Genomic DNA, 144,179 nt, shown 5'->3' on the forward strand with positions numbered 1-144,179 from the left:
TGTGGTTGTCGGTGTGAGACTATGAAATATTAAAATCTATGAGAAAGACATTATCAGCATGTGCTAATTTGAGAGTAAGTTGGAGATGTCTTAGAGATATACTTTTAATTGCACAAATCAAATGTACACTCAATTATCAAAAACACTGTAAAAGACCACTGGCTAAAGGGAAGGCAGGGATACCAGAAAGCAAGAATTCATCATTCTTGCTAATTAGCAGAGAGGAAAAACAGGCAAGAAATGCAACAAGAAATTCAAAAGGGATATGGTTTTAGTGGGAAAAGGTGCAAAAGGGACTTAACCTGTCTCTAGGGTGCGAACATGTGGACTGGGGAACAGGGTCAGTTCAAGACACCTCTTTCAATAAATCAATATTGCTTTATTTTCAATACAATGTCATCAAAGCATACATATTCAAATAGAACACATTCAAACACAGTAAAAAATACAAACAACAGTTTAGATGACAATAAAAACACCTATCTATAAAAATATAAATACATTAAAATGTTAGCCTATTTTCAGCTCTGTATCTTCATACAATCATTTCAAACATCTGGACTGCCATTAGGGTTATTCTGGCTTCTTAATCTGAAATTCCAGCTCCTAGCAATATATCGTGCTGTGTTGAAAACCACATGAGGACAAACAGATTCTTTACAAATGGCTAATGCTTCACTTGTCCAGTGGGTCCTCTCAGCAAAATTAATAGGAGATAAGTGCGACAAAACGTAGCACATTTTGGACAAATTAAGGGAAAATGGCTAACAGACTCTTAAATTGCCCACACAACAAACATTGTTGTTCATCTTTGCCATGGCCCAAGCGTTCAGTAAAAGATCCCAGTGGTAGAATCCCCATTCTAAACCGGAGATACAATGCCCTCTGAAATGGTGAGGTGATCTCATCCAAGTAGGCTTCAAAACCCGATACTGGCTTAGGAAGCAGATATTCCATACCTACATGAAGCCTACAGGCTGCTTCTACTGAAGTGCTCCTTGATGTTTCGCGCATCATTTGTTTTATTTGGGTGCTTGAATGATCTTTAGCCATTGAGAGGGACTCCCACAGGTTAGCTTCCCCCAAAATAGAGAAAATATCCCTCACATGGGTGACACTTTTAAGTCTATTCCCCCCAACCAATACTATCAATTTCCTCAGTCCTTCCCTATGGAGTTTCAAACCCTTCGTAGACCACAACCTGAGCTAATACAACATTGGCTTCAGTGAGATAAAATCCCTCACTTGTAAGACATCCAGTTCCAGAAAGAGACAGGTGGAAGGCACGCTCTGCAGGAGCATTATACATTGTTTTAGAAGCTTTGCCTCAGTTATATCCAAGGACTTCAAGTTTGCATACCCCCAAACTTCCACTCCATATGTTGTCGTGGGAACAGCCTGTTTATCATGAAGAACTAGAACTGGAGAAACTGCTCCACCACCATATTTATAAAAATATGATTTCACCGTGCCACTGTATTTGCCCAGTGATAGATTGAATTTTTCAATTTGTGAAGCCCACTCTCCATTTTCTTGGAAGAGGATACCCAAGAAATCAAAGTTCCTCACTTGCTCAATTTTGGCCCCCTCTATTTCTAACAATAATTTACAGGGCCTCGAATAGTTGGGTCTCAGAACCATTGCCTTGGATTTTTCCAGAGCCAGACCTAGTTCTTTACACTTGGCCGTGAACACTTTTAAAGTGGTTCTCGGACCTTGAGGTGAGGTGGCAAGGATTACGGCATCGTCCACATAAAAGAGGGTGGTGTACCTTTACTGGCCTAGTTTGGGTGGATCTAGACATCCCTCGAATATTGTGTCCATCGTTTCCTGAATATAAAAACAGAATAGAAGTTGGGCAACCACACAGCCTACGTACCTTTTTCCAAGTTTAGGCGGTTCAACGGTTTCGAGCCAGTCTTCCAGCTGTTGTGCCAGTGGGTCAAACAGGATTTAGAGGTGGCGAGTCATGTTGATCCCCATTGGTGAGTCAAAGAAAGTATAGGGGACAAGAAGGAAGAAGAGGTACAGAGAGAAACAATAGGTTGGAATCCTATGCAACACCCCCAGTGTGAGGCTTGTCCTTTTATTTGGGGGGTGCCCTTTGATTCCTGTTTCCCGGGACAGCCCTAGCTGAACGGCTGTCTTGCTCGAGAGAGGTGTTATCTGACCTCACAAAGAATCAAAAGAGAGGATGCCTACACTAGCTATGGTCCTGCTGGGTGAAGCAGAGACACCCAGTCTAAGGGGAATACACACAGCCTGCCCATGACTGGCCTGGATAACAGGGTTGACATACATATTATTCAGATCAGATGTGGCTTTAATGATTATATGGCATACCATTCACCAAACCCCAAACTCAGGAATGGTTTATGTTAAAATTGTAAACTACTCCTTAACTCCCTCCCCCTGGATGGTCATTCATTATTATCATGTAGTATTGGAAGAGAGGTGCAGACTTTAAATGCAGCCTTTGGGCTGAAGTGCCTTTGTTGTCACTCCAGCTGTCAAGAGGGCACATGTGACCTCTTACCCCACTCTGTGCCACTGTAGAGCAGACAATGCAAATCAGGATACTGATGCAGGAGTGCTGAGGTGTACCCTATGCTGTTGGAATGGTGTTTGAGGAAAGGGGGTCTGGTTATTAGACCACCCATTCTCAGCTATAACTACCTGCATCATTTTATTAATATAAAATGAAAACACAGGACTTTTCTCACACTTGCCGGATGTCATTTCTTTACAAAGACAACAAGCTTTACTGTGATAATTATGAATATTACAATGTCACTTTTCTGTACTAACTAGGAACCGTGGAATCTGGAACAGCTGTTGTAACGTGGCATACATATTTCTAGCCTTACTGAGCTAAGTGGACAAAATTTTAACATGACATTGGTGTCTTGTTAATATGGCATTGCTGATTCTGGTGCTTCTTAGTTAACTCAGCATAAATTCATCTGGCACTGCTTTGTTAGCTGAGCATCTTGGAACTTGCCACTGCTTTGCTGACTAGACATATTCTTGACAATGGTTTCAGTACGTGGGGATTGGATGGCAAAGATGCAACTTCTTGGTTCCTGATGGCAATACTTGGTGTGAGTCCGTTGAAATTTTACAGTGAACGCGTTCACCAGTGTGAATGCCTGACCTTTGGTGGCATTGTAAGTTATGCCATAGCAATAAAAGTCATATTAGAACTATAGCATATTATGGGCCACATTAGGGGTTGGGAAGAGCAGTAGAAATGTGGCAGTAACTCTATCACTGCTGCATTACCACTCTGCCCAATCCAGAGTTTGGGCGAAAGTGGGAGGTTTACGCCCAGCTTTTTGCCAGAGGTTAAAACCTCCCCTTTTGCCCATTTTGACGCTATTACCACTAGTGCTTTTACCGCTGACAGGAATAGCGCTGAAAAGCCCCAAAGCGTCCTATGAATTCAGAATAAATGGGGATTAACAACAACACTGCAACTCGGGATCCGGCGCAAATTGCATCGTGCCCAGTTTCGGTAATGCTAATAGGGGTGAGTGGTATCCCGGCGAATTCTCCCCAACTTGTGATGAGGCCCTATGTCTGTTCCTGACACATAATGGTTCTTCCTGGACACATGATACCAGTAGCTAGTGAATGGTGTGAGACATGATGCCTGTGTTTATATATTTGTCAAAACTATTGGGTTCGTCAATGCTTGTTTTCTTTTGTGTTAATATCAAAGGGCTGCCAGGAAATTCTGTGTACGAAAAAGTAATATGTAATCCCTGTAGTGATATTAAATTATGATACTGATTAAAATCAATCAATGTACAAAAAAAGAGCATTTAATGCTTTTCTCAAGTCAAGACCCACAACATTATGTATTTGATATTCGACATATGTTTAAAACTCGGGGAACGCCTTTGTTGGCTTTAGAATACAGTGGGCCTCATTACGAGTTTGGAGGTAGCCATGCCGCTTTTAGCCCTAATCTGGAATTAACCACGAGCAATCTTTCTTCATTTAATATTCCTGGGTGTTTTTCTATCTTCTGTCTATCTAGCTCTCTATCTATCTATCTCTATATGTATGTTACTCAAATAAGCAGTAGAGATAACCACATTAATTTACAAGCAAACATTCTATACCACTACAATATCAACTTTGATGTATATGTACAGGAGTCATATAGGAGATGTAAATTGTGTACATGTACAAAATGTTCAATTATTGCGCACCTCCTATAACTTCATCATATAAAGTAAGTGCTTTGGTCAAATGTGCGATTGAAGCCCCATAAAAAATAATATAATAAATAATATCCAATATAACATAAATTGCCCTACAAAGCAATCTCCTGTGGTGCAATGCAAATCAACAATACAATGCACCAATTTATGTTTACCAGGAGTCAACAAGTTGTATATGTTTTATCTCTGCTTGCTCCAGAGTTTATGGTTTCCCCACACAGTGTCTCATGGCTTTAGATTATGCAGAAAACAGAACTACAGGTGCATACAGGCTCACATTATACCATGTGCTCACAGGCTATTCACTCTTACGCCATACACTTGCAACACACCCTTTTGCCACACATTCCTATGCTACATTTTTTTACAACACAAACTCTTACACCACAGGCTCATATGCCATTCTCTCATATGGCAAATGCTCTTACAACACACACCATTCCACAATGCCACACTCTGTTATGCCAAACAAACTTAAACCACATGCTCTTATGCCACAGAATCTTATGCCACATAATTCAAACACTTTTGTGCCACATGCTTTTGCACTGCACACTCTCATGCCATACACTTCTACAAAACATGCTTTTATGCCGCATGCACTTATGCCATTCAATCAATGCCATGTGCTCTTATGCCACACACACCTATGACATGTACACGTATGACATGCATACTTATGCCACATGGTAGTTTGCCACATGTACTTATACTAAGCATTCTTAAGGCATGCACTCCTATGCCACACGCTCTTACACCACATGATCTTACATCAAACATTCTTATGAAACATACTCTCACACCAAACACTTATGCCACACAGTGCTAAACCACAAACACTTGCACTACACACTCTCACACCACATGCTCTTACAGCAAAGGCTATTATGCCATGCACTCTTCTGCCACATGCTTTTACACCAAATGCTTTTATGCCACATATTAATATGCCACACACACAACATACAATGACCCGACAAACACTAATACACCATATGTCCCATATGACATACACCTGACACTCATACACCACACACTCTTAGGCCACAGACACATACTCCATGCACACATATGCCACACACTCATATGCCATACACTGACATGCCATACACCCCCACATGTCATGCACCTGACACTCATATACCAGCCATTCATATGTCACTCATTCACATACCAACCACTCATGCATATGCTCATGGACATAAATACATATGTCATATAAACATACACAGTGCACCATACACTCCTACACCATACACTCATTGCCCTAAACACATGGCATACAATCACATGCCACATACTCATAGGTCATACACATATACACCATGTGTGCATTCATTGTACACCAGACACTAATATGCCACACCCACCTTTGCCAAATGCTCACATGCCAAATACTCATATGCTACTCATATATCATAGACTCATATGCCATACACCATACACTCATATTCCATAGACTCATAATCCATACACCCATATGCCATACAGGATAAACATGTATGACATATGTTATTATACTAGACATTCACATGACATATTGCAGTCACTCATACGCCCTGTGAAATTCATTCATTATCCATGCACTCATATGCCATACACTCCCATGGGATACACCCATGCATGATACAAACATACCACATACATACGGCATATGCTTATATGATTATATATTTGCATGCCATACACCTATATGACATACACTTGTACAATTTACACTTATATGACACACACTCATACACTGTATGCCATACTCCGCTAAAGAAATTACTGAAATAAAAGAGAAAACAAGTTTTAATAAAGAGTTTTGGTTACTCTAACAAAATATACAGTCTATAAACAATGCTAATACATTGGTACAAACAATCCCTATACCACTATAAATTCAACCATGAAACTCAAAGTATAAACACTTATCCCATGCCACTACAAATCCAACCTAAAGACTCATTCAAATATTAGGCAGATTTTGTCAATGTCATAGTTGAAATGTGCAATAAAGTTCAATTTGTAAGAGAATGAAGTGAGTTTGAGTTTCATTGTTAAATGTGCAGTGGTAGAGAGTGAGTGTTCAGTGTTAATACCTTAACATAGTTATTTCTACTGTTTGCGGGCTTTAACTTTGTTAGAGCAAACTTAACTAATTATTTTTAAAGTATACATTACATGGTCTGCGGTAGCGGCCATGTAGTTATGGTTAAGTTGCTAATCTCATAGGAAGAGCACTTTTTGGGCAGCTTATAACTTTGCTCCTCCTGGATGAATCCTCAATAAAACTTTGCAAAAGAGGTATATGACCCACTCTGAATTTATTTGCAATGTTTGGTGAGGTTTGGTCTGGGGGGCAAAGTTAAAGGGGGATCCCAAAATGTCTTTTTTTCCCATAGACATAATGAGAAAAAACTTTGCTCACGCCTACAGCCCAAACCGTTGGACGGATTTCCACCAATTTTGTGGTAGGAGTGGCGGCTTGGTCCCGAAAGCGTGATTTTGTTAATTTGGTGTTAATCCGTCCAGTGTTTTTTTTTTAAATGACCAAAACATAAGACAAAAAAATTAGTGATATCTATGTCTGCTCAGCGGACACATTTCCCTGATCACTCCGCGGACAGGACACCGATTGGTTGATTGGCTTGCATCATGTCCGCAGACACGCAACATGTTCGCTGATTGGCTGAAGTGAGGCGTGAGGTGCATCACATTGTTTTGATGTGCCCGCCATCTTGGATCCATGAACATCCGCGGACATCTGCAGACATCCGCAGACATCCGAGGACAGCGCGGTGGTGAACAGAGTCAAAACGCAATTTTGGGGAGTGTTTTGGTGTGTAGGAGTGCTTGGAGAGGTTTGGGGAGTAAGAAATGGGTCAAATACTTTATTTGTTTAGGTGGTGGGTGCCCTTGATGTGTTTGCCATGTCCGCAGACATCATGGTTGTCCGCTGACATAATAAATTCACTGCTAGCTATTTTACTTTAGTATGATGTTGGTTTTGGGTTGTTAGTAGACCATTGCTTGTAATTAATATCCCCTATAAGCAGCCCACATACGACAGTCAAAATGTTTCATAGCACAGGTGTGTTATGCTGCAGTGGTTGTGGCCAGGGCCTAGAGTCTTGGGTGCATGGCTGAAGGCCGTGCACCCAAGACTCTGGCCCTGACCACAACCACTGCAGCATAACACACCGAAGAATCAAACACCCATCAAATATCCACAACCCAAAAGTTTGTGTACTGTTTCATTTATAGATTTTGTAAGTGAAGTTTTGGCTAGGCTTTGCAGTAAAGATTGTAGAGTTTGTAACAAGGACTGTGGCATAAGATACCCATGGAAGTAAACATTTTGGATTGTGGTGTATGGTTAGATGTTTGCTTGAATGGGTCTGTTATGCAGCGGTGTTTGTGAGTCCATTTATTGTATACTTACTGTTTTTTTGTGGTTGTATGCAGTTTTTTCATGACATTGCATTGCATGATAGACATTTCTGTATTTTTTGACTCTCATATTTAGTACTTTACAAATACTATAGTTCAAACCAGCGTATTGTGCAATTTGCTCAGTTTCTGTGTTTGTTTTCTAAATCATTGGGTCTGTGGGAAAAAAAATCCATGCTGGATTTAAAAAAAAAAACCTTCTATGTTGTGGTACAATATATTTCTTTCATTGTTTTACTGTTTATTTCTTGTTTCTTGCTAATCTTCTATCTGTTGGCTTATTGCAGATTTTTGGGGCAGTTAGATTCCTGTTGGCGTATTCTAATTGTTTATTTCTACTTTTATGCTATTCATCTATCTGTTGGGTTGTTGCAGATTTTTGGGGGCAGTTAGATATCTATTGGCGTATTCTAACTGTATATTTCTTGTTTGATTTTAGTGGTATTTATTTATCTGTTTGCTTGTTGCAGAATCACGGGGCATTAAGATACCTGTTGGCGTATTGCAACTGTGCATACTTTTGAAGTTGAAGTTTTGCCTTTGCTTATACACAGATTACGTATTAAATTTTGGTTTTAAGAATATTAGGTACGCATTTACAAGATATGCTGGAAATCTCTGCTTTAGAGTAATGCTACTATCATTACATTCGAACCATCAACAATTCTTTTTTATATATACAGTATAGTGACCTGCATTGGTTGTGGCTCCTGCATTGTTGATTTTAGCTATTGTTGTGAAGGTTTTCTTACCAAGTGATACTTGACCATGTGTGAATCCATTCAGTTTACAGTTGTTTTTGGTACTATCTGCATTGTAACGTAAAAGCATTACTATTACATATTTACCATGTGTCTGTATTTGTAAGGTGGAGTGATTATCTGAATTGCAGGTAGTACATAATCTGCCATGGTTTGCATTTTGTACAAGTTGCTGAAATGGAATGGATTCACAGTTAGGTATGGATACATACACGAAGCATTAATTAGGGACTTGTTCCTGTGCCACATGGCTGCAGAGAGTGCATGTATGTTTCCACATGTATGAAATCTTGAAGATTTCATTTATAGGTATGTTTTTCTTTTCCAGTACCTGTAGTAAGTACATCAGACATTCTTGTGGATCTTCTTGTGAGTTTATAGTGAATTTGACCATTCCAGCACAGTAGGACAATTCGTGTCTTATTCCATGAACACTGTAAGTGTTGTCAGGACTGTTGGTTGCATTTCTATGAAGGACTAACATTTGCAAACACAATTGGTCTGTACTGTGTAAGTAAATGTTGTCAATAATTGGTGGCAATTGGAATAGAATAGTTACTGCTACATTTGCGTAGCAATTTACACCTGTTGTATTTGAAAATTTGATTGGACCTGACAGTTCTGTGTTAAAGTCATTTGTTCGGAGTGTGTTTTGCTTCTTTGAAGAAGTAGTTGAGTTACTTTGACCAGTAGATTCTTCTTTGGTTGTGATACTTGATGAGGTATTAGCTTCTTTTACTTTCTTTGGAGGAATTGCAGTGAGATCCTATATCGTTTCAGTTTGAAGTAGTTTTCTTTTACAATTTTTTGCATTTTGCGGAACAGGATAGGTTTTTAGATGGGGGTGTAGAGTGAACGCAGTCTATTGTATTCTAGAATGCAATGAATATCAGCATTTACTTTACTTGCAACAAAATTGATTAGAAATAGCACGTCAAGTGTACGTAAGCATGATAGTGCTACATAGCTAATGCCTTCTTTAAAGACTATGCTACCAATATCTATCAATGCTTTATCTAGGATAAGACCTTGTGATTTGTGAATGGTAACTGTGTATACTAGAGTTAGTGGGAATTGTTCTCTGCGTACTTACATTTCTTTGAAAAGAAGGAAGCGGGCTGTTGAGCGTCCTATCCTTTTTACTTCTGATAGTTTGTCAAAGAGAATATTGACATACTGAATGTTGTTGTCACATGGGTATGTTTGAAAGCTAACAACTGTACCAAGTGCCCCATTAACTAATCCTTGCTCCACGTTAAGGTTATGTGTAAGCATTACTCTACAGTTTAAAGATAATTTTAATATTTTCTCCAAACCAGCTTTGTTGGAGATAGAGTTTTCTAAGATATTTAGTCTTGTTGTGGCTTGTTCACACATGGGTAGTGTCATACCATGTACGTCCAGTTTATCTGAGAAGCAAATTTCAATTATTTGTTGCATTTCTTTTTTCAACATTGTTTCATTGAATTTTGAACAGCTTGCAAGAGTTGGCATCAAGGACATACAATTGACATTTGTGTGTGCTAATTGTTTCATGGCATCAGTAGCACATGGGTTATGGCCATAGAGTGCATAGATGTGGCTGGATTTTAATATTGATTGTGCTTCTTGAGATAGTACACCAACTCTAATACTTTTTAAAATGTTGGCCTGTGAGGCCTGCAGACTGGCGCATGTTTTCTGTTAATTTTATATATTAGAAAAGGTTGCCAAAGGTTGACATTTTCTATGCTGCCAAGTGTTTTACGTCACAGTTTGTGCCCTAAGGTTTTAAAAATCGGTTCACCTTTCACTGGTGTCAATTGAAGAAGATCTCCGAAAACAATAATGTGTTTTCCTCCAAAGAGTTCTTCCTAGTCTGTTTTGAGTACCTCTTGTAATCTGAGGTGAATCAAAGCCAACATTGGGTTGGAGACCATGTTCACCTCATCTATTAGCAGCATTTTCATTTGTTTGAAAACTCTGCTTAGTTGCATTGCAGCTTCTGTGGAAAGTTTGAACAGTCTAATTTGTTTTGGTGTTCTGCTGGAAGGAGTAGTAATCAGTGTAAAGTGACACAGCCTATGTTGTAGGCAGATAAACCTGTGGGGGCAGTTACAACAGCTGACAGTTTGTTGTTTGTCAATTATTGGAGGAACTTGCTGATGATTTTGATTAAGAATGTTTTAACTGAACCAGTTTGACTACTCATGTATAGCGGTATAGGTTTGTGGTCTTGGCAGGTACAGTTTTTATTTTCATGTTGCACACCATGTTCAATTTGTTTTGTTATTTCTTGGAAAATGGTACGCTGCTCACTGTTCAGTTGTGATTTTAGTGCAGCAAAGTCATCTGTAGGTTGTTCATACTGACACATGGTGTTTTCTACTTCTGTCATGGCTAATTCTGCCTATTTGCTATTAGTGGCTGTTCAAGTGGTTCTTGGCTTCCTGTTATAGAAGGTCGACTACTGTCGGGAGTGTCCACTTCTAGTTGGGCCTGGAGGTCTTCTTCGTGTTGCTGTTCATTGTGCAACATTGTTTGGTACTGTGTAAAGTTTACATCTGTTATAGTGCTTTCATTTGCTTTGAAAGCATCTTCATAGGAGTCACATGCATCCAGTAACTCTTCTTCTTTTCTCCATGGTTTAAAAAGTTGTAGCAGGGAAATGTAACATAGTTCTTTATGTTGAGAATAGTTTAATGACAATTTGATATGATTAATTAAGCTGAGTTTGGTAAGTTTCACTAAACTGCCGTCACATTTTACTACTCTGTATCTACCTTTCTTTTCATCTGGTTTAATAATATTTTTGTATGTGAAGTTTCGGGCTATGGACTTAGCCATATTATACTGTCAGATTTTCCATACAAGGCAGAACAGGTTAAATGGTCTGCAGCTTCATAGCATCCACATTCTTTATGAGAGAGCATTTTTATGCCTAAGCTGTACAATTTCTGTGATAGTGTTTTGTCAGATGATATGTCATCCCATAGGTCCTGAAGCTCTGCTTTCTCTTCTTTGGTTAAGTGGGCTGTGACATATTGTGCAACTGCGGTGGAATTGTCTGCAATGTACTGTACATCTATGTTTGCATTCCATAGGAGGGAAATGATTGCTTTTTTAATCATTGATGTATTTTGATTCTTCTGTTCTTTTTATGTAATATGTGTTCTTAGGTGATTTACCTTTGACACTATGTCTGACTGAAGACATGAAGTTGTTTACTTGATCTGCTGCTGAAACTGGTCTAGGGAAACCAAAGAAGCATTTGGTGTAGTATTTCCCTTTTTTTTTAAATATTTGCCATGACAATATTTCCCACATTTGTGTCTTTCAAATTGCAAAAATGTGTGCATGAAGGTTACTATGCCTTATTACGAGTCCGGCGGTAACCAAGGTGGTAAAACCGCCTGGTTACCGCCAGACTCGTATTACCATTCCGCCTCCGTGATTCCCGGAATTACCGGGGCATTACAACCCCGGTTTTCCGGGAATCACGGAGGCAGAATGGTGTTAATCCCCATTCCCATTGAGTCCTATGGGACTCAATGGGAATGGGGATCATGGAAACACCGGCAGCATCTCGTAATGCTGCCGGTGTTTCCTCGTCCGCCTGCAGGCGGGCGGTGTTAAACCCACCAGGTCAAACCTGGCGGGAACATCACCTCCCGCCTGCAGGAGTCGGGATCAGGCGGTCCGGAAACAACAGTGGCGGCGGCTTTACCGCCACTGTTATTTCCGGACCGCCTGATTTGTAATGAGGCCCTATGTGTTGTTTATGAAGGGATTTCACAAGTGACACATTTTTGGATGAACTGCAAAACAGTGGCATCACTGTCCTGACCAAATTTAGGAGCACCTTTAATCCATGATAGCATGTAGATGTGTGGTGCTCTTCTGGCTTGGTATTCTTTTCTCCAAAAGAAGTGTTGAACTTCTCTGAGGGGAGGAACAGTCTTATTACAAATAAAGTGTAGCATAGCAATGAAGCGATGATGGAAATATCTTGATACATTTACAGGATCTAGAGAGCAGAGTTCTCTCTGTGTTTTTATATCTATGTTTGTTTTGTTTTTGTTTGCTATGTGTAGGAAATCATGTAGATCTTCCCATGCATGTTCTGCACAACTTAATGTAACAAACCAAGTGGGTGGGCCAAGGTTTCTTATCATACAGCGTACATCTCTGTGACATCAGAACCAGTATTCCTTTGTACCATGCATGTTTACTAAAAGATGTGTAATACATGTAAAACCTCATCTTTTTCTTGCACTTTTTGTAATAATTCCATAGCTGACATATTTTGAAAATGGATACCTGATTTTAATGTGTGTGCAACTCCGTAGCATAGAGTTGCTAGTTCACTTTCAAACAGAAGGTGGAATATATATTCCACATTTTGTCCGAATCTGGGGTTGTCAGAATACATTCGTAAAGAGCAATATTCTGATGCTGTTATCTGTGTGGGTCTATCATTGTACCTTCCTCCTTTTCCAGTAGAAAAGAGTAGAGGAAAGGCCCGTGCTTCTATACTTTTTTCCCATATGCTGATTGGAGATGGCTTGTCGCATTTGGTACGTTTCCAGTGCATCATCTATAGTGTCTTTAGAGTGTAAAGGATGAATTGTATAATGGTCTAAAATATTAGATTATGTAGCAGGATTTAGAAGTTGAAATTGATCAGTTTCTGGTGAGTCTTGAATTATTTCAATGGTTTCTCCCAGCTTTTCTTCAATATTTATTTCTTTGTAGTATTCATTGTTGATTTTTAGATATTGCAGTGCTTGTCTAACTTTATGTGAGTCCATGAGTTGTTGTCAATTTATTTTGTCTTTTGTAGTTACGCCATTTACTAAGACAATTAAAGATTCGTCCATTGGCCGTTGCACTCCTAGAGTGTGTACATTTTCTTTGAGATCTAATGGTAAATAAACTACTTTGCCACAAATGCCTTTCACTAATTAAGAGGGAGTCATTTTGCTGTATTATTGCTTGAAATGGGTGCACTGTTTGAATTATGATGCGCTCATATACATTTAGTTGTTGCAGGGGTTTTGGTAGTGGGAATAGTTCCAAGTTGTTTGTGATAGCACGTGAAGGTGTTTGGTTGTTGTCAAGTTTTGCAGTGCAGTAATTGCAAAGTATTAAGGGGTCAATAATTTCGTATTTGTTTTCTGCTATAAGGTAGAGAGCTAATTGGAACCATTTGGAATCTTCATTGGCTTCTATTTTGTACATCTATTTAGTACACAATGCAGCAACACACACACACATGCTTTGGTACTTCAGCGGTGGTTGCTATGTGTGCAGTAGTTGCTAGTTTGTTGTAAAGCTATTGCATTTTGTAAGTGGCTTTCACTTCCAAAATATTTTCTCTGGATATGCTCTATTTCTTCGAGTAGTATTTTTTTGCTGTACCATGTAGAAGATTGTTATTTAAATTGGCTAGTGCTAAAGCAGGATTTTTAATATAGTAGAGTTTATGGACCAGATTTCTTATAGTTGAATGATGTGTTGATATCATTTTGATATGATGGAAGGTGCTTTTGCAAATAGGTCCTGAAATGCAGGCTAATGAATGTCCTTGTAGTCCTGTGTATTTGCGCACTGGACAGGCATCCATATTTTGTAGTAGTTTCATTTTGAATTTGTCTTTGCTTTTTGCATACTGATTGAGGAACTGGCGTAAAGATTTGAAAGCTTTTTTGGCAATGTTACACATTGATGTGCGCTGCCATTTGTAGACTGGACGTTTTGGTTCAGTAGAATGGAGAGTTGATACTGAGTTTTCTGGGGATATTTTTGTGAGCAGAGTTTCTTGTTCCATAATGGTGTTATTAAGTTGTTCATACCCTCGTCCTCTGCTAGGTATGGCAATTAGGTTTGTTTGCTTTTGCTTATATGCTTCTTCATTAAAATATGGTTCTGTGCTCGTTGTGTGACTCCATTCACCTCCACAGATGTTTAAGAAGCTTTTTTTTGTTACTATTCCGTTTATTGAGAAGTCTTTTTTGTAGTTTAGTAGTTAGATTTGTTAGTGGTTTCATTCTGTTTAAAACTAAAATAAATAACTTCCTTTTGAGAAGGATTGCACTGTCTATGAGAGCTTCTACGATTAATTTTCTATGATAGGTTTTAAGGGTTGTGCATGATTTCTCTCCTATTTTTATAAGGTTCTGAAGGACTCTGTGCAGAACATTTTTTGTAAAATATATTTTTTGGTATGGTTACTTGCCACTACATCAAGATTTGTGCTTCCTCCCGGTTTGCTCCTTCCAACTCCTTGCTCCTCTGCACTGGAACTCTCTCCCCCTCTCAATCCGCTCTTCCACGGCCCTCCCCTCATTTCGCACTTCCCCTAAATCCCTCCTCCTCCATTCTCCATCTTGAAAGCCCCCTGCCCTCTCTACTCCCCCCTTCTTTCCCTCATCTAATTCCTCTCTCCCCTCTCCTATTTCACTCTCTCTCTCCCTTCCATTTACACTCGTTCTATCCTTCTCCTGCTTCCCCTCACCAATCCTATTCCCACTCCACTCCCCCCTCAGTTAATTGCTCTTTGCACTGTTTTGTTGTTGAATGATTAAAGATGTAATTTTTGCTCCCAATGACATTTGTTGTTGTTACTTTGTATTAAGTTGTTCCATTGTACAGCGCCTTGGTGTAAGGCGCTCTATAAATCAATCAATCAATCAATCAATCAATCAATCAATCGGTGCAGCGTTAACAGTAGCGGTAGCTGAAGTCTTGTTAATCACTTTCTGTTTCGCTTAATGACTGTATTAGCTCTTTTGTTTGAACTTTTGTACAAAGTCTGCTAGAGATGGATGCTTATTTTGGACACTTTTATTTTGATTTACTCTACTTCTGCGTTGCTTTCTACAGAGTTGCTTTTTGGTAAGCATTCTTTGGGGTCTGTTGGGGAAAAAAAGAAAGTGTGGGTTGGGCTGTTGTGCAGTGTATTTGTGCTTTGTGCATGAGTGTCTGAGTATGATGGTAAGGATGTTTGTGGAGGTGTGTGATTATGCAATGGGCAGCTACATCAAGTTGGGAAGGCTATTCCTGTATTTGTGTGTTACTAAACTGGGCTTCAGATGACAATATAAAGTATGCAGCTGGTAAGGGGAAGCACTAATACTACTGCTAATGGTAGAGGGTTAATACACTTGTTTGTTCTACAATACTAAAATGTTAGTGTGTTTGAGTAACAGTTAGAATATTATTTTAGTATTGTACTTACTTTTTGTATGGAAAGAGAAGGTTTCTTCTAAGTTCTTGTTCGTACTTCAGATGCTGCTGCTTTTCAGGAGAGTGGCCTTTACTGCAATTGTAAAAGAAAGAAGTTTGTGAATATGTGTGTTTATAGCACTTTTGTTAATGTAGACATTGATTTTTATTTTGTAGTAGTAGTAGTGTTTTCATATAACTGAGCATAGTATGTACATGCACTTTCCTTTGCCTATGTGAATCCTATATATTTTACTTAGAATCTGTTAGTTGAATATGTTTTACAAATGAGTATAATAGTAAACTTATAGAGCACACTTGTTTTTTTAAGACTATGTTATTGGATGTTAAGAGATAGAAGAAATAATCATATGCATTTTTTGCTATTTCTACAGGGTAAATCGCAAAGATTGTACAGAAAAGCATGCAATGTATGCATTTGTGCAGGTGTGGGAAATAAAGCAGAAGGCAGTGGTATTGTTTCAGCTGGGAGCCTTTCTAATGATATTGTCTGTGTGTGTGCATGAATGAAGATGCATGTAACTCATCCTGGCTGCGTGTAATTTTATGACACACTGGACAGCCCTTTTCATAATAATACAGTTATTTCTCCGATCTTTTAATATGAAATAACATTTATTTAGATAGCTGTGTGTTTAAAGAAAAATCTGGAGAGCAGAGAGTTGTGCAAGTGACAATTCATCATAGCAGATCAGAGAAATTACAGTAGGTTCATTTTACAGTTATACAGGGTAAGTGGTAGTTACACTGTGTATTCCTAGAAGAGCTGTACATTTACTGTGTAGAAAATATTTGTACCTGTAGACTGTGTTCATGCATGTGGATGTGCATGAATCTGAACGTAGAAATCTTCGGGAGTTTTATAGTAGTTGTTGCTGTAGGTCCTTTGCCCGCACAGCCCAATTGTACTGAGAGTGATCAATAGTACATCTAAAGTGCTGATCTGTGATGATGGAGTTATATGTAAAGTTCTTGGATGTGATTCATGGATGATTGTGTGACTGCTTAACAGTAGCCAATAAGGAAATGGTGCAGAGAGTGAAGTGGGAAGGGTAGAAGGGCTGCCCCAGTGTTACGTGCTCCGCAGACACCGCGGCTGTCCGTGGACAGGGTGTGACTCATCTGGGGTTTCTCAGCGAATCCAGCATGGAAAGGGGACTGTAGGGATCAGCCAATCAGATGTTGAGGTTGTGGTTTGCGTTGAATGAGGCTGTGTGTAGTGAAGATGTCAGAGGTGGAGAAAGTCAGGATGTTGGTGGTTGGAGATATGTGTGTGCATGGTTTGGAGCAGTATGCTAAATGCAGGAATGTGGCAAACAATTCTGATGTTAAAGTAGTGGAGGTGGTGTGGAGCACTGTGCCTGGTTTAAATGTGCAGGGAATTGTACAAGTTTGTGGAAATATGGGCAGGGTGAACAGTCCACATGTAGTTGTTTTTCACTGTGGTGATTTGCATTTTGGGCTATGTCAGTGCCCCTACTTTGTTGGCAGATTTGGAACATGTGGTTCAGGCAGTAATGAAAATACTTCCAAATGCCAAGGTTATTTTTTCTGGTTTAGTGCCTGGGGCAATATGGGTCACTAGTTCTGTTGTTTGTCCTCAGCAAAATATTGCTGGGTGTGCAATCAACTGAGACATGTTTGCTTTCATGCTTAGAGCTGGTATGTTCTTTTGTAATCATGAGAACATTGATTCTGGTAATGTGGTTTATTTTAAAGAAGATGGCATGTCTTTATGTTTTATAGGAAATGCCATTCTGTTTTGGAACATAAGGGTTGCTTTGGAGAAACTAATGTGAAGATTTCTGGAGGAAAATAAGAAATAAAACAAAAGACATACAAAATAAAAGGTCTTTCTGAAGCATCTTAAAAAAGCCAACCTCAAAGGGGAAATGGGGCACACTATTTAAATTTTTATTCCCCACTCTCTGATTTTTCGATCTGTCTGAGGACACTGCGGTTGTCCGCGGACAGCGCATATTATATACAGGGATTTTGGGGTTGAGAGGCATGCAAATGAGACTGAGCAGAGCAAGGGATTGGTCAATAAGGTTTACTGGGTGTGTTGTGTAAGGAGAGAGTTTGTCAGAAAGTATTTTTCCTGAGAGAAGAGCAGACAGCTATGGCTGTGTGTTTTAGAAAGCAGATTGTTTGGATTTTGGGAGATTTGTGGATACATTGGTTGGAGGTGCATGCAGATTGCTGTGGAGTGGCTGCACATCTTGGATTCTCTCATGTGGAAGTGCACTGGCATGGACTGCGTGGAAACAAGTGGCTGGATTTGGTACCTCTCTGTGCTACCTTGGTGACACAGCATCATCCAGACATTATTATTATTCATTATGGAGGGAACAGTTTAGGACATGTGTCTGGAATCTCTTAGCAATTTGCAATGAAAGAAGGACTTGGGAAAGTCATGGACATGTATCCAAACTCCAGAGTAATTTTTTCCCGTATTGTACAGAGACAAATGTGGCATCGTTCTTTTTCATTTGGTCCACAAATGGAGAAAGCAAGGTGCAATGTTAACAAGGCTGTTTGTGCCTGTTTGAGAGATGTTGGTATGTCTTCTTTTCAGAATGAAAATATTATGTTTTGTAGTACACACATTCTTCGTAGAGATGGAGTAATCTTACTTATGCCGGCAATCAGATTTTTCTGCGAAATATACAAAATGCATTGCAACCTTTTCTGGAATTACAGCAATCCATTTTGCAATAGGTGTTGACCATTTGAAGCTTTTGAAACAGATAAAAACCCACAAAAAGGCTCTTTTCAGAGCCACCACTTCCTCCCATAGAAAAGTGCAATGGTTCTGATAGTGCAGCACCCCCAAAAAATAAATGTCAGCGGACTGTCCGCAGACTTCTACAAAATACACAGGGCCCTGCACTATTTATTTGTTACTTCTATTTTTAAACTTTGAAAGGCAGCTATGAAAAGAGGCTTTTTCTGGGAGGGGGTTGTTGTTTTATATTTTTTGGGGTTTTCCAGACATAACACATAAGGAAAGGAGGGGAAAAGAGAGTAAGGAAGGGACACCAACCACAGGGATAAGAAAGGGCAGGTGAAGAGAGGAAGATGTAGGGTGGGCCTTATTGAGGTAGGTTGCAGACCTTCTCATGTTCCTTGCAGTCTCGAAAGCACTCTGAAGGTTCTCCCCCTGCAGAGTAAAGCGTCGCAGTACATGCACAATATTATGACCTTCGAAAGGTACGGGTCAACAGCATCATGGATGGTCTGCGAGGCAGCTGGAGGGATGCACTGTCCAACAGAAGTGTCTTTTGTGGTGACAGGAACGGAGCCAGAGGATGCTGCAGAGGACATGAACCTACTACGTTTATCGCAAGGTACAACCTTACGAATAGCCCCATCGTGGAACGACTTTAGGTGTCACTTCATTGATGTAGTACCATAGCTATATGAACCAGGCTTGCCACGACTCAGCACCATGTGGCACTGAGTGCAGATCACCTTGTTCGCACAAGCTTTGGCTTTCCATCAAGAGTGGTAAATAACCGGCACACCCAAGAGTCACTATGAGTGCCAGTAGTAGGGACTTCCTCATTCTCTTCATCCTCTTCATCCATCTCCTCTGCATCGTCACACCTGTTCACCTCTGCAGGCCCTTGGGGACGTGGTGGTGGTGGACGGGGTGGGGGTGCTGATGCAAGGCAGTAGCAGCAGAAGCTATTTGGGATGCCATCTGGAAGGGTAATAACAAACAACCAGGAACCAAGAACAGAAACCTGCACAATTGTCCTGTTGTAAATCTTGGAAATCCAAAAGCAGAATGAGGGTAAGCTCTGGGGTGTGATCTTCCATAGGGGTGCAGGTGCACTCTCCGCGGACACCCGCGCTGTCCGCGGACAGATCGAACACCAAGAAAGGGCTCAAAAAGTTCCAAAAGGTATATATATCGGCATGGACATTTTCTAGGACATTTGCAATGGTGAACTTTTACTCTAAAATATCTTGGATTGCTCAAAAAAGCACTTTAAAAAAATTAGGGGGCCCGGATGGTGTCTGCAAATAAGGACACATGCTCAGCGTGGGTGCGGTCACATGATGACATCGCAGACACGTTCGCGAATGGGACGGCTGTCCGCAGGACACCAAATGTGTGGGGACAGATGTGCGCATGCGTTCGGGTGTTCTACGGACAGTGTTCGGGTCCCCGAACTAATTAAAAGTGCGACACCCATGCGGCAGACGGTTACAGACAGGCGTGATGTTCATAGGACCCAAGGGTGTGGGGCACATGCACGCTGGTGTTCTACGGACAGTGGTGAAGTCTCCGAAGAAAATAAATGTGTGTCACAACTTTGCAGACAGGCGGACGGGCTATGTGTTCTACGGACATATTCATTCTGGTTGCGGACAATGCGAACAAGGCGGGTGTTCTTAGGACACCCTAATTTGAATAGTTACGGACATGCGGACGGATTTGGTGTCCTGCGGAGACCCTCATTTAACTACGGACAGTGCAAACAGATATAGTGTTCTTAGGACACCTTAATTTTGGTTAATTGAGGACAGGTGGGCATCTTGTGGGTTCCAAGGACACCTCCATTTTGATTACGAACAGTACAAATGGTTATAGTGTCCTTAGGACACCTCCATTTTGGTTAAATGCAGACAGGCGGACATCTTGTGTGTTCTAATGACACCTCCATTTTACTTACGAACAGGTATAGTGTCCTTAGGACACCCCCATTTTAGATAATTACTGACATAACGGACACCTACGCTGTCCGCGGACAACCTAACTGCCTTTAAAAAAAAAATAAGACACAGGCATATACTAAGAATACACTTAAAATTGTATTATTGTTTAACAGTATAAAAATTACGAAAGAGAGGGGGAAGCAGAAACTGAAACAAATACAGGAGAATTAGGTGTTTGGACATGATGTATGGGAGGGGAGGAAGGGATGGAAGTCTTATTGTAACGTTTTTCTTGCTGGGGAGGGGTTGGGGATAGTTGGCTGGGACGTGAGAGGGGGAACAGGTACATGTGGGACAGTGATATTTAGTGTTTTCTTTAATGTGGTCCTTAACAAACTGTTTTTATAAGAATGACATTTTTCATTAACATATCCATTTTTAGTTCCATTCGTTTCAGAAGATCTTCTAATGTTACTCATGGTATATTATACCTATTGTCTGTATGTAAGATGTTATGCACACATAAAGTAATAGTTATTAATTGGCTTATATAGAGAAATGTTGTGTCTACCATTAGTATCACTGTCTTCACTCATTTCGTCTTGTGGGAAATTTTCTTCCAGCCATTTCAAAGTACTGCACATTTCTGTGTAAAAAAAATAAATATTAGTTTTAGTGTACCTAATACAGACCATTTAGAAATATATCAAATAAATGTAGTGTACTTACTAGTTTCTTAGAAACTTTTGATGTTACTGCTGTGTAGGTATGCTCTTGTTTTTTGCTGTGCAGTTTCTGTGAGGCAATTCTGTTGGAGGCATATATCATTTTTTGGGTTTATTCCATTATGTTGCAAATGCTATTTCAGTGGATGGTTGGCGACTTACATATACAGTTTCCACTTCTTATTTATTATTAAATGTAATTTATTTATGTGGTGCATTTTGAACATGTTTGGTGTTTTTGTTGTATGAAACAATAATGTAATATACCACCTGAGTTTTTGTAGTCTTGATGGTGACCGTGTCCGTCCGTGGACATACGCACGGTCCGCGGACATCAAAATCACTAGCGGTAGCAGGGGTTTCAGTATTTTCTATATTATATGTATGTAGCTAAGGGAATCCTAGTAACATTTATCAAATTTATATTATCTATATCTATATTCAGTGAGAAAACATTTTGTTAAAGGGGTATTATGGTTAGGTTGAGCTACCAAAAACCTATAAAATTCCATGAAAAAAACTTTGTTAAAGGGACATTATGGTTAAGCTGCGCTACTAAAAACCTTTGAAATTCAGTTAAAAAAACGTTGCTAAAGGGATGTTATGATTCCAAGTAAAACTGAAAAACCCTTGAAAACGCCAGTCACAGTAAGCTAAGCAACCATAACTCGCGCCACCACCGTGCACTGCTAAGACTAACACCCAGGACATCAAAGATGATGTCACAAATACCATTGATGACATCACTTTTGACATCACATGTGCATTTCCTTTTCATGAAAAGTCTGTACAAGGGATTCTTATAGTAATGTTGATAAAAAAAAGTGTGAAGAATTATTTGAATAAATATCATGAGGTACGTAGTGTATTAAGTAATGCATTGATACAAATACCATTCTATTATCAGGTTCTTTCCAGTATACTAAGGTACTCATGTAGAAACATAGGCATTGTGTGCAACATACATGATGGATGTGCAATATTATTAATCTTACCATGTTGAATAGTAAAATGATAAATGCTTTCTTATTACAGTTTTGCCTGCTGTGCATCATTTAATAACTAGCTAATAAAACCCACTTACTACATAATTGCATTATTTGAAACAAAACACAAATAGACAACAACACATACAAATATGAGCATATACAGGGAAAATGAAGTAAACAACACTATTACCAGCCAATCTTCATACCCTAACTGATTAACTTTATACACAGAAATGATTGCTCTGCTTCAAAGCTACTACTTTGCTATGTATAACTATCATATAATGTGACTGGACCCTAAGGAAAGTAGTGTGCATACAACATATACAAATATGAGCATATCCAGGAAAGTAAAGTAATTAAAAAAAAGCAGAACTATAAATAAGTGTTGATAATCTTACTGATTATCTTTATACATAGAAAGCATTGCTGTTTTCAAATCTGTGTTTTCCCCTATGTATGTTTCATATGCTGCGAGTGAACCCCAAGTGAATTACTGTAAAAACATATTTGAAGTATAAGTCTACAGTACTTTTGTATTTGTAATACCTGACTGTTACTTGCCTAGATATGTCAGTAAAGGAAAAAAGAGGGAGCCTGGCATGTGATGTCATCAGTGATGCCATTAATGACATTTGTGATGTCATTTTTGATGTCCTGGGTGTTACTCTTAGCAGTACACGGTGGTGGCGCGACTTGTGGTTGCTTAGCTTACCATAACTGGTGAATTTCAAGGGTTTTTCGGTTTTACTTGGAACCATAACATCCCTTGAACAAAGTTTTTTTCACTGAATATATATATTCATATGTCTACATGTTTACTTACTATGGGGTGGCAAGTCGCCCTATATTTATGGTAACACCTGTTTGCATTGACATTTCTGAAAAATCTTTGGTAAGAATGTTTTAAACGCTGGACGTGGTTAGATAAAATTGTCCAAAAAAGATCCACGGTCTTCGTTTCGCAAACTGGACATTTTGGGATAATTCGTTTTTAGACTACTCCTATTAATTTTTGCATAGAGAAAAAAAGTATGTCTGTAGAGCATGTGAAGCGCAAAAACCCCTGGATGGATTTTCACCAAATGAGTTTTTGAAATATTCAATGGAAAAGAGGGTGCCCCATCCTCCCAAAAACATCTCCTATGGTGCACCGCATGAGGCAATATTTTCAGAAATGAAAAGCCACAATTCTTTTTCTTTTTTCTTGGTGGGAGTTATTCCCATGGTAATGCAGAGGGAAGCCACATTTATTTTAAAAAGCATGCAAAGGAACATTTTGTGGATGAAAATGTGTGTTTTTTGTAAGGGCGGGTGTAGAGGGGAGGGGTAGAGAGGAGCAAATGTGAGATAGTAGAGTTAGGCTGAGAAACCCCTCTGGGCCAAAACATTTTCGCCATGCCTGGGGAATCCCATGGGAATCTTTTTTTCATATATTTACATCTTTATTAGTTTTACTATGGTACAATAATACATCAAAATGTACATAAACACTGGCAGGGACGGCCATGCACAAGTCCATAGTTTATACCATCTCCAAGAACCTCCACATATACCTTTATACAGATTCAGTTTCTTCTGTTTCCCCAAAATTATCCTCTCCATCAGAACCATTTTACATAAATCATCAATCCAGGCAGACCTGCAAGGTATTGGTGAAATTTTTCCAGTCTCTCCAAATGATCTTTTTAGCAGAAAGAGCTGCCCTAAAAAAACAGCTCTGTGGGTAGCTCAAATCCTCTAAGAGGGTATCATCACCTAAAATTACAGTCTGAAATTCAAAATCAATATCTGTCATTAAAACTATTTTCATAGTTCTAGTCATATCCAGCCAAAATGAACCCACTTTGTGACCACAACCACAACACACATCTGTTTCACTCAAACCTCTTGCAAACATCTTGACTGGAGTCCACAATACATTGTTCAGTATTTGGAACTAATGGACTCTCTCCCCATGACTCGGTGAGGTCAGAGCAACATTTCCACATATTTTTTCCGATTTCCCACCCGTAACACTCATACCCAGGCACTCAGAACAAGCCCTGAGAAGTTCTTCATTCAGCGCATTAAACTACACCAGAACTTGTACATAACAGAAACACAATGGGCCTCATTAGGATTGTGGCGGCCACGGAATGAAAGGTGCCGGTAAGGGACCGGGCCGTTCATTCTGAGCCGCCAAATTACAAGGTCTGCAGCGGGTCCTGCTCTGGACGCCTGGCAAGACCAGACTTGCAGAGCGAGACCCACTAGCAGTCCATGATGCCATTAACGGGCACGAGGTTAGCATCCGCCCCATTCCCATTGAGCCTTATCGGTGCTCAAATGGGAATGGGGATGTACCGGGTCCGGGTCCCGAGAATGGGAATTACCGGGCCCACTAAAGTCGGCATGGCCCGGCAATTCCCTATTTTTGGGACCCAGGCCCGTTACCCGGTTTGGGGGTAGCCATGTCGCTAAAAACGGCATGGCTACCTCCAAACTGCTAATGAGGCCCAATGACTTTTTTGATTTTTGGGACTTTAGTTGTCTTCTAAGAACATCATCCTCTGATACAATCCGCTCACTTAATGCAGCATTAATTTGCGGTATTCACCATAAGTGCATCCTCTGAAATATTTTGATGCAGCCAAGGTGTGAAAGGGAATCCATTTGTTGTCCTTGATCAGGTCCCCGATCCAATGTACCCCACCTAAGAACCAATCTGGCCATTGAGTCAAATATTTGTATTCGTCCAACCAATGACCTTGCCAGAAATGAGTCCTCCTCCCCAGTCAATTTCTTCAACCTCTGCCATGTCTTCCTCAGAAAATCCATTGCTTCTGATGCTATATGATCTTTAATGATTATGGATGACAAGGGTGCCATAGAAGACAATGGCGTGTGCAGACCAGACTTCACCCTTGCCCATTTGTCTGGGGATTCCTCCAGGAACGGTAATTGTGGATGGCAGAAAACGATAGATTGTATATTGTAAAATCGTGAATCCCCAGACCACCTTTTATCGCATTGCAGGGTTGGAATTTCCACAGTTTAAGTTGTGGTTGTTTGTTTTCCCAAAGGAAATTTTGCAGCAAGCTATCAATTTCTTTAATGTTTGTCTTCTTGATATGTAGTGGCAGCATGTTAAACACATAATTAATGCATGGCACAGATTTAATTTTGATGGCATTAACCTTCCCCCAAAACGATAGCTTCAATTCCGTCCGTCATGCCAGTTCCAACTTCCATTTTGATATTACGCTCTTCATGTTAGTGTCCACCATTCATCGAGCACCAACAAAATCCGAGCTTTGTAAGACACACGCTGGAGCAGGCAGTAGAAGCCAGCATCACCTCAGACTTTGCCCAATTGATTTTTTACCCTGAGAAAGGAAAGAAAGTTCTCAATTTGCAGCATTAAAGCCACCAGTGAGGAATCCATGGTCTGTAGTAGTAACAGCATGTTGTTGGCATATAACCACACCTTCTGCAACACATCTCCATGCTGAACTCCCTCGATCTCGTCATCACACCTGATCCTCACTGCCAATGCCTCCATCACCATCAAGACCAGCAGAAGCAATAGCAGGCAACCCTGCCATGTTCCACAGCCCAGTTTGAACATTTTGGATAACCATCCATGCATATTTACAACAGCCACTGGTTATGAATAAAGCGACAGAATCCATTCTATGATATCTGCACCAAATATATAGCTTCTCAGTTGAGCAAACAGGAAACTCCACTCGATTCGGTCATATGCCTTCTGGGAATCCAACAAAAACACAGCCACGCCTGTGTCCAACTTATCCCACTCCTGCAGCGTCAATATTAATTTTTGCATGTTGGAATAAGTGTTCCTTACCTTCACAAAACTGGACTGGTTAGGGTCACTCAGGTACTCTAAGGTGTTCTCAATCCGCAAGGAAATAATTTTGTCCAGAACTGTATTATCGGTATTGATCAGACTAGTACGCCTGTAACTCCCTACTGCAGTCAGTAGTTTCCCACTCTTTAATAAATCAGAATTGAGGCATCTCTTGCTGTCGTTGGTAGTACATCTTTCTGGCTTGAATCAATTAACACCTCCAAAAGGAGCTCAAAGACCACCCTAAACATTAATCAGTAAAACTTGCAGGGAGCCTGTCCTGACCGGGATATTTCCCACTGCTTAAGTGGGATGCCACACCCATCAATTCATCCACTGACAGATCCAAGTCTAGTGAAGATGTCTATGTGTTTTCGACAGTTTGATCAAGCCACAACCATCCAGATAATTCATCAGGCTTTCTTCAGCTGAGGGGCCTTCAGAGGTATATAACGCACGGTAGAAGTCTTTAAATTCTTTGTTGATCTGCGCAGGGTCAAACGTCAGTCCTTCTGAGGCTTGTGTAATGGCACTAATGGTTTGATCTGCCTCCTGCACCCTCAAACGAAGTGCCAACAGTCTGTCACATCTTTTGCCCCCTTCATTGTAATTACGCTTTATCCTAAAAAGAAGTTTTGCTGCCCTTTCGGTTAATAACTTGTTCAAGTGATATTTTATATGGATTAGCACCTCCCTGGTGTCTAATCTTGGATTAGACATATACCTTCTCTCTAACTCCAGGACTTCAGCCTGTTGTCAATTCAACTCACACATCAACACTTCATTTCTCTTGCTGGATAGGCCTACCAGCATGCCACGCATATAACATTTAAAGTCTTTCCAGGTCAAAATCACAAACACATCTGATGACCGATTCACTGATATAAAGAATTCAGCCTCCTTCATAATCCTATCAATCAGTTCATTGTCATTCAACAGAGTAGTATTCCTCTTCCAGTAGTTTGATTTGGGTATTATGAAAGACAATGACAGCTCAATCCAGACTCGAGCATGATCAGGTATTAGTAAAGTACCCAAATCTGCCTGCATGACATTTTGCGTGCATTGGCCAGCAATCAATGACATAAACATTCTTGAAAAATAATTGTGGCATCCTTAATGATATGAGTAACCTTTAACAGTAGGATTAACTAACCTGCACACATCCACAAAACGGAACTTGTCAATTAATGTATGTAAAGATAGATTATTACCATCCATACAACTTGCAGTTCCGCCACTCCGGTCCTAAACGGGTCCATTGTTTCATTAAAGTCTCTGCCCAGAATCAAATCATTCTGCCTAACTCCTTGATGAAACTGGGCGAGAGACCTGAAGAAAGAGCAAGCACCCCCATTTGGTGCATAAATATTACAGAGCCCAATGACAGAATCCTGTATCTTAATTGTAGCATAGATGATTCAGACCTCATCATCCTTTTTGATCAAAAGGACAGTCAAGGTCAGGACTTTTATTTTTTCATTTTTTAATGTGATCTGGTTTACATAAAACCTTACACATATTAAAACACAAATAAATGAAATTCGTTACATATACATATGTGATTTTTTTAAGACATAAACTTAATTTACTTTAAAAGATGAACAAGTGCAATAGTCAAACATACATTCTCACCACACATGTGGCGCGACTGAAATAGTTCCTTGTAGTGTTCTGTAGGTAAACTGTCCAATTCATTATGGAAACAAATCATTCTGACTGAACTCAAAGTGTGCCATTATAAAATCCAATGTGTCAGAGTTTCCATATTGGATGTTCCCTTGCAGAAATGACATGCCAATGGAAAAAAAAACTTCAGTGGGTACCGTAGACCACTTCTTGGTTCTTTCCTTCGTTTTGAATTGATTCAGCCTAAATCGAGCCTTGACGCATGGGAAACATTTAAGATAAACAGACGAATGTCCCATTCCATGGGGAAATTTAGTGTACTCCCGGTACAGTGAATAATTCCACAAAGATTCAAGGGTCATCCTCCAATCGTCCCTAAACAATTTAGATGTAACTGCATCCGGATTCGGTAGAGCCAATTCTCTCCTACAGATTAAGCATTTTTGCCCTTGACAAGTTGACTAAGGTCACAGTGCAATTATTCATAATCTGATGCAGGTATGTATATAAAGCGTTGGTGGGGGATTAAGAAACTTGAAGTAGGTCAATAGTTGTCTCCAGTATAACGTAGCCTGTAAAGAGATCATATTCAGCTCATGTTGAATAATCACATTTGGGACTGAGGAAGCTAGCCCCAACACCTTTTTCCAAAGAGAACACTGCATGGTATCCAGACACGGACCCACATTGGCATGTCTAGTCCATACAGTAACACAGGCTCAATCTTCCCCAAGTAGTAGTTCAAGGCAGGAAGAACAGAAAATCTTCCTAAGAATGCGCTTCATCTGGGATAGAAAGGGAGTAATATTATCCTTCAGTGTTGCTTTCCACATCTCAATTGACACTGTGTGCAATAGGTTGTAACCCAAATATCAAATTGTTATTTCTCCTGAACATTTCTGTCCCCAATGACCATCGCAAAAACTTGAACATTTTCTCTTTAGAAAATATAACCACCTTCGATTTGGCCCGATTCGACAATAATTTATTCGATAAGGTATAGGAATAGAAAATGTTAATTTTTCATTGGAGGGCTTGTGGAGTCCCATCAAAAATGATGATATTGTCCGTGAAGGCCAACCAATTGATTCTTAGGTGACCCAATTTGACAGGTATCAATTGTTGCAGCCCCACAGGTCCTCAATATTGCTAAAATACATATTAAATAGTGTTGGAGCCAGTGTACACCCCTCTCTAAGCCCCAGATTAACCTGAATGGGCTTAGAAACAGTTCCTTCCTTATTCAGATGGATTCTAAGTGTTGAGTTGTGATGCAGCACAGCAATACCCTGAACAAGCTTGCGAGGGACACCCAGCCTCAGAAGCTTGTCCCACAGTCGCTGTCGCACAACCCATACAAATGCCAATGACAAATTCAGGGAGGCCCTATAGATATTCCCCGTGGTAGGCCTTAACACTGAGCAGCAGATGTTTAACTAAAGTCACATTCAGAGGCATGTCCGTCTGTTGGCAAAACCCCACCTGGAAACATGCTAGGATGTTTGCTTTATTTAGGAAGATATTGAGATCTTTGAGCAGCAGAATGGAAAAGACCTTGCAAGAGGAATCAATTAGGGCAATCGGCCTGTAATTGGCCAGATCCATGGGGTCACACTTCTTAAAAATCGGGATAATAGTGGATTGTGATCAAGAGGTCGGCCCTATATGTGTGGCATATATCGCGTCAAAATGAGGTTCGAGAAAGTAAGCCCAGGCAGTCGGGTCTTTTTTCAACAAAATGGAAGCAATCCGTCAGGACCCAGTGCCCTAGGGGGTTTACATTTGTTGATAGCCCGAATATGTCCTTAATAGCACAGGGGCAAGGACCATCATACACGCGATTATTCAACAAATCTGTGTGATGATTCAGTGCAGATGGGATGCTAAACTTTCCCCAGAAAAAGGACACCCATGCATTCTCTTGGATGACATCACCCACAGGTCTGGGAGTTGCATCAGCTTTCATATTGATGCAAGACCTGAACTGCCTAGTATCAGCATTCAAGAGAGTCCTGAATGTATTGGTTATCCTTTAAAAAGAGATCAAACCTCAATGATTTGCCAAAATTCCTGTGCTTTTGGCACTCACGCTTTTTAAGTTTGACAAACTCCTCCATCAAAGAGGCCTCCCCCCTAATAATTTTAATAGCATGACGTTTTTCCCTTTTGTATTCCCTAAATTTGGAATCAAACGAATGGGGGTAGGAACCTTTGGTTCGTGGATCTGTTTCAAATGATACCCTCTTAATGGATTCAGTGATGCATACATCCAAGGGTGTATTGTCCTAGTCAAAGAGTGGGCTTGCCCGATCTAAAGTCTTCTCCACACCCGATATTTTCATGGAAAAGACATGTTGTACATTTGTTGTGCATTCTTCCATCCCAATGGCAGGTTAACCCATTCCTGTCCGGTTTTATGGGTATTATCATGGGACAGGCTTCATGCCTGACTAATTTCGTTGCTTTGTAAAATATATCATGCAGTGATCACTAACCCCATGATCATGTAGAAACAAGGTGCAACATCTTGATTTTAGAGGCGTGGAGACAAAGAAGTAGTCGATCTATGATGTTAAAGTACCCCTCTGCCATGTAAAAAAGGTTAATCCCTGGTGTGCTTAACTTCTAATTGTTGCATGTGCCAAATAGATATGAAGCTATCCCACGCCCAGCCCCTCATAATTTTTTTTTTGTGGTTGGTTGCGAGATACAACAGAGGATATTGAGTTCCTGACACTCAGCACAATGGGCATCAAAGTCCCACCCCACACAATCATAGCATGCTGTTAGCCTGCCGTCGGGCAGGACTCAAATGTCTGAGTTAAAAGGGAGTGAAAAACAGAATTAGATTATTTGGCTGGATTCCAATACATGTTAACTAGCAAAACATCCCTGATTCCCTTTGGAAAACAGACATGCACTGGCAGAATACCCTCACCAGTAAACCACAACGAAGATGTGATGTGCAACCCAGTGTCTAGGGTGATAGCCATGCCTCCACTGGGTCTCCCCTTTGCCCCACACGTTGACGGACATGAAAAAGTGCAATACCCCTCCAAAACAAATGATACCATATACATTGTTTCTTGTATGAACACGATTTTAAAATTACGTAACTCAAGGGAGAGCTGCCACGTGTACCAGAAATTATTAATCCCACATGTGCTCCACGATAGAATATTGATTTCCCCATTGCTAGGGTTGATTAATTCCAGCTGTTAGGGATACAAAGGTTTTAATGGCTGACTGGAACCAGGACCAATTCTGTGCCTCTTTCGACTTTGTAATAAGTGGCAACTCTTCTTGTATGGAGGGTAATACATGTGAGGTCATATCATCCGAAATAGCTGCCACTTTCGGTGCAGTAACAGGTGGTGATAAAACAGCTTAGCTGCCTCAGTGGACTTAAATTCGAATAAGTCATAACCCAATGATTGAAGGCCCTCTGTGTCCAGACCAGATTGGAAACACTCTCCGAGAACAAATGTGAGGCAATACAATTATTGGTGGTCATAGAAAGGAAAATAAATGCAATATCCCCACAATGTAAAGACCTCAGCAGGTGAATTTGAGTGAATAGGCCAAATGCCCTTGTCCTATTCAGCCGCATGCGGCCATGTCCCTTTTTATTCACCTACCAGCCAATGATCTTAGAGGTATGATATGATATAATATATGATAGTTTATTTATATAGTGCCTATATACATTGTGTTTCAAAGCGCTTCACGACAAGGGAGGGAACAAGGGAAAATTCAAAACATTCTTACAGGCCATGAACAACAGAAATGTGAAATTAACTATCGCACTCGGCCTAGCGGCATTTCAGATAGTGCAAGTGCTGAGACACAGGAAATGGGAACCGGCAGGTGACCACCGTACGAGGCATGACAGCATTTCCGGTAGAGCCAGAGAATTACACAAGGTGAGGGAAAGGGGAGGAGAGAGGGGAGAGAGGAACAAAACAAGTGAATATCGTACTAGGCCTGATGACATTTCAGATAGTGCTGCAAGGGGGGGATAACAACTAAAGGGGAGACAAACATGTGTTACTATCATACTAGGTCCAGGGACAGTGCTGATAGAGTAGGTGCACAGAAAAAAGTAGGGGAGGTGGAGGAGAGAGAGAGAAGGGGACCACAACCTTTTCCTGGCGACATTATGTATGGCGACCATATGCATACGGACAATATTACCTGATACCGAATTCCCAGAGTTCCATGCAATTTGGGGATTCTTCCGTGCAGACAGCAATGCCCACAGGCATTGAAGGTAGAACTTCGCTTCTATTGGGGTTCAAGAGAGCAGTTTGGTGCCTGTATTGTAACATGGTCTGCTAATGTAAAGGGACTAGAATAATGTGTTACGATGATGAAGTTTATACTCATGCAACTATTCCAAAGTAGAAGCCCTGGGAAAATGGGCAAGGTTGTGTAACGCCCTCAAGCACTGGTATATATTCATTGAAATAAATAATTCTACTCCAAACAGGTCTGTCCTGCTTTGAATGAGATGGGACCAGCACTTTGAAAAGTCCTTACTCTTCACAGTACAGTGCGGGCACTTCCCTGCAGAGCTGTTGCACTTTAAAAGGACACTTTGGGTCTGATTCACAGAACTCTTCCAATGGGATTGCACCATTATAAAAGGCTTCTGTGAATCAGGCCCTAATAGAACTTTCTAACATGACTTTTAAAAAGGAGAGTAGCCCTCATTAAATGTATACGCACTTAGAAGCAGGGCTGCAATACCTTTAAAAAGAAAGTGTGCCCTTCGGCAGTGCAACTAACTCTGTGCTCCTCTGATACATATTAGTTGGAGTGCCAGCACTCACCAAGAGGGTGACTTTGGAACAGTACTCGCACTTCTCAGCAGAGATTAGTTACCGGATCGAAGAGGCACTTAAAAGCAGGGCTGCTATACTTTTATTTGAGAGTACTGCACCCCCACTCACATTGTAGTCATCACGTATTTATTAGGTGAGTGATTGTGTACTTCTGGTAAAAGTGAACATTTGAACACCTGCAGATGAGACTTTTTGATTGACATATCAGTTCTCAGCAAGGGTGCTGTACTTGCATTGTTACGGCACTAGCATGTCTGAGAAGGCCCGTGGATACTTATAATGGGACAGTACTGATAATCTTCACTAGAGCTGCTGTACTTTTGACAGGACAATTCTAGCTTTTCTCGGCAGGGCAGGGCTGTTGTACCTTTTGGGGGAAATAGTGGTAGTTCCCAGCAGGACTGCTGTACATATAATAGAACATTACTCACACTCCTCAGTGCATAGCTCTCAACTCACACGCTTTTGGCGGGTGTCACCTGCCTTGTAAAGGGCAGACTCACCCGCCAAGCCTCCTGCACGCCCATTCTTTCCAATGGGCGTCTCACCCGCCAAAAACAAATGGTTGAGAGCTATGCCAGTGGGGCTGCTATACTTTTAATAGAAATGTGTTAGCACTCTTCAACATGCACACATGCTACACATGGATCCATCCAAGGCAACTGAACGCTCAAGGGATCCGACAGGCTCGTGTACGAGGGGCATGTTACGGCAGAGTTTTAACCTATGCCTCCCCCCGCCACACAAGGACCCTGTAGAGTATCACCATTGAAACCCACTGCTCTAGTTGCTGGAATAGTAGATTGGTCATGATTGATCGCAATACATATAAAATATAATATCATAATTTTCAAAATGTTTGAATTCTTTTGACCATGAAGGAAAACATGAGAATTACGTTCCTTTACAACATGTAAAAGTAGAAATGTTATAGATGTGATTCTTTTCCCAAATCAGAAAATGAATGTAGGGAAAACTACACGTGTTGTCTATCTTTATATCAATGAACACCACTTAAAGTTATGTTTTTGCACATTAAATGCGCCACTGGAATTTGGCCATATAGTGAAGGGTATTACATGTTTATGTATTGAGAAAGTCAAATTAGTACCCAGTGAAACACTTGTTGAAAATCCTTAATACAAAGACCAGTTGTGGATCTTTTAATTCGAAACTATAGAGTGTACCTTGAATTATTTGGAAGAGTGGCAATCGTTTATTTAAGCCTATATAGTGTTGTGTATATGGCTCTTTTAGTCCCTATATAGCAAGATGTCTGCCCCTGCTTACCATGAGCTGTGTAGTCCATTTTCCATTGCCATGATCATTGATATGCGACGTCTCTGCGCTATAATTCTTTCCAATCCACACAGATTGTGCTGTGTTTCACAACTGGAGTCCATCAGCGGCTACTGATTGAATCACCAGCATGTGAGTTTGAGTATTCTTTTTTTCCAAACTTTATTTATACATTTAGAACTTTACAGAAGCAATAGAACATAATACAATACCTCAAATGCACAAGGTTTGAGTATTCTTACATGTGCATTTTTTATTGATTAGCTGACTGGCAGTGAATATCTTCATTTTGACGTATATTCTGCATGGTCCCCCTAGAGATCACCTTCTATATGCAACTTGTCTGCACTATGGGTTCACAAGTTTGCATAGTATACTGCACTGTGGATTAAGACTTGTGGATTTCAGCAGTTGTTGATTTAATCATCGGTACATGAGAATGATTATTTTTACATTTTCTGCACTGTGTTTTTACATTTTCTGCAGCTGGGCGACTACAGGATGCAGTGGACCGCATGCAGTTGATTTGAACTAAGCATTTTATCTATAATCGGTTTTCTACCATGGGGTGAGTGCTGAATCTGTATCTGTATTAATGAACAGGTATCTGAAAATGCAGAATTGGTAAAGCAAGTTATCTGAATTAGGAAAACAAGTGCAACCACAGGTGGCACACATAGGCACACTGTGAGCGAGGCTGGGTACAAGAAGGAATTGCTCTTTCGGGACTGATGTGAACCAGGCTATGGAAGTTGGAAGGCCATGGGGCACATCCTTTTGGGAAGCCGTAAGTGTTCTGCAACCAAAAACGAGTGAGCGGAAAAGAGAAGCCTTGTAAGTGCTTCCAGGACGCACGCTACCCTCCTGGGTGAACAACAAAGTTGGAGAGGAGCAGAGGAGGTGTTGGTAACAGCCTTGACTGCTACGAGAAAAACATTGAAGATAGAAGCCCAATTATTATGAGCAGTGAGTTATCAAGGTGAACAAAAGCTTGGTGTATGTTAAGAGCAAAAGAGAAAGATGTAACAAGAATTGAAGGTTGCCCTTGTGTCGATAACATGTGTATTGAAGAGAAGAATTATTGAATGCTGAGAAAAGTATACAAAGTGACAGAGTGGTCTTGCAAAGCAGAGTCGCACATTCAAAAGTCTCTGTGAAATGTTCTGAGTAATAGAAAGCGGGAAACGAAGGCAGGAAAGTAACCGCAATCCTGAGCGAGAGTTGATTGCGTGAAAAGCAAAGCAATCTATATGAACTTTAAAAATTGCCAAGAGGGCAAAAATAATAAGAGCACATTAACTTTGAAAGTAAAACTACAAGTGCCAAGAGGCATTGGTGTTGTGTGTGAACTTTGAAAGACGACAAGAGGCCAAAAGTAAAACTACAAGTAGCAAGGAGCATTGGTGTTGTGGAGATTGCTGATTGTAAAATTGTTTAAAAGGAGGTTGAAGTGGTCATGCAGATATCTATGTCAAATCCTTGCAGTTTCAAAAGTCTTCGACAGTAAAAAGTTAAGTGTGAAGGACAGAACATGGGGAAGGGAACTCCAACAAAGAGAAGGACAGGTTTGAGCCCGGCCGAGGGAAGGCTGTGCTGAAATGTGATGAAATGAAGAGTTGAATGTAAAAAGAGAGGCAGGCTCCAGCCTGGCGGAGGGAAGCCTGTGGTGAAAAGTGGCAAAGTGAAAGCCAAAAACAGAACTGTATATTTGTGGTAAGGCGGATGGCGCCTAAAGAATTGATTAGACTGTCAAAAGCTTGGAGCCCAAACCCGAACTGTTGAATTGTACCAGCAAGTCAGAGTGTGCAAAACTGACAGAATTGTGCCATCCAACTCTCCTTTGTTAGGAAACTCTCAAGAAACTGTGCTTCTGAACGTGGGGAAGAGAGTTGTTACCTAAGCCATTGTGCAATTTCTTTTAAGACACTATTTTTACTTTTTGTATTCCCTTTAGCCATTTGTCATTTGAGAAGGAGGGCAAGCTTAGGTTTGCTGAGTATAGGCCTTTTTATTTTGACTAGACTGACTTGGACTTGTTTATAGTTTTTTTATGGTCGAGACTACTCCCATTTTAGAGAAAGGGCCAGTTAGGAGTTTCACCAACCCCAGTAAACTGCAAAATAAAGGTTTCTGAAATGTGCATCTATTGTGTCTGTGTCTACTATTGATACCATGCCTTCCTTACAGTAGTAAGTTAATATTAATGTTAATGTTAAAGTTATTTATACCGCGCACCGTCACCAACAGAATTGGTCTCCTGGCGCTCTAATGTTAGTACTCAGTGAGGTCTCTAAATAATTGTACTGTTCATGTCAAAAGACAGTCCATTTTCTACTGCCATTGACATGATCACACATCACATTATTGTGGCAAAAGTAAACCCAAATAATACACATTCAAAATCACAGTTGTCAATAAAAAGTGACATCCAAATCAAGTAGTATAATAGGGTAGTAAGAGAAAGAAAATAACAAACAGAGTACAGGAAAAAACAGATATTAAAAAGTGATCAATTGGTCAATGAACATACAATGAAAAGTTTGCGATTTCCCTAGAATATATAATTCACCTCAATGGTAGAATTTGTGGCTCACCCTGTGTGCCCCTCACAGCCGTGTGGTGCCCGAGCCACCATGAAAAAGTGCTGACCTGAATGAAAAACTCTGACGTGAATAACACCCTTCTGTGAACACTGGTGAAGTTGTTGTCACCTTTAAAGTGAGGAGGCAAATCCAGAACATACATTGATGTTGTTCCTGCTCCCTGCATCAGTGCGCTCAGACCCAAACAGTGGATAACTTAAGATAACATTTACTAGCCAGCAGTGTAAAGTCGCTGAATATGAGCATCAATGTGAATGGTTATCTTCTAATGTGACAGTAACTATTAATCATCAATGAGCTGAAAATAACATAGATAATAATGCGCTTCTATCATCATCAACCATAGCATGTATTTCTTCCTGGGCAGGAAACTAAAATGATTCATCTTATTACTTACGTCCCATAATGATCAATGGAAGGTGCATAATTACAAGAGCAAGCAGATATCTTCCATCTGTGCCAGGTAGCGTGTTGGATAATTTATACAGAACCTAGCCTTTGTTGCCAGGCTAACTGAAGCTCATATGCCTGATAACGTTGAGCTGAAAGACACAGAAAAAAGAAAAAAATGTGAAGTAATGATGGCGGCCTGTGAAAAGTTATTTTTTACTGTGTTGGTGATGATCCTAAATTCAATGTAAATGATTTTTAATAAAAGCACTATATGTGTTGCGGTATTGGAGTAGTATCTTCTTTGAAATACCTGTGCTGAAAGGGGCTGAAAAACAGCCTCTGCCATTGAAAAATATGTGGCTAAAAGAAGCCTAAACAGTGATAATGTACTGGAAGAAAACATCAAATCTTTGACCTCGCTCTGCAATGTTTTCATGAATTGACTTAATGATTCAATAACATCTGATCTACAATCGAATCTGCTGGTGGGAATCCTCTAATCTTAATCGTCAGATAGGAGGGCAAAGTATGTGATAAAAATGGGCTTACCCAATTTATCATGCTGCTGGTTTTCAAGCAAAACTGTAATGTGTATTTGTGTACAAACGTGCTGGAAAAGAACAACCATTATTGCATTGGTTGGTTGTCAAGGTAAGGTCTGCCCTGAACAGCGACGACGGGCTTGCCTGAGTATGCAGAAGAAACTCATCAATGCCGCAGACAGCATCCTAGTAGCCCTGTGTGTAAAGGCATAATAGGCTTAAACCAATGGCCTCTGTCTGATATTGTTCATATATGTAGGGCCAAAGATATATTGTGGCTGATAATGAAAATTGTTGATAAAAACCTATTTGATGATGCACATCGCAACTTATTGCGATAATAAATACATCTCATGTTTAATTCCGGCCGACCACATGATGAATGTACAGAAAAAAATAGAAAATGCCTCATGTCGAATGGAAAGTTAAATACGGCAATGTTAAGTGTGCATTTTGCCCAGATCCGTTAGATCACATCTAATCTTAAAGAATGCACCGATAATACTATTATGCACAATTATTGTGCAGCCTATGATAAGGCATCCCTTTAACACATTCTATGATATGAGTTTAACCTTCAACTCAAAGGTTCTCAGATTATTGATTAAAGTGATAATCAATATTTTTATTTTACTTATTTTTATTTATTTTTTTCTATTGCGCCGGTAACTCGCAAGTTTCGGGGCGCAGAAACAAGTACACAGAATAAAACATATAGAAGACGGTACATGACAAACAGTATGAAAGCTGAAGGATCCTTTGGAAAGGGGATTAGTTGAAGATGTGGGTCTTCACCAGTTTGCGGAAACACAGATAATTGATCTCCTTTCTTATGTTGGCTGGTAGTTTGTTCCACAACCCAGCCGCAATGGTGGGGAACGACTTCCCCATGCCCAATTTACACTTGTGAGCAGCTACAGAGATCATACCTTGGTCAGATGATCTCAGCCTGCAATTAGGTATGTATGGGTGTATTCTAGTTTTTAAGTACTCAGGTGCTTTTCTGTAGATGCATCTATGCGCCAGGGTCACTGCCTTAAACTGAATTCTATTTTCAATTTTAAGCCAGTGAAGATCTTTCCTTGAGTCATTCATGTGTTCAAATTTGGTTTTGTTCCTAATGATCCTTACAGCGTTGTTTTGTATGATCTGATATGCTAGAAGGCATTTTTTATTGGAAACAAACATCAAAGTATTACCATAGTCTAGGCATGAAAGTATGCTTGCTCTGGCCACCGTAGCACAGTTGCCCTCCGAGAGGTAGGGCCTAATGGCTTTAAGAAGTCTGAGATAGTATGCGCAGGTTTTATTTTTTTATGTTTTGGCCTGTGCCTCAGCACCCAGGGAAGCCTCAAGCATCATGCCTAAGGTTTTGACTTTTTCCAGTACCAGAATGTGGGTGTTTTCTATCTGGAAAGCTCAGTATTCAGGGGGAAGGATGGCTTTGGCTTGGTAGGAACCGGATACCATTAACTCGGTCTTCTTGCCATTTAAGCACATCCAATTTGTATCTACCCACTGTTCTATGATGGAATAGACCTTAAGCAGATGCTCATTGTCTTTTTTATGGTCTCCACTGAGTTCTATTACCAGCTTAGTATCACCCGCATAGTTGGTAAAAAAAGATATTTAGGTGGTCTAGTACGTGACAGAGAAATCTCAGATACAGGTTGAACAGTAATGGAGAATTGCTGGCCCCTTGTGGGACACCACAGAGGATTTCCTTTTCTATGGAAAATGTGTCTCCCCAGAGAACCCTGTTTTTTAGGAAAGACGTTGCTTCTGTAGAGCAGTTGGCTGTTTTTTCCAGCGCTGTTTTGAGCAGATTGTGATCCAGCAGATCGAATGCAGCACTGAGATCAAGTAAAATAAGAAGTCCTGTTTTCCCTTGACCCCTGATACTTACCATTTTAGTTTGGAGATCTATGATAGTGGTCTCGTGCTGTGTGCTGGTCTTAATCCAGACTGTTGGGGGTGGAGAGATCCAGATGCCTCTACGTGCTCTTGAAGTTGTACTGTGGCCAACTTGTCCATGATTTTCGGGATAAAGTTGCAGTTTGTGATTGGTCTGAGATTGCTAGGGTCTCTTGGATCCAGGGTAGTTTTTTTTTTTACCAAGCGGGTAATTGTGACCCTTTTTATGTCCTGAGGGACTGTCTCATCCCCAAATGACGTATTCATGATTTTTGTTAGTATTGAGGCAAAGATGTTAGAATGCTCCAATATCATTTTTGGGGGTATGATATTTTCGGCGCCGGTAGTTGGTTTCATGGTGACAAGGGTTTTTATCATGACCTCAGGGGTAATGTCTGAAAACATGAAAACCTCGATGTTTTCGATGGCCTCTTCTGTAACAGGGGTTGTAACTCTTGGTTTTTTGTTTGAGATTTCAAGATAGGTCTCTGGCTTTGGCGATTTTCGTTAAAAACGCGTTTTGGTTATTGTCACACTCCTGTTGAGTGGGAACAAAGGGAGGGGAAATTGCCATAGGTTTTTCGATAGATTTCAAAATATTGAAGAGTTTACTGGTAGCATTATCTGCAGAGGTAATTTGGTTATTGTAGTAATTCTTTTTTGCCTCAATTATTGCCGGCTTATAGCTTTTCTCACTAGCCTTCCAATTCTCCCTGTTCTCTGTGTTTGCTATTTTTTCCATTCATTTTCTAGTTTTCTCTTAGCCTTTTTCTGTTGCGACAGCTCGCTAGTGAACCTTAGAGATTGTTTGATGCTAGTTCTAAGGGTTTTAAACTGCAGGGGGGCATTCAGGTCTACCAATTCTTTGAGATGATCTAGTAAGTTGGTCACTAGTGTGTCACATGTGTCTTCTTCTTTGATGTTTTCATTAATGTATTTTAAGCAGGATTCAAGCAATCCTCTGTTTATATTTTTGAATTTCTGTAGTGTGACTTTAATTGGAGGGTTGGGAATTTTATCTCTTGGTATGGGTGGGGTGATTGAGAAGGTTACGCTATAATGGTCAGACCATATGCAGAGATCTGCCTGTAATCGTGTGATTTGAGGTTATTAGTCACGACCCAGTCTAGTTGATGCCCATTTTCCATTGTGGGTTCATGATTTGTGACATATACAAATATTTTAGACTAATTACATAATGATGCTAACTAAATCAGCAAAAGGTGGCTGAACCCTCCTCATTCACCCATGCAAATCGAAAAAGCAGGGTCTAAACTAGGAGGCCAGTTCATTATCAAATGACATGTTAAGAAATGTAATATTCAACACTAGTCAAAATGGGTTATAGTCTGATCGTTATGTATTAGCTAGATGCGGGAAACCGCAATAGCATCTATCCCAAAAATATGCTTAATTCTGCATGTTTGTTCCGACCATTATCAATTGCTTTGTGTTCATATATATATATATATCTTATATATATCTTGCATCATTTCTTCTCCGTGATGTGTTCTCTATGATTACACCTTAATGTTCTTTCAAATCTCCTGATTCCAGCAAACTGTATCTTCTCAAAGTCTTCTCTTTTATGTTCTGTGGTCCAAAGTTGTGGCAAAGGATAATAACAATGTGGTGTGTGATTATGTGAACATCATTAGACAATTGTTTGTCTATTGACATGAACATTATTTAGAGACTGACCCAACTACTAACATCGCTTAATATAAATATTGTTTTCATTGCTCAGATAGAGCAATATTTCTGTGCAAATTAAGAGCCGTGATGAAGAGAAAGATTTTCTGAAAACACTTGTCAGCTGAGTGCTTGTTTAATTAATGTATACAAGATTTACATGGTATAATTTCTGAACATTAAATATCAATACTCTAGCACTCAGAAGAAAGCCTTAGTGGTTGTCTAATGAATGTACACCAGAATCTTATAATACATTACTTAAACTTTCATCAAACATCATATCAGTTCATGCAAAATTAGATTTTCTGTGCACATCACCACATATTCAGGGATTGAGTGCATTGCGAACTTGAGCAATAGTTTTTCATGTTTGACGTGTTGCTTTGTAAACAGTTCATCCATTTCAGGTCATAGTTAGACTAGAAACCAAATCATTTAAGCTACCAAAAAATTGTATTCTGAGGCAAAAACAGTTAAGTGGTGTTTTTATTGCTTGATTTGATGGAAAACGTTCAGAGTCTGGGGTAAAATGTCAACCTGAAGATTCTGTGTTTTCGACAATTGAGTTGCCACAAAAGACGAGAAAATCTGGCAAGAGCTTTTTTATGTTACGAAAGTCAAAAGAGTTATAGAATATTTGCTGTAAGAGAAAGAAATGTGTAGTGAAATGAAAATGTTCCCAGTGTTGACTTAATTATTCATTAGCCTTTATTAGAAAGTAGGAGGGTGCAATATTTCAGCAAATTATGGCTGCTAAATCACCTAGTTTGTACAGGCATTCTACTATTAATCCCTCACATTCACATGAATGGGTGATACTCTTGTATTATATCAGATAAAACAAGCCAAAGGTGCACCATTGAGTGTATAGGGAAAGAGTCTAGAGGTTTGATGTTTCCCAATGCGTTTTCCCTATACAAAAGGTGGAAGACTGGATGACCATGAAATTGTAATTTCTTCATCAGAATATCGCTGTTCATGTATGTATTCTGAGGACCCCAGGTTCCAGACAAATATTTAATATATTTTTGACTTATTGTATGAAAGTGAATTTTCAACTTTGTGCTATTCAGTAGACCACACTTTTAGAACAGGAACATGCTTCCAAAATGTTACTGTCAGTGAGATGGTGCAAAAGGTAAAATACAAGGATGAGGTTTCAATAGCAAAGTTAACCAACATCCTGGCCAGCATGCGTGGAACTAAGGAATACTGGTACAGGTGACATTCAGAGGTCCAATACATGTGAAACACGGGTCCTCCTACTTGGTTTGTGACTTTGCATATTGATGAATATGGCTAGGATGGTCTTGCAGATTTTATCCATGAAAGTCATCAAAACAAAGAGGGAATACTGCAGATGATACAAGTAGCACTGTGTGCTTCTGTCCTTATCTCATGTTCCGTTCAACATCGATTCTTAGCTATTCAGCATTGTATAGGCAGTAATGAAAATGCTCCTTATGGTTCAGGTGATCATTGGTTACAGGAGAAAAGAATAGTAATCTCATGGAGAACCCTGCATTCGTAGGCTTTTGTGAGTTTAAATTGATCCACATGCTTTAAAAGAAAGTGACAGTTCTTTTATGGAATTCTTAGCAAAACATATTACATGTGCTATTCAACCAAAGCTGGTAATGCAGATTTAAGAGACAAAATACTAAGATTCCAGATGCTCTAGTGGAGAAAGTACTGCTGACGTAAATATAAAAGTAAGGGAACATATTACATAAAGTGCAGATTTGGATTTCCAAGGATCATATGTTTAGATTGTTAGCGAAACAGCGTTTTGTCATCTGTCCATCATAATGTCATTGGCAAATTTTCCAACAACAGATATCAAAAGAGATAAACAATCTAATTTCATAAATGACTATATTCCTGTCATTGCTCAGTTTTGGAATGCATATACAGAAGTTCAGTATGTATTTGATAATAGATAAAGCGGGTGCTCAATATGTTATAGGATATTTGACCAGAGAAGAATATTGCAGATGCGATGTGGGCTGATTTATTAACAGACAAAACTCTGAGGCAAAGGCTTCTAAACCTTTGCAATAATATGTTCTCTAACAGAGAGTGTGGTGTGTGAACAGAGCCGCAGGTCGATTTACCAGTGTGCCTCTGTATGGGTGAAGCATCAACAGCATTTGGCTGAGCCTTCATCTGGACATTAGTAGGAATAAAGTGCTAAAGCCTAATAATGTGATTGAAGAGTTAGAAGAAAGAATGCCTTCCAGCGTAGACATTCCCAAACAAATCTGATGGGCACCTGTTATCCAAATAGGTCTAGTCTCTTAGAGTACCTTTCTTTGTATGAGGAGCAGAGGGCTACACATACCACAATGCGGAAGGTGACATGAAAAATGGGTGCTTCAAAATACATGGAAGTCCTAGTTACCTGTTGAGACATGAAAAGCCATGTCTCAACAGACACTTGATATTGTCTTGCCAAACTGCACATAAAAAGGAATCGTTTTTGCCTTTTGCAGTTGTTCTTACCTTGGCCTAATGAAGAAGACCTGCTTGCAAGTTGTGAAACAGTTGAAGCAGCTTTTCAGGAAAAGAAAGGAAATATTGCTTAACAGAAATGTGATAGATACTTACAGATGTTAGAAGAATAACTTTATAAAGAATCCCTGGTAGCAGCAGAACTTGCAAAGGATACTCCTGAGTTGTCCTCATATGTGGGTCCATAGAATTGCAGAGTTTCTTGCATAACCTCTAACCCTATTCTATATGACCTTAGAAAATGTCGAGCCCCAAGTGCAGGTCTTCACAACAGTGAATATAATAATATAAAATTGGTGATTTCAGAGTGCTTCATCCGAATTCAACCCATTTCTAAATACAATAATAATTGATGTCTACGTTATTACCTCTTTGTGGTACTCAATTTTTCGACCTTGGGAAGATGAAGGCCTGATTATGTCCCAACTAGGTTATTGAACAAATACCATGCAACATTCTCCTTATCAAACTAGCACATTAGAGGCTAATGTTCTTAAACGTGGCAATTTCATGGAGGCGGCTGCCAATGTCTGCACTTGCATCCATTTGGGTCCCTAACACGCAGTTTTTCACATTGGCGAGACATGGTGCAAAAAAGTGTTAAAAAATGCTAAATTGCTTTAGCATTATTTTGGCACTTCATTTTGAAAAAAAAACATAATTGCTGCCTATCGTTTACACATGGCAGTCAGCATTTACAATAGATTTCTGTATTTTTAGCAATTGTCAAAAACCTGTGTATTCTATGGGAACACTATTGGTTTTACGCCAGTATTAAAATGTCATGCTGGTGTACAATAATGCTGTTTTTATAGGTGGAGTATGGGGCACAGTCAGAAATGGAAATTCTTTTCAGTGCTCCAGTTCCTCCCGCAAAAAACAGACAAAACCACTAGGGTTGAACTTTTCACTCAGGATTTTCTGACACCAATTTATGCACTTTGGGGACTTGGAAAATGTGGGTAAATATTTTTCAGATTTTAGCATAGCTCAAAACATTTACAATTTTTGTTTGTATCAATGTGCACATACCATGTGTTTGTGTCTGTTACTTTACTTAATTTTCAAATGTTCAATGTTATTAATTTTTATGCTGTGATTAAAGACTCTTGAATTCGACAGTGTAAATAAAAATGTTTGATATCATTCGGTATTATATGAACTGTAATCAAAGACATATTGGTAGGAGCCTTGACACCAAAGAATCTATCTTGGGTACTGTTATATTTGTGAATCTCTGAGCTCAGGAAGTCATTTGCTTCCGTTCTATGCTGCATATCTTTGGAGCTTAAATCTTCCTGTGCAACTTTCAGGGACCTTTTGTGAGCGAGTGCAGACCTTATCCAGGCGTCTGTGTACCTTTAAGGAGGCTCGGCCCCCCTGTGTCACTTGTGCCTGGAGGAAGAGAAAAGACACATACGGCCGCCCCTGTAGCGTGAATCTCTGAGCTGAGGAAATCATTTGCTTCCGTTCCGTGCTGCTTATCTTTGGAGCTTAAATCTTCCTGTGCAACTTTCAGGGACCTTTTGTGAGCGAGTGCAGACCTTATCCAGGCGTCCGTGTGCCATTAAGGAGGCTCGACCCCCTGTGTCACATGTGCCTGGAGGAAGAGAAAAGACACGTACGACTGCCCTTGCAGCGTTAAGCCCTGGAGCGTAAAGGGCTGGAAATGCTGTTTTGCTGTTTGGCGGAAGGTGGACTGTGATTGCAACAGATATTAGTGTGAGTTATCTACACTAACAACTAGTAAGTAACTTGTCTGCTTTGGCCCCCTATGTATCTTGTGCCCTAGAAAAGGTCTAGCCTATGTATATAAGTCTGCAACGTGCTTAGAAGATTAGCTGTGGAACATGCTCTTTGTTGATCTAGTGCTGCTTGGCAGATTTGAAGACTTGAAAACTATTTCCGCCGTGGCGATTTAGAATTTATAAACTCCAGTTTATATAAACTGGAATTTCAAGTCCTAAATGAGCTCAAATTTATATTCCTACCTTACTGTGGAACTTGGGTTACACAGTGAGGGGGGAGAGTCAGACTCTGGCAGCTCCTTAAGCTGTCAGGTGTGCCTCGCCCTGTTCCATTTAAACTTGACGGTAGGAAACGGTTTCTTCTAGTCCTGGAAAGTCGGGCTGCATTTTGATGTCTTTGGGGGAGCTGCGAGATTCTCTCTCCTTCTAGGATTCTTTGCCAAATCATTTACATTGTTTATATGGACTTTGGGGGCTGTGACTCTATTCTCCCCATTCTATGATTACAAGTTATTTAACAATGCTATCCGGGATTATATGAACTGTGGTTTGTGTGTAAAGAATTGATTCAGTACAAGAATGTGAATGTTTTAAAACATATTTAACATAACCAATATTTGGAACTATTTGTATCTATTCATTGAAGTTGGAATTCTATAGGCAAATATATTCAGTGTGTAATTGGCTTTTAGGTGATTATTTATTCGCTGTTTTTGTGCTTTTAGGATTTGATATCCCTTCAGGTACTTTGTTTTATTCCTAAATTTTAGAATCTGTGGACCTATTTACATGACCCGCAAAGGGCTGCAGAGTCAGTCAGTTATGGAGGCTTCTATTGAGCACCAGAGGTCCCTAGGGGAGTCTATCTTTATGGATTCCCGAGTGGTGACTGAGGACAAGGCCCTTAATAATGCCTTAGTAAGTGGAGAAAGGACTGGGCCCAAAGATGGGATAAATGAGTCCATCCCATACTCGGGGGAGACGATTAAAGACCCGTCCACCACGCAGGCGCAAGTATACTCCCAAGTTAAGATTGTAAAAAATCAGGGAGTACCCTCTCTGGGTCAATTGCTAATAATTGCACATATAAGGGAAAATAAGTTAATTCCATTGCCGCCCAAGAAGATCGACTAGCGGCTACTCTATCCAGGAATTTGTGGGAAGTGTCTGATGAATTCAGGGCTGTTACTCCTAGTAGTAAAGAACATAAGGAAGAGGGGGCACCAAACTTTTACGGGCCTAAACATCCTTCAATCAGAACTACTTTGCCTATCTCCGCGATGGGAGGCTACAAAATCAATAGTTCAGAACCCTTGGATGGAAGTAAGGCTACTTTACAAGTTCCTGACGCTGAGCATGCAGTAACTTTAGACTCTAAAGACACCATGGTACCGGCCTCAATTAAGGTTTCAGTATCAGACTCAATCCATAAGACTATACCCAAATCATGACCAATCAAGTACAGGGGAATCTTTCATTTAGTAAAGAGGCCATTCCAGAGGTACGGCCCCAGGTAGATAGCTTATTTAAGACACCAATGATGAAACCTCCTTTGACTATCCCTAAATATAAACTCTACAAAAATAAAACGGAGAACCAGTACCTGGTAAAAAATTATCTAATTACTTTGGTAAAATAACTACAACCAGTACTGATATAAGATCAGTCCCCTCTTCGCTATCAGTTGCTAGTTTAGATTATACACACCTAACTGAAGTGGTAAAAACATCTAGAGGTTGAGGAGGGCTCGCACAATGACATTGATGATATTAGTATAATCGAATGTGCTGATAAAGCTTTGGCCGAGAATTATTTAGAACCTAGATTATCTGAAACAAATAGTGTCACTCAGCAGACCTGTGATGCTTCCTATATGGGATCCCCCTCTGACCTCACTAACTTCATAGACAAATATACGGCAAACAAAATTGGTTAAAGGAAAGGGGCTTTCTACCAGAACCTGCAAAAGATAATTTAAGTGACCCAATGCTACATCATACTCTGAGGGAAGCTGACGAAAGGATCAGACTTACACAACCAACAGTATCTGCGCTAAATATGGTGCTTTGTTTCTTCGTCAGCCTATATGATAACATATGGGCAGAAGTAAGATCCCATTCCCAATTGCTTACTGAAATATACTCTAGGCTACACGGCCTAGATAGATGTGAAGAACTGATGAGGCTAATGAGAGAGGATAATTCATTAACTAAACCACAAATCCCCATGCCTTTGCTCCCAGTGAGGCCCATGGGCGGCCATGTTAATCAACCGGGACATATGGGCGAAGAAAATGTAACTATAGATTCAAAATGTGACCTTTTGGAGAAGCAGCAGTGCACTTTTACGCTTTGGCTCCTTTAGATGCAGTCAAATCTGCAATAACTACAGACCTTCAGTCAGGTGAGGAAGTTGAACCAGATAATGTTCCCAGGGAAAGTGAGAGCCCTGATATAACTAAGAATGTTGAGGTTGTTGATTTAACTAAAGAAGACCCCCCGATTAGAAGAACGTTTTTGACAGGGAAAAATCTTTTGAAACAAATAAAAAAAACAAAAAAACAAAACAATATTATGAAAATGAACTCAATAACTAATAATTTCTTTAAGAATCTGGTACTTCCGGAGGAATTTTCTCTAAATGAAAAGATGCCAACTGTAAACAACTTAGAGGGTCTGAAGAATTTGAAGGAAATTACTGCTATAGATCAAGGCATCCCTATTGCTGATATAGAGACTGTGAAGGAAAAGGGTGAATTGTGGGCTATACAGCAAGGGACTATTAAGGAAGGGGAAATTCAAACTCCTCTGAACATTGTTATAGGTAGGCATAAGGAGCTACCCCCAAGAAAATTGGAGGAGAGCCGCATGGTCGGTCAGATGAATGAGGTGCCTCCAGGTGAACAGCTGGGGCTCCCCATAGGGAAGGAACCTACCGGAAAACTAGAACAGACTGATTCTGGCGAGGGAACGCTATGTCCTGAACAGGCTCGTAAGGAGGTCCCTATAATTAATCCAATTGCTATAGAAAAGTTGCACCCATTACCTAGCAATAAACTGGTATTAGTTAATATTGCCTCAGCAAAACAACTTCTCCAGGAAATATATATAATGTAAACCACTTCTGATGAAAATACCTCAAATAACTCAGGCCTTAATTTAGAAAATAAGGATGATACTCATTCTGCATCGTCAAATGGACAGGTTAGATATGTATCTAGGGTGCATTTGAGGGTTCCCCCATTTGACCAAAAAGATCAGCAAATGGGCCCCAAGTGTCATGAATACTGGGTGCTTAACTGGGCAAGGTGGGTAAGAGCTTGGCAGGTTTGGCTTATATTACACAGAAATATTCCTTAGCTTTAACATTTTCCCTTAGCTAGCTTCTGTTAATGCTACTTCCTGCTTATTTCCTAGTCACTTCCTGCTCAATTCCTAGTCACGTCCTGCTCACTTCCTGGACACTGACTGCTGCCAGTAAGGAACTGTGTTGAACTACTTGAGTGTTCTAGTGCTTGGGCGTGGCTGGCTATATAAGCCACGCCCCAAGGCTATCCAGCGCTTCGTGTTGCCTCCTGTATGCTGTGTAAGCAACACGCTCACCACGCTCGTGTTCCTGGAATCCTGTCCACATGCGCGCGGGCTCCTGTTTTGTTCAGGCCAGCTTCAGATCCTTTGTTTCGGTTCTTCTTTGGAACGCCAGCAGCTCCAGTCTTCAGATCTTCGTTCAGGATCATCGCTCGAATGCCCAGCAGCTCCGGTTCCATTCCGGTTCATCGCGCGAATTTCCAGCAGCTCCTGCAAAGAAAAAAAGACACGTTAGACAGCGCTTGCATAACACAGCAACACCGCACATACTCACTGAAAGGTACCCTCTACTCGCACACACTTCTCTTATCTCCTGCACCTTGGGAAGCATCCGTGAAATAGAAAAGAACAACAGTTAAAAGCTCTCCCCGCAAATTCCAACTTCTAACGATGTGCAATAAGTGAATGACAATTACCTGGATAACAGAACACCCTAAAGACTTTGCTGCCTGGCACTGAAGACTGTTGCATAAACCTGCGGACTAATATTCCCAGTGAAGTAACTGGTACTCCATACATCAGCATATGCTGTGAAGCCGGAAACAGCGTTGCATACTGAACTTTGGCATCCACAAACATTTGCCACAATAATCCCGAGAGGGGAGTTGGGTTATCTACCCCTGAAGAATAGCGCCCCTGGTGAGAGCAGGATGGAGAGTTCATCCAACTAATTCAAAAAATGAGCTGGGAAAGTAGAAAGCAATCCAAACCTCTTCACAAGGGATAAGAGGGAGGGGGGCTGCTCAAAGGTTCAGTTATCCCATATCTTAGTGAATTTATCCTTTCTATTGACAGGCACACCTTCCAAATCAGGTTGGGGAGAGAGCACATGGGCAAAGAGGTCTAGGCTCCATCATTCCCGCAGAGACACAGGTGAGTGTGACACCAAGGCTATGGGAGATCTTTATGTCCCAAAAACTTTGACCCCCCACCCTGCGGAACCATACAAATTCGGGATTCTCCAGTTGCCAAGATAAAAAACCTTTAGGCCCAAATAACATACAGAAGGGGACGATACTGAGAGGTGCTAGGGGGCGGGAATTCCAAGAAGTAGAAAATAACCAATCCGATAGAGATATCGAGGAAAATCCTCTACAAACTCTGGGATCTAAAACATTGGACATTGTACAGCTAACTAGTCACTGGGGGGCCGATATGCCAATTTGCCTGAACCGAGGGAATATCCTGAAAATGTTTGGTCAGCTAGCATCATTGGCCTTGGTGTCTACCTATGATTTAGAAAGGATAGTCTTCCCCATTAAGGGAAGTATCGATCAGAGGAATATAGTCCTTAAATCCAGATTGGTCCTTGAATTGGTAATGGGACAAACTGATGGGTTGAGAGAACTGGGTTTCAATATTGAGGTAGCGCATTATGAACCAACCCCCTCTAAAGTCGATAGAAATAGGGACTATCGGGGAAACCTGACAATGGTCTACCACCCGGAAAGATTTCCCCAATTCCAACGGAGGCATCTCCCTAGAGGAAATAATGGAGACACACAGGATTGGGTCCAAGTCACCGCTGCACTGTGGAATTGAATACCTCTGGGGAAGAGCTCCCTCTGTGAAGGAGACGCCCCATATTAATTCCCTGAGATGCCTTTCTTGTAACTCTAGGGGGAATCTTCATTTATTTACAAATATGGACACACGCGCTATGTTAAAAACTAATGACTGTTTTTTCACCTAGAAACCTGGTTGCTCTCAAATGCCTCGGTAGATGGCTATGAAATCTGTTCTAAAAATGCTAAACCTAGTCAGGGGGGGAGACCATCAGGAGGTCTACATATTGGTACTTTTAGCTACAATTATTCCTGACATGCCTTTAGGTACCCTGGCAATTAAAGTCTCCTTAAAAGAGGAGCAGTTCCATGCCCTTCTGATTAATATCTACTGGCACCTGGTATGAGCCCCATTAGAGGACTTCCTAGAAAAGATTATGGAAATGATCCTTGATGGAGAAATACTTATATGTCTGGGACAGATATTCTTGCGGGGGATCTAAATTCTGATTGTTCTACTAATTCTGAGGCTGATGATGGGGACTTGGGGGAGGATCTGGGGATCCATTAAATAGGGGCCAGAAATACTCCTGGGGTAGACTACGGAATCTCTCTCTGGAATCTGTTGGACTGACATGTCTAAATGGCTTCTTTGATCAGTCCCACCCACCCTGTTCAACGTGGCGAAGGCGAGACTCTTGGTCAACTTTAGACTGCTTTTTTGTAGATGAATCTCTGGCGCTATTAGCCTCGGGAGTAAATGTGACTTTCAATAACTGGAGTGACCATGGTACTCTGGGGGTTTATCTCCCCTTCCCTGGTAGAGAGGTTTTCATAGGGGGAACTACCAACCTAAGAACGATAGGACATGGTACAGGGGTGTTTTGGCCCCCTCTAAATTTTAAACTCTTTAATGGAAAATGTATAGAGTTTTTGAATAATACCTCTTATCTATGGAAACAAGCTGCTTTTACCGGACCAGGCTATGATGATTTTGTGAAAGAGCTCCATGGCAGAGCCTATGACTCCCTAAAAAAGGGTGCAATCAAAAGAAAGCATATCCTTACTTATAATGAAGAAGTTGCCAAGGAAAAGACCATTGTCCGTAAGTTGCTCAGAGATCTGTAATCTAAATGCTGACCAATTATATAAAAATGCAAAGAGTAGGGCCATTAGACAGAAATATAAGAATGTCTGCATCTCCCAAAAAAAATAGTATGTTACAAGAAGATGCAGAGATGATGCTCAGAGTTTTGGTAAAAAGAGACCTCAGGGCTTTCTGGGGCTTAATCAATGTGCAAAATCCTGTCTCTGCTACTAATCAATTGAATGGAGTATCAGAGGCTCAATGGGTTAACTTCTTTTCTGATCTCTATAAATATGAGAAGGGATGTTATGCCATTGATAAAGGAGGAGGGGCTAATAAGATGACTTGGGATCCTCATATTGAATTCAAAGAGGTAATTAAATTGATACGGGAAGCTAAAAACTCTAGGGTGCCTGGGTTCAACGGACTAACAAACAACACCCTCAAAGCGCTACCAGAAATGTGGGCCCATATACTCACCACACTATTTAGAAATGTGGTGGATAGTGGTATAATTCCCCCTAACTGGCAGACTGCTCATATAGTTCCCATATTTAAGAGAGAGGATAGAGATATGGCTAAAAACTACAGACCAAACGCCTTGATCGATGCTGATTGTAAGCTTTTTGCCTTCCTGTTGTTAACTCATGTCAATGATTGGATGACAAAGAATCAAATTCTTTACAAATGCCAAACTGGGTTTAGGGTGGTACACTCCACAAATTTAAATGGTCTGATTTTGACTCCTCTTCAGAATTCAACATGGAGTAAATATGGTGGAACTCTCTATGTCGCCTCTATTGACATGTCAACTGCATTTGACTCTGTCATTAGAGGTCGACTCTGGGCCAAATTGAAAAAGTGGGGCATTCCTGAAGGCCTATTGAAATTAATTATGGCTATGTATGAGAACTTGGGGATCCATGTCCGGCTCAATATGGGGGGGAACTTATCCAGAAGAATTTGAACTTGGATAGGGGTCTGACAGGGTTGCTCTTTGGCACCCTGTCTTTTTAAACTCTATTTGGCAGACGTGGGTGAATTTCTTACTGAGACACGGCTTATGAGTGCGAAACTGGGGGCATCTAAATTCACGTGGTTGGCTTATGCCGACGATTTCCTCCTGTTTGGTGACACCAGAGTCGGGTTACAACAGTTGATTAATAAATTCCAACAATACGCGGAACTCAACGGGTTAAAGATTCACCCTAGTAAAACTCGTATTCTGGTGATCTCAAAGGGTAAAAAGAGTAAACGATTAGATTGGAAAATCGAGGGGGAATCCATTATAAGAGCACAAAAAAACTGTATTTGGGCTTTCCAATTTTAGCCTAGCCCTCGGTCTCCGACTTAAATTGTTTATTAAACACCAGGCGATTCCACTTACTACACAGATCATTAAGCTGGATAGAAAATATGGAAGATTCTCTTTAAACCCAGCTGTGGATTTTTATGAAGAGAAGGTTGGGCCAAAGCTTCTATATGGTATGGAGCTCCACTACATGGACATCCACCCATTCTGGGACACCATAGAAGGAATAATTTGGAGAAAGGTTTGAAATTATCCAACAGTATCCCTGTGGTAGCTATTATGTTTGAATTGGGATTGGTGTCACTTAGAGCTAAATCCCTGTGTCGGTACATGGTCCTATTTCGTTCCCTTCTCTACACCATAAGTGATTCCCTATATGTGGACTTAGGGAGAGTCCTTTTTTCTCAGTGTGGTAGTGCAGGAAATGACTATCTCAACAAGTTAAAAGTTTTATGTGATAAAACTTTTAAATACCTCTCGACAGACAGGGAAACACTCAAGACCAATCCAGATAAAGTTAAGAAACTTCTCTACGTATTAGATTGGACTAATACGATTGAACGACTAGATGCTTATTCATCCCTCCGTAATATCAAATATGAACACAGAAAAAGAGGAACATTATCATTTATTATGTTACAATTCCCTAATCGTTACTACCGCACCCTCCTCTTTAAACTTAGGTGGAATATTCTACCAACTAAAGAAGTTTTGAAGAGAAGGACTCTGATCGATGAAACTAATATCCAGTGTAGATTCTGTAACAAGATAGAGGTTTTAGAAACAGCACGTCATCTTCTTCTAGACTGCCTCGAATTAACAAAAAGCAGGAATCTATACTTGAGGAAATGTAATACTTTGGAGCTTCGGGCAGATGATGATTATGTATGGTCAAGACGTGTATCAGTTTCCAATCTATCGGAAGGTCTAGCGGTGGCTAGTTTTATCAAATCGTTGGACCTTGGTACTTTCTTGGCTTGAGAGAAGTTTGGCTGTTCTATATGACTATTCTGTTGTGATTCCCTCTCCTTTAGATGGTTCTTATCTGGGCTTGTGTCATGTTCATCTTTTATATAAATGTTTTATCCTATGCCTCCCTTTTTATATGAATCCTATATTTGAAAATGTATAATGAACTTTGTGATATTATTTTTAATGGAATTTGTACTGAATCTTTACTATAATCAATGTGTATTGTGCTGGAAATCCTTTTTACTTGACTTGTGCTATTTCTTCTCTTTTCTTTTCTTCCGTTGCCTTTTTTAATCCATTAAATGTGGATGTTAAAGTTTCATATGTAAACCATATACAATAGAAAAAAAAACATCAGTGTAGAATTAAAGGGGTGGAATCTAGAATGTGGAATCTGGAATGCTTGTCGGATTGTGGGAGATATTGGAGGTTCTAGAGAAGAGCAGTTGGCCAGGGAAGGTGAAGGTGCTCAATGTGCTGGGTGCTGTGAGAAGCTGTCTTGATTCTAATAAAGCAGATCAACATATTACCTGTGTTGTGTCTGTGTGATTTCATTTCATGTACTTTTTTTATGAGGCATTCTGGGACATCACTCTAAATTAAAGATAAACATTTCTAAAAAGGAAAATATTGGGGCGATAGTGGTTAATGTATGCATGGCTACGTTTTGAATTTTCATGTACGGGGAATGTTATGAGTTTATGTGCTGGAGGGGGATGATCCTGGAGACATAGAAGCACTGGTGTTGCTGAATAGTGGAAAGAGGGTGTTTGGTCAGATGTTTTTGATGGGTGGGAACGCCCCCAGCTTCCGGTATTAATCCTGCCCTTTTGATATGGGTTTGATATAAACTTAATATAAAATGGGTATCAAAGATGATATGTATATTATATCAGATTTATATAAACTTAAAATGAAGTGAAGGCTATAAAGTGAATATAAACTTTTAAAAAAATGATTTTAATATAAAGTGTAAATAAAAAGTAAATAAAAAGTGGCTGGGAGAGCGTGTGTGCTGTTGTCTGGTTGAGGTGAAGTGGAAGTGAGTTTTGAAGAGCCAGACAATTAATGTAAGGTTGAAGTGACGCGTTGATGACACAGGCATGGGTTTGGCCTTTATGGTCTGACACTATGATTTTATATAGATTTCATAGAGATGAAATATAAAGCTTGGTGTGTCCTTTCAAGGCTTGATAGTATAGCAGCATTAATAGAGATGTAATATAAAGCTGGGTTCAGCCTTTTAAGGCTTGATGGCATGATATTATAACAGCTTTTAAATAGATTTAATATAATTCTAGGCACAGTAGCTGATGTCATAACTGTATAACAGATTTTATATATAGTTGGAGTACATTTGATAAGAACTTTAATATTTTTATATAAACTGTATATATGTTTTATATTATGTTCGTATAAAGTGGGTGTATATTTGATAAGTGTGTTAATAATTATTATATAAACAGTATATATATTTTATATTTTCATATAAAGGTAGGGTACATTTGTTAGGACTTTGAAGAATGTTTATATAAACTTTATATCATTTTTATATAAAGTGGGGGGGGGTGTATTTGATACAGCCTTTAATACATTTTATATGAAATGGATATAGTTTAAGAATTTCTAGAATGTTTCATCTAAATTCGATTAAAAGGGTCGGTTTAAGGCTGTGATGGCACCGGGGTGGGGTTTACAACGAGATAAATAGCTTGTTGTGGTGTGCTGAAAAACACAGCGCTTTTTTTGAGCTATTCAGGGGCTATTCAGAAAACGAGGATTATGAACAGCTACAGTTACGACAATGGCAAAACGCCTCCAGGAAGTCCCTGGGGTTTCGATGATAGTTATAGCCCTTATTGTCTTATGGAGAATGGCGATCTGGAGATTGTTCAGGACTAGTTGATGAATCGTGAGACCAGTGAGCTCTGAGAGAACAGGGTTACACTTTCTGTTGACAGAAAGTTGTCTCTTACTGTTACGCCTTTGTGGGAGTCTGTCAGAGATTGCATTCAAAACATCAGGGAGCATGTGCCCATAACAGGTGGTAATCTGGGAATGGCAACCTAGAATGGTGATGACGTGATTCTCGAGCAACCAGCCGCAGCCGATGCGGGGTCTGAAGACAGTGGATATGAATATATGGTTTTGTAAGCAGACACAGCAATGACACCAGAGATGGATTGCCCTATTGCCCCATCAGAAAAAACAGAGGGCCAAGCTTCCTGGTTATCAGACGGCCTGATATCCAGTAAGTATGTTTTAAAGAGAGCATGTGTATTTTGTAGGGCATAAGAAGTAGCTATATAGTCAAAATTATGTGTATTTATTTTGTTTCCAGACTTTAACTGATAAAGTAGACGGCTGTGAGAAGAACCAGGCTGTAACAGAAACTATTAATATTAATTGATTTTGATGTTCAAGCCAAATTGAAACCCAGGGGATTCTCAAAATATTTTGTGTAAAACCTGCGTTTCACTAATGGAAATCGATAGCGTTAAAAATGATACGGTTACACCGGCTGCGACCTGGATCGATATTCTGGCCATCAAAGTTTTCACGGGTATTGTTATGAAAACATGTCTGAAACAACACTTTCACAGATAGTGCAGAGCACACAAAATGTATGACCCCCAACCGTATGTTCAAAAATGTTTGGAAAAAGCTTACAAGCATAATTTGCTAAGTAAAATATGTCACATGCTGAGCTCTAAACGCCTTGTAGAAATTATGTGCTTGAGGCAGTCACTAACACAGCTAAGGACTGGCGTAGGTATTGAACGATGCATATCTAAAACATTGTGGGCTATACAAACAGTAATTAACCCCCTTTTGAAAATGAAGCAATTTAGAAAGAGGTTTCCGATGTGTGCATTAGCATTTTTGAGAAAACAGTTCTCAAGTGGGGGCATAAAGTATATCAAAGACAGTATGGTCACTCCCCCCAGTCACGAGCAGCAGCAACATCGTTATGCCTACACGAAGCAGCAGAAGAGAAGAATCCTCATCTCCATGCACAAGGTAAGCCCTGATGGGCATCAGGCTTACTTGGGCAAATTCGGACTGAGTGTGGCGGCAAGCACTAAAATTGTACTACCTCCCCAGATGGGCCTTGCCTTATGCATAGCTGCGCCCCTCACCTCCTTCTAAGTTCAAAATCCTGCTTTCTTCCTTTTTTGCCCAGTTGGGCTATTGTGCTGCCTTGGCCTTGACCCACCTTCATCATGGCTGCCTCCTCCTCTGGGCATCGGAGTGCTCGTATGCCAGCCTGCCTACACCCTAATTGGCCACTCGCTCCTACATCTGGGCCAATCACAAGCCAGCACGTGAGGCCTGCCTACCACACGAAGGCCCACACAAATGTGCTGTCTGTGTCTGTCTCTGCCTTGCTGGACGAGTTGCCCCCCCTGTTTTTCGACCCCTACCTCTGCACATCCTGTTGAATTCACCTGGACCTGGGACCTGAGAATAACTCAAAGTACACATGCAGTCTAATTTGTGAGTAGGCAGCGCCCCTAACTCTGTTACCCCGTGACTGTACATCTACTTCCACTATGGGTTTATTTGTGTTCAGTGTGCCTTGCTTACAAGAATCGAATGTAAGCATTTTTTAACATCTGCAACCACTTTGGGGTCATGTGTGTTTAGTGTGCCTTGCTTAAGGAAATCGAATGTATGTATTTTTTAACATCTGCACCCACTTTGGGGTCATGTGTGTTTAGTGTGCCTTGCTTAAGGAAATCGAATGTATGTATTTTTTAACATCTGTACTCACTTTGGGTTCATATGCGTTTAGTGTGCTATGCTTACAATTTAGGCGTTTCTTAACATCTGCACCCACTTTGGGTTAATGTGTGTTTAGTGTAGCTTGCTTAAAAATCGAATTTATGCATTTTTTTACATCTGCAGCCACTTCGATTGGTTGTGCGTAGTGTGCCTCCACCTTTCCCCTTTCCCCCACTACCTCTCCTTCTATGTGTCCCTTGCATTTATTTGCTCTGTTTGTCTTACCCTACACCACCCTCGCTCCTCTCTCCTCTTTTCATGTATAGCTCTTGCCTTATTGTAACGATTGTCAGACATGTGCAATATTTTTGTCATATGTTGTAACAGTTTGTTTTCCTCCCGTCCTATGTTGTACCACCAAACACATAGCACTTGCCCATTCTGAATATAAGAATGTTAATCTTTGTTCTCACCCTCCCTGCATTGCAGTGCTTTGAAACTTTTTGTTAAATGTATAAGTGCTATATAAATGACCAATAAATAAATAGAGCAATCTGCCTGTAACCCCGTAAACTGGCCTATGAGGATTGAGACTGTAGATGTTTTCATACGTATTTACACTTATTTGCAGGAAATAAAAAAGGAACATCTGCTGAAAAGTGATCAATTTAATGTGAAGCCCGCCATTGGATGTGTACAGCGATTATTGCCACAGCTACTTAAAGAGCACCTTGGAACTATATGTCCAAGGCTAATGTGTTATCTGGAAGGACCATACAGAAGGAAAGGTAACAATCTTTTATGCATTGCAAACATATGTGTCAACACCAGTCACCCACTAATGGACAACTACTGGCAAAAGCATCACAAATGAGGTCACAGTGATTTAAGATTGCTGATGAGGCCCTCTTTGCGAGTAAACGTAGCAATCCGCAACAGAGTTTTTGATGCGTTAAAGGACAATGGTTGTTTGACAGGGAACTTTATGAATTTTTGTCAACCGTTTCTCTATTATGTATGTTTGCTTATTGATGCAGTGAAAGGCAGTCAGTTTCTGAGGTAATTGATGATATATCGAAATTTGTATCTGAACAGATTGCTGTGCAACTTCTGATAACTCAAGTTATTTAATGTGAATACAATCTGAATAAAAATACATGTTTTAAATATGAATACAAATCTGGTGTTTCATAAAACCTGGTTGGTTCTTTATGTTGAACGGATTCTAGGGGCAAACACGTCCTGTATAAAACTGACAGAGATATGATGACATAAAGCTGTCAAGAGTTTGTAGCAACACCTGGAAAAATAAATAAGTCAACATTTAAAAACAACATAATTCTATAGCGTGTTCCTCTAAAAGTTGATGTCCCCAAACAAAACCTAGCATTATGCGTATGAATGAAATAAACGTTTAAAATGAACAAGGGATCTGTGTTATTAATTATACATAGTAAACAGTAAATAGAACCATGTAATAAAGAACCAGACCAATATATGAATTGTAGAAATATTGTATTTATAAAAAGATATACTTATTACAGAAAGGACAACATATAAGTGTAAAAACAATGTAATGCAATAGAAAAAATAAACATGTAGATTCAAATACCCAAAACCTCAAGCACTCAGATAGAAGGGACATGTCACAATTACAATTACAGGGGGGGCTGTGAAAAAGCGAGGGGCTGGTAGAGGTTATTATCAAAATATTTAATAGCCATAGGGGTGCGTCAATTCATCTGCTGCCAGGGTTCTTTTATCAAACACAACACAGAGCTTCGTAGAGTGACTGTGCTAATTTCCCACACTATACCCGGATGTGTAATGACGAGGGAAAGTGGAGTGTTACATGCACCTCCCTGTACAAAGGATTGCACCAGATCTTTCATACTGTCAAAATGTATTTCGCTCATGCTGTTAACATTTAACGTTATACCTTTTACTTTCATGTTGATGGTTCCTAGAGATGTGCAATAGGTATATGTTTTGGGTCCCATGGATATAAACTCCACAATGTATTCTTCAGGAGCCAGCTCAGAAGTTAGAACCCCTAGATAATTGCTGGTGGACAGGTTGACATTTTCAGGGCGGCTGTCAAAAATAATGCTATCGGTATCATGATACAGAACCCGTTCTTGTAATTGCTTCATCACAGCAAACAGTTGTAAGCATGTGTGAGTGGTTGTGAAGGCCACTATGAATATCTTTGTGTTGTCTGAAGTTGTTGGATATTCCAGGGCGTGGCGCCAGCCCAGACATGCCGTTTCATCATCTGTGAACACGCATCTGCGTGTCACAGATGATGAAAAGGCACGTCTGTGCTGGCGCCACCTCGAGAGAATTATCAAATACATAGTTGTGGAGAACATCAGGGTCTGTGATGATGGTTGTATAGGGCAAATGAACCCTTTGCACAAACGTACCCCACAATGAATTAAGGCATAGTTTTGCCAACAGCCTCCAAGCATGGTTGTCCTCAATGTGTTCCATATGCAAGCGTATGCCCTGATGTTTATAATAATCATCAATGTAGGCCTGTTTAGCGGCATCGTCCACACATGCAACAGGAATGCCTGATGCTTCCTGTTTCTGTTGTAGGAACATGCAAACATATTCACAGAAGAGCTCAGGGGTGACTGTTTTAAAATGGCAAATTTTGTGTATGCGCCCGAGGTGATATCCCTGTTTTAGAGATGCTTGTATCTGGATTGTACACCAAGTCCCAGTTAGGCCGCGCATCTCACCTGTGTGGGTACAATGGGACTGTTTTGTCTCAAAGCATGTGCGGCAAAGCTGAAACATTAGTTTACTGTCACATCTATAGGGTATATAAAACGTTGGGTGGATAGAGCTCACATCTGATTAGACAGAAATATTGGTCTATAGTGGCAACATTGTTACAGATGATCTTGGGATGTCCCACAGGGTAGGGTTTGTCATTATTTACAGAAGGATATAAACTGGTAAAATCTCAGTAGTGTATTTGCTCACCCTCTGAGATGCTGTGGTGTAACTTTAAAGCATTTGTGTTTCCACCGTATAGTGCATCTTGGGGGTTTAGGACTTCTGGCAGATTCACCGCTTTAAGAAAATGGCACACATCAGCATTGTTTTGCACCATCATGTGCATTTGTGTTCCCAGAAAGTGATGACGTGAACACCCAGACTGGCTAGAAAAATTTGTTTCAACAGAGTGTGTCTATACAACTGTTCATAAGCAGTGCCCGTTAAAGTGTTGAATCCCTGGCGAAGTAACAATCAGTGTCAAATGGGAAATTATATCGTACCTCCTATTGCAACGAATATATGTATTTTGGCCTACGCCAAGCTGCTTATAAGCCACTTGCAAAGGAATCCGTGTTGCAAGGTCCTGACCTTAGAATCAATGTAAGCCGCCATTTTAGGTCAATCCGCCATTTTAGGTTCTCTCTGTAAAGTCACCCTGTGAGTTAAAATGGTGGACGATGTCATTCCGAAATACAACATGGCCGTCTTGACCTCTGTGCGTAATTAATATGTAACTTGCCTGCAGGCCACTTGTTGGGGTCGTGAACTGAGACCTTGTCCTTCGCTGACCTGTGTGTAATGGATTACTCGTGCAATGAAACTAATCCACGAGCATATGTTAAGAACAATGTATCCAAATACTGAACTAAGAACACTTGTTTAACTACATTGTATTAAAGTTTGAGAAGACCTTTATGAGAAATCCTAAAATACACTGTTACCATGTAGACTTGTCGGCGAATGTATGAAAGGCAATCCCTATGCATATAGTGGTATGAACTCGGCATGAACCCTAGATCAGTAATGTATTAGAGGAATATTAACCCGAAGTAGGGTTGGACATCATGTTCGCGAATGGTATAAAAGAGCAACGAATTCTAATATACAGCGTCTCTCACTAAGCACATTGAACCACGCTGGAGTTCGTTGTGTTGTACTGAGTGCCGATAGCTATCTGTTACCTTTTTTCTCTGTAACTGTTCAGTATAAATTAAAGATCTTTATATGTTCCTTTGTAACCCGTGTTCGGTGCATTTCCTTTTGGGTTACTCAACATCGATGTTTTGATTTTGTTTTCACATCAGGACAGCCATGATAAAAGCAGCCGTTGAATTCATAGGGTGTTGTCACCCCTTGAACCTATGCAGTCGTCTAACTAGTATTGTCTGTAATGTTTTTCACCACCGCCAGATAGGGCATGTTTGATAGTGATGTTCTCTGTTTTTGAGATATATAAGAGCCAATGAATAGCCGGCGTGGAATAACGTTTTTGTCCGCCGCGGCTGAATCATGGGACATCAGCGTGATTGTTTTAGGTTTTAGATATAGTTGTCTGTAGATCTGCAAACAACAACTAGCCAGTGTGAAATTTTGAAAAGGATCAATGTATGACACGTGTATTCCACCCTTTGTAGGTGTTTCATGACGAGTCATTTGAATGATTCCGTCCATGAACAAATTACAAGCTAGTCTTGAAATGTTGACATTTTCTTGACAGTAGGCCCTTAACTCTTGGCAAAAGTCAAACACAATGGGCCTCATTACGAGTATGGAAGTAGCCATGCCGCTTTTAGCGGCATGGCTACCCCTATACTGGGTACCGGGTACCGGGTACCGGGTCCGGGTTTCTGGAATGGGGAATTACTGGGCCATTCTGACATTGGAGGGCCCGATAATTCCCTTTCCCGGGACCCGGATCCGGTACCATGGCTACCTTCTACCTCGTAATGAGGCCCAAAGTATGAATTATATCCTTTGGTGTTCTGAGCTAAAAAGGTGTAGCCCATGAATTTGCTTGTCATAAAAGTGTTTATATAGGTAGCCACACATGCGTCCTCTGTAAATTCCCAACAGTTAGCCCCTGTTGGAGGTCTGGCATAGACATAGGGCCTCATTACGAGGTATTATTTTATTTTAAGTGGCCTTTATTTTTCGTGTTTATTTGAATACCTTTTACCCGCGTTCATGTAACTGCATCTGAGACGTTAATGATCCCAACACTGCCCCCACCTCCTCACCATAATCACCTTCATGATGAGTGTCTCTATCACTATCCGGAATTAGAATGGCCTCATTGAGAGATATTTCAACAGTTGTGTTGGTGTTAGTGTACGATGTTGATGGAGGCTCAGGGCGAGCATAGACCTGTGGTTGAACAGTGTTCACCTGATTATCTGAAATGTTATAGATTCCATTATTGTATACCTCTCCATCATTGTGCACGCTCACCTCTTGATTGTCAACAGAAATATCAGAATCATCCCCACCATTATTCACACACCCCTCTTGAACACCGACAGAAGTGCCATCCCCATTCCTGTGCACACTCCCCTCATGAGCACCAACAAAAGTTTCAGATCCAGCATTGTATCCATCCCTTACTGAACAGTACCAGAAGTAACATTGGAAAGATCAACATTATGCCGCCCCCCTTCCTGAACATCAGCAGAAACAGTATTGGAAACATGAACATTGTGCGCTACCCCATCATTATGCACACTCCCGCTTGAGCTTCAGCAGAAATATTATCAGTGCCAACATTGTATTCAGTTCCATTCCAGTATACAAAGCCATCTTGAGTATCATGTGGAGCTGTATTAATAACCCCAAAATGTTGACTCTTAGCCATATTGCTAAGTATACCTGTTTCATCGGTTGTACTAACAATGTAAGCATCTTTTAAAATCACCTCCAAAGATATGTGATCAGTGTCTGAAAACTCTGGATCCCTCTGCATAGCGAATATTAGCACTTCCAACTCATTTTCCGGGTCATTATGAATAACGACTGTAGCGTCCTCCTGTATATGTTCCATATTTCTATCATTCCCCTCCACCCCAGTGTCTTCCTGCAAAGACCTTATAAGCTTGTCCAGCTGCACAGTTAAAAGATGCATAAATAATTTCTCACTGGGTTTTACCAATGCACTGGATAGGTTATCTACATTTTGAACACTTCCTAAGGTGACAATGTGATTTCTGTCTTTAAAACTAGCATCAGATACATTCCCCAAAGCATATTTTGATACATTTGTTTTGTTGTTAGCCATCACAATCATATCGTTCATGTCAGACCCCAGCTGTGCAGCCCTATTTGTACTGTCCGCCCCCTGACAACAATTTCTTTCTTTAGTCGCCATTTAGTCCCAGGCCCCATGGTTCTCCTATATAATTCTCAGATCATTCTCAACATCATACATTGCATTTTGCAGATTAAAACATTCAGAATTTACACCACCAGCCCCACAACCATGCTTCACTCCATTGCTGTCCTGCAATTTTACACTTCCAAAGGAGGATAGCAGCCCAGAGCCAGTTAAAGATAGGTTTAAAGATCGTGATGATGTGGGAACTCTCACCCTTGCACTGGCATGAGATGTTTGGACATTTAAATGGCCTGTGATATCCGTCAGAGCCCTTGAGCGCCCTATTGCTGAGGGAATAACTCCATAATTAGCATTTAAACACTGAGCATTCCCTATTTCGCTCGAGGGGTGGCAATGTGTTAAACGCTGTCTTGAGCAGGTAGAACCTAGAGGGATAGCTCGCATGACTGGACCCCCTGTTAGAGAATCATCTGTCAGCCCATTTTCAAGTTGCTCATTCATACGGTTCAATGCTGAATCATAACCATAGTCATAAGAACCCTTGTGGGTTTTAGAGACTGTATCACTCAATAGCCCACCAGACACTCCAGGGGGCATTGCAAAAGCTCCACAGCCAACCGGACCCATTGATGAATTCACAAAAGAACTCTGCAGAATGTTCCCCCCAGATCGATTGGGCTTTGCTTCATTATCAACAACATTGGACTCCATCCTTGGGTTGTTAAAACATTCCTAATTTGTTGATCCAAGCGAAACTGCCTGCACCATTGCAATGCCCTCAAAATATCCAGGATTTGTTGATCCAGAAGAAAAAGACTGCACAATCCCAGTGCCATTGTGACATCCAAGATTTGATGAATCAACTATAGAAATATTCATAAATGCATATAGCGCCTCTTGCTGCACTCTACAATCCACGTTCAGAGACCCTGTCGGTGGTGCCATCATCCAATTGTTGGCAGACATTTCTGCTAAATAAAAACATAAACATATACAATCAGTACATTATAACATTCAGCATATTCCAATATTAATATTTACACCATATCTCCACTATAACACCTTGATTCTTGTCCTTAAAACATTTCAAACACCAGTTTGATCTGTGACACATTGGCAGAATTGGCATTCTATAAAATGCACTTAAAGTTGCAAATATATATTTTAAATTTGTGATCCACAATTAAGAAACTCCCCCTGCATATGCGTCCCAAGAGTCGGTGGTCAAAATTAATATAATGCAATTCAAACAAAACATTGGACAACAGGGCCAATAAAGCAGCTAAGTTCCCATTTATAAAAGGTGCTCTCCAACCAGGCCCAAAGTCTAAATTACTATAATGTATTTCAAACAAAACATGAGACAGTAGGGCTAATAAATCAGCTAAGGCTCCATTTGTAAATGGTGCTCTCCATCCAGGCCCAAGTCCAAATTAATATAATGTAATTAATACAGCAATCTAGAAATTTGACTGTGAGCAGAGTGCTCCTCAAAATTTGTAGAGCTTGCATAAAATATATTTTATGCATGCCCTGTATTCAAAATCTATATATTTGGTGCAAACTCTACTTCAAAGCACACTCACTATAAAATTAAACAAAACCCTAGGTCTAAGGTTCTCCATTTCTGCTTCACTATGTCTATATTAATAACACGGCTTTTAGCTTTGTCAATGGGCCTCATTCCGAGGTTGGTGCTAGTCATGGCGCTTTTAGAGCCATGACTAGCACCATTACCGGTACCGTGTCCGCCCTGGTTCAATGGGGATTTACCGGTCTAGTCCGACCTTTGCGGGACCGGTAAATCCCCATTGAAAATACCATTCCCCATTCCCGTTTGAGCCCCCATAGGAGAATTCCGCCTCCAGAATTACCGGGTCACCGGGGGTGATTCCGGCAATCATGGAGGCGGAATGGTATTACGGGTCCGGTGCCAACCTGCTGATTTTTCTGGCACGGCTACCGCCGGACTCGTAATGAGGCCCATTGTCTCAGTTTGCACACTCTAAATAAAAATACAAGTTGCCTTTAGCACAATCTAGAACAAACTTTAAATAAATGGTTTTCAAACCATATTTAAAATTTACAATTTCATCCCCTTGTGTAATAACAGCTGATACAGCATTTCAACAAAAGAGTGCTGTTTAGCAAAAAAACTCAGTTTCAGCCTGACCAAACTAGGCCTCTGGAAACACCTATATTTTGTTTATACTGCATGGGATATAAACAATTACACTGTGCAAGCAAAAGTTGGATGAACTCATCCAACTAAGTCTGGCGCTCTCTGTGGCGCTCTCATGGAGCAAATTCGATGGCGTAATGCAAGTTAGTGCAGTCTTGATCAAGATTCTTTTCAAACTTTCTTTATATCTATATGTGTATTTAGTATTATCTTTTGGTGCTGACATTCAGATATACACTGGATTTACAAATTGCTAGGTATTCAGACAAGAAGCAGACTCATTTGGTTTCTTGCGCAGTTATTTTAATGCCAATGCATTTCGGAGCGAATCTCCTTCTTCAGGGCGTTAACCACACTAATATATTCAAAAACTAATACATCAGTTGAAAAAAATCAAAGAATACATCAATCACATGTTTGGAAAATCGCAAATCAAATGTAGTGCATATAGGTTTGAATTGTTTCACAAGTACATACACATTAATTCCATAATAAGCCGTTATGGTGATAATAATCAAATATATAGGAAGATAATTAAATATGTGCGTACATACCCATTAATAGTAAGTTCCAAAAGTACATTTTTGAAGAGATGATTTTGGGGAAAAAACAACAACATGGCATCCTCGTTAGACGGGTGTTGCTTAAAAACTACATGATAATGAGCATTATGTTCTCAGTACTCTGCATGTCAAACGTTAAGCTAAATTACCTTAGCAATTTCTTGTGGTGTCTAACACCATTGCAGGGCAGGAAACCCTGTGTGTTCAACGGTTCAACTGTAAATAATAAGAACAAAGATAACGTGCCCTCAGTAAAGTGCTACAAATTTCTTTAAGCTGGTGTAAGTTGCCGTGTACCTTAAAGAAAGGATTCAAGGCTTACCCGTGTGAATTTGCTCTTGTATCGTTTCTTTATCTATGGCCGCTCTGTAGGAAAATAATCATTGAGCCTGATTTTAGTACAGTTGTAAACTGCCCTTCAATATCTTACATTGTGTAAGCGGGCAGGTAGAGCTTACCCTTGTGTTCTGCTATTCTTTAACGTGGAGACAGACTGATCGAGAGCGTGTGTCGCGTAGGAAACACTGGTTACAGTCATCTTCATGTTTCCATGGCAAACCTGTTTGGCGTACGCAATCGCGTACGACGTTCCCAGCGTTGCGACGCTTCGCATCCCGTGTCCCCATGGAAACGGGGAGACGGGACGGTTGGGGTATCCATGTGGACATAAGGTTATATGTGTTAAAGAAACATCTATTCTACATGCGTTTTGCATGCATCTTTGTCTAAGTTAGCATGACGCTTTAAGGTAGGTTTATTTTAAAATATAATCTGACGTGTCTGCATTAATGTCCTCATTGGCTTAACGCTTTTAGGTAAATACATTTCAACATAACATCTGTACGTGAAGACATTTATATGAAAAGATATTTATGAGAAAAGATGTTCAGGAGAAAAATGCTCATTGCCTAATCCACACTTGTAGATGGTCACAAAAAGTTAAAAATGTCATAAACTATGAAAATGTGCAATTAGACAATCTGTGCATAGTAATTCAGTAGTTCACTACATAAGTCGTACAAAGTACCAAGTACCCTCCTCAATATGGTTCGATTTCACAGTTATGTAGATAAGGTTCTATATAACATAAGCAGAAGCTCATTCTCTGTTGTATTTCTAAAGTTTATTAGTTTCAAAAACTGATGTATCAAATCTGGTTTCCATAGGTTTAGATAAACATATTAGAATCGTATTTCTTATTCAGTTGTTTATACAGTATAATCTATTGTGAAATAATGTAATGCCTGAATCATGAAGTGCTTACACATGTGATATAGCCCTCATTGCCATGTAATCTCGAGCATGCTCATAGAAAGCATGCCCAGTTGATTTCTTCATTCAATCCTCGTGGAGTTAAGCACCCCAACTTTTCAATCCAATAACATCCCCTTCTGTCGAGTCTGATTTCAATATTCTCATGTGGCTCGTTCCTTTGAACTACCTCTAATATCAAAAATCGAAATTGTGTCAAATTATGTCTTTCTTTAAGCCAATGTCTTGCAACTGCTGAATTCAAGTTTTTGTTACGTATACACGAAAAATGTTCGTTCCAGCGAAGTTTCGCTTTTCTTTGAGACTGTTCTACATAGAATTGTCCGCAGGCACACTTAATTCCACAGATGATGTTTGTTGTGTCACAGGTGGCAAATGATTTTAACATGATCTTTCTTCCAGTGTGAGGGTGGTTTATAGTCGATCCCTCATGTCGAGACCTGCCTGCAGGCGGACATGGAAACACCGGCTCTGTCATGGACGGAACCAGTGTTTCCATGGTCCCCATCCCCATGGAGTCCTATATGGCAATAGGGATTAACAAAATTCCGCCTCCAGAATTACCGGGTCACCGGGGTTGTAATGCCCCGGTGATTCCAGCAATCACAGAGGCGGAATGGTATTACGGGTCCGGCGGCAACCTGCTGATTTTTCTGGCACGGCTACCGCCGGACTCATAATGAGGCCCATTGTCTCAGTTTGCACACTCTAAATAAAAATACAAGTTGCCTTTTGCACAATCTAGAACAAACTTTAAATAAATGGTTCTCAAACCATATTTAAAATTTACAATTTCATCCCCTTGTATAATAACAGCTGATACAGCATTTCAACAAAGGAGTGCTGTTTAGCAAAAAAAACTCAGTTTCAGCCTGACCAAACTAGGCCTCTGGAAACACCTATATTTTGTTTATGCTGCATGGGATATAAACAATTACACTGTGCAAGCAAAAGTTGGATGAACTCATCCAACTAAGTCTGGCGCTCTCTGTGGCGCTCTCATGGAGCATATTTGATGGCTTAATGCAAGTTAGTGCAGTCTTGCTCAAGATTCTTTTCAAACTTTCTTTATATTTATATGTGTATTTAGTATTATCCTTTGGTGCTGACATTCAGATATACACTAGATTTACAAATTGCTAGGTATTCAGACAAGAAGCAGACTCATTTGGTTTCTTGCGCAGTTATTTTAATGCCAATGCATTTCGGAGCGAATCTCCTTCTTCAGGGCGTTAACCACACTAATATATTCAAAAACTAATACATCGGTTGAAAAAAATCAAAGAATACATCAATCACATGTTTGGGAAATCGCAAATCAAATGTAGTGCATATAGGTTTGAATTGTTTCACAAGTACATACACATTAATTCCATAATAAGCCGTTATGGTGATAATAATCAAATATATTGGAAGATAATTAAATATGTGCGTACATACCCATTAATAGTAAGTTCCAAAAGTAAATTTTTCAAGAGATGATTTTGGGGAAAAAACAACAACATGGCATCCTCGTTAGACGGGTGTTACTTCAAAACTACATGATAATGAGCATTATGTTCTCAGTACTCTGCATGTCAAACGTTAAGCTAAATTACCTTAGCAATTTCTTGTGGTGTCTAACACCATTTCAGGGCAGGAAACCCTGTGTGTTCAACGGTTCAACTGTAAATAATAAGAACAAAGATAACGTGCCCTCAGTAAAGTGCTACGAATTTATTTAAGCTGGTGTAAGTTGCCGTGTACCTTAAAGAAAGGATTCAAGGCTTACCCGTGTGAATTCGCTCTTGTATCGTTTCTTTATCTATGGCCGCTCTGTAGGAAAATAATCACTGAGCCTGATTTTAGTACAGTTGTAAACTGCCCTTCAATATCTTACGTTGTGTAAGCGGGCAGGTAGAGCTTACCCTTGTGTTCTGCTATTCTTTAATGTGGAGACAGACTGATCGAGAGCGTGTGTCGCGTAGGAAACACTGGTTAAAGTCGTGTTCAGGTTTCCATGGCAACCCTGTTTGGCGTACGCAATCGCGTACGACGTTCCCAGCGTTGCAACGCCTCGCATCCCATGTCCCCATGGAAACGGGGAGACGGGACGGTTGGGTTATCCATGTGGACATAAGGTTATATGTGTTAAAGAAACATCTATTCTACATGCGTTTTGCATGCATCTTTGTCTAAGTTAGCATGACGCTTTAAGGTAGGTTTATTTTAAAATATAATCTGACGTGTCTGCATTAATGTCCTCATTGGCTTAACGCTTTTAGGTAAATACATTTCAACATAACATCTGTACGTGAAGACATTTATATGAAAAGATATTTATGAGAAAAGATGTTTATGAGAAAAATGCTCATTGCCTAATCCACACTTGTAGATGGTCACGAAAAGTTAAAAATGCCATAAATGATGAAAATGTGCAATTAGACAATCTGTGCATAGTAATTCAGTAGTTCCCTACATAAGTCGTACAAAGTACCAAGAACCCTCCACAATATGGTTCGATTTCACAGTTATGTAGATAAGGTTCTATATAACATAAGCAGAAGCTCATTCTCTGTTGTATTTCTAAACGTTATTAGTTTCAAAAACTGATGTATGAAATCTGGTTTCCATAGGTTTAGATATACATATTAGAATCATATTTCTTATTCAGTTGTTTATACAGTATAATCTATTGTGAAATAATGTAATGCCTGAATCATGAAGTGTCTACACGTGATATAGCCCTCATTGCCATGTAATCTCGAGCATGCTCATAGAAAGCAAGCCCAGTTGATTTCTTCATTCAATCCTTGTGGAGTTAAGCACCCCAACTTTTCAATCCAATAACATCCCCTTCTGTCGAGTCTGATTTCAATATTCTCATGTGGCTCATTCCTTTGAACTACCTCTAATATCAAAAATCGAATTTGTGTCAAATTATGTCTTTCTTTAAGCCAATGTCTTGCAACTGCTGAATTCAAGTTTTTGTTACGTATGCACAAACAATGTTCGTTCCAGCGAAGTATCGCTTTTCTTTGAGACTGTTCTACATAGAATTGACACTTAATTCCACAGATGATGTTTGTTGTGTCACAGGTGGCAAATGATTTTAACATGATCTTTCTTCCAGTGTGAGGGTGGTTTATAGTCGATCCCTCATGTCGATACCTGCCTGCAGGCGGACATGGAAACACCGGCTCTGTCAGGGACAGAACCAGTGTTTCCATGGTCCCCATCCCCATGGAGTCCTATATGGCAATAGGGATTAACAGAATTCCGCCTCCAGAATTACCGGGTCACCGGGGTTGTAATGCCCCAGTGATTCCAGCAATCACGGAGGCGGAATGGTATTACGGGTCTGGCGGCAACCTGCTGATTTTTCTGGCACGGCTACCGCCGGACTCGTAATGAGGCCCATTGTCTCAGTTTGCACACTCTAAATAAAAATACAAGTTGCCTTTTGCACATTCTAGAACAAACTTTAAATAAATGGTTTTCAAACCATATTTAATATTTACAATTTCATCCCCTTGTATAATAACAGCTGATACAGCATTTCAACAAAGGAGTGCTGTTTAGCAAAAAAACTCAGTTTTAGTCTGACCAAACTATGACTCCACACTCTCCTTCTCTCCTCACATTTCCGTCATCTCTAAGAAGTCAATCTACCAAATGCACCTCCTCAGAGGTATTCTTCCTTTTCTCTCCTTCCCCCAGAAGCTCAATGTTTCTAGAGCTCTTGTTCTCTATAGGCTTGACTACTGTAACAGCCTCTTTTAAAGTCTGCCCACCTCTACTCTCCGTCCTCTCCAACTTATCCAGAACAGGACTGAGGGACTTGCCCTTGGCCTCAAGCCCAGGGATCGTATCTCTACAGCACTGACATCTCTCCATTGGCTCTCAGTGGCTGCAAGGATTAAGTTCAATACCCTTTGCATTGTCTACAAGGCCTTCTGGGACCTGGGACCAAAATATCTCCAGCTTTCTCTTCGGAAGTATCTTCCTACTGGAGCTCTTCGCTCCTCCGCCTACAACTCGTTGAGGGTCAGTTGCTTTTCCAAGCAACAAGTTGGGGGCAGATCTTTCCCTTCGGCTGGTGCTTTCCTGTGGAACAGCCTCCCTGCCTCTCTGAAACTTGGGCAGAACCATCTCTGGTTCCGGAAGCATCTCAAGACTTTCCTCTTTGCTTCTGCCTTCTCTGCGCTCTCAGTTGCACCCCTGCACTGCCTTCTGGCAACCCTGCACTTGGGGCTGTAACTTATATTTTTTGCTGAGTATATGTTATGTTGCAGTGTGTTATTTTATTGGGTTTTATAACATGCCCATATGACATTGTCTGGCCTCTTCGTGCTTGTCACATCTGAAAGAAAGTAGGGCTTGGTTTGGTTAGTTGTGAAAGAGGGAAAATGTAAGATAGATGTGTGGTTATGTTGATGTTTACTGTTTTCAAGTACCCATGGTACTGTGTGTGAGTCTGTTTTTAGATGGTTCATGTGAAGATCACTTGAGGCATTGTTGTTCGGAGTGAAGCCTTGTATGCCCACATTGTCAGGATGCATTGTCCAGGACTATCACATGTATGTTGCTTTTAGAGGCATAGCAACTCTAATATTTGATGTCTTTCTGGGGGGGCATTTTATTTCTTGTATGGGTGGCTTAGTTGTTATACATAATATTATTTTAAGTGTAGAATTTGAGAGTCTTAGTGTCGTCAGTAATCAGTGACTTTGATGAGTGCTAATTATTCATTTGTGTGGCCTCGCTGATGCGCTGTTAGTGGTGCACCTGGTGTGAGGATGTTGAAGTCCTGAAGCACATTGAAATGGGTTCCTTTTCCTAACTATGGATAGACTGCAATATCTGGTTGTTATTTACATTGGAGAAACACGGGAAAAGACATATCAGAGCAGGCAGCAGTGGATACTGATGCAACAATGGAGCAATATCACTCCAGGGGAGATCCTCATAGGGATAAATAGGAGTAGAATTGTAATTGAGATCTTGGGAGAAAGGTTACAGCAGGTCAAAATTACAGTGGGACATCTAGAAGGGAAATCGCAATGAGATAATAAATACAGTTGGGCACAAGAAGCAAAATTACAAAAGGACGCATGGCATCAAATCCCAGCTCTTGGAATCACAGTGGATCACCTAGGAGCAGAACATCAGTGTGACAGCTCGGAGAAGTATGGCGTAAGGGAAAGGTAGAATGGCAACAAGTTAGCAAAATGCAAGGTGAGTTGGCTAGAAAGGGGATGCATGCAGAACACACAATGAGGAAACTAATTCAGGATTAAAAACCTGCCTTCCCTAATGGCTACTTCAGAGGCTGCAGAGGAAGCAATGAAGCTTTAAAGTCAATGCAAGTTCACCATGTTATTGTCAGGTTTGAGGAATTTACTCCTGGATTCCATATCTGCAATGGGAGCCTCCATTGGTGCATGATGTCTGTTTTCCATTAGAGGTACTATCTGGCAAAGAAGGCCTTTTTCCAGATCACATGGACACAGAGACTTTTTTATGGGAGGGCAAAATTGGCACTTGCCCCGGGCCCCTACCTTGGAGGGGCCCCACAAGGCTGCCTGATCTAAATAAGTAAGATTCCTTTGTTCACCAGACTTAAATAGCACACATCAGGGTATTTTATGGGGTGGTGCTGGGGCTGTAAACCTATTGCCTGTCTCTTTTGCAAGTACATTCTGCTTCGATCAATTCATCATGTAATGCTTTCTACGTTCAATGTGGTATACATAGTTGGTGTGTTCGTTCCTTGCGGCACACCTCCTGTAGCATTCTTTCTTTCCTGTGGGAATTATGTTGATCATGTGCAATAGCCACATTTGAAATGCATATTGATAAATTCAGAGACACAATGGTTCAGAAGTCTGCTCACTGTGTTAAACACTCATTGCATAGATATGTGTTCCTATGCAAGATTAGAAGAGCACATTCCTGTAAGGCTGGCTGAGCCTTCCCTATGTCTGAAGTTTATAAACCTGCCTGCATACGTACTTGGTCTTGCAGCACAACAGGGGCTATTATCAGCAATGTACCTGCACCAGATAGGGGTTGCTATAAAAAAAAAAATTGTCATCCTTATAGTGAAGGTCTAGAAATTGTTTTTTTCAGATGGGGTGTTGTAAAACCTAGGCAATTACCTCCAACGATGAGCATAAACTGTTTGTCCGACAGATGAATAAGTATCCAAATTTGGAACCAAAGCATTCCTGCTTGTAACCTGGCTTTGCCAGCAGTTAATACAGTGATCTTTGTCAAATCACCTAATATCTCGTACATTACTGTACTATCTTCTCTGAAGTTTGCCTCCTCGCATGCTGGTGGCATCGTTTAGCCCATTACTTGATCTTTCTTCATATATAGGCCATTTGAGTGGAAGAGGTGGTAGGCAGAAGGGAGCGGAGCAGATGGTGCAGGACCCAGGCAAGCATATTTTAAAATCTGCTTGTTTGATGCAAAAGAACGCTTTGCATTATTGTAAAAGTCAAAGGTTTTTCTGCACATTTATAAATGACAATTTCACAAACCTGTGTTTTGGAACTATGTAAAACCAACCCAGATTAAATCACACTGATGGGTATGCTGGTGCTTATATACTTATCTTGAGGATGGAGAGAATGAAGCTAGAATCATTCTGTGTTACACCCTTCTATAATATTTTGTTTTTAAAAATTGTCATGTTTGGTAATGTGACTGGTGTACTTTCCAAGTCAGTTTTTATAAAATTAGATTATTTTAGTTCATGGTAAGAACTGGTAATGAAAGTGTTCAAATGCAGAAATTGCAGAGTTGACACAAATCCCAGATTCACCCCTTAACCAGTGTGTGTTATGCTGTGCATCTAATTTAATCTTGTATTGCATAGCCTCTTGAAATTGCCAGTCCCTGAACCTTTCAAAATTGTCATCCATTCAGACAGATTTCCTTCTCACGGTATGATCTTCAAAACAGCCTCACTCATGATTTCACTGGCTATAGTGTTGTTTCCACTATAGTAGTGAGAATTGATATTTTGCACACCACAGGCACTTTATTCTTTTTTTTTTAAACATCTTTATTTATTATTTTCAACAAGTGGAAACAAGTGGAACATGGAAGATAATAATACAAGATAAGCACATACAACAATACCTATACATCTTACCATATACATATGTTAAACAGTAATTTCTCCCACCCCACCCCCAAAAAAACATCCATTAACTAAATTCCATAAAGAAACTCATTGGAGTAAGAAACATATTATAAAAACAATTTATCCTCCTCAAGATTTATCCACATTCCTTAACATACAAACAAGGAAAGGACAGAACAACACTTACACAAACATGGAAGACTACAAAAAACTAAGGGCCTCATTACACGGAAGGCGGTAATGGTTAACGGCCACCGTTAATGGTAACGTTGACCGTTAACCATTACCGCCTTACTACGAGGTCCCTTAGCGGGTTGGTGCTTTAACGCCTGCTTTTTGCAGGCGTTAAAAACCAACCCGCTAAGGGACCTCGGAGCTAATTACGGCACCGCAAAATTGCGGTGCCGTAATTAGCGCCTTCCCCATTCCCATAGAGCCCTATGGGGCAGAAATGGGAATGGGGAAGGGCAATGGCGGAAGGGGGATTTACCGCCCCACCAACCTTGGAATGGGGCGGTAAATCCCCTTTCCGCCAAGGCGGTGCCGGTATTTTACCGGCATGAGCCATGGCGCTAATAGCGCCATGGCTCACCGCCTTCCGTGTAATTAGGCCCTAAGACTACTATTGACCATATTAAGCACTTTATTCTTTTAATCTCTAATGGCAACACGATTTGAAAACCATTTCCCACTTATAATCTCAGTCTGTCTGGATACAGACACCTTCCTTGTAGCTTCTAATCTGCATCCACTATCCATGGTATGCTATGTGTAGTTTTCTCCTTTCTACCAATTGGCCTCCTCTATCCATGCTTGAGCATGTTTGCGTTCTGGGAGGCAGCAAATGTGAGTTCTCTGTCTATTCTGGGTTACATGTACCGTTTACATACAGTCTTGCATTAATACTACAGGTTGCATACCTTCCTGGGTTATATTGATAAAAAATCTCCTGAATCTATGCTAGAACAGAAGTAACTTTTTCGTAGACTGATAATGTTGGCCTTCAAATGGTACTTCTCATTCTGATTAGAGCAAGAATGAAGAGGGTATGGGGACTTAAAGGGAGTAAACAACCTTATTTTTAATGTTGTGAGGCAGCATATTGAACCTATGGCTTGTGATTGTGGCGGGTGGGCGGGGCAGATATTCTTGATCACTTAATTCCTTTGGTTTGGTGGAGGGCGGCCCCAAAGATGTCAATGCCCCGGGCCCCAAAAGTGCTTAAGATGGCCCTGCGTGGAAAGGAAAAACAAACCGGATAGAAAGTATAACTTCCACAATAGGTGGGTCAGTCACTGCAGAAGAGGTGGAGAAGGCATATAACATTCCAGTATATGCCTGTGCCATGAATTCATGAATTCACCACTTCGAGAGAACACACAACACACAATACACTGGGGACCTTCCTTTGGTGCAGTGCAGAACTGATTGTTTGACATTTCATAAAGCCTTGAAGACATGGGGCCTCATTACACGGATGGCGGAGAACCATGGCGCTATTAGCTATTAGCGCCATGGTTCGTGCCGGTAAAATACCGGCACCGCCTTGGCGGAAAGGGGAATTACCGCCCCATTCCAAGGTTGGCGGGGCGATAATTCCCCCTTCCACCATTGCCCTTCCCCATTCCCATTTTTGCCCTATAGGGCTCAATGGGAATGGGGAAGGCGGTAATTACGGTACTGCAAATTGCGGTACCGTAATTAGCTCCCTGGGTCCCTTTGCGGGTTGGTTTTTAACGCCTGCAAAAAGCAGGCGTTAAATCCCCCAACCCGCAAAGGGACCTCGTAGTAAGGCAGTAAGGATTTACCGGTACCGGTATTTTACCGGTACCAGTAAATCCTTACCGCCATCCGTGTAATGAGGCCCATGGTTTTGGAGCTCAGCCTTTTAGGTTTTTTAGTTCTGTAGCATTCTGATGTGCTCTGTAGTGTATTGCTGTACTATGCTTGTTTTATTTGAAGTTGTTAATGTTGTTCAATGTTTTGGATAATCTATTTGTTTTTCTGTACAGTCCTCTAATGCATGTGTGTCTTGTTTACACTTTAAACAAATCTGTAAATAAATACATAATTTTAAATTGTCACCTTTCAATCTGAGACAATTTTTCCAAATTAGCTGTTCAAATAATCATGCCGAACCTTTTAAATCAATCAATCAATCCACTGCCAATTATATTTAGGATGACCTAAGCATTCGTAAGCATAGGTTACATACTTGTCACATCTGCATCATCCTGACGTGGGCTGTACCTACCTTGCCTGATGTGCAGACTAGAAGCAAGCTCATTCTAGCACTGAACATTAAGAATCCCAGTTTCACTATTTTAAATTGGTCTGGTCAAAGATGTTTTGAAATGAACGTGGAGCCTCTGTTTTGCATAAATAAACATTATAAAGCAAGTGACTTTCAGGGGATAATGCACAGTATGCTTTTTCAATAAATGAGACATTGCGCGGCCCCTCGTTAATATTCAATATGTGCATTTGAAAAGTAATTCTCATTCTTTGTTCCTGTCTACAAAGAGCAATTTCGTGCATTACCTGGCGTAGCCATTTGCTTTTGCTTTGACAGTGTATGCGTAATGCAGGTCTCTGGCAGCACTTAGAGCAGAGTCGCATGGCAGAATAATACTCTATCACCCAGCAGCTCTTGCTTTATTTGTAAATTGATCCTCTCGCCACAGTAGGGCATCAGGCCTAACAATTAAACCATTTTTTCCCCCAGCATTATAATAGCAAAAGCAATTCAGGTCAAAGCATGCATGACCGTAACATTATTTAATGCATGAACATCCTCTGTTTGCTAAGCTGCTAAGCATATCTATGATTAATGCATCCCTGTTAGAGGGCAGCTACAATTGATTTCTTCATCGCTAATGGTGTCCACATTACTTCTGCTTAAACTATTAGGTGATTAAGTAAAGGAATGTTAAAAATTAGAATCTTGAACTTCCTCTGTTTTGTACCTACTGGTGATATTTTAAAATTAGAACCTATGAAACTTGATTCACAATGACAGTGGCCATTCACAACGTATGCACTATTCTTTATAGGGTTGGTTTGAGAAAGTTTGCACATTGCAGTATATATGTGTCCATTAGAAAATGGCACGTACCTTGACAAAACCATTGACAAAGCCAATCGTGTGTCCTTTGTATAGGCGTTGAGTGAGCATGTGCCACACGTTCATTGTTTGCCAGCTATTGGCATCATATGCCAAGACATTTTATTTATTTTCCAGTGCCATATAGTAGTTCCCACAAAACGGCACAACACGAGAAGGGCAGTTCAACATGTATAATTTGGGGAATGTATCGGCTTGGGCCAAATCAGGAAAACAAAAGTAGAAACATAAATCAGAAAGGCTCCCATCTTCCCCCTCGGGAGATTTCTTGGGTCTTTGTTCCATCACTCACAACCTTTATGCAAAGTGGGTCTTACTTGATCTGCCTGATTTATTGGTGCTGTTTTTAGCCTGGCTTTTTTTGGTGGAGAAGCTCTCCTCCTGAACTCTTCACTCTGAAGTGGGCCTTGCTGGCTAGGTCTGAGTCAGATGCTGGGAGACAGCAGATTTCTCCTTAACACCCAGTGTTATTCAGCTTCCACAGGCATAAGCCTAGGCCTTTCACCGCCTTCCTTTCCCAGGGCCCTGGTTCTTTGGCCCACCAGCCCAATCTCTCTCTGTTTTTCGGTGCCATCAGCCATGCTTGTGCCTAAAACAAATTCCTTCTGACGCCTTTTCCTCCTCCTTTTTCACTGGCTTCACCTTACAGCCTGGAAGCTCGTTCCCGCACCCACTCCAGAATCCCTGTTTACAATCTCAGGGATCACTTCTCCCATCTACCCCATTGTAGTGTAACATGCCCCCCTGCCTTATTGTTATCTCTTTCCCTGGCTGGCTACTCCGCTCGAATTTCACTCCCGCTCGCCTCTATTTCCATGTTCCAAGTAGGTGATAATACAGTATCTAATTCGGAAGAATTTTCAGATGTGGGCTAGCTATCTGTATTGGGGTTCGCTGATTGGCTGCTTCATGTTGGAACTTCAGTTGCTTCATTGACAATCTCGAGGGGAGCAGAGCAACCTCACTTCTGCTCACAAAGTGTTTCTGAGCGGGTTAGGAAATGGATGCTACTCAATTGCTAGGATTTGATTGTGATTCTAAACAAGTGCTTTGAATTATTATTATTTGGGGGGCTTTGCGAAATATCAGGACTTGAAGATGATGGCAATATGGCACACAACATCCTTTAAAGAGACAATAACCTGACACAACCTTATGTTGGTGTCCCCTGCCTTCCGCCTGTGTCACGGTGGCGGTACCCAGGAGAACCTCCCCATGCAGCACCCAGTTCCAGCATCATGTGATTTGTGAAAGCCCTTGCCCCCTTTGCCACCCCCACCATCCACCTTTACCCTGAAGCAGGTGACTTTTACTCTCCAGGTCTTGCCATACATTTCTCTGGTACTCACACAATGTGTAAGGTGTAATACACTGCCATAAAACAAGATATTCACAACTTTGACAGATTTTGCTACTAAAAGCTCAGTGCTCACACCACAATCATGTTTTGCCATCAAACTACCAGGTAATCGCACAATTCACAAGTATTGCATTCAAAAGGTGATGTGCTCACAACAACTTTATTGTCATCAAATGTCCAGTAAAATGCGCTTGCACTATTGACAGGCATGTCCCTCACATTCCTCGGAACTCACACTATTGCCAAGGATTGCCATCACATTCCCAGTAACTCACACCATTGTCAGGGAATGCATCCCATACTCAGGTACCCTCATCATTTCTCATCAGTATCATCAGGTGTCAAGGTATTTGCATCATTCGATAACTAAAGTGATCACTTTCTGAGTTAATAACACCATTTCCTTCTATTGCCATTAGATCTACAGGTACACACCCCATTGTCAGCGGTTGACATTCAATGTCCAGATTTGCCTGGTACAGGCTTATCCACAGAACCAGTGCATGGGAAGACAGTGCAATATTACTGCCCAAATGATCAGTGCCACGATTTCAGAGACAGCCGGATGAGTAGAATGCAACATGCCTGTGCTTGCTCATCTCGCACATTACCCTGATCTGGCTACCTTCTAACTGTTGTGAGACTGGGAAAATGCATGGGCCAAGGGCAGGGGTATGCAACCTGTGGCTCTCCAATGTGTTTGACTATGATTCCCATGAGTCTTCACCGTTGACTATGCTGGCTAAGACTGATGGAAGTTGTAGTCCAAAATATCTGGAGAGCATAAGGTTGCAGGGTCTTTAGCGATGGTGGGCTGTTGCTTTCTAGTGCTCTCTGTGTCCCACCCATGACCTTGGCCTCAATTCCTTTGACAGTGACTATGTGTAGATGGTGGCCAGGCTGAAGGTGTGCAGGAAGCATAAAGTGTTGGTACAATTAATGTAACCAGCCCAGCTCTTGCTGCCTTTAAAACAGCACCCAAAGGTATGCATCATTCAGGAGGATTGCAGAGTGTGGGTTCTGGCAAAAATAGTGCAGTGTCTGCAGCAGCAGGCATCTAGATTCAGGGGGAGCAGTTCCGGCCACAAGCCATTGTTGAGGTTTCTTAACATGCATCTCACAATATCGTGTGATGTGTGCATCCATAAGCATGCCACTCATGCAATGGACTACTCCGACTGATGCCATGCTGAAGGACACACACAACACAGCATGCAATTGTACAATCGGTCTCCTCAGCTCCTGTACTTATGTCATGATTAAAGACTCCCATCTGTGACTTGCAGAACCAAAACATATTCAGACAAGATGGATGCCAGTTGAATCGCCAGGACTCCGGCAAAAGATATATCTAACTAGTTTGGTGAGAGTTGTCAACTAGCATCAAGGAATGCTAGAATGTCTGAAAAGTGACACTGTTACATACTCTCTGTGCTGAGACCATGTTGGATTTAGAAATTGGGGAAAGCAAGTGATGCATTTGTGTTTATGACACACACAGACACACACAGATCAGGCCTCACACATAGGCTACAAGTGTAAAGATTTCCAATGGAGATCGTTTTCAACTCCAGGTAACGGGAACGGGAATCATCAACGTAAACACGCTGCTGATTCCGTCACAAATCATTTTCTTCCATTTGTATGGCAGAGAGGAGGAGCGGAAGACAACTTGCCTTTCTGCCTCCTCCCTTTCTCTGTGCCATACAAATGCTCCAGCATGTGCGTCCGCATGCATTTTCATGCCAGCGTAAATTCTGGGGCAGTGAGCCGCTTACATTGCAGTGGTCATGTTATGGCTGCCCGCAACCAATTTAGGAGCTCTTTTAAAATGAGATCCAATGTATTTCTGTGACATACTTTCTGCTTCTTTTTATTTTTTATTTTAAAGGTACATGTGGCACAGCCACCTTAAGGAATTACAGAGTTCAGAGCGCAGGCAAATGTACCCCTGCCCACTGGAAAACAAAAAAAAGGAAGGATCTTAGAATGCGCTGTAAATCCCCTGCCCCCATTTCAAGTCAATCACAACTTTTATGTGGTGCCTTGTCAGTGATGAAATTAAGCATGGGAATCCGTGTTGAAATCAGTTTGGTAAACAAGTGGCAACGAGAAAGGTAGACAGACCACAGCATAGCTAGAGGATACAGAGTAGACGTATCAGGAAGGTGCATGTATCTGAACATAGACTGCGAGGAGGGCCATGGTTTTCAAGTGGTGCAATATATTAATGATCAGAATTGCTACATATGAAGCAAAACTATATCCAGTTAAACCATGTGCGAGGTTTTTCTAAGAGTGTATCCTGATAACTAAATTACCCTTAAGGGCTGACAATCTTGCCATTTTAGGAACTGTGAAATTAAATTACTACCACAGGATCATGCCATTTGGATAAGGGGTGATGGCAGTATTCCTGCCGAGCCTGCAATTCGGGCCCTTCACCACATTGTTTCCTAGTTCTTGCTTTATTACAAGATGTGACTTGGGAAGTACAAACCAACATGACAATATTTTAAATAGCAAATCCTTATTGTAAACGTTATGATAAAAAAATAATGATTTTAGATGTATTTTCTCTATATAAATGGAAGTATACAGGAACCAGAACACGTGTTGGTGTGTGCCTAAAAAATCTCACCAGGTTTTTACTGCTGTATTTTCAAAATGTAATAGGCCCAACAAAATAAACTGTGCATACATTTCCCCGATAATAATCATTGTCTGTCACAGACTTGCGGACTTGCAGATTGGTTTTCATGATGTAATGATGAACATTTCCAAACTGTAGAAGAAAATTAATCCATGTTTTGTATCAAATTAACAATCCCAAATATACATTTAATAGAGACATGTGACATTTGGCCAATACTCTTCTATATTGCATCCCTTCATGAAAGGAAAGAGCAGAGCATGGTCTAAACAGTGCTTATAAAAGCTGATAATCCAAATCTTTTCACTTAAGACATCCAAGTTCTGATGGCAAAGCTGGGAGCTGTCTTCTGGACCGTGGTTGCACTGAACTGTATGAATATAATTTAAATTTTGATTATTGCACTTGATCAATACATTCCAGAAGTAAAGATGAAAAAGATACACAAGTCGAATGTTCAAACTGTACGTACTTCAGTAAACACAGAACCCCTTAGAGGATGAATTAATGAGATTTGAATTTAGTTGTCAATAATAGCCGGCATTAGGCTCACAGTACCCTGACATGTGTTATACATGTTTTGTAAAATATGTGCAGCCACTTCTTTGATTCAAGCAGCCAGGTGGAGGATGGGTTTTAATGGTTATTTCTGCTTCCCATTTAGAAATCTCGGGTTGCGGGACCTCTGTGTGGTTATGTTTGGGACTGTCAGTCATGGGTCCACTCCCATTTCAATCTCCACCTTCCTTCTTGGCAAACTAATCTCTTAGTTTGAATTTTCCAACACTGTTTTCACTGTTGACAGCCACATCTCACCCGTCACCACCTTAAGCCCAGAACCTGAGGGTCAACTTTGAGAGCAACCTTAACCTTCAACAGTTTATAAACTGCAGTGGTACCGCTGTCAAGCTCAACACACTGAACATCTGAAAAATAAATCACTGCTCTAAAACCCTGATGTCTACTAGATTATGGAATCAGACTCCCACTCTATTAATTTGCCCCTCTTGGCAAAGTACCTACACAATCTTAAATCTCCCATGATCCTTACCTAACTCTGTTCACTGCCTTTACACATGATAGTTGTCCAGATGAAACTCCCCTCTGTCACAGATATCAAATGCTATATATTGGTTTGAGAGCACCCCGACATAATACAGCCTAACATGCAATGACACACCACAATTCTGGGGATAAGAAACAGAACACTTTAGGAATCAGTATTTTGTTTTATTAAAGTAAAATCATTGCAAAGGTGATCCCCAAACTCTATGCAGAGGAAGTCATCACACTATTACACAATCATTGGAAGCTTGTCTACAAAAATGGAAACAACCTGCAAAACATAAATCTTGATATTTCTTGCGTTCATGCACCTATTTACATAATAACACCGCTACATGTTTAATTCTGAATGCAATAGGCATTCTAGCTGTACTTCTGCTACTTTTCAGACACTGGGCCTCATTATGACTCTGGCGGTAATGGTCAGCATTATAAGAATCCCTTGTACAGAGTTTTTATGAAAAGTAAATGCACATGTGATGTCATCAGTGACGTCATCAATGACATTTGTGATGTCATCTTTGATGTCCTGGGTGTTAGTGTTAGCAGTGCACAGTGGCGCGAGTTATGGTTGCTTATGTTACCATGACTGCCGAATTTCAGGGGTTTTTCGGTTTTACTTTGAACCATAACGTCCCTTTAACAAAGTTTTTTCACTGAATTTCATAGGTTTTTAGTAGCGCAACTTAACCATAACGTCCCTTTAACAAAGTTTTTTTACTGAATTTCATAGGTTTTTAGTAGCGCAACTTAACCATAACGTCCCTTTAACACAATTTTTTCACTGAATTTCATAGGTTTTTAGTAGCACAACTTAACCATAATATCCCTCACTTCATATACATGTAAAATAGAACATACTAACCCCCTCGTAGTGATTTTCATGTCCGCGGACTAGAAGTTGGCTCTAAAAAGAGCCGTTTTTTTTGGGTTTTTTTACAGATGCTTGACAGACACCTGTTATTTTGTATTTTTTTTCTTGTTTTTTTTTCTTACTTTGCTCCTAAAATCTTCACATAACCTTCTCCAAAGCAACCCTTACATTCCAAAATAGAAAGGCATTTCCTGTAAAAGATAAAGAAATGCCATCTTCTTTAAACTTAACAGCATTACTGGCATCAATATTCTCATTATAACAGAAGAACATACCAGCTCTAAGCATGAAGGCACACATGCCTCGGTTGATGATACACCTAGCAATGTTTTGCTGAGGACAAAAAACGAAACTATTGTCCCATATTGCCCTAGGTAGTAATCCAGAAAAAATTACTTTCGCATTTGGAAGGATCTTCATTACGGCTTGAACCAAGCGTTCCAAATCAGCCAACAAAGTAGGGGCACAGACGTTGCCCAAATGGAAAGCACCATAGTGCAAAACTACCACATGCGGACTGTTCATCATGGCCATATCCTCACAACTTGTACAATTCCCTGTACATTGCAATCAGGCACAGTGCTCCACACCACCTCCACTCCTTTTACATCAAAGTTCTTTGCAACATGCCTGCATTGAGCGTACTGTTGTAAACCATACACAAACATATCTCCAAGCACCAACACCCTGACTTTCTCTACTTCTGCCATCTTCACCACACACAGTCTCTTTCAACACAAATCCACAACCTCGACATCTGATTGGCTGATCCGTACAGTCTTCTTTCCATGTTGGATTTCCTGGAAAAACCTGGATGTAGCACGCCCTGTCCACGAACAGCCGCGGTGTCCGCAGACGGCGTCCACTTTACTCTCTGTGCCATTCCCTCATTGCATACAGCTAAGCAATCACACAATACGAATAACGTCCTCAGAACACCCCCATTTTGTGAATTTTCGAACATTTCAGGACAATTATCATTTCATTATTCAACATATTGGGCCTCATTACGACTCAGGCGGTAAGGGTTTTACGGCGGCGTAAACTGCGCCGACCCTTACCGCCTGAGTACGAGGTCCCTTAGCGCCATGGCGGACTTAACACCTGCTTTTAGCAGGTGTTAAAATCCATGGCGCTAAGGGACCATGGAGTTAATTACGCCACCGTAATTTACGGTGGCGTAATTAACGCCTTCCCCACTCCCATTATGCCCTATGGGGCAAAAATGGGAATGGGGAAGGGTAAATGGGGATTGGGGACTTACCGCCCCGCCAAACTCGGAATGGGGCGGTAAGTCCGCCAACCACCATGGCGTAAACATAGTTTACGCCATGGTGGTAAAGTCACGGCCCAGGCGGTAACTTACCGCCTGGGTCGTAATGAGGCCCATTAACATTACAAATATTATACTATCATCTTGTACTCTGCACACAATGCTATGTTTCTCCATTAGTAGCTCAGTATACTAGATAGAATCCCATAATACAATGCTATTTATATCAATGCATTGTTCAAAGCACTAATAACGGTATGATATTTATTGCAATATCCTTGACACTTTTTTCGCAACATTATAATAAAAATCCCTAGTACACAAATTCCATGAAAAGTACATACACATGTGATGTCATCAGTGATTTCACCAATGACATTTGCGATGTCATCTTTGATGTCCTGGGTGTTAGTCTTAGCAGTGCACGGTGGTGGCGCGAGTTATTTTTCAGAGCTTACCATAACTTGCGATTTTCAGGGGTCTTTCGGCTGTACTTAGAACCATAACGTCCCTTAAACAAACTTTTTTTAATATCACGCAAACAATATACAAACATGGCGTGCAAAAACCAACTTCTCACAGATGGCTTTACACAGAATGTTGCAAAGTAAGAATTTATGCTCGTTCACAGTGAAGGTCAGCTGCTTCCATTTTTTTCTCGGGCCCCGGAGAGGCTCACGAAGCGGACTATAAGGTTGTATTCTGTTTTGACCTTGACAGACAGAGATTGTGATGAAAACCACTTTTATATATTATATCACTATGCGAAAGATCGTTCGCACACGCGGAGTTGTATTTTGGGACTGCACTACTCGTAGACAATGGAAATTGCAATTGTACTGTAAGTAACCCTTTAGATTATTTTATACCAAATATAATTACAATAGCGTAGCATTAAAGACCGCTCAAGTTGAACTTGTTCGTTGAAAGTGGCATAATGTTTTCTACCGCGCACTATCACCGCCGAATTGATCCCCTGTCGTTTAGAGGGCTCTGAAAAAGGCAGACGACGCAGGGTGGGTTAATAGAAATAATTTAACCGGTCCATAGGCGGTCAATCGCTCTACTCGCTGTGCCACTTCACTGTAGCCTGTCAAGTGGCACAGCGAGTACAGCGCTCGCTTTGACATCTGTGCACAGCTTGCTAACGCAAGTTCGAATCATGGCAAGGCCAAACTCAGCCTTTCATCCTCCCGTGGTCGATAAATGAGCACCACACACCGTGGTTAATAATAAGCACCGCTTAGATACCTCACGGTTCTTAGCGCCATATGAATGGGAAAATATTATTATTTTATTATTAACATACTCCGTTGCACTCACTATCTTCGATAGCAAATAGTTTCACGCCCTAATAAATAAAATGATGATTTTTAATGAAGATCGGCTGGTGAGACTAATTTATGTTTTTTAAAACAGGTATGTGGCCCCATTTTGCCTATGTCACAATTTACAGACTCCAGCGGATGGGGTCTTCAACTGCCAGGTGCAGGTCCAAATATGCAACTTCATGCCCCTCACCATTTTATGGGACAATCGCCAAGGACCAATATGCCCTTACGCAGTACTAGCGGCTACAAACAACATACCATCCAATAGGCTGGTCTAATGGCTCATTGTTGGACAAACTTCCGATTATCAGAGCGACCATTTACTGCTTTTATCATAAACCAACAGCCTATCTACCGCAAAGGAACAACGCGTGGCTCAAAATAAACTTTTGCTGATCGACAGCAGAGACAATAGCAAATCGCTGAATATTCACTAAACATTTCATGTGAAATAAATGTACTTTACCAAATGTACAATCCTGCTGTTTACTTTTAAACCACAGTTTCATATTCCGAATTGTGGCGCACTGAGTTGTAAACTGATCTAACACCCTCTGTACCGCAAAGGAACATCGCGTGCCTCAACATGAACTTTTGCGGATCGACAACAAAGACAAATGCAAATTGCTGAATATTCTCTAAACATTTGATGTCAAATAAATGTACTTTACAAAATTTACAATCTTGCTGTTTGCTTTTAAATCACTGTTTCATATTCCGAATTGTGGCGCGCTGTGTTGTGACATAATATGTGTTGTCTTCTGGGTTCTGTGTAAAGTCACTTAGGACTGCAGAGGACTGGGCGCGTTTGATGACACACCCTGTAATGTCACGGAGAGAGGCAGGGAATATGAATGCTTTGATCATATCAGGCTTAGGGGCGGGAGATATGATTTAGTGTCACAAAAGCAAGTCAGCCAGGTCAATAGCGCCAGTCATAGGATTATCACATAATGTCGGCGCACACCAGCCGGATTTATCGTTTCTTTAGTGGACAAAAAGTCGGTTGACGCTCATAGAAAATTGTACTATAAGCGGACAAAAGGAGTGGTCTTAAAACACTTTCACCCTGACAACGAACAATACAAACAACGTTCTCAGAACACCCCCATTTTGTGTAATTGCAACCATTTCGGGACACCGCGAGTGTTCTTAGAACACATTCAACTAGACAGATTACAATACGGACAGCGTCCTGAGGACACCCCCAGTTTGTGTATTTACGAACAATTAAGTACACCGCGAGTGTTCATAGCTCATTTTTACCTTCCTTGCGAACAAAAATGACACATAGTACGTCCTCTAAACACCCCACCATTTAGTTTATTTACAAAATGTCAGAACAGCCGTGTTCTCTGCGGACAAATCGAACGCAACAAAAACGTCTAGCACATAAAAAAACAAAACATTGAACCTATCTCATACTCCCCCACCCTCCCCAAACACTCTTACACACCAACACATGTCACTAAATACAATTTTTTATCCACGTTTCACCGCGCTGTACGCGGTCGACGGCGAATACAAGATGGCGGGTGCCACAGAAAATCTGACGCGCTCCACGCCCCTCGCCGTCCAATCAGCGAACACGTCGCATGTCCGCGGACATGACGCAAGGCCATGGGCCAATCGGGGTGCTGTCCGCGGAGTGAACAGGGAAGTCTGTCCGTGAAGCGAACACAGATATCACTAATTTTTTTGCCTTACATTTTGGTCATTTTATAAAAAACTACTGGACGGATTTACACCAAATTTGCAAAAGCACGCTTTTGGGACCAAGCCCCCGCTCCTGCCGCAAATTTGGTGTAAATCCGTCCAGCGGTTTGGCCTGTGGCCGTGCGCAAAGTTTTTTTCCCATTATGTCTATAGGAAAAAACACAAGTTTTGGGACCCCCCCTATAACTTTTCTCCTCCTGGACGAATCCTCACCAAACTTTGCAATACAATTCAGAGTGGGCCATATACTTTTTTTTGCAAAGTTTGGTGAGGATTTGTCCAGAGGGAGCGAAGTTATAAGCCACCCAAAAAATGCTCTTCCTATGGAAACACCAACTTAACCATAACTACATGGATGCTATCGCGTCCATGTAATATATGGCCTTCACAGATTATATAATATCATTCAAACCTTCAGTAGGTTATGGCACAGATACCTTCGAATCATAGCACAAGGTTAATGATATCTGTGAAAATGCCCTAGATGCTATTTAATTAGACGATTATTTACAAAGAACTGCACTCAGGCTGCACAGAAGGGCTCTCTGTATCACACTGCGTACAAAGTTCAGAGATATATTCATGGGTTGGATTGATATGACGTGTCACTTCAATTAAAATGCTGTGAGAATGCACTGCACATTTCCCATCACAAGATCAATATATTTTAGTAACACCATTTTCAGACCACACCCTTTTGGGGCTTAGCAACAAAAAAAAATTGAAAGAGAAAATATCATGCTCATTTGGGGAATTCTCATACTAACTTTGAAACGATTCTTTCAGTTTTTGTTATGATCATGGACCCTCTCAAACTGGAAATCGCCCAGTGAGCAAGGCCCCTTCTGATCTGCTATCATGAATTTAGAACAACCTGTGGTTCCCTTCTCTACAGGTTCCCTTACAGAGAGAACGTCTCACCTTGGAACTGGAATTGTCCCTTCTTCAGGTGTTATGTTGGTCTCTTTCATTGAACCACCCATGACAGTTATAATCTCCTGTGTGTTTCTTATTTATGAACTTAAAATATTCTCACATTTTGCCATCAATGATGCTGCACATCTTGATTGGGCAAGTCCTTCCATTGGCTTGCCCAACAGTCAGAATCTCCCAGAGAATACACCCCACCAATCGCCATTGGATGTTCATATATCTTAATATGAAAAAGCTGGGGGATGATTTTCTCACAGTAATATCAAATTATAAATAGTTTTTCTTTTATATCTAGTCGCAGCAATATGGTACATTAATGAAACACATATGGCTATAATTCCCCAGCCCACAGACACGTCTGTATATGTGATATGTGGCATATTTATTCAAATAGATATGCATGGTACAATTTCATGTGTTGCTGATTTGTGGCAAGCTCTGTGCCATTTGCCAAGTTCTGTTTTTTAAAGGATTAGGTAATTACTCTCTAGAAACTTTAATGAATAAAGTGATGCATTATTTTAGAAGCCCCTAGCTTTACATTGAGGCAGTCTCCATGTCTTTTTTGTCTCTACAATGAATCATCTGCACCATGCTTGAAAGAAGCAGGACAGCTTTTCTCCATCAGTGTACTTAATGGAAAAATGTGGGTTCCATTTACTTTCACATCTGTTTTTACAGTTCTCCAACTGGTATTACAATCCAGCCTCATTCTCACTACCTGGCTTTCAGTTCCCCACTACTTCCCTGACTGTGCTCTTTGATATGCAGTTCTTGGTGTGTGGGTGGGACACTTGAGGGAGCCAAAGTTTTCTATATTTGTCAAGAAATCTCCCTGGACACTGAAAATAGTCCCAAAAAGATTCCTGCCAGCATCCAATGGCAGCTCTGGGATAGGTGTCAAAACACTGGAAACCCCCACTATGTTGGATAACCAGTACCTAAAAACTAAGCACTAGAAAGAAAATATTGAGCAACTTCAGAAAAATATTCAGAATGTCCTGACCCTGCTGATAAATTAAGAGCTATGAGAACTCTGCAGGGTATGAAAGAAGTGCTATGTTTTCAACAGAACACATTTGTTGTAGTCATTCATGAAAATACCTAGAGGAGCATCCAAGTTCCCAGGAAGAATCAACAAATAAAGAGACTGACTACTGAACTATCTTCTCTAGGAAGCTCCTCTGCAGTACCCCATGTGATGACAATATCGGTGTCCAGTTAAAGTACCAAATACAAAAGGATCGAATGCGAAAAGGGTCAACTCAATTTGACCTAAAACAAAAGGTTTTTGGTTTTTTTTAAATATATTTTTTGGGGGGTTCTGTTTTGGAAAAAAATGCTGTTTTTACCACAAAAAAGGGGGTCTGGTGGGGGACCACCCAAAAAAAAAATTAAATAAAAAACAAATAATTTGACCCTTTGGTTTTCGATCCTTTTGATTCGACCCTTTGGTCATTCGATCCTATGCATTCGAAACTTTGACCTAGAACCCACAATATCAACCACCAATGGATCTCAACCACCACCTGAATTAAAGGATCTGCGCTTCAAAGATAAAGAACTGGAATCTTAAAAGGCACATCTGACTGAACAAAAGACTTACTCTGAACTGAAAAAAAACAAGATGCTCTTGGAGGAAAGAAGCATAGCTGCAAAGCTGACTCTGAGAGAATGAAGGTTGTCTCCACAGCTAGCCAAAAAGACAAAGAACAGGCTTCACCAAGTTGAACTGAAAATGTTGGTTCTTGAGGTGTCGAAAATGAGTAAATCTGGAAAGGAAATAGAGCAAAACTAATTTTCTATTCTCCCCCTCCTGAAAGATGTGTATGGTGTATTTGTGTCATGGTTGAACATTTTATCGTGGTTAGCCTAATTTGATGTGGCATGCACTGTGTACTGAGTGAGTGAAAAGTATAAAGCTGCCTATCACTTAAGTTACTTACCTACGAGTGGAAGTGATAGGATTCCTGAGCTGAATGAGCATGAACAATGATTGTATACCAGAGGCTTAAATCCAAAAGTTAGAGAAAATGCAGACTCCTTTTATTTGTTTACTGGGGCAATGGGAACTTTGAATGGGTCGATTTGTTGACACTGATGTATTTCTTTACATTTTCAGCATTCAATCCGCCATGCATTTACTTTTTCGAATGTACTTCGTCATACCTTTATTTCTTCTCGCTTTCACTTCTTCTAACATTCACTGTGTCATAACATGGCAAAACCACCTGTAACCCCTTCTTTTATCAACCATATTCTTCTGTCAAACTCCCCTTGACCCCAATGCTAACCTTACAGCTAACATTACCATATTCATTGCCACCTTGACATTGTGAAGATGAAGACAAAGTAAAGGTAAGAAGAAGTAAATGCACTAAGATGTGAATGTCTGACAAAATGAATGTAGAAGAAGTGCGTTCAAAGAGATCTTTTAGACAAAGTAAAGGGGTGTTACCATTGACACTCAGTGGTCATGTATGCTTTTGTATATGATGTTGGTCGTATACCATAGCCCTGGGGGCTACCTCAATTTCTATCATTGCCTTAATTTCAGAGGAGTTAAGGAGAGATACATTCAAGCAAACGGACATATAGCTCTGGAGTCATTCAATCATGATGCAGGGAGAAGGTTTTCACTGTATGGTCAATCTCAGATGTGTGTATCATCAGATCCTCCGACCGTGCTTCAATCGAACCTGCATGAAGTGGACCAGTAGCACCCTCCCACAATAAATTAGCATCGGCCTTAGATGTGCATTGTGTGAGTGATAATCTAGTCATTGATTTGGGATTGAGGGAATCATGGAATGGCATCCCTCATCCATCATGGAGGATAAAGAAGAAACAAAACAGTGTAGATCTGTAGGTAAAAGGGTTTGACAGCTCCAATTAGCATTCTAATTGAGCTTTTAGAAGAAAAAACATTGCATTGCTTTGCATTGCTGAATGTCCTGGTACCAACAGAACTGGAAAATTGGTCCAGCATATTGAATAAGGTGTACAGGTGACTAAGCAGAAAGCTTGGTGAAGGCACCTTTTTGCAGTCCAATTTGAAACTTGTGAAAATCCCCCCTGAAATTCAATTCTCATTTATAAGAAAAGTGGATCCACTCGTTAACCCCTTCTGTAAAATCTGACTGATTCTACAGGATGGTGGTACCATCCTAGAGTCAAGGCAACCCAGGAGTCTGTTTCCCCTGATGAGAAATGTGACAAGCTTAACATCCAATGGCAAACCCTAAATGTATAAGCCACCTCAGGAGGAATTGCCAAATGTGACAGATTCAATTCTTTGGCACACGAGGTAGCAATTGAGACAGGACGCCTCTAATCTCAATGTCCATCCATGCCACAAGCTGAATGTTCATTCGTGGATCACTGATATTTCCTCTTTCAATCATCTTCCACCAGGTGACTATCCACTGAGAACTCCTGCATTAAGACTGACAAGCTCACTATTGCCTCTTGGTTGGACATCATATTCATGTGTTGGAACTTTGCAGTCATCCCTCAGAAACTGGGGTACTCGGATTTCAAAGCCTTTGTTGCAAGTGTTGATGTAATTTCTCTACAGGAAATGTAGGCATCAGAGTCATCGGTCCATGGGGGGTTACCTATATGTTTGCAAAAGTGCATAAAAAAGGATCTTGAGCAAGAAATATGGGGGGGCTTCAGATTTAATGTAGAACCGGAGCATGTCGACATGCTATGGCATGTTGAATTAATTGTAAATTCACTATGACGTTTGACTTGGTTTTGTTAAATGGAAAAACACTTGGAGTTATCAATGTCTATGCCAATTTAAAAATGCCAATGATTTTTCTTTGCTTTTAACAAAACTAAAAGATTAGGTTATTTTACTTCTGAATGATAAATGTAACTAAATTCTGTGAGGGGACATGAATGCTAAAATGGGTCCATAGAGAAGGATTGATAAAATACTGTTCGAGAAGCTCAGTATGCTTGGAATACCAATTCTGAGTCATAGTCAATACTGATGCAAAAGGATGCAGGCTGGCAAATTTGTTCACATATCTGGATACATTTCTGCTGAAAACACGAAAAGATACACTTTCCACATCTATGTTAACATATGAAGCGGGAGGGACGAGTTCTATAATTGATTATATTCTGTTACCAGTGGACAAATGGGCATTTTATGTGATTTTGTGATCTGTCCTAGGGTGGAAAGTGACCACAATGCACTCTGTGTAAAATCAAACTTCTAGATGAGAGGTGCAATTTGAAGGTCCCCTTCTGTAATGTATTGGCAGCTGAAGAATGATGCCCAGAGCAATGCCAGACGTTAAGCGTAAATCTAAACCTTCAAGCCATCACCTCTTGTGTTTTGCTATACCCACTGAGGAAGTACTCACCCTGGATATGTCAAATAAAGTGAGGGTTAGGTGGGTACCAAGACTAGAGAAATACAGGTCGTCATTGGTTGCATAAACGGAAGGAAATGTGGGATTGCAAGAAATCCTTGATGTTTGTGGGGCAGCATTTGAGTCTGGTCTGGTGACCGTTGCACATATTGGACAGTTATATGACCAACTGACATTCTCTTCTTCCCTTGGTATCCAAATAAAAGAAAGTCCAAAGCAACAAGAGGTCTCACAAATATGAAATACAGGGTTGGTTTGATGAGGAATATGGAGATCTAAGTTTTGTATTGCAATCTGCGGTTTGACAAGGTAGGAGGTCTGTGTGATTGGGAAAAATTATGGCTCCCTCATTGCTCAGAATAAAAAGGATTACTGGAACTGTAGTTTTCAGAACCTGGTAAGAGCTGAAAATGATAGAGATTAAAAATCCTTTTAGAGGGCTATGACGCAGGGCTTTCAGAAATCAAAAATACAGAGTTGAAGCCAAAATCTCAGAGGAGGAGTGGTTTTCTCACTTCTCACAGATTGTTGTGGTTATGGAGATGGAGACCCCTAGCTCTGCAGCCGAGCATCGCAAAAACATACTAATTGTATCACCAGTTGTTTTGAGCGGGGACCTCTATTGTGTCTTTTGAGGCACGGGCTTCATCAGGTAGGCAGGTTGGCCATTTTGAAATGTCCCTTTTTACGGATGATTACATTTGCGAATGTATCAATCACTTGGTTTTATTTTGAAATTTGTTTATTGGCATTTAGTTAGGGTTGGTAATAGGCAAAGCCCATGGTCCAAATATGATTCCAGTGGATGTTTGTAAGTTTTCATGCAAATGGGGGGTTGAGCCTTCAAAATTGTTTTTACCTTTTTGTGACAAGTGGGGTGTATCCATCTTCTTGGATGAATCTACTTTCATAATCCTTTACAGGAAGGACCCACCAATGAAATATCATTTTACAGACCAATCAGTCTAATACATTACTTAATGCACTACGTACCTCATGAAATTTATTCCAATAACCCTTCACACTTTTTGATCAACATTACTATAAGAATCCCTTGTACAGACTTTTTATGAAAATAAATGCACATGTGATGTCATCAGTGATGTCATCAATGACATTTGTGATGTCATCTTTGATGTCCTGGCTGTTAGTCTTAGCAGTGCACGTTGGTGGCGCAAGTTATGGTTGCTTAGCGTACCATAACTGGCGAATTTCAAGGCTTTTCGGTTTTACTTGGAATCATAACATCCCTTTAACAAAGTTTTTTACTGAATATACACTTTCATCATGTGAATTTGGGAGATGTTTACTAGGATTCCCTTACTTTATATACATGTAACATAGAACATACTGAACCCCCACCCGCTAATTATTTTTGAAGGCCACGGACTGTGCGTATGTCCGCGGATGGGCGCGGACGACATCAACACTACCCAAACACTCAGGGGGTATCTGAAATTGTTTTATCATACCATATAAAAACTGCACAAGTTTAAAAAGCAGCACATAAACACATTATAAGTAATAATAAATAAGCAGTGGAACCTACACGTCTAACACATGAACCATCCATTTAAATACCATATTTAATTAAATGGATTATACCATAACAAAAAAGACATGCCTCCTACATAATTACCTCACAGAAACTGCAGAGCTAGGAGCAACAGTAGACAAACAAAACACAACGAATACAACTTACCAGACACTAGTAAGTAAACTTCATTTTTCTTATATATTTGTATACTTTTTGTATGAGGTACAGAACAATTAATGTATTTGTGTTTTTCACACAGAAATGTGCAGTACTTTGGAGTGGCTCGAGGAGAATTTTCCGTGTGACGAAATGTCAGAAGATAGCGATAATAATGGTACACACTTCTCTGAATAAGCAAATTAATAGTCAGTATTTTATGTGTACTTAACATCTATATATATATTTATTTTTAACAGACCATGCAAAAATTGAAGAAATTCCACCAAAAGACACAATGCACGAGACCTTGCAGCGCATAGAACAGAAAGTGGACATGCTGAAAGATAATTTCAATGGTTTAAAGCAATTTGTGGAGGACCACGTCAAATGGAAAATTAGATACCACTGTACTACCTGTACCTGTCCCCCCTCTCCATGTCCCAGTGAACTATCCCCAAACCCTCACCAACAACATAAACGTTTTGACGAAACTTCCATCCCTTCATACCCTCACAACCATCCTCTGGAAACCCCTAATTCCCCTATATTTGTTTCAGTTTCTGCTTCCCCCTCTCTTTCTTAATTGCTGTATATGTGTATAATAAAAAAAAATGTTATGGTAGTTTTAATGAAATTGTTTGTGTCTAATGTTTTTTTTTTTAAAACAGTTAAAATGGCCGCGGACAGCGTGCCTGTCTGGCCTGTCCGCAATTAACAAAATATGGATGTCCTAAGGACAGTACACCTCTCGATGACATTCACAAACAAGATGTAATTGTTCTTAGAACACACCAGCTGTCCAGGATGTCTGTAAATGTATAAAAAGACGGTGTCTTAGGACACTATACCTCTGCGTACCGTCCACAACCAAGATGGAACTGTTCTTAGAACACAGCAGCTGTCCGGGATGTCCCAAAATGGACAAAATGGGGGTGTCCTGAGGACACTGTACCTGTCTGTACAGTTTGCAACCAAGATGCAACTGTTTGTAGAACATGCGCGGTGTCCGGGATGTCCGTAGTGAAACAAAATGGAGGTGTCCAAAGGACACTGTACCTGGCCGTACACTGTGCACACCATCTATGCACATGCGCACCACACCCGTAAATCCTGCGAACATTGCGCCTGTCCGTAACTGTTCATCTCACTTGTGTCACACTTTTAATTAGTTTCAGGACCCGAACACTGTCCGAAGAACACCTGCGCACATGCGCACGACCGTTCCTGTGCATTTGGTGTCCTGCGGATGCCCATTTCCTTCACGGACGTGTTCACGACATCATGTGACCGCACCCACGCTGAGCGTATGTCCTAATTTGCGCACTTTGTCCGCTTCCCCAACATTTTAAAAGAACATTTTAAAAGACAATCAAAATTATTTTGCAGTAAAAAATCACCATTTCACATGTCCCAGACAATGGCCTTAGCTTTCCACATATTTTTTGGAACCTTTTGAATGATTTTGAGTGATCGATATAATCATGAAGCGCACCCCTCCACCCTTATAAAAGGCCACACCCCAGAGCTCATCTTCATTGTACTTCTGGCTATTACAGATTGACTTTTGCAACCTTTAGTGCTCTAGCGGACATTACCTCAACAACCCTAATGGCATCCATGGCCGCTGTTGCTACATCAGCCTCAGCACCACCTCCAAACCCTCCACCACCACCACCTCCCCAAGGGCCCACAGAGGGGAATACGGGTGAGGATGTAGAGAATGAGGATGAAGAAAATGAGGTTGAGGAACTCCCTACAACCAGCACTCGCCGGGAGTCGTGGGTGTGGCGGTTGTTTACCGTTTCTGGTAATGTACCAAAAGCACTTGCGGACAAGGTCACCTGTAACCAGTGCAAATTAGTGCTGAGTCGTGGGAGACCTGGTGCATACAGCTTTGGTACGACATCCATGAAGCAACACCTAACTTTTTTCCACAGTGCGGACATTCGCAATGTTGTACCATGTAAAGAACATAGTAGATTGAGTTCCTCCACAGCATCCTCTGTTTCCGATCCTCTCACCACAAGAGACACTCCTGTGGGAGAGTGCATCCCTCCAGCTGCTTCACAGGCCATTCACGATGCTGTTGACCCTTACCTTTCGAGGGTCAAAATATTGTGTATGTACTGCAAAGCAGTACTCTGTAGGGGGGAGAGTCTTCGAAGTGCTTTCGAGACTACGGTCACAGAGCACCAGAAGAACTGCTACCTACCTAAATAAGGCCCACCCTACATCTTCCTCTCTCCACCTGCCCTTTCTTATCCCCGTGGTTGGTGTCCCTTCCTTACCCTCCTCTCCTAGTGTGTCGGGTGTAGAAAAAGCAAAAAAAAAATAAAACAACAAAAAGTAAAAAAAAAGGCTCTTTTCAGAGCCGCCTTTCTCAGGTTGAAAATAGAACTATCAAGTAAACGGTGCAGGCCCCTGCGCATTTTTTAAAAGTCTGCGGACAGTCGTACGGCAGATAACATTTTGGGGTACAACCCTAGCAAAATCAATGCACTTTTCTCTGGGAGTAAGTGGTGGCTCTGAAAAGAGCCTTTTGATGGTGTTTTGTGTGTTTGAAAATCTTGGATTCGTCAACATGTAATGCAAAATAGATGACTATACTTCCAAAAAAGGTTGCAATGCATTTTGTACATTTCGAATAAAAATCTTATTTCCAGCATATGTAAGATGGACTCCATCTCTGCAAAACATGAATGTGCTGCGAAACATAATATTTTCATTGTGGAAAGAGGACATGCCAACATCTCTTAGAAAGGCACAAACAGCCTTATTGACACTGCGCCTCGCTTTCTCCATTTGTGGACCAAATGAAGAAGAACACAGCCACATTTGTCTTTGCGCAATACGAGAAAAAATTACTTGGCAATTTGGAAACATGTCCATGACCTTCTCAAGTCCTTCCTTCATTGCAAATTGCAAAGAAATTCCAGAAACATGTCCTAAACTGTTCCCTCCACAATGAATTATAATTATGTCAGGATGACGCTCATTCTGTAAAGTAGCACAGAGAGGTACCAAGTCCAGCCACTTCATTGCACACACTCCATGCCAGTAGACTTCCACGTGAGGGAATCCAAGATCTGCAGATATACCACAATGTTCTGCATGCACCTTCAACCGATGTATCCATGAGTCTCCCATAATCCAGATAATCTGTTTTCGAGCACACACAGCCATAGCTGTCTGTTCTCCTCTCAGGAAAGAGACGTCCTCACTAAGGGCCTGATTCATGGAAGTGTTTTATAATGGTGCAATCCCATAGGAAAACGTTCCATGAATCAGGCCCTAAATCTCTCCGTACACAACACACCCACTACATTTTACTGAGCAAACCCTAGCTCCGTTCATTATCATTTGCATGCCTTTCCACCCCAGAATCCCCGTATGTAATATGCGCTCACCGCCATGGCCGCGGACATGTAGAAGATCTGAGCGTGGCGAATGTACATTTAAATATTGTTCCACATTTCCCCTTTAAGGTGGGCTCTGAAAAGACCGTTTTTTTTTTGTTTTTTTGCAGATGCCTGACAGACACTTGTTATTTTGTATTTTTTTGGAGGGATTTTCTTCTTAGTTAACTCCTAAAATCTTCACATAACCTGTTCCAAAGCAACCCTTACATTCCAAAAGAACATGGAATTTCCCAAAAAAGATAAAGAAACACCATCTGATTCAAAATAAGCAGCATTACTCGAAACCATGTTCTCGTGGCTACAGAAAAACATACCAGCTCTTAGCATGAAAGCACGCATGCCTCAATTGATTGCACACCAAGCAATGCTTTGATGAGGACAAAAAACAGAACTGTTGTCTCATTTTGCTCTAGGAAGTAATCCAGAAAAATTTACTTTTGCATTTGGAAGGATGTTGATTACTGCTTGAACCAACTGTTCCAAATATCCTGACAAAGTAGGGGAACTCACGTAGCCCAAATGGAAAGCACCATAGTGCAAAACTACCACATGGGGACTGTTCATCCTACGCATATCTCTGCAAACTTGGAGAATTGCCTCTACATTTCAGTCAGTCTCAGCGCTCCACACCACCTCTACTGCTCTAACATTGAAATGGTTTGCCACATGTCTGCATTGAGAATAGTGCTGTAAACCATGGACAAACATAACGCCGAGCACCAACACCCTGACTGTATCCACCTCTGCCATCTTCACTACACAGACTCTCTTTCTACACAAATCAACAACGTCAACATCTGATTGGCTGATCCCTACAGTCCCCTTTCCATGCTGGATTTGCTGTAAAACCCTGTATGTGGCACGCCCTACCCGCGGACATGCCCGGTGTCCGTGCGGCACGTAACTCTTAGCCAGCCCTTCTACCCTTTCCACATCACTCGCGAATCCATTCCCTCATTGGACACAGCTAAGCAGTCACACAACCATCCACCAATCACATCCAAGACCTCTACATCTAACTCCATCATCAGAGTTCCACACTTCAAATGTACTGTTGATCACTCTGAATACAAGTCTCATATCATTGGAAAGCACCTACTATAAAAACTACTGTGCAAATCTCAAAGATTTCTACTTACAGCTCCATACATATCCACATGCATGATTACAAAGTACAGGTATGCATATTTTATTCAGAGTACATGTACAGCTCTTATGATTCCATATAAACAAAGTACTGCCACTAAATCTGCATAGCCAATACATACATGCCAATGCTCCCGCTTTAAGCGTGAGACTCCCGATTATTCATGGAAAAATCGCACTACTTTTTACTATCTCCCGCATAACCTATACATACATGCCAACCCTCCCGATTTACACGTGAAACTTGATTTTTCATTAAAAAATAACACCATTTTTTTAGTGTCTCCCACCTAAATTAAAGCTAATCCTAATGCAATCGTATGAGAAAAATAAACGTTCCCGATTGCTGTGGTGAAATCTCCCTCTCAGGTGCTCCCGACTGTTTGCATGTCTAGTTATAATATGAAATTATTCAAATGTTTCCCATCTTATAATGAACTATCACTTCAAAACCTCTCTGCTATCTACAACACAGCTGCAAAAAAACAAGGGAATTTCATGAACTTAAAATTCTACTAATTTGCGAAGCAGGTTCAACTAACATACTGCAAATAACATATAAAGACTGAACATAGTCAAATGAAATGCATCCATACACTATGTTGAGATATCAAAGGAGAATACTACCACGAAAACATAAAAATCAATGTGTACATTAACATCAGTGCTATAAACACACAAAATTACTAACTTCTTTCTTTTACAATTGCAGTGAAGACCACTCTCCTGAAAATCAACAACATCTACACTACAAAGAACATATCCGAAGGAACCTGCTCATTCCACAGAAGAAAGTAAGTACAATACTACCTTTATATTCTTACTGTTCCTCAAAGAGACTGTGTGGTTCATTCATGTAATTTGCGCACCAAAATAAACATCGATTTCTGAACCATTCTGCCCACAAATCACCATTTATTAAGCAGAGATTAACAGGCAGAATGGCACCCAAATCCCTGTTTTTTTGGAACACAAATAACATACTCAAGCCTTAGAATGTTAGTACTACAAAACAAAGAACTGTTTTAATTTTATACCATTAAGTTTGCTATTAATGCTTCTCCTCACTACTAGCTCACTTTCTACTCTCATCTGAACCACAGTGTAGTAACATACAAACAGAAAGATAGCCTTTCCAACTCATTGTAACTGCCCAATGCACATTCACACACCACCACAAACATCTTCCCCATCAAACTCATACACGCATGCACACAGCACACATACATCGTAAAACAGACCAACCCATACCTTCTTTTTTTTCAACAGACCCCAAAGAATGCCTACCAAAAAACAAGTCCATAGAAAGCAATGCAAAAATAGAGCAAATGAAAATAAAAGTGTCCAAAATAAGCATCCATCTCTACCAGAGTTTGTACAAAACGTTCAAACAAAACAGCAAATGCAGTCATTTAGCGAAACAAAAGAAGCTTCAACTACAGAAACTTTGCCTCCTCTATCAAAATGTAAAACGAAACTGAAAATGCTCAACAAGAATTTGCTTACCACTACTGCTAACACTGCTCCTATAAATCCTGATAGACTAGCAAGTAACCATACTAAAAAAAGTATTTTAGCTAAAATGTTCCGCCACAGAGTCCTTCAGAATCTAATAAGAACAGGAGCAAAGTCATCCACAACCCTTAAAACCTACCATAGAAAATTAATCCTAGAAGCTTTCGTAGACAGTGCAATCCTTCTCAAAAGGAAGTTATTTATTTTAGTTTTAAACAGGATGAAACCACTAACAAAACTAAGTACTAAACAACAAAAAAAACTTCTAAATAAACGGAACGTCAACAAAAATAACTTCTTAAATATCTGTGGCGGTGAATGGAGTCACACCACTACCATAGAACCATATTTTAATGAAGAAGCATACAAACAAAACCAAACAAACACAATTGCCATCCATAGCAGTGGACGAGGATATGAAAAAATTAATTATACCATCATGGAACAAGAAACACTGCTTACAAAAATATCCCCAGAAAACTCAGAATTACCTCTCCATTCGACTGAACCAGAATGTCCAGTATACAAATGGCTGTGCACGTCAATGTGTAACATTCCCAACAAATCTTTCAAATCTTACGCCAGTTCCTCAATCAGTATGTGAAGGGTAAAGACAAAATCAAAATGAAAGTGCTGCAAAATATGGATACCTGTCCAGTGCGCAAATACACAGGTCTACAAGGACATTGATTAGCCTGCATTTCAGGACCTAATTGCAAAAGCACCTTCCATGATATCAAAATGATATCAACACATCATTCAAATGTAAGAAATCTAGTGTATAAACTGTACTATGCTAAAAGTTCTGCTTTAGAACTAGCCAATTTAAATAACACTCTTCTGCATGGCACACCCAAATACCTACAAGAAGAAATTGACCATATCCAGAGAAAATATTTTGGAAGTGAAAGCCACTTACAAAATGCAATAGCTTTAGAACAGACTAGCAACAGTTCTGCAAATGGCAACCTTCTATTACACACATACAAAAAAGAAATACTAAAATTTAAAAGTACATCCGCTGAAGTACCAAACCGTGTGTGTGTGTTGCCACAGAACTTTTTACAAAAGTGACACAAAAACTATAGATGTAACCGACAAAATAGAAGACAACGAAGATTCCAAATGGTTTGAATTCGCTCTCCACCTTTTAGCAGAAAACAAATACGAAATAAGTGAACCCTTAATATTTTGCAGTTACTGCACTACAAAACTTGACAACTAAACTCCTTCACGTGCTATCAAAATAACTTGGAATTATTCCCACTACCAAAACCCCTGCAACAACTCAATTTGTATGAGAGCATCATAATTCAAACAGTACACCCATTTCAAGCCTTGGAATATCTGAAAGACAATAATGGATACTACAAAGAAATAAATATTGAAGAAAGCTTAAGGGAAACAACTGAAATAATTCAAGAGTCATCAGAAACTGGTCAATTTGAACTTCTGTATCCTCCTGCAGTATCCAATCTTTTGGACCATTATACAATTCATCCATTGCACTCTAATGACGGCATAGATGATGCACTAGAAAGTTACCAAATGCTACACACCAAAGGTTCACCAATGAGCATATGGGAAAAAGGTATAGAAGCACATGCTTTTCCTCTACTATGTCCTACTGGCAAAGGAGGAAGATACGATGATAGACCCACTCAGATAACAGCATCAGAATACCGCTCATTACGAATGTATTCTGACGATCCCAGATTTAGACAAAATGTGGAATACATATTCCACCTACACTTTGAAAGTGAACTAGCAACCCTATGTTACGGAGTTGCACACATATTGAAATCGGGAACCCACTTTCAAAATATGTCAGCTATGCAATTAATACAAAAAGTGCAAGAAAACGATGAGGTTTTACAATCAGGCATAACAAATCTGTTTGCAAAAATGCGTGGTCCAAAAGAATACTGGGTCCGACGTCACGGAGAGGTACGTTGTATGATCAGAAACCTTGGACCACCCACTTAGTTTGTTACATTAAGTTGTGCAGAATATGCATGGAAGATTTACATGATTTCCTACGCATATCAAACAAAAACAAAACCAACATAGATATACTAACACCTCTAGAACATTGCTCTCTAGATCCTGTTAATGTTTCAAGATATTTCCACCATCGTTTCATTGCTATGCTACACTTTATTTGTAATAAAACTGTTCCTCCCCTCGCAGAAGTGCAACACTTCTTTTGGAGAAAGAATACCAAGCCAGAGGAGCACCACATATCCACATGCTTTTATGGATTAAGGGTGCACCTAAATTTGGTCAGGACAGTGATGCCACTGTTTTGCAGTTCATCCAAAAATATGTCACTTGTGAAATCCCTTCACAAACGAGACATTGTGACCTTCATGGACAAATTATTCAATTTCAAAGACACAAATGTGGCATCCCAAGACCAGTTACAGAAACAGGTGAAGTGAACAACTTCATGTCTTCAGTTAGACATAGTGTTAAAGGTAAATCACCTAAGAACACGTATTACATAAAAACAACAGAAGAATCAAAATATATCAATGATTACAATGCAATCTTTGCCCTCATATGGAATGCAAATATAGATGTGCAGTACATTGCAGACAAACCCATTGCAGTTGCACGATATGTTACAGCCTACTTAACAAAAGCAGAAAAAACAGAGCTTCAAGACCTCTGGAATGACCTATCAAACAAAACACTATTTCAGAAATTGCACAGCCTAGGAATAAAAATGCTCTCTCATAGAGAATGTGGGGCCTATGAAGCTGCAGATTGTTTAAACGGTACTGCTTTGTATGGAAAGTCTGAAAATATAGTATGGCTAAGTCTCGGCCCTGCTAAATCTAAAAAAAGAGTTCTCAAATCATATGAGGACATTGAAACAATAGCCAAAAATGATCCCAACAGCCAAGAAATTTTGAAAAACAATTTACTGGACACATACTACCCAAACAGGAGTGTCACTTTGGAAACCATGTGTCTATACCACATAGCCCAAAACTTTGCATACAAAAATAATATAAAACCCGGTGAAAACAAAGGTAGATATAGAGTGACAGACTGTGAAGGCAGCTTAGTTAAACTTACCAAACAAAGCTTAATTAATCATGTCAAATTGTCATTAAAAACTCCTCAACAGAAAGAACTATATTACATGTCCCTGCTACAAATTTTTAAACCATGGAGAAAAGAAGAAGAGATACTAGATAACTATGACTGCTATGAAGACGCTTTCAAAGCAAATGAAAGCACTATCACCAATGTCAACTTTACGCAGTACAAAACAATGTTGCACAATGAACAGCAACACGAAGAACTCCAGGCACAACTAAATAAGGACACTTCCGACAGTAGTCAACCTTCTGTAACAGGAAGCCAAGAACCACTGGGACAGCCACTAATAGCAAATGAGGCAGAATTAGCTATGGCAAAGTAGAAAACACCATGTGTCACTATGAAGAAGATACAGAAAACTTAACTGTACTACTATCAAAACTTAACAAAGACCAGCGCACCATTTTTGAAGAAGTAACAAAAGAAATTGCACATGGTGTACAACACGAAATAAAGATTGTACCTGCCAAAATTACAACCCTATACTGCTGTATGTCAGTGGTGAAGCTGGTTCAGGCAAAACATTCTTAATCAAAATCATCAGCAAGTTCCTTCAACAATTGACAAACAACAAACTGTCAGCTGTTTTAACTGCCCCCACAGGTTTAGCTGCCTACAACATAGGCGGTGTCACTTTACACTGATTACTACTCCTTCCAGTAGAACACAAAAACAAATTAGAATATTACAAACTTTCTACAGAAGATGCAATGGAACTACGCAGAGTATTAAAACCAATGAAAATGCTACTAATAGATGAAGTGAGCATGGTCTCCAACCTAATGTTGGCTTTGATTCACCTCAGATTGGAAGAAGTACTTAAAACAAACTCTTTGGAGGAAAACACATTTTTGTTTTCGGAGATCTTCTGCAATTGACACCAGTGAAAGGTGAACCTATTTTTAAAACCTTAGGACACAAACTCTGCCGTAAAACTGTTGGCAGCATAGGAAATGTCAACCTTTGGCAACATTTCCAATACAGAGAATTAACAGAAAACATGCGTCAATCTTCAGACCTCACTTACCCCAACATTTTAAAAAGTATTAGAGTTGGTGTACTATCTCAAGAAGCACAAGCAATATTGAAAACACGGCACATCCATGCACTTTATGGCGATAACGCATGTGCTACTGATGTTATGGAACAATTAGCGCTCAAAAATGTCAATTGTATGGCCTTAATGTCAACTCTTGCAAGCTGTTCCAAATTCAATGAAACAATGTTAAAAAAAGAAATGCAACCAATAATTGAAATTTGCTCCACAGACAAACTGGATGTACATGGTATGACACTACCCATGTGTCAGCAAGCCACAACAAGACGAAATACCTTACAAAATTCAATCTCCAACACAGCTGGGTTGAAAAAAATATTAAAATTATCCTTAAATTGTAGAGTAATGCTTAAACGTAACCTTGACGTGGAGCAAGGACTAGTTAATGGAGCACTGGGTACAATTGTTGGCTTTCTAACATATCCACGTGACAACAACATTGAGTTTGTCAATATTATCTTTGACAAACTTTCAGAAGTTAAAATCATAGGGCGCTCAACAGCTCAATTCCTTCTCTTCAAAGACATGTATGTACATAGAGAACAATTTTCTCTAACTCTTGCATATGCAGTCACCATTCATAAATCCCAAGGTCTTACCCTAGACAAAGCATTGATAGATATTGGGAACACAGTCTTTAAAGAAGGCATGAGCTACGTAGCACTATCACGCTTACGTACACTTGACGGTCTATTTCTAATCAACTTTGATGCAAGTAAAGTAAACGCTGATATTCCTTGCATTGCAGAATACAATAGACTACGTTCACTGTACACCCCCCATCTGAAATCATATCCTGTTCCACAAAAAGGAAAACGTTGTAAAAGAAAACTAATTCAGACAGAAATGCAACAGGATCTGACTGCAAATCGTTCAAAGAGGGAGTTAAAGAAGCTAATACTTCATCAATTACCACAACCAAAGAAGAACATATTAGTGAAAGTAACTCAGGTACTTCTTCAAAGAAGCAACACAAACTCCGAAAAAATGACTCGGCCACAGAACTATCTGGTCCATTCTGTAACTGGTGTAAGTTGCTACGCAAATGTAGCAATGAATATTCTATTTCAATTGCCACCAATTGTTAACAACATTTACTTACACAGTACAGACCAATTGTGTTTGCAAATGTTGGTCCTTCATAGAAACGCAATAAACAATCCTGACAACACGTATAGTGTTCACGGAATAAGACAATAATTGGACTACTGTGCTGGAATGGTGAGGTTCACTATAAACTCACAAGAAGATCCACAAGAATTTCTAATGTACTTACTACAAGTACTGGAAAACAAAAACATACCTATAAATGAAATCTTCCAGATTTCATACATGTGGAAACATACATGCACTCTCTGCAACAATGTGACACAGGAACAAATCCCTAATGAGCGCTTTGTGTATGTATCCATACCTAATTGTGAATCCATTCCATTTCAGCAACTTGTACAAAATGCAAACCATGGCAGATTATATACTATCTGCAATTCAGATAATCGCTCCACCTTACTAATACAAACACATAGTAACTACGTAAGACTAATGCTTCTATGTTACAATGCTGATGGTACCAAAAAGAACTGCAAGCTGACTGGATTCTCACACGGTCAAGTATCACTTGGTAAGAATACCTTCACAACTATAGGTATAATCTACCACGCAGGAGCCACAACCAATGCAGGTCACTACACTGCATATATTAAAAAGAAATGTGGATGGTTCGAATGTAATGATAGTAGCATTACTCTAAAGCAGAGATTACCAGCAAATCTTACAAACGCTTATTTAATCTTCTTAAAGCCAAAATTTAATAACTAATCTGTACTTCAACATTAACAAAAATGCAATTAAAAGACTATAAACAGTTAGAATACGCCAACAGGTATCTAACTGGCCCAAGATTGTATAACAACCACAGAGATAAATTAATAGCACTAAATTGTAAAAATAAATATACAGTTAGAATACGCCAACAGGTATCTAACTGCTTCAAATATCTGCAACAAGTCTAGAGATACAACATTAACCAGAACCAACAAGTGAACACTAAAAGGAAACAAACAAACAGTTTGTAGCATAACAAAAAAAGTATTTTTTAATCCAGCAAGGATTGTTTTCCCACAGACCCAATAATTTGAAAAACAAACACAGAAACTGAGCAAAATGCACAGTACACTGGTTTGTAAACTAAATATGAGGGTCGAAAAAAAGCAAAAATTTCTATTATGCAAATACATACACTAACATGCTCTTTTCTTTTATCACAGAAATTAAAAAAGAATATTTCCTCCAGGTACTAAAGTCAGGTACAAATATATTTTGAATCCCAACAAATGAAACAGTAAGTATAATTTCAAACATTTCGTACATATTCGAATCTATATATGTGATCTATGGCTGTAATATGGTGCGGTGGTTGTGGCTAGGACCTAGACTCTTGGGTGTGTAGCCTAAGGCCTACGGCCTGCAGCCATGCACCCAAGACTCTAGGTCCTAGCCACAACCACTGCAGCATATCAAACCCATGGTGGCTTATAACTTCACAGCTTATAAATTTGGCCTTGGGTGCATGGCCCGTTGCCATGCACCCAAGACTCTAGGTCATGCACACAACCACTGCACCAGATCACACCCATGCTGACTTATAATTTCAGTGCTTATAACTTCAGTCTTGGGTGCATGGCCTTCGGCTATACACCCAAGACTCTAGGTCCTAGCCACAACCACCGCAGCATATCACACCCATTGTGGCTTATAACTTCAGTACTTACAACTTTGGTCTTGGGTGCATGGCCTTTGCCCATGCTCCCAAGACTCTACATCCTGCCCACAACCACCACAGTATATAAAACCCATGGTGGCTTATAACTTCACATTTCATACATATTCAAATCTATATGTGTGATCTATGGCTGTAATATGGTGCAGTGGTTGTGGCCAGGGCCTAGAGTCTTGGGTGTATAGCCTACGGCCTACGGCCTGCGGCCATGCACCCAAGACTCTAGGTCCTAGCCACAACCACTGCAGCATATCACACCCATTGTGGCTTATAACTTCAGTACTTACAACTTTGGTCTTGGGTGCATGGCCTTCAGCCATGCACCCAAGACTCTACATCCTGCCCACAACCACCACAGTATAAAAAACCCATGGTGGTTTATAACTTCACTGCTTATAACTTTGGTCTTGGGTGCATGGCCTGTGGCCATGCACCCAGGACTCCAGGTCCTGGACACAACCACCTGATAGATATTCGATCTATGGGTGTATCTATGGGTGTGATATGCTGCAGTGGTTGTGGCCAGGGCCTAGAGTCTTGGGTATATGGCCTGCGACCATGCACTCAAGACTCTAGGTCCTGGCCACAACCACCGCAGCATATCACACCCATGGCGGCTTATAACTCAGTACCACACCCATAGAATGAAAATGTTTAACTGCGCAATATACTCAATTTCCACCCAACACTCTAGGCCCTCCCCACAACCACCTGATACATATTCGATTCTATGGGTGTGATATGCTGCGGTGGTAGTGGCCAGGGCCTAGAGTCTTGGGTGTGTGGCCTGCAGCCTATGGCCTGCAGCCATGTACCCAAGACTCTAGGCCCTGGCCACAACCACTGCAGCATATCACACCCATGGTGGCTTATAACTCAGTATCACACCCCTAGAATCAAAAATTTTAACTGCGGCATATACTCAATTTTAATGTCCGCTGACACCACGCGTGTCCTTAGAACAGTTTCAACTTGCCTGCGCACAGCACGGATGGAAATACTATCCTTAGGACATCCCTCATTTTCAGTAATTACAAACATCCCGGACAGCGCGGGCATGGCGAATACATGAGTAGCACCTGCCACCTAAACAAATACAGTATTTCACCCATCTCTTACTCCCTATACCTCCCCAAGCACTCTGACACACCAAAACACTCCCCAAAACTGCATTTCGCCTCTGTTCGCCGCCGTGCTGTTGGCGGATCCAAGATGGCGGGCGCATCCGAACAATCTGACGCACATCACGCCTCACTACAGCCAATCGGCGGACATTTTGTGTGTCCGCGGTCATGATGCAAGCCCATTAGCCAATCGTTATCTTGTCCGTGGAGCAAACAGGGAAGTGTGACCGCGGAGAAGACATAGATATCACTCATTTTTTGAGACATACTTTTTGGTCGTTTTAAAGAAAACTACTGGACGGATTGTCACCAAATTTACAAGCGCACTCTTTCGGGACCAAGCTCCTGCCGCAAATTTGGTGAAAATCCGTCCAGCGGTTTGGGCTGTAGGTGTGCGCAAAGTTTTTCCCCCATTCAGTATAGGGGAAAAAAAGACGTTTTGGACCCCCCCTATAACTTCCCCCCCCGGACCAAACATCACCAAACCTTGCAAAAACATTCAGAGTGGCCCATATACCTTTCTTTGCAAAGTTTGGTGAGGATTCGTCCAGGGGGAGCGAAGTTATAAGCTGCCCAAAAAGTGCTCTTCCTATGGAAACAGCAACTTAACCATAACTACACAGCCACTACTGTGGCTGTGTAATTACTTGGATTGGAAATTGAAACCTGTAACTTTCAGATTACAGACACATGTCATCAGAAGATCAATAAGCCCCTAAAGAAAATACTATTTTCCAATAGTGAGTTTGCAAACTATTGTTCCAGCTCAATGGTTTTCAACTGCAAAATACAAGGGACACCAGGATAGACCAGAAACAGCTCATTGCACATTCACATTTTGAGGGTTTTGCTCTGCTAACACCTCCCCAGCAAACCACAAGATTAATGTCTGTCTGTCCAGCACATGATATGATATGTGTTAGGCAGAATCATATGCAGTACCCTTTTGGAACACCACACACAATTAAGACTACAAGTGCAAGTACAAATTCACCTTTGGTACAAGCCTGTACTACACAGTAAAGTGGTAGCGATGGCTGAGCAGCCAGACTTATCTCAAAAGCGAAGTGAGCAGTATCAACAGTTACACAAAGGACAGCAATTACTATGGTTCAAACAAACACTGACTCAAGGTTTCTGAGCAAAAGAATATACGTTTATTTACACATCAGTTGTAAAACAATTCACTAAGTAAAGCAGCAGAAAAATCACACTCTTAATATACGACACAACACCCAATGAATTCTGGACAAGTTAAGCTCAACATGAATTGTGAGCAAAATGGCACTCCAGCAATTAAAAAGGAGGGAAAGACAAGGTTATACAAAATTAAGCAGCACCAACAAGTAAGTAGGCAGGGCAATCCAGAAAAGGTTTGCTACAATGAGGATTCAAATCAATAGGCCTGGGCCAATGTTAATGGTTCAGAGTCTTTGCAGAGGATCACACAGTTCAAAGTAGTTTGCGGTTAAGTCTTTGCCAAGAGTTCAAAATGAAGTTGGTTGAAGGAAAAGTTATTTAAAAGAGTAGAGAAGGACAAGCCCTCTGATTGGCGAAAGATTTCAAACACGTTCACCGCGGTCAGACGGAACGAACAACCAGGTTAGAACATAACTTAAATGAAGAAGAAGGCTGTAGCTGAGGCAGAAGTTCCTGGCAGGTCCTGCAGGCTCATGGTTCCTGAAGCGACTGTCGGACTGACACGAAGTAGGAAGACTGGAGGGTCCTGCACTGCCCAGGGAAGAAACCAGCAGCAGCTAAAAGCACTGAATAAAAGGTGCGCTCCTTAAAACCCAAACAGGGTCCAAGCCTCCTGGCTATCCTGTTCACTGCAGCGATGCACAGAAAATTCGACCAGGGGAGGGAGGCCTTGCTTGGTGTTTGGCGAACTGGTTGGTCCCACCAGCTCAAGGGAAGAAGATTCCTTGCAGATCTTCTCCGTCGTCGAAGTTTGGAGATTCGGACCCGCAGCAGGGCTTCACCGGGAGGTTCAGTCGTGGTAGTGGTCCTCTTCTTTCAGCTTCTCTTCCGTTCTCTCGATCAAGTGGCGCCTCGGCCTTCTCAGTCCCAGAGACCTGCTTTTTATGCAGTTTTCCCCCATTCACACAGCCTGGCTGTCAATCACACAGCAGGGTGGCTGTCCTGGCAGGACAGTCACCTAGCCAATCAAACCAGAGTGCGACTTGGGTTTCCAAGGGAACCCTGTGCAGGGGGCCTAAAACCCTTCGCTCACATCCTGTCCCCCCACACTCTCAGGCACGTAAGGAGGGGTTCTGTGCAGAAACCGGCCAAAGGACGGCAAACAAAGGAACCAAACCTGGTTTGGCACGCACAGTAAAACACGAGAAAGACCTTTACAAAAAGAAATGGCGAATAAACCCAGCTGGAACCAAAAAAAAAAAAAGTGGGGTCCAGCAGTTTTAAGTTTGAGGCTAACAAGATAGCCTAAAACAGTACCAAGGCTATTTAAATAGACCGTGGTAGGAAAAATATGGTAGATACCACTGCTACCAGCCAAATCTTAAAGAAAAGGGAACAAAATAATGTTCCATGAGAGACAGACAAAAAGGGATAACTATTAACCCTTTCCAGTACTCTATGTAAGATAGTTTGTACTGGGTCTGTGAATTTAAAAATACTAATAAAGTCAATGGCAACTTTACATGTTCTCAGAGACAGTAGTCAGTCCCAGAATATGGAGTTTAGAGTGGGAAGTCTGAAAAAGACAACCCTGTGTCACTGCAGTAAAGGTGCTGTGTGACACACAGTAAAAAGATGATGCCTATGGAGTAGGTGAGGCGCCACAGTCTATGAACACAAAAATGTAAAACAAACAGCAAAACACATGTAAGAGTGGTAAAAAGGTTCACACTCTTCCCAGGTGAACAAATTAAATCCTAGAAATCCAGCAAACCTGCCGAGGGATTCAGTAGATAAGGGAAATTAGCCATTATGGAGAATTCTCCCTAACAATTTGATATGATATGATATGATATGGCATTTATAACGTGCCTATACACAAGTGTTTCAAGGCGCGACGAGGCAAGGGAGGGGGAACAGAGGGAGGACAAACAACGATCCTACTAGGCCAGGAGGCATTCAGATTGTGCAAGTGCGTGGGACGGGGAAGGGACAGTGCAGTACATGGGAATAGATAAATAACAATAAGCAAAAGTAACGGCCAGCAAGTGGCAAGTGCAACGAAGTGCAGCCAGCAGGTGTCAAGTGCTGGTAGGGGGACTGTAGGGATACAGAAACAGTCCCCAAGTGCGGGGGTTGCCAAGCAGGCAGTGCAGGTGTGAGAGTCTTGCAGGGGAGGGACCTGGATCAGAGGGTGTCTACGTAATCCAGTGCAGAGCCGGTTACAGCCAAGAGGTCAGCAGGAGAGAGGAGGAGAGAAAGCAGAATCAAAGAGAAAGGTTTTGAGGTGTTTCCGGAACCAAAGATGGTTCTCCTCAAGTTTAAGGGAGGCAGGGAGGCTGTTCCAGTGGGAGGCACGAGCCGAGGAAAGAGATATACCACCAACTCATTGCTTGGAGAAGCGACTGACCCTGAGGGAGTTGGAGGCGGATGAGTGAAGAGCTTGCGAAGGAAGATATTTAGGAAGAGAGAGTTGAAGGTATTGAGGCCCCGTGCCCCAGAAGGCCTTGTGGACAATGCATAGGGTTTTGAACTTAATCCTCACAGCCACTGGGAGCTAGTGCAGAGATTTCAGAACTGGAGGGATATGATCCCTGGGCTTGAGGCCAAGGACATGAAAGGATGAGACTTTGTTTGCATTTTCACACCTCTGCTCAGCCTGTACTCAATCAAACAAGTGACGGAAGCATTTGTTTAATGATCATTTTAAAGGATAAGCATGACATGCCTGAATGATCCCAGGAACTGCAGTCATAGCAGTACTTAATGCATTTTGTAGGGGAAACTATTCGTCTCTGAGTCAAAATTCACTACGTATTTGTTGAAACATGAATATCTAATTTTCAGCCAGATTTCAGCCAACTACTTACTCGAAGTCGAATTTCAATACATCCCTAATTTCGGTACATTGATTATATTACAATGAACAAAGGGCTGATCATCTTTGCCCTTTGGTCCAAAGAAGATAGTTATATTCCCAAAATGAGAAAGATCATTGTTATATATGGGATGTTTTCCTTGGCTCCTGTGATCAAGTACTACAAAATGAAAGTTGTGCCTAAAATTATCTATGGCCTAGAAAAGTTTATATTCATTTGAATGGGAACTTATTGATCCAGTGGAGGCAAATATATGTCATAAACCTTTGCACATACCTAATTTTGTTCCACTGGCTGTGTTACATTTTCAGTTAGTTCTTTTGTCATTACAGTCCAGATTGGCGTGGAATGCACTTTCTTTGATAAACAAAAGAATATCACCTATGCCGGATACTCTTTTTTGAAATTTGCAAAGCTTATTGTATGAGAACACTTGTCAGCCTTTTACAAACTGGGCTATTAGGTGCTTTAAGTTGTTCCAGAATCATCTAGTTGACTATCCTAGTTTGATTGAATCAAAACGTGTGCAGCCCATAAGCGTTATAAACTATTCTTCTGAACACCAGTGAAGACCTGTTCTCAAATCTTGACACTAACACTCCCTCTGTCCTCATTCTCCTTGACCTCTCCTCTGCCTTCAACATGGTTCGCCACAACATCCTGATTTCACATCTCCGGGACACCCTGGGAATCACATGTCAGGCTCTGGCGTGTTTACCCTACTTTCTCTCCGACCGCCCATCCCAAGTGGAACTCAGAGCCTTTCACTCGACTATCGCACTCTCAACCTGTGTAATTCCCCAGGGATCTAACCTATCCCCCTGGTTCTTGAATGTCTATATGGCTGTCCTGACACGTGTGATTGCCACTTTCACCTCTAACTTCCAGTGTTACGCAAATGACACGCAACTATCTTTCAGGCTACCCTCAGCCGCCTCCTCCTCCTCATTCATATCTGACTGTCCTCTATTCAGTCATGGTGTGCCGCAAACGACCTCTGCCTCAATGCCAGTAAGACTGAGATCATTCCCATTGGGACCCCTGCTCCCGCCTTCCCACACTTTCACTCAGGCCAGCCTCCCTTGGCCCTGCGCCCGCACCCACCTGCTAGGCAAGAACCCTTGGGGTCATTTTTTACTCCACTCTCTCCTTCTCCTCTCACATTTCGGACATCTCTAAAAAGTCTAACTATTAGCTACACCTCCTCAGAGGTACTCTACCTTTTCTCACTTTCCTCCAGTGGCTCACTGTCTCCAGAGCCCTGGATCTCTCTAGGCTGGACTATTGCAACAGCCTCTTCCTCACCTCCCTTCTTCTGCCCTTCGCTCTCTGCAACTCATCCAGAACAGACCTGCAAGACTTATCCTTGGCCTCAAGCCCAGGGAACGCATCTCTCAGGTGTTGAAATACCTTCACTGGCTCTCTGTGGCGGCAAGAAACAGGTTCAAGACCCTCTGCACTGTTTGCAAGACTTTCCAGGGCCTGAGACCTACCTATCTGCAATGCTGCCTACCTAAATACTGTTCCTCACAAGCCCTCTGCTCATCTACCACCAACCTTCTGCGAGTGAGTCGATTCTCCAAGCTGAGATTTGGAGGGAGATCCTTATCCTCAGCAGGTGCCTCCCTCTGAAATAACCTCCATGACACCCTACGCCTTGAGCCTGATATTCTTAAATTCTGGAAACTCCTCAAGGCCTTCCTCTTCTCCTCTTCTTTCTCTCTCTCCCTCTACCCTGCTAACCTAGTTCTCTGCTTTTTCCCTCTCCCCCTTCTCTTCCTTACAGCTTCCTGACTGGCCACCTGGTGCACCTCAGAGTCTCAGAGGTTCGGGGCACCCCCGCCAGTCCTCTTTGGCACTTGCCTCATGGCCCTACATCCCACCCACTCTCACTGCACTGAGAAATAACCCAAGAGAGTGGCTCTCTCTGCACTTACCCCAGTCTCCACAGACCGGATGCACTTGGTCCTCCCCTCCCTGTGACCACCTGTGAACTTGCACGATCCGTAAGCACCATGTCTGAATATCGTCTCTCTGTTCTCCCTTGTCTTCACCCCTTAATTGCACTAGTAAAACTGCAGAATCGCTGTCAGGCCTATTTTATGTATCTCAAACTGTTAAATGTATTTTACGCACTTTCTCTGGCTGTGCAGACTATTATCGTCTCAGAATTTCAAGGACTCTGAGCAACTGTTGTTTTTCCCCATGTTCCCACCTTCCTTGAGCGCTTTGAAACACTTGCCTGTGTATAGGTGCTTTATAAATAAACAATACCATTTCATATATGAATATACTACATACTACATACTGAAATCCTACATACTTAAGCAAATTACCTAAAGCAAAATTACGATCCCTGTTTTTGAGGTTTCATTTGAATGTATTGCCCCTGAGGGAAATTCTTAATATTCATAATATAGTTGAACACCTGTCTTCTATTTGTTGCTTCTGTATAAGTGACTAATAAGGAAACCCTTGATGCACCTAATAATGTCTTGTACCTCTATAAATGATATCTGTAATTATGTTTAGGGAAATATGCCACAGATAGATCCAGAATGAAGACAGACGCCTTATGGTACCGCTGCTATGCTGGTTCATCTGTACCCCTATTAGGCTTTTGAGAATTCTGAATTTTTTGGGCCTGGTGGTCGATTGGTAAGAAGCTATTGTCTGCGAGGCTCATTGGGATTTTAAGTATTCTTTTTTTGTATATAGTATAATAGAATACTAATTGTGTTTATTTATTACATGTTTCTCTCTTTTCCTTCTTTATTCTTAATAGTACTTGCATTTTATAGTTGATGAATTGAAGTGACTATGGGCCTCATTACATGGAAGGGGGTAAGGGTTAACGGTCACCGGTAATGGTACCAGTGACCGTTAACCCTTACCGCCTTACTACAAGGTCCCTTTGCGGGACCCGACCTTAACGGCTGGTGTAAACCAGCCGTTAAAGTAGGGTGCCGCAAAGGGACCAGGGTGCTAATTACATTACCGCAATTTGCAGTACTGTAATTAGCACCTTCCCCATTCCCATTATGCCCTATGGGGCAAAATGGGGAAGGGCAACGGAGGAAGGGGGAATTACCGCCCCGCCAACTTTGGAATAGGGCAGTAATTCCCCTTTCCTCCAAGGCGGTGCCGGTAATTTACCAGCATAGACCAAGGTGCTAATAGAACCTTGGTCCACCGCCTACCGTGTAATGGGGCCCTATGTTTTTACTGATTTAATCGAAATATTATAGAATGTTTTTTTCTCTTCTTTTTCTTTTCTTTCCTATTTTAATATACTTTGAAGTTGTATATGATTAACTAAATGGGAACGGTTTGTTCAAATAAAACTCACAAATAATATTACAAAGCCACGGTAGTGGCTGTGTAGTTATGGTTAAGTTGCTATTCCCATAGGAAGAGCACTTTTTGGGGGACTTATAACTCCGCTCCTCCTGGACGAATTCTCACCAAACTTTGCAAAAAAAAAAGTATATGGCCCACTCTGATCTTTTTTGCAAAGTTTGGTGAGGTTTGGTCCAGGGGTGGAAAAGTTATAGGGGGGGCCCAAAATGTTTTTTTTCCCATAGACTGAATGGGGAAAAAACGTTTTGCATGCCTACAGCCCAAAACGCTGGACGGATTTTCACCAAATTCGCGGCAGGAGCAGCGGCTTGATCCCGAAAGCGTGCTTTTATAAATTTGGTGAAAATCCTTCCAGTAGTTTTTTTAAAATGATCAAAAAGTAGGTCTAAAAAAATTAGTGATATCTATGTCCGCTCCGCGGACACACATCCCTGTTCGCTCCGCGGGCAGGACACCGATTGGCTAATCGGCTTGCGTCATGTCCGCGTTTACTGATTGGCTGGTGAAGAGCATGAAGTGCATCAGATTGTTCCGATGCGCCCGCCATCTTGGATCCGTGTTTGGTTTCCGCGGACATAGCGTCAAAAAAACATATTAAAACACACAACATTGCACTTGTCAAACTTATCAAATAATTTCTGGGGAGGTGAGGGGTGATGAAGATGGGATGGGATATGGCTGTAAGAAGCAAAAAATAGGTGTTTTTTTGTCGCGAAAGTCACACGGTACATTTGGAGGTGTTCCACAATATGTGCGTAAAGTACAGGCGAAAGACATTGCATTTTGGCATTCAAGGGATGGAGATGTATAATCATGGAATTGTGGACTTGTAAATATAGATGGTTGCTTCTGCAGTCTGCAATCCCAACCTTACCTTATGGTATTACAGAGTAATGCTACATTCCCAATGCCCGTTCTTCTATATTGTTTATATTGGTTGCCCAATATTTATTAATATTAAATAGAAGCAATTTCGGGTTATTTTACACAGTGACTATATTTTGGGATGATCGCCATGGGCCCATATGTCCTTACGCTGTACTAGCGATTAGGAGCAACATAAAATCCTTTATGGTGGTCTAGGCCCAAGTTGATGGAGAAGCACTGGAATTCAATGTGCGACCCAAGCACTTCTTTTACCGAAAACAAACAGCTTGTGTACGCAAAAAGAACAATGCATGCCTCACAATAAACATTTTGGATTGCGAGCGAAGAAACAAATTTGTAATTGTTTTGAATATGGCAATGGTCGGATGTTCTCGGAGCGTTTATTGTGAAATAAAAGTACTTTACAAATTATAAAGTGTTGTTGTTTTCTTTTAAAGTAGTTTAATATTCCGAATTGTGACTTGCTGTGTTGTGAGTCCATGTGTGTTGATTTTCGGGTTCTGCGTCACGCCACGTAGGTGATTATGGCCGCGTTTGGCTACGCTGACGAGGTAAGTCACTGAGAAAGGTGGAAAATATCACTAGGATTGGTGATGTGAGGCTCAGGGGCGGGGCATAGGATTTAGTGATGTCACTTAGGCCGATGCAGCAATGGATAAGATTTTGCATGTTTATAAAAGAGGAAAAGTGAGGTAAGGTGCATTGGAAATTTTTGCGATAGATCAACGTATGTATAAAAATACATGGCCGAACACTCGGGACAATAATATTTTCTGAGCATTGCACTGGTCAAATTTATGAAATAATCTCTGGGGAGGAGAGGGGTGTGAGAATGGGATGGGATATTTCTGATCTGATTTCGAACGAGTTTACAAAGTTTGGTGGGATTTTGTGCAGAGGGGACAAGAGGGGGTGCCAAAATAATGTAATGGCTTATTAATGAGGTGCCATTTGACAGATCTACACTTAATTTGGCGAACTAATAATAGATCTAGATATAAATGATATTGTGAAGTTTGGTGGGATTTTGTCAAGAGGGGGCAAAATTAGAGGGGGGGTGCCAAAATAATGTAAAGGCTTATAAATGTGGTGCCATTTGACAAATCTACACAAAGGTTTGCAAAAAGATTATAAATCTAGATATAAATGTTTTCGTAAAGTCTGAATGGATTTTGTGAAGTGGGGGCTAGGTTATATGACGATTGTATGTGCATTCATTTGACACTTTTGAAAAAATAAAACATGGGTGGATTTCCAGCAAACTTGCGTAAGGCGCATTGGAAGGATCTACAAGTATGATTTTGCAAATGTGCCAGTGTTTTTTTAATTTAATAAGTGTCATAATGTAGTTACAAAAAATAGCGGTATACCTTTAGTGACTGAGGGGTAGCATGTGGCCATGGGCAGTGTTCAGATTGTCTGGTTCATGGATTAAGGTAATGATCTGGACAATCTGGCTACTGGCCATGACCACAAGGGACAAAACATAGGATTAAAGTGGGCATGTCCACTTGGGACTGGCTTTGTGGTGAAGTTATTCGAAATTAGGATAGATCTGAAAGGGAAGAAAAATGTGTCTGTGGTAATATGGTCATAGGGTTCTCTTTTTGCCTTCTGCAGGCTTCCATGGAAAGCGAAGAGGGTCCTGTATGGAACCCTCACCTTCTATTTCCATGGTGGCCATGTTGGAAAAGGATTTTCCTTCCTACACCGGAACACCCCAATAGTGCCATTAGTATAACACAAAATGCAAATGGATATTTTGGAAAATCTTATTGAGCCTATGTACATTACTGAAAAATATAAAGTACATGGAGTCTATACGTTTTTTTTTAGTTCTATTTTTTAACTATGAAAGGTGGTTCCTAAAGGAACTTTTCTTTTGTTGTTTTTGGATGTATTTTTTTTGGCAGGAGAGCTAAGAACGAAAGGTGGGAAGGGAAATGAGGGAAGAGGCATCAAACACTAATATGGAGGGGTAGGGGGACTGGGGAAAATGTTGCGTGTGTGTTATTTCTAAGGTAGGGGGCAGTGTTTCACATGCTCCTTGATTACAGCAGTGGTTGTGTCTCTTGGGGAGCAGGGATGGGTTTAGCCAATCCCATTTTAAGACAAATAGCAGTTTTGCTAAAAGTATGTATTGTGTACTAGATTGTTAATGGATGAGTAGGAATAGGTGTTGGACCTGTGCAAGGGAAATTTTGAAGTTGAAAGCACAGATCTTATCGTGAAGTGTGTAAGGGTTCTCGGACACGTCATCATGCCGCGCGCCAGTGTATGGTCATGTGGCACTGTCCTGAAGGTCCGCTATGAAGTCAGATGTTCATAGACAGCTACGGATGCAAAACTAGTTGAATTAGTTGCAAAAAGTGTATAGAAGTGTTAAAAATGATTCGAGAAGGTGGGAAATGGCAGAGTTTTAAGGTGACACTTTGTAAATGGGACACACATATTGCTATATTGGGGAAGTATGATATTAGTAAGTTGTAGGAAAATAGCATGCACTGGTAAAAACCCATGAAATTCACTGAACAAACCTTGTTAAAGGGGCGATATGGGTCAGTTGGACTAATAAAAACCTATGAAATTCAATGAAAAAACTTTGTTAAAGGGACATTATGGTTAAGCTGCACTAATAAAAACTATGAAATTCAATGAAAAAACGTTGTTAAAGGGACGTTATGGTTAAGTGGCGCTTCTAAAAACCTATCAAATTTAGTGAAAAAACGTTGTTAAATGGACGTTTGTGATGTCATCTTTGATGTCATGGGTATTATTCTTAGCAGTGCACAGTGGTGGCGCGAGTTATGGTTGCTTAGCTTACCATAACTGGCGAATTTCATGGGGTGTTCGGTTTTACTTGCAACCATAACGTCCCTTTTAACAAAGTTTTTTCACTGAATTACACAGCCACAGTAGTGGCTGTGTAGTTGTGGTTGAGTTGCTGTTTCCATAGGAAGAGTTTGGTGAGGTTTGGTCCAGGGGGGGAAAAGTTATAGGGGGGTCCCAAAACATCTTTTTTCCCCATAGACTGAATGGGGGGAAAAGTTTGTGCACACCTACAGCCAAAACCGCTGGATGGATTTTCACCAAATTTGTGGCAGGAGGTTGGTCCTGAAAGTGTGCTTTTGTAAATTTGGTGAGAATCCGTCCAGTAGTTTTCTTTAAAACGACCAAAAAGTATGTCTCAAAAAATTAGTGATATCTATGTCCGCTCCGTGGTCACACTACCTTGTTCGCTCGGCGGACAAGATACCGATTGGCTAATCGGCAGCGTCATGTCCGCGGACATGTAACGCGTTCACTGATTGGATGTTGTGGTGACGCAGACATCGCCGCTAAAACATATAAAACAACACAACATTGGATTAAAGTGGCCATGTCCACCTGGGACTGGCTTTGTGGTAAAGTTGTTGCACGTTAGGATACATTTGAAATGGAAGAAAAATGTGCTCATGGTAATATCGTCGTAGGGTTTCCTTTTTGCTTTTTGCAGGCTGCAATGGAAAGCGAAGAAGGGCCCTGTATGGAACACCCACATTCCCTTTCTATGGTGGCCATCTTGGAACAGGATTTTCTTTCCTAAATTGGGACGCCAGAGGCGTCCCGGTTTAGGACAAAAAATCATCTTTTTTAGTAGCACAGGTTACTGCTTTGGAAATCTAGATTGTTAATGGCATTCATCCCCCATTTTAGGGGTGGAAGGGGGGTAATGATGCAGAGACCTTGTTATGCACTCTCGCTTCGATTGGGCTGATAACTTGGCCTGCTGGCCCTTTACCCACCATTCTAGTCCCTGGAACGGAGGATGAACTCTACAATAGTCCCATTAGCATAACACAAACTGCAAATGGAAATGTTGGAAAATCTTATTGCGTCTATGTACTTTACTGCAAAATATAAAGTAGATGGAGTCTATGTGGGGTTTTTTTACTTCCATTTTTTACCTGTGAAAGGTGGATCATAAAGGAACATTTATTTTGTTTATGGATGGCTTTTTTTGGGAGAATAGCTAAGAACAAAAGTTGTGGACGGAACTGAGGAAAGAGGCACCAAACAGTAATATGGAGGGGTAGGTGGACGGGGGAAAATGTTGTGCGTGTGTTATTTGTAAGCTAGGGGCAGTGTTTCTCATGCTCTTTCATTACAGCAGTGGTGCTGTTTCTTGGGGAGGAGGGATGCCCTTAGCTGATGTTGTTTTAAGATAAATAGCAGTTTTGCTAAAAGTATGTACTGTGTACTAGATTGTTAAAAGCTGCGTACGAATAGGTGTTGGAGTTGTGGAAGGGAAATGTTGAAGTTGCAAGTTCCTACAGCAGTACAAAATGTACTTCCACGCTGTCCACGAGGCACAGATCTTATTGTGAAGTGTTTACGGACACGTCACCATGCTGTGCGCCAGCATATGGTCATGTGGCATTCTTCAGAAGGTGTGCAATGAAGTCAGATGTTCGTTTACATAATGGTTACGTGCCACTACCACAAATCTATGAAATTCAGTAAAATAAATGTGTTAAAGGGACGTTATGGTTAAGTTGCGCTACTAAAAACCTATCAAATTCAGTAAAAAAAAGTTGTTAAAGGGACTTTATGGTTAAGTTGCGCTACTAAAAACCTATGAAATTCACTAAAGAAAACGTTGTTAACAGGAGGTTGTGGTTCCAAGTAAAACCGAAAAATCCTTGAGATTCTCCAGTTATGGTAAGGTAAGCAACCATAACTCACCCCACCATTAAGCACTGCTAAGACTAACACCAACACCCAGGACAGATGACATCACAAATGTCATTGATGACATCACATGTCTGGCTCCCCCTTTTTTCCTTTACTGACATATCTAGGCACATGGTTTTCTTCAGTAACAGTACGGAACTAAAAATTGAAATGTACTATATTTGTAGATTTATCCTTGAAGTATGTCCGTACAGTAATTCCCTTGGGGTGCAGTCACATCATATGAAACATATACATAGGGGAAGACACAAGCTTGAAAGACAGCAATCCTTTCTGTGCAAGAAGATAATCAGTAGGGTTATCAGCACTTTCTGATAGTTGTATTGTTTTTTTATTACTGTAATTTCCCTGTATATGCTCATATTTGTATACATTGTACTCACACTACTTTCCTTAGAGTCCACTAAAATCCTGTGATACATATGCATAGGGTAACTAGCAGCTTTGAAACAGAGCAATGATTTCTCTGCATAAAGATAATCAGTTAGGTTATGAACAGTTTCTGCTATTACTGCTGCTTTTTTTCTTACTTCAAATCCCTGTATATACTCATATTTATCTGTGTTGTTATCTCTTTGTGTTTTGTCTGTAATAATGCAATTATGTTTTAAGTGGGTTTTATTACCTACTTGTTACATGTTTCCCAGTACGCAAAACTCTAATAAGAAAGCATTTATGATTTCACTATTCAACATGGCAATATTATGAAAATTGCACCTTCATCATGTATGCTGCACACACCTCCTATGTTTCTGCATGAGGAGCTTAGTATACTGGATAGAACGTAATAATAGAGTGCTATTTATATCAATGCATTGTTTAATGACCTAAGTAGCACATTATATTTATTCCAATTATCCTTGACATTTTTTGGTGAACATCATAATAAGAATCCCTTCTACAGAGTTTTCATGAAAAGTAAATGCACATGTGATGTCATCAGTGATGTCATCAATGACATTTGTGATGTCATCTTTCATGTCCTGGGTGTTAGTCTTGGCAGTGCACAATGGTGGCGCGAGTTATGGTTGCTTACCTTACCATAACTGGCGAATTTCAAGGGTTTTTCGGTTTTACTTGGAACCATAACGTCCCGTTAACAACGTTTTTTTTAGTGAATATATATATATTGAAGGAAACAACTTTAGTTGCAGGGACGTTAAGGTAAAAACCTAATGCAACAAAACCATGGAAATTGACCTAAAGCCACCTTAACTTCACACCCCCTGTTGTGCAGACTATGACCACAATAATGACATCACAGATCACATCACTGAGGACATCCCTAATGACATGTTTTACGGGAACACTGATGACATTACAATATACAATTTCCACAGCCAAAGGCTGCGGCAAAAGGCTAGTATTGTGTTGAAAACCATGGCTAGCGGCTGGTCAGTGTATATAATATACAGTGGCCACGGTTGAAGGCCATAGCTAGTGGCTGGTTAAAATCTACAGCGGACATGCCAAAAGAGGTACAAACTGATCCAGGTCAAAGGTCATGATAAGTGGCCCATTTATATGTTCGAATATACAGTAGGCACAGTCAAAGATTATGGCCACTGGCCAGTATTGTGCTAAAGTCCATGGCTAGTGCCTGTTCAGTGTATATAATATACAGTGGATACTGTTGAAAGCTACATCCACTGGTAAAGGCCAACATCTATGGTTGGTAGCTTGTTAGTGTTTTAAAATATTCACTTCACATGGTTGAACGTTGTGATCACTGTCCATAACTGAAGGCCATGACTAGTACCCATTCATGTGTTAAAACATATTTGGCCATGCACACTGACCATGGCAGAAGGCCATGCTTAATGCCAGTTACAGTGATGTGATCTGTGATGTCATCATTGTGGTCATAGTCTGCGCAACAGGGGGCATTCAGTTAAGGTGGCTTTAGCTAAATTTCAATGGGTTTATTGCATTAAGTTTGCACCTTAACGTCCCTGCAACTAAAGTGTTGTCCTTGAATTTCAAGGGCGTTGTTATTCCATAGAATTTTAGAACGCTTCCAGACCACTAGCAAGGTCTTCATTTAAAAACGCTACCATACCACTAGCCATGGCCTTCGGATTGCAGGCTTTCAGAACTCACAATGTTTTTAGGCAAGGCGCAGTGAGATTTCATTATTTGCCATGGAGCACACACTTTGGTTAGGCAGCGTTCTCCAAGCGATACACCCTATTCGGGGCCAATTTGGCACACCCATTCCACTACAGTGGCCATTTTGGCACTCCCTTTTCGGCGTGAAAGCCATTTTGGCACGAGGGATGTTTTGATGTGGCTGATATTGCAGCCACGTCTAAATGCCTGCATGCTAAATAGGATCACAGGACTGCACTGCAACAAACCTTGCCACCTCCCACTTGCATTACTATTCTTTTTTTTAAAAAAAAACACTTTATTTAAGCAAACAGGCAAACAGATTGGACACATGCTTTTCTTTAAATTAAATTAGTTACATTTTAAAAAACATACAGCCTTCAACCCTGGGTTGCCATAGTTCAAGGCCTAGCATTTAGCGAGCAGGCCACAATGGCTTGGTGCTTCATGGGGCATACATTTTATACTTAGCCAATAATTTAATATGGTCAATGATAAAAGGCAAGGTATGAAACTTGTGAAAATCCAAACAATAACATCATTGTATCATAATGGTTAAGTGCTTTGTCTCAAACTCCTAAAGGGCAATATCTATAGTACTTTGTAACCTCGAATATAGCCGTGAATATCAGCAAAACAGTCAGAAAAAAAGGTGCTTCCCTGTCCCCCAGGCCATCACCAAGTATTCCCCTCATCTGTGCCAGCTCCCCCCCGACCCGTCAGATGGCCTCCTCACCTCCACTGCCCTCTCCCTTTCACCTCAGAGCATACGCTGCTTCCGTGAGGCAGTTTGCTTTCAGATGTCAGCTATTTGCGGTTATAGCCGAGGCCACAGAAAACTTTGTGTTGCAAACTAGGTCCCTGGACTCCCTCCAACTCCCAAATTTCACTCAGTGCTTTGTAGCCATCCCCCACCTCTACCCTGATGGCATTTGTATTTATTTTGGCCTGCAAATTGCTTTTTAGTGTGTTTCATTTTCCCTATTGCTGCCAATTTCTCTCGCATTGAGAGGAGAACAAGATGGCGGTCGTTTCATTTCTGAAATCCATGATCCTGCAATTCACCATGGGAGATATAACTGTAATTTTTGGTGAAGGAAGCACCTCATTCTCTGTAAGAAAATGTAATAACTACAGCACGGAATAACCCCAAACCATGCATGGATCATGAGTCAACGCTTCGTGGCCAAGTTATTTTGGACCTGGTCCAAATCTATCCTGCAGTTTAGGCTGTGCGCTTTGTCAAAAATCTTTTTTTTACGCTTAATAACTTTAAATTTTTTAACAAACTTTATGAAACATTGCAGTCTGGAGGGGCCTGTAGATTTTTTATCAATTTCGGAATTTCCAATATATCCGTTGCTCGAATCAAAAGTTATTAACAATAGGGCCGCCCTATAATTACACGGCCCGCCGTAACGGCTGTGTAGTTATGGTTAAGTTGGTAAACCCATAGGAAGTCCACCTTTTGGGCGGCTTATAATTTCATTCCCCCGGACGAATCCTCACCAAACTTTGTGAAAAAAGTATATGGCCCGCGAGTTTATTCGCAAAGTTTGGTGAGGTTTCATTAGGGAGCGCTAAGTTATAGGGGGTCCCAACATTTCTGAATGGAGAAACACTTTGCTCACGCCTACAGCCCAAACTGCTGGATGGATTTTCACCAAATGTGCGCCAGGAGCGGCGGCTTGGTCTCAAAAGCGTGCTTTTGTAAATTTGGTGGAAATTCGTCCAGTCTTTTTTTTTTAAAACTACCAAAAAGTAGGTCCAAAGAAATTAGTGATATTTGGGTGCGCTCCGCGGACACACTTCCCCATTCGATCCTCGGACAGGACACCGATTGGTCAATGGGGTTACGTCATGTCTGCGGAGAAGCAACGTGTCTGCTGATTGGTTGCAGTGAAGCGTGAGGTGCGTCACATTTTCCTGATGCGCCCGCCATGTTGGACAGCGTGGCGTGGAACAGAGCGGAAATCTAATTTTGGGGAGTGTGTTGGTGTGGAAGAGTGGCTGGAGAGGGTGGGGGAATGAGAGATGGGTCAAATACTGTATTTGTTTGTTTAGGTGGAAGAAGGATGTGATGTGATTGTGGTGTCTGCGGTCACCGCGGTTGTCCACGGACCTACCAGACACTGACTGCACTATTGGGTATTTTATTATGCTGTGATGTATTGGTTTTGGGTAGTTAATCGAGTATTGGGTGGAGAGGGCATGCATTGAAGAGTTTGTGCATTGGCTGCAAGTACTGTCTTTGTATGTCAAGTGAAGTGGATAGGGCTTGAGGCGGTTGTGTTATGTTTTAGGGTTGTGGTCAGTTGGTAGGTGTTTGATTGCATGGGTGTGTTATGCTGTAGTGCATGCACCCAAGACTCTAGGCCGTGGCCACAACCACTGCAGCATAACACAACCATGCAAGCAAACATTTTGACTGTGGTATGTGGCCTGCATAGGGGGTGTGTTTTCAAAAGTGTGTGTGCTGGTTGCCAGTACTGTAATAGTATTTATGGGACAGTGGACATGGTGTGGGGTAGTTGAATTGTGTTCAAAATGTTGGTACCAAGACTCTAGACATTTTGGGTTGTAGTTAGTAGTCAAGTGTTTACTTGCATGGGTGTGTTATGTTGCAGTGGTTGTGACTCCAATCATTGTATACTTATTGTTTGCTTTGTTGAGTCTGTATGCAGTGTTTTGGCCAGGCCATGCACCTAAGACTGTAGGCCCTGGCCACAACCACCGCAGCATAAGACATCCATGCAAGCAAACATTTTGGGTTGTGGTCAGTTGTCAGGTGTTTGCTTGCATCGGTGTGTTATGTTGTGGTGTTTGTGACTCCAATCATTGTATACTTACTGTTTGCTTTGTTGAGACTGTATGCACTTTTCTCATGGTATAAAAAACTGGAGCAGACATTGTTTTTTCATTATCTGTGATAAAAGAAAAGATCACATGTTAGTACCTTTCCTCTCACAACAAAACTGCATTACTCTCGCCAAAGCCCTTATACTTGCTAAGGTTGATTACTGCAACATACTTCTACTAGGCACCTCCAACAAAAACTAAAAAAATTACAACTACTGCAGAACAAAGCACTAAGAGCAGCTGTAGGCATAATAAAGAATGAACACATATCTCAACACAGAAGAGAGGCACATTGACTACCCATCCAAGCCAGGATTCTCCACAAAACCCTCACACTCTCTCACAAATGTGTCACAGATAGCGCATCCAACTATCTTAACACAAGCATCAACCGGAAAATCACTACAAGAACACTTAGATCCAACAATAACACTCTCCTGCATATCCCAAGATTTAAGAACTCAAGAACAGGTAACTCCAGCTTCCCAATAACAGCACCCATAATCTGGAACTCCCTTCCTAACTACATTAGTAATGAGTCTTACCTTATCAAATTCAAGAAACTACTCAAAACTTGGCTATTTAACAAATACTTAATTGCTACAGATACCCAGTTCCTCATCAGCTCACCACTGCCTAACTCCCAACTCTCTTGCAGTCATCCCAGTGCAGTGATTGCTACACCACTTGCACCCCACAACCTATCCAGTGGAACTAAGATCAATACCCAAGGAATAAGCTTGTGTCCTGAACTTGCACATTATAACTGAGTTATTTGATTGCATGCTTCTTTTGTCTATATCACCTTGACATTTTCGTCACTGTACTGTATTTGTAACTAAACTATGATCATGTTCAACTACTATGCAGCGTCAAACACTAAGATTGTTTAACAACTATGTGTGTATATTTATGCCGTGATACCTTAGGGTTTGGGTATAAAACAAATGCAATAAATACAATAAATAAATAGTGTAGGTAGATTGTAATGAGTTATTGCATTGCATAGTAGACATATCTGTACTTTGTCGACCCTAATAGTTAGTACTTTACAAACACTATGCTTCAAACCAAAGTACTATGCAATTTGCTCAGTTCCTGTGTTTGTTCGTAAAATCAGTGGGTCTGTGGGAAAAGAAATCCATGCAGGATTAAAAAAAACTTTCTATGTTATGGTACAATGTTTTGCAGTGGTTGAGTTCAGTAAGAGGAATTGAATAGGTGTATGGTTTTAGGTTTGGAAGTGGTGGTACTATTGTTGCAATTAGATACCAGTTTGTGTATTCTAATTGTTTCTTTCGTGTTGCATTTTAGCAATATTCATTTATCTGTTTGGTTGTTGCATAATTTTGGGGCAGTTAGATACCTGTTGGCGTAGTCTAACTGTTTATTTCTTGTTGCATTTTAGCAGTATTAATTTCTCTGTTTGGTTGTTGCAGAATTTTGGGGCAGTTAGATACCTGTTGGTGTATTCTAACTGTTGATAGTTTTGAAGTTGTTGAGGCTATTTTTATACATAATAAGTGTTGCAGAGATCCCTTAGAAAAATGTATATTGCAGTTTTCTGGTTGTAGTTAGATACCAGTTGGTGTATTCTAACTCTTTATAGTTTTTTACTGTTAGATAGCTGGTGTCTTATTCTATTAGTTTATGGATTTAAAGGTTATTGAGGACATTTTGTAGATGTTTATGCTCAGATTAGTGAATACATTTTGATTTTAAGAATATTTAGTAAGCGTTTACAAGATTTGCTGGTAATCTGTTTTAGAGTAATGGAAGTATCATTACATTCGAACCATCCACATTTCTTTTTAATGTATGCAGTGTAGTGACCTGCATTGGTTGTGGCTCCTGCGTGGTAGATTATGCCTACTGTTGTGAAGGTTTTCTTACCAAGGGATACTTGTCCATTTGTGAATCTAGTCAGCTTGCAGTTGTTTCAGGTACCATCTGCATTGTAATGCAAAAGCATTACTATAACATATTCACAATGTGACTGTATTTGTAAGGTGGAATGATTATCAGAATAGCAAGTAGTACATAATCTGCCATGGTTTGGATTTTTACAAGTTGCTGAAATGGAATGGATTCACAGTTAGGTATGGATACATAAACAAAGCGTTCATTAGGGACTTGTTCCTGTGCCACGTGGCTGCAGAGAATGCCAGTATGTTTCCGCATGTATGAAATCTGGAAGATTTCATTTATAGGTATGTTTTTGTTTTCCTTTACTTGTAGTAAGTACATTAGATATGTGTGTGGATCTTATTGTGTGTTTATAGTGAATCTGACCATTCCAGCACAGTAGTCCAATTCCTGCCTTATTCCAGAAACACTGTAAGTGTTGTCAGGATTGTTGGTTGCATTTCTGTGAAGGACTAACATTTGCAAGCATAATTGGTCTGTCCCGTTTAAGTAAATGTTTTCAACATTTGGTGGTAATTGGAATAGAATATTGATTGCTACTTTTGCATAGCAATTTACACCAGTTGTATTTGAAAATTTGAATGGACCAGACAGTTCTGTGTCTAAGTCATTTGATGGAAGAGCATGTTGTTTCTTTGAAGAGGTAGTTGGTTTTGCTTGTGCAGTAGATCCTTCTTTGGTTGTGGTCATTGATGAAGTATTAGCTTCTTTTAATTTCTTTGGAGGTATTGATGTAAGATCCTGTATAATTTGAGTCTGAACTAGTTTTCTTTTACAAACTTTTGCTTTTCGAGGAACAGGATATGTTTTGAGATGGGGTGCGTATGGTGCACGTAGTCTATTGTATTCTACAATGCAAGGAATATCAGCATTTACTTTACTTGCATCAAAGTTGACTAGAAATAGTCCTTCAAGTGTACATAGGCGTGATAGTGCTACATATCTCATGCCTTCTTTAAACACTGTGCTGCCAATATCTATCAACGCTTGATCTAGGGTAAGACCTTGTGATTTATGAATGGTGACTGCATATGCTAGAGATAGAGAAAATTGTTCGCTGCGTACATACATGTCTTTGAAAATAAGGAATCAAGCTGTTGAGCACCCTATCCCTTTAACTTCTGACAGTTTGCCAAAGTGAATGTTGACAAACTGAATGTTGTTGTCACGTGGGTATGTTTAAAAGCCAACAACTGTACCAAGTGCTTCATTAACTAGTCATTGCATCACATCAAGGTTACATTTGAGCATTACTCTACAGTTTATAGATATTTTTTATATTTTCTCTAAACCAGCTGTGTTAGAGATGGAGATTTCTAAGGTATTTAGTCGTGCTGTGGCTTGTTCACACATGGGTAGTGTCATACCATGCACGTCCAGTTTATCTGTGGAGCAAATTTGAACTATTGGTTGCATTTCTTTTTTCAACATTGTTTCTTTGAATTGTGCACAGCTTGCAAGAGTTGGCATCAAGGACATACAGTTTACATTTGTGTGTGCTAATTGTTGCATGACATCAGTAGCACATGAGTTATAGCCGTAGAGTGCATGGATGTGCCTGTTATTTAATATAGATTGTGCTTCCTTAGATAGTACAACAACTCTAATTCTTTTTAAAATGTTGGCGTAGGTGAGGTCTGCAGACTGACGCATGTTTTCCATTAATTCTTTGTATTGGAAATGTTGTCAAAGATTGACATTTCCTATGCCGCCAAGAGTTTTATGGCATATATTGAGCCCTAAGGTTTTAAAAATAGGTTCACCTTTAACTGGTGTTAATTGAAGAAGATCTCCGAAAACAATAATGTGTTTTCCTCCAAAGAGTTCTTCGTAGTCTGTTTTCAGAACCTCTTGTAATCTAAGGTGAATCAAAGCCAACATTAGGTTGGAAACCATGCTCTCCTCATTTATTAGCAGCATTTTCATTTGTTTGAAAACTCTGCGTAGTTCCATTGCAGCTTCTGGAGAAAGTTTGTAGTAGTCTAATTTGTTTTGGTGTTCTACTGGAAGGAGTAGTAATCGGTGTAAAGTGACACCGCCTATGTTGTAGTCGGCTAAACCTGGGGGGGCAGTTACAACAGCTGACAGTTTGATGTTTGTCAGTTTGTTGGAGGAACTTGCTGATGATTTTTATCAAGAATGTTTTCCCTGAACCAGCTTGACCACTCACATATAGCAGTTTAGGATAGTAGTCTTGGCAGGTACAAGTTTTAGTTTCGTGCTGCATACCATGTTCAATTTGTTTTGTTATTTCTAGGAAAATGCTAGGCTGTTCATTGTTTAATTTGAGCATAGCAACGTCTTCTGTAGAACCTTCATACTGGTACATGGTGTTTTCTACTTCAGTCATGGCTAATTCAGTCTCATTTGCTATGAGTGGCTGTCCAAGTGGTGCTTGGTGTCATGATGCCTACCCCCGGAGCACCAGGCCAGGCCCAGCACCCCCGGGAGCAGGCATCACGCCCCCGGGTAAAAGCCCAGCGGCCCTTTATAGGGGCTCTTTGGACTCTGTCCTGGCACCGTTGGCGCCAGGCTCATGTTGGACATCAGTCCTGGCGCCATAGGCGCCAGGCTCATAAAGGGAAGTGTTTGGTGCACTTACCTGAAGCAGACCTTGCTGCACACTCACCTGATGCAGATCATGCTGCATGAAGAACCAAGCCAAATGAGGCTTAGGAGGGACTATTTTTCTGAAGGAGCTATTTTGTTTCTTGGGTGGGGCTGTGGAAGAATACTCACCTGGAACTTCTTCCAAGGCTATTTAAGCCACACCCGGACAGCCACACGTGCTTCGCGTTGTTCTGCATCCCAGCAGCTGAACGCTCACAGTGTCTGCTCCTGCACCTGGACTCCAGCCACGCCCGCCTCGAACCTGGAACACCTGTAAGGGAATAAGAGAAGAGAAAAGTGAAAACCAAGAACTATTTCAACCTTCTTACCTGCATCCGGAATCTTCACGCCAGCATTCCTGAAGGAAGACTTCCATTTAAAAGCACCGCGTTGCTCGCTGCAGCGCCGCGCTTCACTCACCTGTTCCCGAGACGCTGCACGGCTCCATCGCGGCTCTCAGTGCCGGTCGCCACATCCCTGCACCGCACCTAAGGGAGAGCAGAAGAGACAAAAGGTGAGCAAGGGAACACAAGAGGAAAGCCGGATTTTCAGCCATTCCACATCTCGGGTCGGCGCCACATCTCTGGCAGGTACCGCACCCCGGCCCCTATGGGGAAAGGACAAAAGACATTACTGGGGAATTATAAAGACATTTAGAGGGGTCACCCTCATCACTGACTCACCTGATTTACCCCGGCAATTTAACCCCTCAACGCATCGCCTTTGTTCTGCACCTGAAATAAAGGACAGAAAAAGACAACATAAAAGGAGGCTCACACTTGAACTTTTACATCTTCATACTTACGGCGTATCGCTCAGTAAAGTCAAGTGGATTTGCCAACGCCATTCTAAAACCAGTGAAGTAACTGGACGAACGCACGCCCCTGCACCAGAAGCAGGATGGAGAGTTCATCCTTCCAAACCATAAGGTGAGCTTAAACCGGAGTTTTTGGAGGAAGTCAGAGGAGAACGAAAGGGGAAAGGGGGGAGCAAGCACATTATTCAGCAGACAGTTAATCCCCTTCCTCATCTGCAGAAGGATATTCCTCCGGGCCAGACAAGCAAGATTTGGGGGTCCAGTTCAATCGGTGGTCCGAATTCTGCGCATCACGCTTGAAGAGGCCACAGCAACCCTGACCAGACCAGCGCCTCCGTGGGAGCCAGGTGAGCGTTACACTTGGATTCCTGTTAGAGAAGGTTGACTGCTCTCACGAGTGTCTATATTTAGTTGTGCCTGGAGTTCTTCTTCTTGTTGCTGTTCATAGTCAAACATTATTTTGTACTTTGTTAAGTTTATGTCTGTTATAGTGTTCTCATTTGCTTTTAAAGCATCTTCATATGAGTCAGGGGTAGCTAATAAATCTTCTTCTTTTCTCCATGGTTTAAAAAGTTGTATTAGGGACATGTAATACAGTTCTTTATGCTGAGGAGTTTTTAATGACAATTTCATAGGAATAATTAAGCTGCGTTTGGTAAGTTTCACTAGGCTGCCTTCACAATGTTGAACTCTGTGGGCCTCATTACACGGATGGCGGTAAGGGTTTACCGGTACCGGTATTTTACTGGTACCGGTAAATCCTTACCTACTTACTACGAGGTCCCTTTGTGGGTTGGGGAATTTAACGCCTGCTTTTTGCAGGCGTTAAAAACCAACCCGCAAAGGGACCCAGGGAGCTAATTACGGTACCGCAATTTGCGGTACCGTAATTAGCGCCTTCCCCATTCCCATTATGCCCTATGGGGCAAAAATGGGAATGGGGAAGGGCAATTTTGGAAGGGGGAATTACCGCGCCGCCAACCTTGGAATGGGGCGGTATTTCCCCTTTCCGCCAAGGTTGTGCCAGTATTTTACCGGCATGAACCATGGCGCTAACAGCGCCATGGTTCTCCGCAATCCGTGTAATGAGGCCCTGTATCTACCTTTCTTCTCATCTGGTTTAATATTATTTTTGTATGTGAAGTTTTGGGTTACGTAATATAGACATATGGTTTATAAAGTGGTACTCCTGTTTGGGTAGTATGTGTCTAGTAAGTTGTTTTTCAAAATGTCTTGGTTGTTGGGATCATTTTTGGCTATTGTTTCTATATCTTCATATGATTTGAGGACTCTTTTTCTGGATTTAGCAAGACCAAAGCTTAGCCATACTATGATTTCAGATTTTCCATACATGGCAGTACCGGTTAAACGGTATGCGGCTTCGTAGCTCCACATTCTCTATGGGAGAACACTTTTATGCCTAAGCTGTACAATTTCTGTGACAGTGTTTTGTCAGATGATATGTCGTCCAAGAGGTCTTTGAGCTCTGTTTTTTCTGCTTTAGGCTATGACATAGCGTGCAACTGCAGTGGAATTGCCTCCAATCTTTTGCACATCTATATTTGCATTCCATAGGCGGGCAATGATTGCGTTGTAATCATTGATATACTTTTACCCTTCTGTTCTTTTTATGCAGTATGTGTTCTTAGGCGATTTACCTTTGACACTATGTCTAACTGAAGACATAAAGTTGTTCACTTGACCTGTTGTTGAAACTGGTCTCGGTAAACCAAAGTGGCATTTGGTGCATTATTTCCCTTTATTTTTATATTTGCAACGACGATACTTCCCACACTTGTGTCTTTAAAATTGTAAAATTTGTGTATGCAGGTCACTATGTGTAATTAGGGATTTCACAATTGACATATTTTTGAATTAACTGTAAAACAGTGGCATCACTGTCTTGACCGAATTTGGGAGCATCTTTAATCTGCAAAAGCATGTGGATGTGTGGTGCTCCTCTGGCTTGGCATTCTTTTCTCCTAAAGAAGTGTTGCACTTCTCCGAGGGGAGGCACTGTTTTATTACAAATGAAGTGTAGCATGGCAATACAATTATGATGTAAATATCTTGACACATTTACAGGATCTAGAGAGCAGAGTTCTCCTGGTGTTTTTATATCTATATTTGTTTTGTTTTTGTTTTCTATGTGTAGGAAATCATGCAAATCTTCCCATGCATATTCTGCACAACTTAATGTTACAAACCATGTGGGTGGGCCAAGGTTTCTTATCATACAACATACTTCTGCGTGTCATCGGAACCAGTATTCTTTTGTACCACGCATGTTTGCTAAAAGATTTGTAATGCTTGACTGTAAAACTTCATCTTTTTCTTGCACTTTTTGTAGTAATTTCTTAGCAGACATATTTTGAAAATTGGTACCTGATTTCAATGTGTGTGCAACTCTGTAGCATAGAGTTGCTAGTTCACGTTCAAAGAGAAGGTGGAATATGTATTCCACGTTTTGTATGAATCTAGGGTCTTCAGAATACATTAGTAAAGAGCAGTATCATGATGCTGTTATTTGTGTGGAACTTTCCTTTTACCTTCCTCCTTTTCCAGTAGGAGAGAGTAGAGGAAAGGCTCGTCCTTGTACACTTTTTTCCCATATGCTGATTGGAGATCCTTTGGCTTGCCACGTTTGGTAAGTTTCCAGTGCATCATCTATGATGTCTTTAGAGTGCAATGGGTGAATTATATAATAGTCTAAAATATTGGATTCTGTTGTAGGATCTAGAAGTTGAAATTGGCTAGTTCCTGATGAGTCTAGAATTATTTTGGTGGTTTCCCTCAGGTTTTCTTCAATGTATATTTCTTTATAGTATCCATTGTTGTCTTTTAGATATTGCAGGGCTTCTCTAACTTAATGTAAGTCCACTAGTTGCTGCTAATTTGTTTTGTCTTTTGTAGGTATGCCATTTACTAGGATAGTCAAAGATTGATCTATTGGCCGTTGGACTCCCAGAGTGTGTTTATTTTCTTTGAGATCTAATGGCAAATATACTACTTTGCCATGAATGCCTTTCAGTAATTCAGATGGAGGTAGTTTTGCTGTTTTATTTATAAAAGAGTTGCAAATTTACTGTAAACAAAATATTCATACCTGTAGTTTGTATTGATGTATGTAGATGTAGTTGAATCTGAAAGGAGAAATCTTGAAGAGTTTTACAGTAGTTTTAGCTGTAGGTGCTTTGCAATCACAGGACACTTGTACTCAGAGTGATGCACAGTTCATCTAAAGTGCTGAATTGTGATGACAGAGTTAGATGTAGAGTTCTTGGATGTGATTGGTGGATGTTTGTGTGAATGCTTATGTGTATCCAATGAGAGAATAGTGCAGACAGTGATGTGGAAAGGGTAAAAGGGCTGCCCCTGTGTTGCGGGGTCCGCGGACACCGCGGCTGTTCGCGGATAGGCCGTGCCACATCCGGGGTTCCTCAGCATATCTAGAATGGAAAGGGGAATGTGGGGATTAGCCAATCAGGTGTTGAAGTTGTTCTTTGCAGGAAGAGAGGGTGTGTGTGTGTAGTGAAGATGGCAGAGGTGAAGAAAGAGAGGGTGTTGGTAGCTAGAAATCTGTTTGTAAATGTTTTAGAGAGGTATGCTATCTCTATACATATTGCTGCCAGTTTTGGTTTTGAAGGAGTAGAGGTTTTGTGGTCTTAACTGTGCCTGGTTCCAATATTCAGGCAGTGGTTGGAGTTTGTAAGAGTTGCTCCATGTGGAACAGTTCAAATGTAGTGGTACTGCATTGGGGTGCTGTCCATTTGGGATACATCAGTGCTCCTAGTTCGTTGGGTGCTCTTGAAAACGTGATTCAGGCAGTGATGGTGGTTCTTTCAAATGCCAAAGTGATTTTTTCTGAAATGTTGCCAAGGGTAGTATGGGACAATTGTAATGTTTTTTGTCCTCTGCCAAATGGTACACAGTGTTTGGTTAACAGAGGTATGTCTGCTTTTTGTTTAGAGCTGGGATCTTGTCATGTAACAATGACAATATTGATTTTGTTAATGGTGACTACTTCAAAGCAGATGGCATTTCTTTATCCATATTGGGAAATGCTACGTTATTTAAAAATATAAGGAATGCTTTACAGAGGATAATGTGAAGACATCAGGAAGAAAATAAGTGAAAAAAAAAATGAAAGGTGTTTTTTTAGAAGCACTATCAAAAAAGGCTCTTTTCAGAGCCACCATCAAAAGGGAAGTGGAGTACACTATTTAAATTTTCATTCCCCACTCTCAAATTTCACGATCTGTCAGCGTACACAGCGGATGTCTGTGGATTGCGCGTGTTACATACATGGATTTTGAGGCTGAGAGGCATGCAAATGAGACGGTGCAGGCCAAGGGATTGGTCAATAAGGTTTACTGGGTGTGATTTGTAAGGAGGGACTTTGGCAGAAAGTCTGTTTCCTGAGAGGAGAGCAGATAGCTATGGCTGTGTCTTTCAGAAGGCAGAGTGTTTGGATTTTGGGCGACTCATGGATAAATTGGTTGGAGGTGCATGCAGAGCGCTGTGGAGTGACTGCACATCTTGGATTCCCTCATGTGCATGTGCACTGGCATGGAGTGTTCAGAATGAATTGGCTGGATTTGGTTCTTTTTGTGCTACTTTGATGACATACCGTCATCCAGACATTATTATAATTAATTGTGGAGGGAACAGTTTATGACATGTGTCTGAAATCTCCTTGCAGTTTGCAATGAAAGAAGGACTTGGGAAAGTCATGGACATGTTTCCAAACTCCCCAGTAATTTTTTCTCGTATTGCACAGAGACACATGTGGCTGTGTTCTTCTTCATTTGGTCCACAAATGGAGAAAGCGAGGCGCAATGTCAACAAGGCTGTTTGAGCTTTTTTGAGAGATGTTGGTATGTCCTCTTTTCACAATGAAAATATTATGTTTTGTAGCACACGCATTTTTCGCAGAGATGGAGTACATCTTACTCATGCTGGGAATCGGATTTTTCTGCGAACTATACAAAGTGCATTGTAACCTTTTTTGGAAGTATAGCAATCCTTTTTCCAGTAGGTGTTGAACACTTGAACTTTTTGAAAAACAAAAAAACACCACAAAAAGGCTCTTTTCAGAGCCACAACTTCCTCCAAGAGAAGAGTGCAAGGGTTTTTCTGCCTATGTTTCTGTATGAGTAGGTTCCTGTACTAGAAACACCACTGCAATGGAATGTTCTTTGGAGCAGTACATTGCATAATGAAGTATGTAGTTCATCACACATCCCCCGATCAACCCTGATACTTTTTTACCAACATTACATTCACAACCCCTTCTGGGGACTTGCTATGAAAAGTAAATGCACACATGATGTCATCAGTGATGTCATCAATGATATTTGTGATGTCATCTTTGATGTCATGTGTGTTATTGTTAGCAGTGCACGGTGGCAGCGCGAGTTATGGTTGCTTAGCTTTCCATAACTGGCGAATTTCAGGGGGATTTCGGTTTTACTTGTAATCATAACGTCCCGTTAACAAAGTTTTTTCAGTGAATAATATATATATATATTCAGTAAAAGCAACGTTGTCAAAGGAACGTTGTGGTTCCACATAAAACCAAAAAACCCTTGAAATTCGCCAGTTATGGTAAGCTAAGCAACCATAACTCGCTCCACCACCGTGCACTGCTAAGACTAACAACCAGGACATCAAAGATTACATCACAAATGTCATTAATAACATCACTGATGACATCACATATCTGGCTCCCTCTTTTCTCCTTTACTGACATATCTAGGCCAGTAACAGTGGAACTAAAAATTCATATACTCATAATGCATATCAAGTACTATATTTGTAGAGTTATACTTCAAATATGTTCTTACAGTAATTCACTTGAGGTTCACTCACTGCATATGAAACATATACATAGGGGAAAACACAGATTTGGAAAACAGCAATGCTTTGTGTGTGTATAAAGATAATCAGTAAGGTTATCAACACTTTCTTATAGTTCTGCCTTTTTTTAATTACTTGACTTTCCTGGATATGCTCATATTTGTATACATTGTATGCACACTACTCTCCTTAGGGTCCAGTCACATTATATGATAGTTATACATAGCGAAGTAGTAGCTTTGAAGCAGAGCGATCATTTCTGTGTATAAAGTTAATCAGATGGGGTATGAAGATTGGCTGGTAATACTGTTGTTTACTTCATTTTCCCTGTATATGCTCATAATTGTATGCGTTGTTGTTATTTGTGTTTTGTTTCGAATAATGCAATAATGTAGTAAGTGGGTTTTATTAGCTAGTTATTAAATGTTGCACAGTAGACACAACTGTAATAAAAAGCATTTATCATTTTACTATTCAACATGGTAAGATTAATAATATTGCACATCCATCATGTATGTTGCGCTCAATGCCTATGTTTCTACATGAGTAGCTTAGTATACTGGAAAGAACCTGATAATAGAATGTATTCGTATCAATGCATTACTTAATGCACTACGTACCTCCCTTGTACAGACGTTTCATGAAAAGTAAATGCACATGTGATGTCATCAGTGATGTCATCAATGAAATGTGTGATGTCATCTTTGATGCCCTGGGTGTTAGTCTTAGCAGTGCACGGTGGTGGCGCGAGTTATGGTTGCTTAGCTTACCATAACTGGTGAATTTCAAGCGTTTTTCGGTTTTACGTGGAACCATAACGTTTCTTTAACTAAGTTTATTTTACTGAATTTCATAGGTTTTTAGTAGTGCAACTTAACCATAACGTCCCTTTACCAAAGATTTTTTCACTGAATTTCATAGGTTTTTAGTAGTGCAACTTAACCATAACGTCCCTTTAACAAACTTTTTTTCACTGAATATAGATATTGATAATGTAAATGTTATAAATGTTTACTAAGACTTCCTTAGCTTACATACATATAACATAGAAAATACTGAACCCCTTGCCCACCTAGTGATTTTGATGTCCACGGACCGTGCAAATGTCCATGGATGGACACGGTCACCATCAACACTATGCAAAAACTACACTATCTTACATTATTGTATCATACAATAAAAACCCCAAACATGTTCAAAAAGCAGCACATAAATACAATACATTTAATAAAAAATAATACATTTAATAAAAAATAAGTGGAAACTGTATTTGTAAGACACCAACCATCCATTGAAATAGCATTTCCAATATAATGGAATATACCAAAAGAAAATAAATATGCCTCAAACAGAATTACCTCACAGAAACGGTGCAGCAAAAAGCAAGAGCATACCTACACAGCAGTAACACCAAATGTTTGTAAAAACTAGGAAGTATACAATATTTATTTCATATATTTATACATTTTCTGTATTACGTACACTAAAACAAATATATTTTTTTCTTACACAGAAATTTCCAGTACTTTGGAATGGCTGGAAGAACATTTCCCACAAGATGAAATGAGTGAAGACAGTGATACTAATGGTAGACAAAGCATTTCTCTATGTAAGTAAATTAATAACCATTACTTTATGTGTAGTTAACATATTATTATCTTTTACAGACCATACAGACAATAAGTATAATATACCAAGATAGACATTAGAAGATCCTCTGAAACTAATAGAACTAAAAATGGATATGTTCATGAAAAATGTCAATCTTTTAAAACAGTTTATTGAGGACCACACTAAAGAAAATATTAAATATCACTGTCCCACATGCACCTGTTCCCCCTCTCCATGTCCCAGCCAATTATCCCCAAACCCTCCCCAGCAAGAAAAACGTTACGATGAGACATCCATCCCATCCTCCCCTCCCATACATCATGTCAAAACCCCTAATTCCCCTGTATTTGATTCAGTTTCTGCTTCCCCCTCTCTATTGTAATGTTTATACTGTTAAACAATAACAACATTTTAAGTGTGTTCTTAGTATATGCCTGTGTCTTATTTTTTTTTTTTAAAAGGCAGTTAGGGTGTCCACGATCAGCGCAGGTGTCCGTTATGTTAGCAATTAACCAAAATGGGGGTGTCCTAAGGACACTATACCTGTCCATACTGTCCGTAATTCAAATGGAGGTGTCCTTAGAACATACAAGATGTCTGCTTGTCTGCAATTAAACCAAATGGGGGTGTCCTAAGGACAATATACCTGTCCGTACTGTCCGTAATTAAAATGGAGGTGTCCTTATACCACACAAGATGTCCGCCTGTCCGTAATTAACCAAAATGGGATTGTCCTAAGGACAATATACCTGTTCGTACTCTTTGTAATTAAAATGGAGGTGTCCTTAGAACAGACAAGATGTCCACCTGTCCGCAATCACCCAAAATGGGGGTGTCCTAAGAACACCCCCCCTGTTCGTAATGTCTGCAACCAGAATTAATATATCCGTAAAACACATATCCTGTCCGCCTCTCCGCAAAGTTTGGCGCACATTTATTTTATTCAGGGACATCAACACTGTTTGTAGAACCCCCGCGCACATGCGCATCACACACTTGGGTCCTACGAACATCGCGCCTGTCCACAACTGTCCGCCGCACGTGTGTTGCACTTTTAATTAGTTTGGGGACCCGAACACTGTCCGTAGAGCACCCGCGCCCATGTGCACAGCCGTCCCATTCGCGAACATGTCCGCAATGTCATCATGTGACCGCACCCATGCTGAGCATGTGTCCTTATTTGCGGACACTGTCCGGGCCCCCGGACATTTAAAAAGTGCTTTTTTTGAGCAATCCAAGGTATTTTGCAGTAAAAGTTCACCATTTGAGATGTCCCAGACAATGGGCCTCATTACGAGTCTGGCGATAACTGTGCCGGAAATTCCAGCAGGTTACCGCTGGACTCATATTACCATTCCGCCTCCGTGATTGCCGGAATCACCAGGGCATTACAACCCTGGTGACACGGTTATTCCGGAGGCGGAAATCGGTAAATCCCCATTCCCATGGAGTCCGATAGGACTCCATGGGGATGGGGACCATGGAAACACTGGCTCCGTCTATGACAGAGCCGGTGTTTCCATGTCCGCCTGCAGACGGGTGGTGTTAAACCTACCAGGTCAGACCTGGCAGGATTGACACCCCCCACCTACAGGACTCTTAACCAGCCAGTCCGGAAAGAATGGTGGTGGCGGATTTACCACCACCGTTCTTTTCGGACCGGCAGGTTCATAATGAGGCCCAATATCCCCGCCGATCTACATACTTTTTGGAACTTTCTTCGTGTTCGATGTGTCCGCGACAAGTGTTGTGTCCGCGAAGCGCACACCTGCACCCCTATAAATGGCCACACCCCAGAGCTGATCCTCATTCTACTTTTGGATTTCCAAGATTTACAACAGGACAATTGTGCAGGTTGATGTTCTTGGTTCCTGGTTATTAACCTTCCAGATGGCATCCCAAATTGCTTCTGCTGCTACTGCCTCGGCATCAGCACCCCCAATCCCTCCACCGCCACCACATCCCCAAGGGCCTGCAGAGGGGAACAGGTATGAGGATGCAGAGGAGAGGGATGAAGAAGATGAAGTAGTGGAAGTCCCTACTACTAGCACTCATCTTGAGTCTTGGGTGTGGTGGTTATTTACCACCGTTGATGGAAAGGCAAAAGCTGATGTGAACAAGGTGATCTGCACTCAGTGCCACATGGTGCTGAGTCGTGGCAAGCCTGGTTTATATAGCTTAGGTACTACATCTATGAAGCGACACCTAAAGTCATTCCACGATGGGGCTATTCATAAGGTTGTACCTTGCGATAAATGTAGTAGGTTGAGTTCCTCTGCAGCATCCTCAGTTTCTGCTCCTGTCACCACAATAGACACTGCTGTTTGACAGCGCATCCCTCCAGCTGCCTCACAGGCCATCCATGATGCTGTTGACCCTTAGCTTTCGAAGGTCACAATATTGTGCATGTACCGCGACGCAGTACTCTGCAGGGGGTAGAACCTTCGGAGTGCTTTCGAGACTGCGGTCAAGGAACATAAGAAGGTCTGCGACTCACCTCAATAAGGCAGACCCTACATCTTCCTCTCTCCATCTGCCCTTTCTTATCCCTGTGGTTGGTGTCCCTTCCTTACCCTCCTTTTCCCTCCTTTCCTTGTGTGTCGTGTTTAAAAAATCAAAAAAGATATAAAACAACAAAAGCCAAAAAAAAAAGCTTTTCAGAGCCGCCTTTCAAAGTTTAAAAATAGAAGTGACAAATAAATAGTGCAGGGCCTTGTGCATTTTTTAGAAGTCCACGGACATTTATTTGTTGGGGTTGCTGCCCTATCAGAACCATTGCACTTTTCTATGGGAGGAAGTGGTGGCTCTGAAAAGAACCTTTTTGTGTTTTATTTGTGTTTCAAAAACTTCAAATGGTGAACACCTACTGCAAAATGGATTACTGTAATTCCAAAAAAGGTTGCAATGCATTTTGTATATTTAGCAGAAAAATCTGATTGCCGGCATAAGTAAAATGTACTCCATCTCTGCGAAAAATGTGTGTGCTATAAAACATACTGTTTTCATTCTGAAAAGAGGACATACCAACATCTCTCAAAAAGGCACAAACAGCCTTGTTAACATTGCGGCTTGCTTTCTCCATTTGTGGACCAAATGAAAAAGAATGCAACCACATTTGTTTCTGCGCAATACGGGAAAAAATTACTTTGGAGTTTGGATACAAGTCCTTCTTTCATTGCAAATTGCAAAGCCATTCCAGACACATGTCCTAAACTGTTCCCTCCACAATGAATAATAATAATGTCTGGATGACGCTGTGTCACCAAAGAAGCAGAGAGAGGTACCAATTCCAGGCACTTAATTCCACGCACTCCATGCCAGTGCACTTCCACATGAAAGAATCCAAGATGTGCAGCCACTCCACAGCGATCTGCATGCACCTCCAACCAATTTATCCACAAATCTCCCAAAATCCAAACAATCTGCTTTCTGAAACACATAGCCATAGCTATCTGCTCTCCTCTCAAGGAGAAAGACTTTCTGACAAACTCTCTCCTTACACATTACACCCAGTAAACCTTATTGACTAATCCCTTGCTCTGTAATACGCTTTGTCCGCAGATAAACGCGGTGTCTGCGGAAAAATAGACAAATCTGAACATGGGGAATGAAAATTTAAATAGTGTGCCCCATTTCCCCTTTGAGGTTGGCTCTGAAAAGAGCTTTTTCTTGGTTTTTTTTGCATTTGCAGATGCTTCAGAAACACCTTTTATTTTGTATTTTTCTGGGGGGGGTTTCTTATTTTCCTCCAAAAATCTTCACATTAGCTTCTCCAAAGCAACCCCTATGTTCCAAAACAGCATGGTGTTTCCCATAAATGATAAAGAAATGCCATATTCTTTAAAATAAACAACATTACTAGAATCAATGTTCTCATTATTACAAAACGAACATACCAGCTCTAAGCATGAAAGCAAACATGCCTCGGTTGATTGCACACATAGCAATAGTTTGCCGAGGACAAAAAAAGTAAACTATTGTCCCATTTTGCCATAGGTACTAAACCAGAAAAAATAACCTTGGCATTTGGAAGTATTTTCATTACTGCCTGGACCAAGTGTTCCAAATCTACCAACAAAGTAGGGGCACTGACATAGCCCAAATGCAAAGCACCACAGTGCAAAACTACATGTGGACTGTTAACCCTGTCCATATCTATCTTCACAAACCTGTACAATTCCCTGCACATTGAAACCAGGCACAGTGCTCCACACCACCTCCACTCCTTTAACATCAAAATTGTTTGCCACATTCCTGCATTTTGCATACTGCTCCAAACCATGCACAAACACATCTCCAACC

Source organism: Ambystoma mexicanum, chromosome 6p (genome assembly GCF_040938575.1).
Source record: "Ambystoma mexicanum isolate Mex_15411 chromosome 6p, UKY_AmexF1_1, whole genome shotgun sequence".
NCBI classification, from domain to species: Eukaryota; Metazoa; Chordata; class Amphibia; order Caudata; family Ambystomatidae; genus Ambystoma; species Ambystoma mexicanum.